Genomic DNA, 144,179 nt, shown 5'->3' with positions numbered 1-144,179 from the left:
TAGACTCAATGCAGGAAAAAACAACACACACTATGGCGCTTGCCACAAGAGGGAGGGGGGCAAGGGTGGTGACAGGAAAAGTGGGCAGTGGAATGGGCACCCCTAGCTGCTGGGACCACACAGGATCTGTGCCTATCCTGGGAAGAAAATATATTTACACTATAATGTCACAATGCGGACAAGATGGACCGCGCTCAGGGTTACGTACTGCGTGGTGCTGGGCGGCAAGAAGCTGATATTAAAATCTGAAGGGTTTTGCCTCAGTTACCACTATCCATATAGAACCTGTATGAGTGCTGTAAAAAGATATTTAAAATTAATGTCATAAATGTGTATATGTGTATGCCTGTACCGGCTGTACAGAGAGGTGCTTACCTAGATACACTTGTTGTTGCACCACAGCACCCAAAGTGTGGCCCGAACTGGCGCCCGCTGTGTAGTCAGATGTGGCGTCGGTGGGGAGTAGAAGAGCGGGGGGAAAAAAAGGGAGAATCTGCAGCTGACGCGTTACCTGGGAGCCCCGGCCGAAGGCGTCCCTGGTAACCGCGAGGAAAAAGATGGCCGCTAGCGCCGGCTCGCTGGTGCCTAGGCAGTGACGTCACTAAGGTACGGAGCGGCGTTAGAGCCAAAAAGGAAGCGACTAACCAATGCGTTTCGAAGGTACTCGGCCTTCTTCATCAGATGCCACATCTGACTACACAGCGGGCGCCAGTTCGGGCCACACTTTGGGTGCTGTGGTGCAGCAACAAGTGCATCTAGGTAAGCACCTCTCTGTACAGCCGGTACAGGCATACACATATACACATTTATGACATTAATTTTAAATATCTTTTTACAGCGCTCATACAGGTTCTATATGGATAGTGGTAACTGAGGCAAAACCCTTCAGATTTTAATATCAGCTTCTTGCCGCCCAGCACCACGCAGTACGTACCCCTGAGCGCGGTCCATCTTGTCCGCATTGTGACATTATAGTGTAAATATATCTCTTCTTAGACTAACATTCTCTCTCTCTGTGGAGGGGTACTGGACCTGCTGCAATTAAAACACCTGTGGCTAGGAGGCGGAGTGCTCGGTCAGAAGGCTAAATAATACATTTGAAAAAACTGACCGTCACATCCAAACATAGACTAAGTGCTACCAGGTACACATAAAATTGGCCATTTTTATGCACTAAACGCTCTCATTTTTCATATTTCTAGTGCAGTAATGCAGTTCAATTTTCGTGTTTCATGTTTGCATGTCTTAGCGCTGCAGTGTGCTGCCTTATTTACTTGACTATATAAGAGTTGGCTACTTTAGGTTCAGCACCTGTTCACACTTAGTCTATGTTTGGATGTGACGGTCAGTTTTTTTCAAATGAATCACAACAGAACCAGACCCCAATAAAACAATTCTTATCTAAGAACTGGCCCAATATTTATGGACATAACTGTTTATCACTCATGGTAATTCTGCTTCATGTCACCTGTCTTATCCATGGTTTTTCTTTTTTTTTTTTTTTCCTATGCTATGTTGCGCATAAATATGTGATTCTTCAGAATTTCTTTTAGTCTTTGCCTGATGGAGAGACCTGTGTAGTCTGAAAAGCTTGCAATTTGTTACCATATTTTCAGTTAGCCATTAAAAGGTATCAACCACTGAGGACTCTCAATTCTAAATATTTTTCTATTTATAATTTGAACATCTCTATCTCGCTCTTCTGGGGTTTGGCAGTGAACTCTCACATTCTCTAACTTTTCAACAGACTTGATAATGGCAATTCTTCCTGCCTCTGCGGAGCAACTTCCTGCCTATGCAGAATACACTCTTCATTCTAGATCGCTCTCCTCTGCCTGCTGCAGACTCCTCTGCTGTCGTGTCGCATACACAGACTCACTTCAATTAAGCCCCTGTGGGCCCAAGAGAAAGTCCGGCACTGGTAGCGAAGCCGAACATACATGTTATATGTCACATATGAAATGCAAACATATCAACCAATGCAATTCAACAACATGGCGACATTTACAAGGGGATTTGAACGGACCCCAAAAATATAAAACAATAAAGATCCAGTAACCGATATTGCTTTCTCCAACTTGAGCCAAAACCAGTTTTCACCCATTAACGTGCCAAATAATGCCACCATACTTGCTAATAGTAGCAATATTGTAAAATGTCTTCAGTGTGGAACTGTGAAAGAGCAAAGAGTTAATTTCCTTGTTGGTTACATAGTGTGAAGGATTGTCAGCAATCTCCTGCAGCCTTGGGCAGTTGAGGTTTGTTCTTTGCTTTGGCAGGATCATACATCGCAAAACATAATCATTTATAATATGGATCCGTTTATCATCTTCTTCACAGATAAGTTGGCTGAATGCGAATCTCCTTATCTTGATCAAATGTTGAATAAAACAGTTCCAGGTCTAGTTGGCCAAAAAGTTTTTATTAATTGTATAGTATTATCTGTAACAGGTTGTAAGGCGTGTACCAGGTGGTGAATGGCGGCACCAGAAGGAACACGCAAGAATTGCAGGACAGCCCCAGCGTGCGATTATCCTCTCTGGGCATTATGTAGGCAATCATAAGACAGCCTTTTATCAAGTGGAAACTTTTGCACTTTTTGGAGGTACAGATGAGAATTTCTTTACAGTTCTTGATAGATAATTTGCAAGCACAAGCTTCGTGCCCTGCCAGCCTCTACTATGTGCCTTCTTCAGAATTTTCAGTCAGTCCAACCTCAGGAAGACTCTCACCAATGTCCAGGAACCTCACACAATACCCGGATCTCAGCAGCTTACTTTCACCTCTGGACTTCTCTGTTGCGGTGCCTCTTCTTCACTCACAGAATGTCTCCACAGCCTGGACTTCTCATGTGCCCTCATGTGTGGACTTTCAGATGGCATCCTCACACCACAATCTTGGCATCAAACCTCACCCTCTTAAGTGTCTTTGCATCTTCTCATCATTGCAAGCCTTTACACTCTTCTCACACTTGTTCTGGGGACTAATAATATACTCAAGGCAATATGTCCTCCATTTAATACTGGTGGGCACTGCTTGCTCAGCTAAGGACAGTCACAAAAGGAATCTACTCTCTATAACCTAGGGCGGCCCACCATAGAACAAGTGTTCCTGTCCCCCATTTAATAGTTGAGGACTATCTCATGTAGCGTAGCTCCTACAAGCTCCATTTGACCACTATGACTGACCATGAATGGTGGAAGATTGGCCTAAATTCCCTGGGCCTCATTCGATGGTGTGTCTCTATGTTAAGCTCATATGCACAGTGTCCAGGCCCCTAAATAATGGAGTCAGCAGGGAAGTTGTCATTTTTGCCACTTTTTCAATATTGCTCTGACAAATGCAACACATACAAGACTTGAAATCTAGGTGTCAAAAAATGGGCAACTACAATGGAAAAAGCGAGCATTAAAATACTCCTAAGTTTTAAGATATTCATCATGTTTAAAGGGTATTTCATTTGCAAAATTGTTTTATACATATATGGACTGCAAAATAATTTAGATTGGTGGGGGTCCAAGTCCTAAGAGCTCCACCGATCACTCAAAATGCCATTCTGAAGTGTGCAGTTCCTGAAGGAGTGTGCACAAAGCAGAGATCAGCCTCAATAGCCATGCATTGGTCTGTAGACCATTATGGCATTACCCAAATTAGTGTAATATAAATTTGTCCACCCACCTAATAGGTGCAATTAATAATACTGGTGTCTTATGTGTCATATGGTCTTTTATGCCCCTCAGGTAGCAGGGTCAGGCTGTAAATGCTTCTTTTGCACTTTATATAGCTATTTCCTCTGGTTGAAGGACAGTATTGTGTGGATTCTGCATGAATAATTGGGTTTATTTGTTCCTCATTTAAAAGTAAAATTATTTAGCCATACTATTTCCACTGAATAGAATAGGTATTCATTCCATCCAAAATTAGGTCAACTAAACATTGCCTCAGGTGTACAAAGGATTTCGAAACTAGAGTGAGAAGAAGGAAATTATTGGTTAGGAAAGCCTTTTTTATATGCAAAATGCTGCCAAGAGGACAATCATTGATTATTTCTTAAAGTGAACCTCCACTTTGGAAAACACATGTGTTGCATTAGGAATTGTATTTCCTAATAATATTTTGTTTGAATCATCCCTTACATTTTTATTACATGACTGGGGGTAAAATTAGTCGCTAACATCCCTTGGGCTTCTTAGTTGGTTGTTACAGTGTTGTGCGAAGTTGAACAAGTGAACTCTGGCTGCCAAGATGGCTCCATTCTGATATACAGTATGTGCCGGGAAAACAGTAATGGGGAATTGAAGCTATTTGTAGTCATGTCTTATTATTGTTAGATATTATATGAAATAAAAATTTAACTAATCTCTATATAAAATCTTTACAATGACTATAGTGTGGAACTTTATTTTAGAGATTGTCAGGTTGAAGATCCAAATGCATGACTGTAATTCTCTAGGGTACTGCAATGGGAACGGTCATGATCCCAGCATCAAAAATAATGCATTCCACAGTGGGCCATAAAAATATAGACTGGGATGAGTTGACTTTAAAGGATTATTCCTGTTTGCAATTAAATTGGCTTTTTCAATCTTGCATTTTTTTTCTACCTCTTGCTTTATTAGTCTAAATTGTCTAGAAATAATTTTTTAGGAGACCAGCCATTGTTACTGACTTCATATGCTAAAAAAAAGAAACATTGCCATGCTTCAAACAGTTATGGTAAATTGCTAAAAAAAGAAGAATAGAGCACAGATTGCACGCAGATGGCAATGTGTGCTGGCAGTGATTTTTCACAGGTCCATAGACTTCTATGAGTAATTTTGATTCATTCGTTGAATAAATTTTATTTTAGATTTTTTTTAAAGATATACAATTCACAGACAAAAAGAAGAAAATGTACATAGCTGCGTAAAGTATAATGGCTGTCCGTGAAAAACACAGATAGAACACATGTGAAAAATGGAAGTCTGAGTGAGACCAAGATGTACCGTATTTTCCGGCATATAAGACGACTGGGCGTATAAGACGACCCCCCAACTTTTCCAGTTAAAATATAAAATCTTCTTAAAAGTCGGGGGTCTTCTTATACGCCATATGTCGTCTTATAGGGCCGGTGACTAATGTGCCTTTTGGGGGGGAGTGGTCCTGATGACAAAGAGGGGGCATCTCACAGGAAAGTGTGAGTGGAGTATCCCCCATTACCTCATTGTAGCTGCAGTGTGGGGTGCTGGGGAGCGGCGGCGGCCACCGCCCCACAGCACAGCACCCGTGCGGCACAAAGAGGAGCAGCAGCTGCCGCCTCTCCCCAGCACAGAGACCCCATGCTGCAGCTACAATGAGGTAATGGGGGATACTCCACTCACACTTTCCTGTGAGACACCCCCTCTTCGTCATCGAGACCACTCCCCCTCACCCACCATATACACATTGGTGTCTGCACTCGGCGTACAAGACGGCACCCGGCGTATAAGACGACCCCCGACTTTTAAGAAGATTTTCAGGGGTTAAAAAGTAGTCTTATACGCCAGAAAATACAGTAATTTTTATTTTGCTTTAATCTACCGAGTGATATGATTCATGAGAAATCTTCTGATGAATTATTACATTTCATTTGCATTTTACAGAACATCCCCTTTTCTTCAAGATGGCTTTCATAGCGCTTATATGGTCTTCTGAGACTCTTACTACTAAAACATCATGACATGTTTTTCCTAATATATTATCTTGTGCAAGACAATAATTACGCTGTCAGTCTATGTCACTAAATCCTTCTGCATGATCCACCGATAAGATTTCGCGGTTTGATGGGCATCTGCCCATATTTTTTAAATTCATGATATATGACCATTTGTCTTCTTTGGTGTCATTTAACGTGAGTCATGATATGTGAAACACACGGAATAATTACATAAGTCATTTATCATTGCTATAAACCTGATGTAACTTTCTCTGTCTTGATATTGTAAACTTTGGTTGCAGTAGGTTAGATTGCAAACCTAAACCCACTAAATGTCCAGATTATTGCATTTAAATAAAGACGAAGTCCAAAACTTAGATACTGAGCATGGTGCTCATGGTGGTTACTGGTGATTACTATCCACATTAATGACAATGGAGGCGTAAGTAGTGAAAATACAATATATACAGATTAGTCCTTCCTTATCTTTCCTCTAGTTCAATCAGGGTGTGGAGTGGCATAATGAATTGATAAATGGGGGTCGCTATGCCCCATCCACCTTCTATCCTGCTCTAACTGCCCCCCACTGTTAGAGGAGGCAAAAAATGGCATAGAAACACCGAAAAAACCCACAAGTTTGGCACAACCTTGCGATGCACCAATATTTTGCAACTTCGTAAATCTTTAGACCCTACCAGTGTCAGTGGTGACCACTTGCTACACCAGGATGCACCGAACACATGAGGACCACAAAACTTCTCTCTTCCTCTGTGAAGCCACTTGTCCATCTTCCAAGATATTATTAAGTGGTGGCATATGTAGCACCTTTCATGCTCAGATAAGTATACAAGAAAATGTAGTGTTTTTTTCTTTACAGTCCTTTGTATACATGGTTTTCCCTACACAATAGGACTTTGACCTCTCAACAGATTGCACCGAGCACAGTTAGTAGTCACCTTTTTGCAGACTGGTGTTGTTTCTTTATGGTTGTATCTTTTTTTTAATCATATTAGGGAGTGAAGACCAATTTAGCATTTTCCTCTGTTCATCTGAACAAGAAAGTACACTGTCACAACGCCACAAATGTCTTAGGCACAGACTGTCCTCCCTAGGTGTTAAAGCGGCTCTGTCATCAGATTTTGCAATGCAAGCTGCGTACATTGCTAAATATATCTTAGACCTGATAGATATGCTTTATGTACTCTGAAAATTATCCATGTCAGAATGCCTGCATAATCATCTGTGAAAGTTTAACTCATTCTCTGTCTACCTGGGCTAGACAACTCCTCAGTGTCCCTCCTTCCTGCTGCTTCTGATACCTCACCCTGCTCTGTACAAGCTGCAGATGTCAGTCAGGCTGGATAGGTGCAGATTGAATACTCAAAATATTTCCAAGGCAGAAGGACTTAGCTTAATTAATGACTAATACATTTACATAAACTATATACAGTATATGTTTTGTATTGTGAAATCTGATGACAAATCTGCTTTATGGGGGAGGAAATCATAAATTATTAACCCCTTAGTGACAGAGCCAATTTGGTACTTAATGACCGAGCCAATTTTTACAATTCTGACCACTGTCACTTTATGAGGTTATAACTCTGGAACGCTTTAACGGATCCTGCTGATTCTGAGATTGTTTTTTTGTGACATGTTGTACTTCATGTTAGTGGTAACAGTTCTTCGATATTATTTGCGATTATTTATGAAAAAAATGGAAATATGGTGAAAATTTTTAAAATTTTGCAATTTTCAAATTTTGTATTTTTATGCCCTTAAATCAGAGAGATATGTCACACAAAATAGTTAATAAATAACATTTACGACATGTCTACTTTACATCAGCACAATTTTGGAAACAAAATTTTTTTTTGTTAGGGAGTTATAAGGGTTAAAATTTGACCAGCAATTTCTCATTTTTACAACACCATTTTTTTTTAGGGACCACATCACATTTGAAGTCATTCTAAAAACTGCACCCCTCAAGGTACTCAAAACCACATTCAAGAAGTTTATTAACCCTTTACGTGCTTCACAGGAACTCAAACAATGTGGAAGGAAAAAATGAACATTTAACTTTTTTTGCAAACACTTTAATTCAGAATCATATTTTTTTATTTTCACAAGTGTAAAAACAGAAAGTTAACCATACATTTTGTTGTGCAATTTCTCCTGAATACGCTGATACCCCATATGTGGGGGTAAACCACTGTTTGGGCGCACCGCAGAGCTTGGAAGAGAAGGAGCGCCGTTTTACTTTTTCAATGCAGAATTGGCTGGAATTGAGATCGGATGCCATGTCACGTTTAGAGAGCCCCTGATGTGCCTAAACAGTGGAAACGCTCCACAAGTGACACCATTTTGGAAACTAGACCCCTTAAGGAACTTACCTAGATGTGTGGTGAGCACTTTAAGCCCCCAAGTGCTTCACAGAAGTTTATAACGTAGAGCCGTGAAAATAAAAAATCGCATTTGTTTACACAAAAATGATATTTTCGCCCACAAATTCTTATTTTCACAAGGGTAACAGGAGAAATTAGACAACAAAAGTTGTTGTGCAATTTCTCCTGAGTACATCGATACCCCATATGTGGGGGTAAACCACTGTTTGGGCTCACTGCAGAGCTTGGAAGAGAAGGAGCGCCGTTTTACTTTTTCAATGCAGAATTGGCTGGAATTGAGATCGGATGCCATATCGCGTTTGGAGAGCCCCTGATGTGCCTAAACAGTGGAAACCCCCCACAAATGACACCATTTTGGAAACTAGACCCCTTAAGGAACTTATCTAGATGTGTGGTGAGCACTTTAAACCCCCAGGTGCTTCACGGAAGTTTATAACGTAGAGCCGTGAAAATAAAAAATCCTTTTTTTTCACTCAAAAATGATTTTTTAGCCTGCAATTTTTTATTTTATCAAGGGTAACAGGAGACATTGGACCACAAAATCTGTTGAACAGTTTGTCCTGAGTACGCTGATACCCCATATGTGGGGGGAGGGCACTGTTTCGGCACCCATCAGGGCTCGGAAGGGAAGGAGCGCCGCTTGGAATGCAGACTTTGATGGGATGGTCTGCAGGTGTCATGTTGCATTTGCAGAGATCCTGATTTACCTAAACAGTAGAAACCCCCCACAAGTGACCCCATTTTGGAAACTAGACCCCCCAAAGAGCTTATCTAGATGTGTGGTGAGCACTAGGAACCCCCAACTGCTTCACAGAAGTTTATAATGTAGAGCCATGAAAATAAAAAAAATCATATTTTTTCCACAAAAATGATCTTTTCACCCCAAAATTTTTACTTTCACAAGGGTAACAGGAGAAATTGGACCCCAAAATGTATTGTGCAATTTATGCTGAGTAGGCTGATACCCCATAGGTGGGGGATAAACGAATGTTTGGGCGCATGGCAGAGCTTGGAAGGGAAGGAGCGCCGTTTTGGAATGCAGACTTTGATAGAATGGTCTGCAGGCATTATGTTGCGTTTGCAGAGCCCCCGATGTACCTAAACAGTAGAAACCCCCCACAAGTGACCTCATTTTAGAAACTAGACCCCCCAAGGAACTTATCTAGATGTATTGTGAGAACTTTGAATGCCCAAGTGCTTCACAGAAGTTTATAATGCAGAGTCGTGAAAACAAAAAAAAATATTTTTTTCACAAAAAAGATGTTTTTAGCCCCCAAATTTTTATTTTCACAAGGGTATCAAGAGAAATTGGACCCCAAATGTTGTTGTCCAATTTATCCCGAGTACGCTGATGCCCCATATGTGGGGGTAAACCACTGTTTGGGCGCACGGCAGAGCTCAGAAGGTAGGGAGCACCATTTTACTTTTTGAGCACAAAATTGGCTGTGGCGTTTAGAGACCCCCTGATGTACCTAAACAGTGGAAACACCCCAATTCTAACTCCAACCCTAACCCCAACACACCCCTAACCCTAATCCCAACCCGATCCATAATCCTAATCACAACCCTAAACCCCAAAACACCCCTAACCCTAATCCCAAAGCTAACCATAACCCTAATCAAAACCCTAAACCCAACACCCCCCTAATCCTAATCTCAACCCTAACCTCAAAACCTAACCCTAATCCCAATACACCCCTATCCTTAATCCCAACCCTAGCCTTAACCCTAATCCCAAACCTAACCCTAATCCCAAATGTAACCCTAATGCCAACCCTAATCCAAATCCTAATCCCAACTCTAACCCTAACTTTATCCCCAACCCTAGCCCTAACCCTAACTTTAGCCCAAACCCTAACTTTAGCCCTAAACCTAGCCCCAACCCTAACCCTAACTTTAGCCCCAACCCTAGCCCTAACCCTAGCTCTAACCCTAATCCTAGCTCTAACCCTAACCCAAGCCCTAACCCTAACCATAAGGCTATGTGTACATGTTGCGGATTTTGCTGCGGATCTGCAGCGTTTCCGCAGCTGTGGGTCCGCAGCAGTTTCCCATGAGTTTACAGTACAATGTAAACCTATGGGAAACATAAAACGCTGTGCCCATGCTGCGGAAAAAAACACACGGAAACGCAGCGGTTTACATTCCGCAGCATGTCAATTCTTTCTGCTGATTCCGCAGCGGTTTTACACCTGCTCCATAATAGAAAACCGCAGGTGTAAAACCGCAGCGGAATCCGCACAAAAACCGCGGTACATCTGCGATAAATCCGCAGGAAAAACGCAGCATTTTGGTCCTGCGGATTTATCAAATCCGCTGCGGAAAAATCCGCAGAGAACCATTCTATGTGTGCACATATCCTAACCCTACCCCTAACCCTAACCCTAACCCTAACCCTACCCCTAACCCTAACCCTAACCCTATTTGGAAAATAGAAATTCATACATTTTTTTTTTTTTTTTATTATTTTTTTCTTACTAAGGGGGTGATAAAGGGGGGGGGTTATTTACTATTTTTTTATTTTGATCACTGTGATAGGATCTCACAGTGACCAAAATAAAAAAAGAGGAACAATTTTCTTCTGCCGGCCACCAGATCATGGCGGGCGCACTGCGCATGCGCCCACCATTTTCTTACCGGAGCAAGAAGCCAGCGGCCAGCAGAAGAAGCAGGAGGACCCAGGGACACCGGTAAGTATAACAGGGTCCCTGAATCGCCCTATTTCTCTGTCCTCTGATGTGCGATCACATCAGAGGACAGAGAATGACATCGCTTTTTTTTTTTTTTTTTTTGCGGTCGCCGGTAAACAGTTAATTACCGGCGATCGCAACTCGGGGGTCGGTAAAAACCGACCCCGATCATGTTCTTTGGGGTCTTGGCTGCCCCCGGCAACCGAGACCCCAGAGAAAATCCGACTCTGGGGGGCGCTATTCACTTTTTCCACAGCGCCGTTAATTAACGGCGCTGTGGTTTAAGTACCCTTAGCGGCCGCCGTTAAAAGACGTATCGGCGGTCGTTAAGGGGTTAATTATGCCATTGTTGATGAGACAATATTGATAAACGAATGAGAATTCAAGCACGTTTGTGATGATACAGATTGGTCAGTTTAAGAAGTTGCATCATGTGAGATGTTCTCAAAATGTACATTTTTAGAACAAGCGCGGTTGGGTGTCTTTATAGTCATACCGACATTTTTTTCTATCTATTTATGGAATACACTAGATGGCAGCCCGATTCTAAAGAATCGGGAGTCTAGAATCCATATATACTTTATTTATTCAAATGTAAGAATAATACAATTAATAAATAATAGTAAGAAAGAACAAAAAATGGCTGCACTCACCAGCTCTTGACAATTCTTGTTATTTAAGGTACAGTTACACAGGATCCATGAACATGCTTATGAGGGGAGTGATGAAAGACATCAGACAACAACTTTGCGTGTTGTGGCAAATGCCACAACAACAGTTCTTTGCTTAAGAACAATAATGTAAATAATAAATAATATGTATCAATAACTATGTATATTGGTATGTTCTTTCTTGGCACAAATTGCAGGAAGTAGTATTCTAGGCAATTATATATTAGATGGGCATTTCCTGAAGGAAATACATGGTGCTTGAACAGCGCTACCAGCTTTACAGCAGCACTTTTCACACACGGGACTGGGGGGCGCGCTTACTTTTCCACCCGGGGCCGGGGGCGCGCTTACTTTTGCACCCGGGGGCGCACTTACTTTTGCACCCGGGGGCGCACTTACTTTTGCACCCAGGGGCGCACTTACTTTTGCACCCGGGGGCGCACTTACTTTTGCACCCGGGGGCGCACTTACTTTTGGGGCCGCACTTACTTTTGGTGGGCGGGGCTCCTCGGCCTCCGATTTGGTTGGTGGGGCCTCTCGTCCTCCGATTTGGTGGGTGGGGACCCTCGGCCTCCGATTTGATGGGCGGGGACCCTCGGCCTCCGATTTGGTGGGCGGGGACCCTCGGCCTCCGATTTGGTGGGCGGGGACCCTCGGCCTCCGATTTGGTGGGCGGGGTCCCTCTGCCTCCGATTTGGTGTGCGGGGACCCTCGGCCTCCGATTTGGATGGTGTGGACCCTCGGCCTCCGATTTGGTGGGCGGGGACCCTCGGCCACCGATTTGGTGGGCGGGGACCCTCGGCCTCCGATTTGGTGGGCGGGGACCCTCGGCCTCCGATTTGGTGGGCGGGGACCCTCGGCCTCCGATTTGGTGGGCGGGGACCCTCGGCCTCCGATTTGGTGGGCGGGGAACCTCGGCCTCCGATTTGGTGGGCGGGGACCCTCGGCCTCCGATTTGGTGGGCGGGGACCCTCGGCCTCCGATGTGGTGGGCGGGGACCCTCGGCCTCCGATGTGGTGGGCGGGGACCCTCGGCCTCCGATGTGGTGGGCGGGGACCCTCGGCCTCCGATGTGGTGGGCGGGGCCAGGCCCCTCGGCCTCCGCTTTGGTGGGCGGGGCCGCTCGACCTTTGATTTGGTGGGCGGGGCTCCTCGGCCTCCGATTTGGTTGGCGAAGCCCCTCGGCCTCCGATTTGGTTGGCGGGGCCCCTCGGCCTCCGATTTGGTGGGCGGGGACTCTCGGCCTCCGATTTGGTGGGCGGGGACCCTTGGCCTCCGATTTGGTGGGCAGGGACCCTCGGCCTCCGATTTGGTGGGCAGGGACCCTCGGCCTCCGATTTGGTGGGCAGGGACCCTCGGCCTCCGATTTGGTGGGCAGGGACCCTCGGCCTCCGATTTGGTGGGCGGGGCCCCTCGGCCTCCGATTTGGTGGGCGGGGTCCCTCGGCCTCCAATTTGGTGTGCGGGGACCCTCGGCCTCCGCTTTCGTGGGCGGGGCCCCTCGACCTTCGATTTGGTGGGCGGGGACCCTTGGCCTCCGATTTGGTGGGCGGGGCCCCTCGGCCTCCGATTTGGTTGGCGGGGCCCCTCGGCCTCCGATTTGGTGTGTGCTCTGCCTGGGGCCACTGTGCTCTGCCTGGGGCCCCATATGCTGCCTGGGGCCCCTGTGCTCTGCCTGGGGCCCCTGTGCTCTGCCTGGGGCCCCATGTTCTGCCTGGGGCCCCTGTGCTCTGCCTGGGGCCACTGTGCTCTGCCTGGGGCCCCATGTTCTGCCTGGGGCCACTGTGCTCTGCCTGGGGCCCCATAAGCTGCCTGGGGCCCCTGTGCTCTGCCTGGGACCACTGTGCTCTGCCTGGGGCCCCATATGCTGCCTGGGGCCCCTGTGCTCTGCCTGGGGCCACTGTGCTCTGCCTGGGGCCCCATATGCTGCCTGGGGCCACTGTGCTCTGCCTGGGGCCCCATATGCTGCCTGGGGCCCCTGTGCTCTGCCTGGGGCCCCATATGCTGCCTGGGGCCCCTGTGCTCTGCCTGGGGCCACTGTGCTCTGCCTGGGGCCCCATAGGCTGCCTGGGGCCCCTGTGCTCTGCCTGGGACCACTGTGCTCTGCCTGGGGCCCCATATGCTGCCTGGGGCCCCTGTGCTCTGCCTGGGGCCACTGTGCTCTGCCTGGGGCCCCATATGCTGCCTGGGGCCCCTGTGCTCTGCCTGGGTGTAGGACACTGGTGACGTCACTTATCTCCCGACATTAGCTCCGGACATTAGTTCCGGACATTAGCTCTGGACATTAGCTCCGGACAAAGCCACGGAAGTTGGCACAAATTGCAGGAAGTAGTATTCTAGGCAATTATATATTAGATTGTAATGACTTAAATGTTTGAGAATGGGAATACGCGACAATTGTCAAATATATGAGAGCGCTTGGATAGGAGTAACAGTGACTACTGTCTACTTTGCCCTAAGCGTGAACCCTCTAAATAAATATTTAAGGCTCCACCATGCACGGATGCTGTATATATGTATATATTTCTTGTTTATATTTACCCTTGTCATGTTTTTGTTTTTTAGCGATGTTATGATTAACCCCTTAGTGACAGAGCCAATTTGGTACTTAATGACCGAGCCAATTTTTACAATTCTGACCAGTGTCACTTTATGAGGTTATAACTCTGGAACGCTTTATCGGATCCCGCTGATTCTGAGATTGTTTTTTCGTGACATGTTGTACTTCAAGTTAGTGGTAACATTTCTTCGATATTACTTGCGATTATTTATGAAAAAAATGGAAATATGGCGAAAATTTTTAAAATTTTGCAATTTTCAAACTTTGTATTTTTATGCCCTTAAATCAGAGAGATATGTCACAAAAAATAGTTAATAAATAACATTTCTCACATGTCTACTTTACATCAGCACAATTTTGGAAACAATTTTTTTTTTTGTTAGGGAGTTATAAGGGTTAAAAGTTGACCAGCAATTTCTCATTTTTACAACACCATGTTTTTTTTAGGGACCACATCACCTTTGAAGTGATTTTGAGGGGTCTATATGATAGAAAATAACCAAGTGTGACACCATTCTAAAAACTGCACCCCTCAAGCTGCTCAAAACCACATTCAAGAAGTTTATTAACCCTTTACGTACTTCACAGGAACTAAAACAATGTGGAAGAAAAAAATTAACATTTTACTTTTTTTTGCAAACATTTTACTTCAGAACCATTTTTTTTAATTTTCACAAGTGTAAAAACAGAAATTTAACCACAAATTTTGTTGTGCAATTTTTCCTGAGTACGCCGATACCCCATATGTGGAGGTAAACCACTGTTTGGGCGCACCGCAGAGCTTGGAAGTGAAGGAGCACCGTTTGACTGTTTCAATGCAGAATTGGCTGGAATTGAGATCGGACGCCATGTCGCGTTTGGAGAGCCCCTAATGTGCCTAAACAGTGGAAACCCCCCACAAGTGACACCATTTTGGAAACTAGACCCCCCAAGGAACTTATCTAGATGTGTGGTGAGCACTTTGAACCCCCAAGTGCTTCACAGAAGTTTATAACGTAGAGCCGTGAAAATAAAAAATCGCATTTGTTTTCACAAAAATGATTTTTTCGCCCACAAATTCTTATTTTCACAAGGGTAACAGGAGAAATTAGACCACAAAAGTTGTTGTGCAATTTCTCCTGAGTACGTCGATACCCCATATGTGGAGGTAAACCACTGTTTGGGCGCACCGCAGAGCTTGGAAGTGAAGGAGCACCGTTTGACTTTTTCAATGCAGAATTGGCTGGAATTGAGATCGGATGCCATGTCGCGTTTGGAGAGCCCCTAATGTGCCTAAACAGTGGAAACCCCCCACAAGTGATACCATTTTGGAAACTAGACCCCCCAAGGAACTTATCTAGATGTGTGGTGAGCACTTTGAACCCCCAAGTGCTTCACAGAAGTTTATAACGTAGAGCCGTGAAAATAAAAAATCTCATTTTTTCTACAAAAATGATCTTTTTGCCCCCAAATTTTTATTTTCACAAGGGTAACGGGAGAAATTAGACCACAAAAGTTGTTGTGCAATTTCTCCTGAGTACGTCGATACCCCATATATGGGGGTAAACCACTGTTTGGGCGCACCGCAGAGCTTGGAAGAGAAGGAGTGTCGTTTTACTTTTTCAATGTAGAATTGGCTGGAATTGAGATCGGACGCCATGTCACGTTTGGAGAGCCGCTGATGTGCCTAAACAGTAGAGACCCCCCACATATGACACCATTTTGGAAACTAGACCCCTTAAGGAACTTATCTAGATGTGTGGTGAGCACTTTAAACCCCCAGGTGCTTCACAGAAGTTTATAACGTAGAGCCGTGAAAATAAAAAAATCGCATTTTTTCTACAAAAATGATCTTTTTGCCTCCAAATTTTTATTTTATCAAGGGTAACAGGAGAAAATGGACCCCAGAAGCTGTTGTACAATTTGTCTTGAGTACGCCGACACCCCATATGTGGGGGTAAACCACTGTTTGGGCGCATGGCTGAGCTCGGAAGCAAAGGAGCGCCATTTGACTTTTCAATGCAAAATTGACTGGAATTGAGATCGGACGCCATGTCGCGTTTGGAGAGCCCCTGATGTGCCTAAACAGCAGAAACCCCCCAAAAGTGACCCCATTTTGGAAACTAGACCCCCCATGGAACTTATCTAGATGTGTAGTGAGAACTTTGAATGCCCAAGTGCATCACAGAAGTTTATAATGCAGAGTCGTGAAAATAAAAAATATATATTTTTTAACAATAAAGATTTTTTAGCCCCCAAGTTTTTATTTTCACAAGGGTAACAAGAGAAATTGGACCCCAAAAGTTGTTGTCCAATTTGTCCTGAGTATGCTGGTACCCCATATGTGGGGGTAAACCACTGTTTGGGCGCATGGCAGAGCTCGGAAGGGAAGGAGTGCCATTTTGGAATGCAGACTTTGATAGAATTGTCTGCGGGCGTTATGTTGCCTTTGCAGACCCCTAATGTACCTAAACAGTAGAAACCCCCAACAAGTGACCCCATTTTGGAAAATAGACCCCCCAAGGAACTTATCTAGATATGTGGTGAGAACTTTGAATGCCCAAGTGCTTCACAGAAGTTTATAATGCAGAGTAGTGAAAATAAAAAATATTTTTTTTCCCACAAAAAAGATTTTTTTAGCCCCCAAATTTTTATTTTCACAAGGGTAACAAGAGAAATTGGACCCCAAAAGTTGTTGTCCAATTTGTCCTGAGTATGCTGGTACCCCATATGTGGGGGTAAACCACTGTTTGGGCGCACGGCAGAGCTCGGAAGGGAAGGAGCGCCATTTTGCAATGCAGACTTTGATAGAATTGTCTGCGGGCGTTATGTTGCGTTTGCAGACCCCTAATGTACCTAAACAGTAGAAACCCCCACAAGTGACCAAATTTTGGAAACTAGACCCCCTAAGGAACTTATCTAGATATGTGGTGAGAACTTTGAAAGCTCAAGTGCTTCACAGAAATTTATAATGCAGAGTAGTGAAAATAAAAAAATATATTTTTTTCCAACAAAAAAGATTTTTAGCCCCCAAGTTTTTATTTTCACAAGGGTAACAGGAGAAATTGGACCCCAAAAGTTGTTGTCCAATTTATCCCGAGTACGCTGATCCCCCATATGTGGGGGTAAACCACTGTTTGGGCGCACGGCAGAGCTCAGAAGGGAGGGAGTACCATTTGACTTTTTTAGCGCAAAATTGGCTGTCGTGTTTGGAGACCCCCTGATGTACCTAAACAGTGGAAACCCCCCAATTCTAACTCCAACCCTAACCCCAACACAGCCCTAACCCTAATCTCAACCCGATCCATAATCCTAATCACAACCCTAACGATAATCACAACCCTAACCCCAAAACAGCCCTAATCTCAACCCTAACCATAACCCTAATCAAAACCCTAAATCCAACACACCCCTAACCCTAATCCCAACCGACGCAAGTGTGAAAGAAGCCTTAGGCTACTTTCAGACATAGCGCATTTTTGAGCGCTATTTTGCGGGCGCTTTTCAAAAATGCGCAATGTCATTTTCGTCTGCCGGCAAAGTGAATGAGAAATTCACTTTGCCGTTCAGACACACCGCAAAAAAACGCGGCGCTTTTGTCTGCAAACACGCCGGCGTAAAAAGAATTGACATGTCAATTCTTTACGCAGCGGCGTGTCTGCGTATCCCCCTAGGGCCCCATATTACCTTCCACACACAGCGCCTTTGTCCTGGGTGTCGGCGTCTTTGTACGGAGGGGTTGACACCCAGGACCGGACGTGACGTCGGACAGGAAGAGGGAAGCCCCCGCCCCCCAGTGAAGCAGCATGGAGTCCTTCTGTGTGTGTGTGTGTGCGTGTGTGTGCGTGTGTGTGCGTGTGTGTGCGTGTGTGTGTCCCCATGCGACGCTAGTGCCACCATTGTGCTAAGTCGCCGTATGGGACTACTACTCCCATCCGGTATTAGGATGGGAGAGTTGTCCCTGTGTCCGGCGACTTAGCACAATTGTAAAGTTACACAAAACACCTACACACAATACACATACATGACACACAGTACATACAACATATAACACAGAGTATATACTCACCAACAGCACACTTGTAGGCGAAGCCCTCGATCCTCCAGGAAAAAATCCAAAAATAATAAACCAAATTCATACTCCCTGTCCGCAGAATCCATAAAACGAGTGTCCCACACCGATCGGCTGCTCTCCGGCGATACACTGCCAGGAGCGAAGCTCCTAGCAGTGTATCGCGTACTGTTCCGGAGTTCAATGACTCCGGCGTCTCGGTTAACAGCAGTACAGCTGCGTTGAACTTTCCCACGCAGCACTGCCATTAAGCGAGAGTGCCGGGGTCAATGACCGCCGGTAAACTCGCTCGCGCATGCGCAGTGACACACCGACAGGAACTATGGCTCCTGTCAGTGTGTTGCTGCAGCCGTGGAGAGCAGACATATCTCTGGATGTGTCTGTTCTCCATGGAAAATCTTGATACGTGTCACTTAAATACGTGGCACTGAAATACGTGATACGTGGCACTTTGATACGTGGCACTTTGATACGTGGCACGTGGCACTGAAATATGTGGCACGTGGCACTTTGATACGTGGCACGTGGCACTTTGATACGTGGCACGTGGCACTTTGATACGTGGCACTGAAATATGTGGCACGTGGCACTTTGATACGTGGCACGTGACACTTAAATACGTGGCACGTGGCACTGAAATATGTGGCACGTGGCACTTTGATACGTGGCACGTGTCTCTTAAATACGTGGCACGTGGCACTGAAAGATGTGGCACGTGGCACTTTGATACGTGGCACGTGGCACTTTGATACGTGGCACGTGGCACTGAAATATGTGGCACGTGGCACTTTGATACGTGGCACGTGGCACTTTGATACGTGGCACGTGGCACTTTGATACGTGGCACGTGGCACTTTGATACGTGGCACGTGGCACTTTGATACGTGGCACTGAAATATGTGGCACGTGGCACTTTGATACGTGGCACGTGTCACTTAAATACGTGGCACGTGGCACTGAAATATGTGGGACACGTTGCACAAAAAAGTTACATGTAGTTTTTTTTGTGTCGACGGTCCGCCGAAGCACGACGCATCCGTCGCACGACGGATGCGACATGTGGCAATCCGTCGCAATGCGTCGCTAATGCAAGCCAATGGAGAAAAAACGCATCCTGCAAGCACTTTTGCAGGATGCGTTTTTTCTCCAACGACGCATTGCGACGGAAGCCAAAAAACGCTAGTGTGAAAGTAGCCTAACCCTAGCCCTAACCCTAACCCTAAATTTAGCCCCAACCCTAACCCTAACTCTAACCCTAACCCTAACTCTAACCCTAACCCTAACCCTAACCCTAACCCTAATTTTAGCCCCAACTTGTCTTCTCCTGCCGGCCGGCAGATGGCAGCAGATGGCGGGCGCACTGCGCATGCGCCCGCCATGATGAAAAAGCCGGCTGGCAGGAGAAGACAGAAGAGGACCCAGGGACACCGGGTGAGTATGTTAGGGTCCCCGAATCCCCCTATTTCTCTGTCCTCTGATGTGCGATCACATCAGAGGACAGAGAAATAACTGATCGCTTTTTTTTTTTTTTTTTTTTTTTGCGGTCGCCGGTAAACTGTTAATTACCGGCGATCGCAAAGCAGGGGTCGGTGCAAATCGACCCCGATCATGTTCTTTGGGGTCTCGGCTACCCCCGGCAGCCGAGACCCCAAAGAACATCCGGGTGCCGGGCGGCGGGCGTACTGCGCGTGCGCCCGCCATTTTTTCCCGGAAAAAAGATGGCGGCGCCCATGGGGAGACACGAGGAGCACCGGGGGAGGTAGGTAAGTATTGGGGGGCTATTGGGGGCCATCGGGGACCACATTTCTCTGTCCTCCGATGTGCCATCACATCGGAGGACAGAGAAATTAAACGGCAAATCGCGTTTTTTTTTTTTTTGTTGCGACCGCCGGTAAACGGTTAATTACCGGCGATCGCAACTCGGGGGTCGGTAAAAACCCCCCGAATCATGTTCTCTGGGGTCTCGGCTACCCTCGGCAACCGAGACCCCAGAGAAAATCCGACTCTGGGGGGCGCTATTCACTTTTTCCACAGCGCCGTTAATTAACGGCGCTGTGGTTTAAGTACCCTTAGCGGCCGCCGTTAAAAGGCGTATCGGCGGTCGTTAAGGGGTTAAGGCTCGGGAGAGTCGAAACGTCAATGTTACTACTGTGGTCGCTTATCCTAAAATTGTATATTGCTCCCATGTGTTACTGTTAAGTTTTGTCTAATAAATTTGCACCGTTTTGCATAAGCAGCAATTAGAGTGTGCGGAGTCTTCCAAATATTACTTGTATTGGGACTTTCATACTATTATACCTTATTACTCTAGATTTCTTGGTTTCTGCACCTGTCCTCCAAATGACAACCGATACTTTCGCTTACGATTTAGCAACTAGTACCAATGTCTTATCCCAGGTTACTAGTTCTACTGATTTCCTCAAAGTTCCTCTATTGGACTTGAGGGCACGGGATTACGAAAAAGCTAAAAAGAAATTGGTCTCTTATGACCTTCATTGCACCACGTTGGCAGAATACCACCGACAAAATAAAAGTAAAATTCCTAGAGGTCTGAGAAGCAATCTACGTCCCACATTATTCTCAGATAATCAGGAATTTTGTGACAAATTTAAAAGAATTTTGAATAAGTGTTCCTTAGATATCAGAATTCCGACTGGAATACCTCCAGAAAGAGATTATAGAAGTCCAAAAAAAATCCAGGCCATAGAGACTCAATTGACCACTAGGCTTCCATCCTCTGAATGGTCCTCACTGAAGAGTAAAATGGACAAGACCATTGCGGACTTTGAGAAAAGTTTACAGGAACGTAAGAGGATAAAATTCCAATGGGATAACGAAGATTATACAAGCAATAACGTTTACAGATGGAACGACGCCTCCGCCTCCAATTCCGGACGACGTCCACTAAACCAACGAAGAGTCGACTCATTCAGCTCCGGCAGCGACTCATCTGCGGGTGTGTCACGGGAAGCCTAGGTAGGCAAGAGCTAATAACCCAGGCCCCTGCGATTTCCCTCAACTCTGGGAAACCCTGACTGACCCTCTCCCAGAGTTTACACTAATGGTGTGCATGTCTGGGCCTCCACCCTCACCCTGTCTCCTGTTTCAACCCTAGGCTGAAACCTCCACCCACCACCCAGTGAAGAGACCACTAACCAATACCCACAGTTAGCACAGACAAGGATAACGGACAATATACACCACGCCGCAGTCACTCAGGAATACACAATAAATGCATAGGGCAAAACAAATACAAATATAGGAAGGAGGAAAATATGACAAAAGGAAATATACACCACCAGATACAATACACCTTTTCCTAGACCACCACTCCAGACCGAGATAACAGAGCACAAGACAGAAGCTATAATCGGCGACACCCAATGTTCAGAAGAACAATTTAAAGGCAGTGGGCATGACCCAGCTTCCAATCCGAGCACCAGCTAAATTAACCCCGGACCAGCTAGACAAAATCTAGCCGACGCCACTGAGCGCATATTGGTCAAAAGCGGAATTACCACTGTCTGTCGAACGCCCTAGTATGAACAGCGTCCGACATGACAGTACCCCGCCTTCTACGAGGGACCCCAGGGCCCTCACGACTTATAAGACCCGGCTTGTCCAGATGGCGGCGATGAAACATACAGACCAGCCGATCCGCATGAATGTCCGAGGCTGGTACCCAAGACATCTCCTCCGGCCCATAACCACGCCAGTGTACCAAGTACTGTAAGGTGCGGCGCACTACACGAGAGTCAACCACCTTGGAGACTTCAAATTCCAAGTTACCATCCACCAAGACTGGTGGAGGCATCGGTGTCCCATCCACAAGACCCACCATCTTTTTTAGCAACGATCTGTGGAACACGTTGTGTATCTTATACACCGTAGGAAGCTCCAATCGGTAAGGTACTGGGTTAATGACAGCAGTGACCTTAAATGGACCAATAAACCTAGGACCCAATTTAAGGGATGGTATTTTGAGTCTTATGTTTTTTGTGGATAACCACACCCAGTCATCCACACTCAGGTACGGACCTGGCACACGCCTGCTGTCAGCCACACATTTGTACCTAGCACCCACGCTCAACAAGCGCTGCTTAACTCTCCTCCAGACTGATGACAGTTGTGCTCCTAACCGGTCTTCCTCCGGGACGCCGGAAGAGCCCCCCTGACTCAAAGTACAGAATTCAGGATGGAGCCCGTAAACACAAAAAAACGGAGACTCCCCAGAAGACCCCTGGCGGTGATTATTGATAGCAAACTCAGCCAAAGGACGGAACGTCGACCACTCCTCCTGGTTATCAGAAACAAAGCAGCGTAAGTACTGCTCCAAATTTTGGTTCATACGTTCAGTCTGACCATTCGACTGAGGATGAAATGCCAAAGAATGAGACAACTTGATCCCCAGCCGTGAGCAAAATGCTTTCCAAAATTTTGCCACAAACTGAGTACCTCTATCGGAAATGATGTCAGACGGAACCCCATGAAGTCTGACCACCTCCTGCACAAATACCTGAGCCAAAGTCTTAGCGTTAGGCAACGAAGGCAAAGACACAAAGTGCGACATTTTTGAGAACCGATCAACAATCACCAAAATGACCCTGTTCCCAGCTGAGGAAGGCAAGTCAGTGATAAAATCCATGGAGATCTCCATCCAAGGCTTACTAGGTACCTCGAGAGGAAGTAGTGTGCCAACAGGACAGGACCGGGGCGTCTTAGCCCTAGCGCACTTGGTGCAAGCTGACACGTATGACACGTATGAGACCATGTCCTGTTGGATTTTGGGCCACCAAAACCGACGTGACACCAACTCCAAAGTACCCCTGACCCCCGGGTGGCCAGCCAGGACAGCATCATGATGCTCTGCCAAAACCTTTAAGCGGAGATGAAGCAGTACAAACAATTTGTTGATGGGAAGCTCAGATGGTACCTCCTCCTGAGCCTCAGCAATCTCAGCCTCAACCTCGGTTGTGAGAACCGAAACCACAACACCCTTTTGGAGGATGGGTACCGGATCTTCCCGAGATTCTCCCCCCGGAAAACACCTGGACAGAGCATCCGCCTTAGTGTTTTTAGACCCAGTTCTGTAAGTGACAACAAAGTTGAACCGCGTGAAAAACAATGCCCAGCGAGCCTGCCTGGGAGATAGACGCTTGGCAGACTACAAATAAAGCAAATTCTTATGGTCGGTAATTACAGTAACCTGATGAACCGACCCCTTCAAGAAGTGTCGCCATTCCTCAAAGGCCAACTTGATTGCCAACAACTCCCTGTTGCCGATATCGTCATTACGTTCGGCAGACGACAGTTTCTTGGAGAATTGGGCGCAAGGACGCAAATCGCTCAAGGATGAGCCTTGTGACAACACCGTCCCCACACCAACCTCAGACGCATCAACTTCCACAACAAAAGGTTTCGATACGTCCGGCTGCACAAGAATGGGGGCCAAAACAAAACTGTTCTTAAGAAATTCAAATGCGCGTACAGCGGCCTCAGGCCAAACAGAGAAATTGGTACTCTTTTTAGTGATGTCTGTTAGCGGTTTTAGCAATGATAGAAAAATCCTTGATAAACTTCCTATAGTAGTTAGAAAACCCAAGGAACCGCTGAAGTGCTTTTAGGTTATCAACTTATCAGGCCGTTCCCGACTCAACACCGCTTGCACCTTAGCGGCGTCCATTTTAAACCCAGAAGCAGACACAATATAACCCAAGAAAGGCAACTCCTGAACCGAAAATACACATTTCTCAAGTTTTGCATAGAGCTTATTCTCACGGAGAAGCTGTAACACCTGCCTGACATGATCTAAATGAGTATCACGGTTGCAAGAATATATGAGAATGTCATCCAGGTATACAATAACAAATTTCCCCAAAAATTTTGGCAGGTTAGCTAACATGGCTCCCAGGGAGATGCTAGACCTGGGACCTCCCTCAACTGCTTGGTCTGCCCCTTCCACGCTACCGTGTGACATCCTGCTGACTACGCCAAATGTAATAGAATGCAGGGTTGAGTATGTCACCACGGAACAGACAGACCAACTGTTGAAGGGGATTTATTAACAGGGGTAAAATTCTCCTCACAGGGAGTAAACAGGGGGTTAATAGAGTCAAACAGTAAACAGTTAAGCGGAATCAAAAGGGTTAACGAGTGTTCTTGTAACTTATCAGCCCAGGGAGGTCCTGACTGGAGGGTCCTTTTTTTCCCAATGTGGATACAGTCACCAGCAGGGCTTGAGATCCTGAAGTCTCTTCTGTGTCTCCTGGAAAGTCCGGGGTTAAGCCTCTGCAGCCTGTTCTTCTCAAAGTGAAACTGGAACCAGGAAATAGCAGTCTCTCCGTCACTGCTGCAGGAGTCTCCGTAAGCCTGGCAGCTTCTCTGTAGTAATGATGTCACACACACTGGGCAGTTACTTATCTCACTCAGGGATCTTTGCTTGTCACTGCGGTCACCAGGGCTGCACTGAGTCACAGTCTCTGCACTGTCAGGGGAAGTCTTCTCAGATTATGGAGGCTTCCAAGTCCCCACTCTCACTCCAGCCTTAGTGCCCTCACGGGGAGCACTCTGTCATGGGGAGCGCGGCGCTGCAGCCTGCTTTCTCTCTGGCACGCTGTCCCCTCTCGCTCTCGATCCCGCACTTTTCTGACCACTCCCCTCTCTTTTCCCAGCAGCCACCATGTCCCCCCTGTCCAGGGCAGAAAGTCTTCCCCCCAACAACCCAGCTGTCTGACTAAGTGGTTCCAGGCAAGGAGCAGGGAAAGCAACCTCCTTACAACATCATTTATGAAATGTTGGAACACTGCTGGTGCGTTTGTCAACCCAAATGGCATCACCAAATTTTCAAAATGACCCTCAGGGGTATTAAAAGCCGTCTTCCACTCATCACCTTGACGGACTCTTATGAGGTTATACGCCCCCCTGAGGTCAAGCTTGGTAAACCACTTAGCACCTGCCACCTGGTTGAACAAATCTGGTATCAGTGGCATAGGGTATGGATCACGAACCGTAATCTGGTTCAACTCCCTGAAATCAAGACACGGGCGTAGTCCGCCATCTTTCTTCTTAACGAAGAAGAATCCCGCTGCCACAGGCGAGGACGAAGGCCTGATGTGCCCTTTGCTCAAACTGTCAGCAATGTAATCCTTTAACGCTTGTCTCTCCAGACCGGAGATGTTAAACATCCTTGCTTTAGACAATTTGGCCCCTGGTTTAAACCTGATAGTACAGTCATAGGAGCGATGTGGTGGCAACTCTGAACAACCCTTCTCAGAGAACACATCCGCAAAATCAAGAAGTGACTCAGGAACGCTTGAAGTCACAGCAGACACACATGTGGCCAGGCAATTCTCCTGGCAGAATTCGCTCCACTGAATTATGTCCTGAGTTTTCCAATCGATAACCGGGTTGTGCATAGACAACCATGGGAAACCCAAATCCACCTGTGCAGGAAGATTCCTGAGCACCTTACATGTAACCTGCTCGAAATGTAGAACCCCAATGTGGAGTTTCACCTTAGCCACAAACTCAGTAATCTCCCCCTGTGAGAGAGGAGCTGCATTGATGGTGACCACGCGGATAGGATGAGGCAGTTTTTCAATCCTAAAACCTGCTGTGCGCGCAAACTCCTCATCAATGAGATTTGTGGCAGAGCCACTATCCACAAAAACAGTGATTGGCAGCTCTCTGCCAGCGATAATAACTTTGGCAGGAAGCATGCATTGAGAAACCACCATGGAGGATATGCATAAGCTCAGATTGGTCTCCTCCATACCCTCTGAGCTTAGAAATTTTCCGCCGTTGCATTTTTCCTTAGACAGCAGAGGACAAGTGTTAACAAAATGACCAGTTTTACCACAGTAAAAACAGGCTCCCTGTCTTCTTGAGCACAGGGGCTCGATGCTTAACATGTGACACCCCTGAGATTTGCACAGGCTCCGTGGGCTCACCTGCAGCAACCTCACGTGAACCTACACCATCTCCCATAGGCGGCGTCTCAGGCTCCCCCTGACGCAAATGGCGATCAATGCAGACAACAAGACTCATAGCGGAATCCAGAGAAGCAGGAGCCTCGTACCACAGGAGGGTTTCTTTAACCCTTCCAGAAACCCCATGAATAAACTGACTCCACAGTGCGGGATCATTCCACTGAGTGTCGACCGCCCAGCGGCGAAATTCAGAACAGTAATCCTCTGCAACACGCTCCCCATGTCGAATAGAGCGTATTTTAGATTCTGCTGGAGCCATTCTGTCAGGATCATCGTAAATGTCTCCAAGAGCAGAAAAAAACTCTCCACTGAATTAAATGCAGCAGAATCAGAAGGTAAAGAAAACGCCCATGCTTGAGGATCCCCGTTTAGTAATGACAACACCAGACCCACATGCTGAGCCTCATTACTTGAGGAGATAAATTTTGCAAGCTTCCCGAAAAGGAGCAAATTTACTGCGTTCCCCAGCAAACCTTTCAGGCAAAGGAAACTTAGGCTCTGCAACTCTACCTGCCGCTCCAGCTTGCACATTAGATACTGCTAGTCCCTGTTGCTGCACTGCCCCCCTCAACTCAGTGACCTGTAGGAACAGCGCCCTCAGCTGGCAGGTTACGGAAGTCATGGAATCCATGGAATTCAAATAATGTTGGCCGATTATAATGTCACGGGAAGCCTAGGTAGGCAAGAGCTAATAACCCAGGCCCCTGCAATTTCCCTCAACTCTGGGAAACCCTGACTGACCCTCTCCCAGAGTTTACACTAATGGTGTGCATGTCTCGGCCTCCACCCTCACCCTGTCTCCTGTTTCAACCCTAGGCTGAAACCTCAACCCACCACCCAGTGAAGAGACCACTAACCAATAGGAATACACAATAAATGCACAGGGCAAAACAAATACAAATATAGGAAGGAGGAAAATATGACAAAGGGAAATATACACCACCAGATACGATACTCCTTTTCCTAGACCACCACTCCAGACCGAGTTAACCAAGCACAAGACAGAAGCTATAATTGGCAATTTAAAGGCAGTGGGCATGACCCAGCTTCCAATCCGAGCACCAGCTAAATTAACCCCGGACCAGCTAGACAAAATCTAGCCGACGCCACTGAGCGCATAGTGGACAAAAGCGGAATTACCGCTGTCTGTCGAACGCCCTAGTATGAACAGCGTCCAACATGCCAGGGTGCAAGCATGCAAGCAACCATGTTTTTTTCACAAGGGACGCAGGGAAGGGTACAACAACGCAGACCAACGAGAAAGTCAGGGAGAAAGGATGACGACACGCTCCCAGGTAAGCCATCGAACCTGGTGATGAACATTTCTGGCTACTCCCTCTCCCCTGCTGAACTTGCAGTGTTACAGAAGGGCCTGTCCTTCTGTCCCACACCTAATTGGGACGCATTCGAGTTAGAGAAGAATTTACAATGCTTCTACCGTTCTGTTAGGTTAAAAACTCATTTTTGTACCATGCCTCTGGCTCAATCGAGTGGTGGCTCCTCGATTCGAGGAAGCACGACTCCTGAGTAGTGTTGAGCGATACCTTCTGATATTCGAAAGTATCGGTATCGGATTGGATCGGCCGATACCGGCAAAATATCGGATCTCGCCGATACCGATACCCGATACCAATACAAGTCAATGGGACACAAATATCGGAAGGTATCCTGGATGGTTCCCAGGGTCTGAAGGAGAGGAAACTCTCCTTCAGGCCCTGGGATCCATATTCATGTAAAAAATAAAGAATAAAAATAAAAAATATGGATATACTCACCCTCGGACGGCCCCTGTCTGTCACCGCTGCAAGCATCTGCCTCCGTTCCTAAGAATGCAGAGTGAAGGACCTTCGATGACGTCGTGGCTTGTGATTGGTCGCGTGACCGCTCATGTGACCGCTCACGCGACCAATCACAAGCCGTGACGTCATCGCAGGTCCTACACACTGCATTCTTAGGAACGGAGGCTGCCGCTTACACCACTAAGGTCCAGGGTCCGCCGGAGGGGTGAGTATATCCATATTTTTTATTTTTATTCTTTATTTTTTACATGAATATGGATCCCAGGGCCTGAAGGAGAGTCTCCTCTCCTCCAGACCCTGGGAACCACACACTGGGAAATTCCGATTCCGATTTCCGATATCACAAAAATATCGGAACTCGGTATCGGAATTTCGATACTGCGAATATCGGCCGATACCCGATACTTGCTCAACTGTCATGATCTCCATGGCCAGAGAACTAGCATAAGCCTCAATAGGAACAAGCTCTTGGAAGATGTAACTGTACTGACCATGAACTAAACCTACCGCATCATCTAGAAGTAGCCAGGTAGCATGTCCTACTTTTTATCCCTATATGCCCAGCGCCGGCCGGAGAACTAAATAATGCTAGCAGAGGGAAATATAAGACCTGACTCACCTCTAGAGAAATGCCCAAAAAGGAGACAGAAGCCCCCCACATATATTGGCGGTGATATGAGATGAAACAACAAACGCAGCAGGAAAATAGTTTTAGCAAATTTGAGGTCCGCTTTCTAGATAGCAGAAGACAGAAAGCATACTTTCATGGTCAGTAGAAAACCCTAACAAAACACATCCAGAAATTACTTTAGGACTCTGGCATTAACTCATAATACCAGAGTGGCAATTCCTGATCAACAAGAGCTTTCCAGACACAGTAACGAAACTGCAGCTGTGAACTGGAACCAAAATACAAAAACAAAACATGGACGAATGTCCAACTTATCTAGTAGATGTCTGGGAGCAGGAACAAGCACAGAGAGGCTTCTGATAACATTGTTGACCGGCAAGCATCTAACAGAGAAGCCAGGTTATATAGCGACACCCAGATCTAATCAGAACAGGTGAACAGGGAAGATGATGTCACAAGTTCAATTCCACCAGTAGCCACCGGGGGAGCCCAGAATCCAAATTCACAACAGTACCCCCCCCTCAAGGAGGGGGCACCGAACCCTCACCAGAACCACCAGGGCGATCAGGATGGGCCCTATGAAAGGCACGAACCAGATCAGAGGCATGAACATCAGATGCAGTGACCCAAGAATTATCCTCCTGGCCGTATCCCTTCCACTTGACCAGATACTGGAGTCTCCGTCTGGAAACACGGGAGTCTAGGATTTTTTCCACAACGTACTCCAACTCACCCTCAACCAACACCGGAGCAGGAGGCTCAACGGAAGGCACAACCGGTGCCTCATACCTGCGCAATAACGACCGATGAAAAACGTTATGAATAGAAAAGGATGCAGGGAGGTCCAAACGGAAGGAAACAGGGTTAAGAATCTCCAATATTTTATACGGACCGATGAACCGAGGCTTAAACTTAGGAGATGAGACCCTCATAGGGACAAAACGAGAAGACAACCACACCAAATCTCCAACACAAAGCCGAGGACCAACACGACGGTGACGGTTGGCAAAAAGCTGAGTCTTCTCCTGGGACAACTTTAAATTGTCCATCACCTGCCCCCAGATATGATGCAATCTCTCCACCACCGCATCCACTCCAGGACAATCCGAGGATTCCATCTGACCGGAGGAAAATCGAGGGTGGAACCCCGAATTACAGAAAAACGGGGACACCAAAGTGGCAGAGCTGGCCCGATTATTGAGGGCGAACTCCGCCAATGGCAAAAAAGCAACCCAATCATCCTGGTCAGCAGACACAAAACACCTCAGATATGTCTCCAGGGTCTGATTAGTCCGCTCGGTCTGGCCATTAGTCTGAGGGTGAAAAGCAGACGAAAAAGACAAATCTATGCCCATCCTAGCACAGAATGCCCGCCAAAATCTAGACACAAATTGGGTTCCTCTGTCAGAAACGATATTCTCAGGAATACCATGCAAACGAACAACATTTTGAAAAAACAGGGGCACCAACTCGGAAGAAGAAGGCAATTTGGGCAGGGGAACCAAATGGACCATCTTAGAAAAACGGTCACACACCACCCAGATGACAGACATCTTCTGAGAAACAGGCAGATCTGAAATAAAATCCATCGAGATGTGTGTCCAAGGCCTCTTAGGAATAGGCAAGGGCAACAATAATCCACTAGCCCGAGAACAACAAGGCTTGGCCCGAGCACAAACGTCACAAGACTGCACAAAGCCTCGCACATCTCGTGACAGGGAAGGCCACCAGAAGGATCTTGCCACCAAATCCCTGGTACCAAAAATTCCAGGATGACCTGCCAATGCAGAAGAATGTACCTCAGAGATGACTCTACTGGTCCAATCATCAGGAACAAACAACCTATCAGGCGGACAACGATCCGGTCTATCCGCCTGAAACTCCTGCAAGGCCCGCCGCAGGTCTGGAGAAACGGCTGACAAGATAACTCCCTCCTTAAGAATACCTGTGGGGTCAGAGTTGCCGGGTGAATCAGGCTCAAAACTCCTAGAAAGGGCATCCGCCTTAACATTCTTAGAACCCGGTAGGTACGATACCACAAAATTAAACCGAGAGAAAAATAATGACCAGCGCGCCTGTCTAGGATTCAGGCGCCTGGCGGTCTCAAGATAGATCAAATTTTTGTGGTCAGTCAATACCACCACCTGATGTCTGGCCCCCTCGAGCCAATGGCGCCACTCCTCAAACGCCCACTTCATGGCCAAAAGCTCCCGATTCCCAACATCATAATTCCGCTCAGCGGGCGAAAATTTACGGGAAAAGAAGGCACAAGGCCTCATCACAGCGCAGTCAGAACTTTTCTGCGACAACACTGCCCCAGCCCCGATCTCAGAAGCGTCGACCTCAACCTGAAAAGGAAGAGTCACATCAGGCTGACGCAACACAGGGGCAGAAGAAAAACGGCGCTTAAGCTCCTGAAAGGCCTCCACAGCATCAGGGGACCAATTAGCAACATCAGCACCCTGTCTAGTCAAATCGGTCAATGGCTTAACGACATCCGAAAAACCAGAAATAAATCGACGATAAAAGTTGGCAAAGCCCAAAAATTTCTGAAGACTTTTAAGAGAAGAGGGCTGCGTCCAATCACAAATAGCTTGAACCTTGACAGGATCCATCTCAATGGAAGAGGGAGAAAAAATATATCCCAAAAAGGAAATTCTCTGAACCCCAAAAACGCACTTAGAACCCTTGACACACAGAGAATTAGACCGCAAAACCTGAAAAACCCTCTTAACTTGCCGGACATGAGAGTCCCAATCATCCGAAAAAATCAGAATATCATCCAGATACACTATCATAAATTTATCCAAAAAATCGCGGAAAATATCATGCATAAAGGACTGGAAGACTGAAGGGGCATTAGAAAGACCAAAAGGCATCACCAAATACTCAAAGTGGCCCTCGGGCGTATTAAATGCGGTTTTCCACTCATCCCCCTGCCTAATCCGCACCAAATTATACGCCCCACGGAGATCAATCTTAGAGAACCACTTGGCCCCCTTTATGCGAGCAAACAAATCAGTCAGCAACGGCAATGGGTATTGATATTTAACCGTGATTTTATTCAAAAGCCGATAATCAATACATGGTCTCAAAGAGCCGTCTTTTTTTGACACAAAGAAAAAACCGGCTCCTAAGGGAGATGACGATGGACGAATATGTCCCTTTTCCAAGGACTCCTTTATATATTCTCGCATAGCAGTATGTTCAGGCACAGACAGATTAAATAAACGACCCTTTGGGTATTTACTACCCGGAATTAAATCTATGGCACAATCGCACTCTCGGTGCGGAGGTAGTGAACCAAGCTTAGGTTCTTCAAAGACGTCACGATAATCAGACAGGAACTCAGGGATTTCAGAGGGGATAGATGATGAAATGGACACCAAAGGTACGTCCCCATGAGTCCCCTTACATCCCCAGCTCAACACAGACATAGCTCTCCAGTCAAGGACTGGGTTGTGAGACTGCAGCCATGGCAATCCTAGCACCAAATCATCATGTAGATTATACAGCACCAGAAAACGAATAGTCTCCTGGTGATCCGGATTAATACACATAGTCACTTGTGTCCAGTATTGTGGTTTATTATTAGCCAATGGGGTGGAGTCAATCCCCTTCAGAGGAATAAGAGTCTCCAAAGGCTCTAAATCATACCCACAACGATTGGCAAAGGACCAATCCATAAGACTCAAAGCGGCGCCAGAGTCGATATAGGCGTCCGTAGTAATAGATGACAAAGAGCAAATCAGGGTCACAGACAAAATAAATTTAGACTGTAAAGTGCCAATGGGAACGGATTTATCAAGCTTTTTAGTACGCTTAGAGCATGCTGATATAACATGAGTAGAATCCCCACAATAGAAACACAACCCATTTTTCCGTCTAAAATTCTGCCGCTCGCTTCTGGACAGAATTCTATCACACTGCATGTTTTCTGGCGTCTTCTCAGTGGACACCGCCAGATGGTGCACTGGTTTGCGCTCCCGCAGACGCCTATCGATCTGAATGGCCATTGTCATGGACTCATTCAGACTTGCAGGCACAGGGAACCCCACCATAACATCCTTAATGGCATCAGAAAGACCCTCTCTGAAAGTAGCCGCCAAGGCACACTCATTCCACTGAGTAAGCACAGACCATTTACGGAATCTTTGGCAGTAAATTTCAGCTTCATCTTGCCCCTGCGATAGGGACATCAAAGTTTTTTCTGCCTGAAGTTCCAAATGAGGTTCCTCATAAAGCAAGCCCAAGGCCAGAAAAAACGCATCCACATTGCGCAACGCAGGATCCCCTGGTGCCAATGCAAAAGCCCAATCTTGAGGGTCGCCGCGGAGCAAGGAAATCACAATCCCAACCTGCTGTGCAGGGTCTCCAGCAGAACGAGATTTCAGGGACAAAAATAACTTACAATTATTTCTAAAATTCTGAAAGCTAGATCTATTCCCTGAGAAGAATTCCGGCAAAGGAATTCTCGGCTCTGATACCGGAGCATGAACAACAAAATCTTGCAAACTTTGTACTTTCGTGGCGAGATTATTCAAACCTGCAGTTACACTCTGTAGATCCATTATAGACAGGTGAACATAGAGCCATTCAAAGATTAGAAGGAGAGAGAAAAAAAAGAAAGACTGCAGCATAGACAGACTGGCAAGTGATCCAATTAAGAGCACACTAACTACTAGAGAAAAAAAAAAAAAAAAAAAAAAAAAAATTTTCAGCAGACTTCTTATTTCTCTCCTTTCTCAGCCAAGGATTTTAACCCTTTAGTGGGCCGGTCAAACTGTCATGATCTCCATGGCCAGAGAACTAGCATAAGCCTCAATAGGAACAAGCTCTTGGAAGATGTAACTGTACTGACCATGAACTAAACCTACCGCATCATCTAGAAGTAGCCAGGTAGCATGTCCTACTTTTTATCCCTATATGCCCAGCGCCGGCCGGAGAACTAAATAATGCTAGCAGAGGGAAATATAAGACCTGACTCACCTCTAGAGAAATGCCCAAAAAGGAGACAGAAGCCCCCCACATATATTGGCGGTGATATGAGATGAAACAACAAACGCAGCAGGAAAATAGTTTTAGCAAATTTGAGGTCCGCTTTCTAGATAGCAGAAGACAGAAAGCATACTTTCATGGTCAGTAGAAAACCCTAACAAAACACATCCAGAAATTACTTTAGGACTCTGGCATTAACTCATAATACCAGAGTGGCAATTCCTGATCAACAAGAGCTTTCCAGACACAGTAACGAAACTGCAGCTGTGAACTGGAACCAAAATACAAAAACAAAACATGGACGAATGTCCAACTTATCTAGTAGATGTCTGGGAGCAGGAACAAGCACAGAGAGGCTTCTGATAACATTGTTGACCGGCAAGCATCTAACAGAGAAGCCAGGTTATATAGCGACACCCAGATCTAATCAGAACAGGTGAACAGGGAAGATGATGTCACAAGTTCAATTCCACCAGTAGCCACCGGGGGAGCCCAGAATCCAAATTCACAACACTCAACACTACTCCTGAGCTTTCCATTTCTACCTTGGGACTTCACAACCCGAGTACTTTCTCTCCTCCTCACGCGTATCACGCCACTGAAACTTTTATTTCTTTGGTTGACCGTGAGGTCAAATCTCTTGCACATGAACAACGCCTTGGTTTTTTCCCCCACGCATAAAAACCTCACTTTGGTAGAAAAACAGGCTCTTACCACTCTCCGCTCGAACAAGAGCATTATAATAAAACCCGCAGACAAGGGGGGAGCTATCATTGTAATGGATCGGGCCCAGTACTGTAATGAGATCACTAGACAACGGTTTAGAGGTCCCCGAGCGGAGGACAAGACATAGCCCCACGCGTATCGCCTCCAAAATGAGGCTTCATCAGCACCGGTAGGCTATGAAACAAGGGATGCTCTTGTATATACAGTATATTCGCACATTAGTTACAACTGCTCACTTCCCCTGACGAAGCCTCATTTTGGAGGCAATACGCGTGGGGCTATGTCTTGTCCTCCGCTCTGGGACCTCTAAACCGGATTTATCTTTCATGTGACCGGATCAATTTGGGTATATTATTCCATCTTCCTTTCTCTCTTTTTTCTTATTCCAATATGGACCCTCTTGCTATATCAGTTTGAGGTGGGTTCATTTTTACTATTTAGCTGGACATTTGGGCATTTTTTTGCCCTGGATAGGGCACTAATTGGGCTACTTCATAAATAACTTAATCAGATTGATTCCTTTTAATATGTTTATATAGATAGGAATTTCTTGTAGGCGCCCCATGAGCCATTGATGGAGTTTTATATGCTTTATTTTGTATTCATGCATGTATATACATATACCATTGTATACCGGGTTATATATTTAGGTCTCATGTTATATATCCAGAGCGGGGGCATTTGCACTGATTATTTTAATTGTGTTCTAACTATTTCGGTGTGCTAATAAAGTGGATATGTTTCATTATTGGTTATAGTGCAGTGGTGTGCATGTACTCGTATTTCAGTAGTGTCCCTTTTCCTTCTTGTTTTCCATCTTAATTTCAGTCAATTATGTATTTAAAGGGAACCTGTCACCCCGGTTTTTCAGTCGGAGATAAAAATACCGCTACATAGGTCATGAGCTGTGCTTTACGAAATTGTTTTTTTTCTACCCTGATCCCCCACCTAAGCTGCTGAAATTACTTACCAAAGTCGCCGTTTTCGCCTGTCACTCAGGCTGGTCTGGTCATATGGGCGTGGTGACATCGCTGTTTCTTCCCCCAGATCTTGCTTAGGTTTCCGTTGGTGGCGTAGTGGTTTGCGACTGCACAGGTGATGAAAAAGAGCGCGGTCTGCGCTATTTCCCTGGTGATCGTGGGGGTGGCCATCTTCCTGAGGCCGCGCGTGCGCAGATGGAGTGCTCTGCTGCACGGGGCTTCAGGAAAATGGCCGCGGGATGCCGCGCGTGCGCAGATGGAGATCGCGGTGGCCATTTTTCTGAAGCCGAGTTCGCATCTTTGCTTCAGGAAAATGGCCACCGCGATCTCCATCTGCGCACGCGCGGCATCCCGCGGCCATTTTCCTGAAGCCCCGTGCAGCAGAGCACTCCATCTGCGCACGCGCGGCCTCAGGAAGATGGCCGCCCCCACCGATCACCAGGGAAATAGCGCAGACCGTGCTCTTTTTCGTCACCTGCGCAGGTGAAAAACCGGGGTGACAGGTTCCCTTTAAAAGTCAAATGGCGCTCCTTCCCTTCCGAGCTCTGCCATGACCACAAACAGTGATTTACCCCCACATATGGGGTATCGGCGTACTCAGGACAAATTGTACAACAACTTTTGGGGCCCATTTTCTCCTGTTACACTTGGTAAAATAAAACAAATTGGAGCTGAAGTAAATTTTTTGTGAAAAAAAGTTAAATGTTCATTTTTGAAACACCTGAAGGGTTAATAAACTTCTTGAATGTGGTTTTGAGCACCTTGAGGGGTGCAGTTTTTAGAATGGTGTCACACTTGGTTATTTTCCATCATATAGACCCCTCAAAATGACTTCAAATGAGATGTGGTCCCTAAAAAAAAATGGTGTTGTAAAAATGAGAAATTGCTGGTCAACTTTTACCCCTTATAACTCCCTAACAAAAAAAAAAAATTGTTCCAAAATTGTGCTGATGTAAAGTAGACATGTGGGAAATGTTACTTATTAAGTATTTTTTGTGACATATCTCTGTGATTTAATTGCATAAAAATTCAAAGTTGGAAAATTGCAAAATTTTCAAAATTTTCGCCAAATTTCCGTTTTTTCCACAAATAAACGCAGATAATATCAAAGAAATTTTACCACTATCATGAAGTACAATATGTCACGAGAAAACTGTGTCAGAATCACCGGGATCTGTTGAAGCGTTCCAGAGTTACAGTCATATGAAAAAGTTTGGGCACCCCTATTAATCTTAAGCTTAATGTTTTATAAAAATTGTTTTTTTTTGCAACAGCTATTTCAGTTTCATATATCTAATAACTGTTGGACACAGTAATGTTTCTGCCTTGAAATGAGGTTTATTGTACTAACAGAAAATGAGCAATCTGCATTCAAACAAAATTTGACAGGTGCATAAGTATGGGCACCCTTATCATTTTCTTGTTTAAAATACTCCTACCTACTTTTTACTGACTTACTAAAGCACTTTTTTTGGTTTTATATCCTCATTGAGCTTTAAACTTCATAGCCAGGTGTATGCAATCATGAGAAAAGCTACTTAAAGTGGCCACTTGCAAGTTGTTCTCCTGTTTGAATCTCCTCTGAAGAGTGGCATCATGGGCTCCTCAAAACAACTGTCAAATGATCTGAAAACAAAGATTATTCAACATAGTTGTTCAGGGGAAGGATACAAAAAGCTGTCTCAGAGGTTTAACCTGTCAATTTCCACTGTGAGGAACATTGTAAGGAAATGGAAGAACACAGGTACAGTTCTTGTTAAGGCCAGAAGTGGCAGGCCAAGAAAAACATCAGAAAGGCAGAGAAGAAGAATGGTGAGATCAGTCAAGGACAATCCTCAGACCACCTCCAGAGAGCTGCAGCATCAACTTGCTGCAGATGGTGTCACTGTGCATCGGTCAACTATACAACACACTATGTTTTTTTGCCGCCATGCATAACGCCTTTTTGTATTACCAAACAACTCAATCTTGGTTTCATCAGTCCACAGGACCTTCTTCCAAAAAGAAATTGGCTTCTCCAAATGTGCTTTTGCATACCTCAGCCAACTCTGTTTGTGGCGTGCTTGCAGAAACGGCTTCTTTCGCATCACTCTCCCATACAGCTTCTCCTTTTGCACAGTGCGTTGTATAGTTGACCGATGCACAGTGACACCATCTGCAGCAAGTTGATGCTGCAGATCTCTGGAGGTGGTCTGAGGATTGTCCTTGACTGATCTCACCATTCTTCTTCTCTGCCTTTCTGATGTTTTTCTTGGCCTGCCACTTCTGGCCTTAACAAGAACTGTACCTGTGTTCTTCCATTTCCTTACTATGCTCCTCACAGTGGAAATTGACAGGTTAAACCTCTGAGACAGCTTTTTGTATCCTTCCCCTGAACAACTATGTTGAATAATCTTTGTTTTCAGATCATTTGACCGTTGTTTTGAGGAGCCCATGATGCCACTCTTCGGAGGAGATTCAAACAGGAGAACAACTTGCAAGTGGCCACTTTAAGTAGCTTTTCTCATGATTGCATACACCTAGCTATGAAGTTCAAAACTCAATGAGGTTACAAAACCAAATAAAGTGCTTTAGTAAGTCAGTAAAAAGTAGGTAGGAGTATTTAAAACAAGAAAATGATAAGGGTGCCCATACTTATGCACCTGTCAACTTTTATTTGAATGCAGATTGCACATTTTCTGTTAGTACAATAAACCTCATTTCAAGGCAGAAACATTACTGTGTCCAACAGTTATTAGATATATGAAAATGAAATAGCTGTTGCAAAAAAACAATTTTTATAAAACATTAAGCTTAAGATTAATGGGGGTGCCCAAACTTTTTCATATGACTGTATAACCTCATAAAGGGACAGTGGTCAAAATTGTAAAAATTGACCCGGTCATTAACGTGCAAACCACCCTTGGGGGTAAAGGGGTTAAACACTCTGTGGCCCAACTGAAATTTCAAATTCTTGAACAGGTTCCACGTCCCAGAAGAGGGGGCAGCCACATTAAATTACTCAAATCCAGAGAAACCTTCTGGATACACACTTTAGATACTCTTGCACCTAGGGGTTTGAATAGGAAAATTGATTGGCAGGTATGTTAATTCTTAGCATTAATCATTTATTCTGTTTTTTAGACCCGCCGATTACTCTACACACAGGTGAGTGACGATTCTAACAGTTTTTTCCCGTCATTCATTTTCATTTCTCGTCTTTTTCATTTTTTATTTATTTTATTATTTTTTTTATTTTTTATTCATTTTTTTACATTTTTTACTTATTATTATTTTTTGGATTCTATATCTTTTATTCATTCCCTTCTTCTCATGATTATTTCCAGACTTATTTTCCATTCCATCTTTCAGTTTTTTTCTATTGTTATCGATCTGATTCCTGGTTTTGTTATATTTTGGATTTAATGTTCCATCCTTATATTATTATTTCATTTTTCCTTGTTTATTATTTCATTTTTACTTTTTTATGGTTGTGTCTCATCCATTCATATTATTTTTCGTTTATAGATATTTTTTCTAATTTTCATCATTCATCCCTTATTTTTTATTTTTCATTTTTTCCTTCCCTTCAGCGTTTCAACCCCACAACTACACTAGATCGTTTGTTCCACAGTCCGGCTACCTCCAGCACTTGTCTACATACCCTTATTAGCGCTAGTTCCATGCTTTACAATCGCCGCAACATGATACACAAAGACAGTCACTATGGTTTCACACGCGCAGGCGCTGTCACTCTGTTTTGCCCCATACAGTGGGACTTCCGATCCAGATGACGTACTTCCGGTCAGGCGGCCACCGCATCTATTTAACAGTCCTACCTCTCTCTCCTGGCCACGCTGGCATCAGCAGGGCGCGGGAGCGCCTCTAAACAAGATGTCCACCCCAGGTAACAAAGGGCCTTGCCTCCGCATCCAGTGGGAGATTACTCAGACACATACTCCAGGCTCCTACCACTTGTGACCAGTGAAAATGGTAATTCAATCTCACGCAGTCGTTGTGATGCCTCTTTATTCAGGCCTCCCTTTTCCCCTTCCCCCCCAACCCCCCCCCCTTTACTTTCTGGATAGTCCCTGTCATAACTTTTACTCACCATGTTTCCAGATGTAGAGTGTGGTTAATTCTTAATTTGATTCAATATAGGACCAACACACAGGGCAGCAAACCACGGTTGGCCGTATACCGCCTTACCATCTACTGGGTATTTAACCTGGGACCTTCCTTTCATTGCCTTTTATTATTCTTTACCTGCATACTATGCTTGTTTTCACCCCGTCAATCCTTTGCAGCACCACCTATACTTTAAAGCGAGGGATCCGTTATGCTTATTTATCATTGCTATACCAAGGTAACGAGTGCCTACTGTCTCTCTACTCTCGAACTCAAACCACCTTGACCTCTAGACCACCTATGGTAGCCACATCTTACATAACTTTAGGAATTGTATTCACTTTGGTGCATCCTTGGTGCGTGGAAGACTTTATGGTGGCTTTCCATTCCTTTGTACTTTGGTGTAATGTTCGTTGTTACATTATGCACGGATGCTGTATATATGTATATATTTCTTGTTTATATTTACCCTTGTCATGTTTTTGTTTTTTAGCGATGTTATGATTAAGGCACGGGAGAGTCGAAACGTCAATGTTACTACCGTGGTCGCTTATCCTAAAATTGTATATTGCTCCCATGTGTTAATAATGTTAAGTTTTGTCTAATAAATTTGCACCGTTTTGCATAAGCAGCAATTAGAGTGTGCGGTGTCTTCCAAATATTATTGTATTGGGACTTTCATAGTCCGTGACACCTGCACCTCACCTTTAGTTGACTGAGTGCACACTATTGTACCTTATTTACTCTAGATTTCTTGGTGTCTGCACCTGTCCTCCAAATGACAACCGATACTGTCGCTTACGATTTAGTGTAATTTTAAGCTGCCAACCTCGGTCAGGCAGGGACAAATCAGGGTCAGGTTAGGTATTTGCCTAGTCTATACTGTATATGAACCTGTCATGTGCAGGTTTAACATCTCCCCTGGTTTGTTCATCCCCATGTGAGTGTTAGGGTTCAGTCATAAGATTAGCTTTGCGCCTTTACAATCCTCATCCACTTGTGCAGATGATAGCTGTGCTACAAGTGGCCATGAAAGCCAACCTTGGAGCAGAAACCAAGCATTTATATTGCTCAGTTTATACTGCTGGACCACAGCTTCAAATCTATGAGACAGAATGACTGGAGAAATATGGGAGTCAACCTTGCCAAGAAATTAACACAAATGGAGCTTTTCAGAAATAATGAGCAAGGGAGCACTATCAATTAATGGAGAACTACCCCTAACATCCATTGTATCCTCATTAGTAAGAGTACATATATTGACTCTCAATATGGCATTTCTTTGACGTAAGAGACTGTATATGTTGCTCTGTTACATAGTTGACACTTAACTTCTCCATTTGACTATTTTTCAGTTCCAAAGAAAAAAAGAACTAAAAGGATCAAGCGTCAAATGTAATTGCAGTGGTCTTCATCTTATTGCTGCGTCATTGTATATAGCCTAAAGGTTCTTGCGTCAAAAAGGTCTGAGGATAGGACCCAATGCCGTTTGGGCTGGTGAAAAGATGTCCATCAAGAACAATGGCTTGTAATTCAACCAACACAGGGGTTATATGTACAGTCCATGAGGTCGGACAAGATGTCCATCTTAATTGTAAGTGCTTTCTTTACTCTATGGACAGGACAAAAGGCCATATATCACAGGACACGCAATTGCCTTCCTGCCTCACAGGATTTATGACCCCCCCACAGCACAGATAATGTCCCTTTGGCCACCTTCTCACGTCATGATTTTGCCAATACTGGAAAAACCTGTAACTGTTATCAGGGTTGCGTGTCCATGTGAAATACTTGTGGTACGTGTGCAGCATCCATGTGCCTCATATTGGAGTAGAATAGAAATGACAGATATTTAGGTGTTAAATATGTGCAAAGAGATAGATAGTTAGATAGATAAATAGATAGATAGAAGTGGTGCATCCATTAGATTGGTTCCCCCATCTAATGGATTGCCCACTTCTGGGGTGGCTGCAGGCTTGTATTTTTAGGCTGGGAAGGGGCCAATTACCAGATCACAACTGTCTGCTTTACATTGACTGGTTATAAAAAATGGGGAGACACCATGTTGTTTTTTTCTTAATTTATTAGCTTAATACAATTACAGTAAACTACACATTCAAGACACTAATTATATATCTCACGGATATCTGTCTATCTATCCATCTATCCCATATCAATACATTTATCCATCTTCTATTTACCCCATATCTACCTATCTAGATATTTGCACTTATATAACATCTGTAATTTCTATTCTGCATTCTATTCCGCTTCGTGTCACACGGACAGCACACTGATGTATCACACTTTATGTCCTCTGTTGTGAACTCTGTTTCCGGGCTCCCTCCTGTGGTCATGAGTGGTACTGTGTGAGTTCTCTCTTTGGGCTCCTCCTGGTGGCGCTTTTTGTTATTTTGCAGGTTTCTGGCAGGATCAGCTGTCTCGTCATCTGCTAGTTAGGTTTCCTATTTAATTCACCTGGTCCTTCATTCCTAGCCTGTTGCCGTTGTATTCAGTGCTATTCTGATTGCTCCTGTCTACATCCGTTATCAGTCTCTCCAAGAGAAGCTAAGTTCTGTTTGCTTATTTTTGCTCATCTGTGTTCAAGATGTTTCCTAGTATATGATGAGTTTTTGTCCAGCTTGCTAATATGTGATTTCCCTGCTTGCTGGTGCTCTGGGGTGCTGAGTTGCTCCCCCCACATCGTTAGTTGGTGCGGGGGTTCTCGCATTCTCTGCGTGGATATTTTTGCATAGGGTTTTTTACTGACCGCACAGATCCCTTGCTATTTTCTGCTATCTAGCGTTAGCGGGCCTCATTTGCTTAACCTGTTTCATCTCTGCGTTTGTCTTTTCCTCTTAACTCACCGTTATTATTTGTGGGGGGCTTCTATATCTCTGGGGGATTTCTCTGAGGCAAGTGAGGTCTTACTTTCTCTTTAGGGGTAGTCAGTTTCTCAGGCCGTGAAGAGATGTCTAGGATTTCAGGAAACGTTCCACGGCTGCCTATAGTGTGTGCGGTTAGGATCAGGTTTGCAGTTAGTCCAGTTACCACATCCCCAGAACTCGTCCTATTATTTTCTACTTAGCTGGTTAGATTTGTGATCCTAAGCCACTAGGATCATAACAGTGCAACAGGCCTAAAGTGTTAAATGCATCGCAAAAGTGGGATAAGAGAAATCCTGAGTTCAATTTTTTTTTTTCTGCTCTGCAGTCTGTCCTGCTTCTCTCCTCCCCTTAATCTCTGGGTGGCTTTGAGTTCAGCTGCAGACATGGATATTCAGAGTCTGACTTCTAGTGTGGATCATCTTGCTGCAAGGGTGCAAAGCATTCAGGATTTTGTTGTTCACAGTCCTATGTCTGAGCCAAAAGTACCTATTCCTGAGTTGTTTTCTGGAGACAGATCTAGGTTTCTGAATTTTAAGAATAATTGTAAATTATTTCTTTCTTTGAGACCTCGTTCCTCTGGTGATTCCGCTCAGCAAGTTAGAATTGTTATCTCCCTGTTACGTGGCGACCCTCAAGATTGGGCTTTCTCCCTGGCGCCAGGAGATCCTGCATTGCTGAATGTGGATGCGTTTTTTCTGGCGCTTGGATTGCTTTATGAGGAACCTAATCTTGAGAACCAGGCAGAAAAGGCCTTGCTGGCTCTCTCTCAGGGCCAGGATGAAGCTGAGGTGTATTGTCAAAGATTTCGGAAATGGTCGGTGCTTACTCAATGGAATGAGTGTGCCCTGGCTGCAAATTTCAGAGAAGGTCTTTCTGAAGCCATTAAGGATGTTATGGTGGGGTTCCCCACGCCTGCAAGTCTGAATGACTCAATGGCTTTGGCCATTCAGATTGATCGGCGTTTGCGGGAGCGCAAATCTGCGCACCATCTGGCGGTGTTTTCTGAACAGAGACCTGAGTCTATGCAATGTGACAGAATTCTGACCAGAATTGAGCGGCAAAATCATAGACGTCAAAATGGGTTGTGCTTTTACTGTGGTGATTCAACTCATGTTATCTCAGCATGCTGTAAGCGCTTAAAAAAAATCGCTAAAACTGTCACCGTTGGTACTATACAGCCTAAATTCATTTTGTCTGTTACTTTAATTTGTTCTCTGTCATCCTACTCGGTTATGGCTTTTGTGGATTCAGGTGCTGCCCTGAACCTGATGGATTTGTCGTTTGCCAGGCGCTGTGGTTTTGTCCTGGAGCCTTTAGAATTCCCTATTCCACTGAGAGGAATTGATGCTACACCATTGGCTGAGAATAAGCCTCAGTATTGGACTCAAGTGACCATGTGCATGACTCCTGTACATCAGGAGGTGATTCGCTTTCTTGTGCTGCATAATTTGCATGATGTTGTCGTTTTGGGTCTGCCATGGTTGCAGGCCCATAATCCAGTACTGGATTGGAAAGCTATGTCTGTTTCAAGTTGGGGTTGCCAGGGGATTCATGGCGATGCTCCTTTGGTGTCGATTGCTTCTTCCACTCCTTCTGAGGTCCCTGAGTTTTTGTCGGACTACCAGGATGTATTTGATGAGCCCAGATCCGGTGCCCTGCCTCCTCACAGGGATTGTGATTGTGCTATAAATTTGATTCCTGGTAGTAAGTTCCCTTAGGGACGACTTTTTAATTTGTCCGTACCAGAACATGCCACGATTCGGAGTTATATAAAGGAGTCTTTAGAGAAGGGACATATTCGCCCGTCCTCCTCCCCTCTTGGTGCAGGATTCTTTTTTGTGGCCAAGAAGGATGGTTCTCTGAGACCTTGTATTGATTATCGTCTTCTAAATAAAATCACGGTTAAATTTCAGTATCCTTTGCCATTATTATCTGATCTGTTTGCTCGGATTAAGGGGTCCAGTTGGTTCACCAAGATAGATCTTCGTGGTGTGTATAACCTTGTGCGTATTAAGCAGGGGGATGAATGGAAAACAGCATTTAATACGCCCGAAGGCCATTTTGAGTACTTGGTGATGCCTTTTGGACTCTCTAATGCTCCTTCTGTGTTTCAGTTCTTCATGCATGACATCTTCCGAGAATATCTGGATAAATTTATGATTGTGTATCTGGATGACATTTTGGTCTTTTCTGAGGACTGGGAGTCCCATGTGAAGCAGGTCAGGATGGTATTTCAGGTCCTACGTGCTAATGCCTTATTTGTGAAGGGCTCAAAATGTCTCTTCGGAGTACAGAAGGTTTCCTTTTTGGGTTTTATTTTTTCTCCTTCTACTATTGAGATGGACCCAGTCAAGGTCCAGGCTATTCATGACTGGACTCAGCCTACATCTGTTAAGAGTCTTCAGAAGTTCTTGGGTTTTGCTAATTTTTACCGTCGCTTCATTGCTAATTTTTCTGGCGTGGTTAAACCCTTGACGGATTTGACCAAGAAGGGTTCTGATGTGACTAATTGGTCTCCTGCGGCCGTGGAGGCCTTTCGGGAGCTGAAGCGCCGGTTTTCTTCGGCTCCAGTTTTGTGTCAGCCTGATGTCTCTCTTCCTTTTCAGGTCGAGGTTGATGCTTCTGAGATTGGAGCAGGGGCTGTTTTGTCACAGAGAAGCTCTGATTGCTCTGTGATGAAGCCTTGTGCTTTCTTTTCGAGAAAGTTTTCGCCTGCCGAGCGGAATTATGATGTTGGTAATCGGGAGTTGTTGGCTATGAAGTGGGCATTTGAGGAGTGGCGACATTGGCTCGAGGGAGCTAAGCATCGTGTGGTGGTCTTGACTGATCACAAAAATCTGATTTATCTCGAGTCTGCCAAGCGGCTGAATCCTAGACAGGCTCGTTGGTCGTTGTTTTTCTCCCGTTTCGATTTCGTGGTCTCGTACCTGCCTGGTTCGAAGAACGTGAAGGCTGATGCTCTTTCTAGGAGTTTTGTGCCTGACTCTCCGGGAGTTTCAGAGCCGGCTGGTATCCTCAGAGAGGGAGTGATTTTGTCTGCCATTTCCCCAGATTTGCGACGAGTGCTGCAGAAATTTCAGGCGGATAGACCTGACCGTTGCCCACCAGAGAGACTGTTTGTCCCAGATAGATGGACCAGCAGAGTTATTTCCGAGGTTCATTCTTCGGTGTTGGCAGGCCATCCTGGGATTTTTGGTACCAGAGATTTGGTGGCTAGGTCCTTCTGGTGGCCTTATTGTCGCGGGATGTGCGTTCCTTTGTGCAGTCCTGTGGGATTTGTGCTCGGGCTAAGCCTTGCTGTTCTCGTGCCAGCGGTTTGCTTTTGCCTTTGCCTGTCCCGAAGAGGCCTTGGACGCACATTTCCATGGATTTTATTTCGGATCTTCCAGTCTCTCAGAGAATGTCTGTCATCTGGGTGGTGTGTGATCGTTTTTCCAAAATGGTCCATTTGGTGCCCTTGCCTAAGTTGCCTTCCTCCTCCGATTTGGTTCCTCTATTTTTTTAGAATGTGGTCCGCTTGCACGGCATCCCTGAAAATATTGGGTCTGACAGAGGATCCCAGTTCGTGTCCAGATTTTGGCGGATCTTTAGTGCTAAGATGGGCATTGATTTGTCTTTTTCGTCGGTCTTCCATCCTCAGACGAATGGCCAAACCGAGCGAACTAATCAGACCTTGGAAACTTATTTGAGATGTTTTGTTTCTGCTGATCAGGATGATTGGGTGACTTTTTTGCCATTGGCCGAGTTTGCCCTTAATAATCGGGCTAGTTCTGCTACTTTGGTTTTGCCTTTTTTCTGCAATTCTGGTTTTCATCTTCGTTTTTCCTCGGGTCAGGTTGAGCCTTCTGACTGTCCTGGGGTGGATTCTGTGGTGGATAGGTTGCAGCAGATTTGGAACCATGTGGTGGACAATTTGAAGTTGTCACAGGAGAAGGCTCAGCACTTTGCCAACCGCCGTCACGGTGTGGGTCCCCGACTTCATGTTGGGGATTTGGTATGGCTGTCTTCTCGGTATGTTCCTATGAAGGTCTCCTCTCCTAAATTCAAGCCTCGCTTCATCGGTCCTTATAAGATTTTGGAAATCCTTAACCCGGTGTCATTTCGTCTGGACCTCCCAGCGTCGTTTGCCATTCATAACGTGTTCCATAGGTCTTTGTTGAGGAGGTATGTGGTACCTGTGGTTCCTTCTGTTGAGCCCCCTGCCCCGGTGCTGGTTGAGGGCGAATTGGAGTACGTGGTGGAGAAGATCTTGGATTCTCGTATTTCTAAACGGAGGCTTCAGTATTTGGTTAAGTGGAAGGGCTATGGTCAGGAGGATAATTCCTGGGTTGTCGCCTCTGATGTTCATGCGGCCGATTTGGTTCATGCCTTCCATGTTGCTCATCCTGATCGCCCTGGGGGTTTTGATGAGGGTTCGGTGACCCCTCCTCAAGGGGGGGGGTACTGTTGTGAACTCTGTTTTTGGCTCCCTCTTGTAGTCACAAGTGGTACTGTGTGAGTGCTGTCTTTGGGCTCCCTCTGCTGGCTCTTTGTGTCATTCTGCAGGTCTGAGGCTGGATCAGCTGTCTCGTTATCTGTTAGCTGGTTTCCTATTTAGCTCACCTGGACTATCAGTTGTTGCCTGCTGTCGATGTATTCAGTGCTATTTTGATCTGTCCTGAATTCCTTCGCTATCAGTCTCTCCAAGAGAAGCTAAGTTTTCTGTTTGGTTATTTTTTGCTCATCAGTGTTCAATATGTTTCTTGGTTATTTATTTGTCCTTGTCCAGCTTGCTAATATGTGATTTCCTTGCTTGCTGGTAGCTCTAGGGGGCTGAGTTTCTCCCCTCACACCGTTAGTTGGTGTGGGGGTTCTTGAATTCTCAGCGTGGATATTTTGTATAGGGTTTTTACTGACCGCACAGTTCCCTGCCTGTCTTCTGCTATCTAGTATTAGTGGGCCTCATTTGCTGAATCTGTTTTCTGTTGTGAATTCTGTTTTTGGGCTCCCTCTGGTGGTTACTGGTGGTACTGGCTGACTTTTGTCTTGCACCTGTTCCCATCAGGAAACTGGGAGTTTCCTATTTAGTCTGGCTTCTCAGTCATTCTAGTGCCGGCAATCAATGTTACCAGAGCACCTCTGTTGCTTGCTACCTGCTCCAAGTCTGCAACTCAGCTAAGTTGGATCTTTGGCATTTTTTGTGTTTGTTTGTCCAGCATGCATTTATATTTCTCTTGCTGCTGGAAGCTCTAGTGATCTGAAATTACTACTCCGGTGTCATGAGTTGATAACGGAGTTAAAGTAATTTCAGGATGGCTGTTTAGGGTTTTGAGGTGACCGCGAAGTCCTCTTTTGTATTTTCTGCTATCTAGTCAGAGGGCCTCTCTTTGCTGAATCTATATTCATACTGCGTACGTGTTTTCCTCTTTCCTAACCGTTATTATATGTGGGGGGCTACTATCACTTTTGGGGTTTCCCTGGAGGCAAGCCAGGTCTGTGTATTCCTCTACTAGGGGGTAACTAGATCTCCGGCTGGTGCGAGGTGTCTAGGGATAATCGTAGGCACACCCCCTGGCTACTATTAGTTGCGTGTTAGGTTCAGCGTCGCGGTCATCTGAGATTCCATCATTCCTAGAGCTAGTCCGTTTTTGCCTGAGTCCCTGCCATTGGGAACCATGACAGTATTGCCGGCCGCAAATGTATTAAAGGTACTGGCTGAAGAAAGAGAGAAAAGAAGAAGTTTCTGACACTTTTTTTTTTTACTCAGAAGTTCTGTCTAGCCATAATTGCAATCTGCTGCTTCTTTCTCTCCTCTTAACCCCTGAATGGCTCAGATCTCAGCTGTTGAGAAATGGATATCCAGAGTTTAGCTACAGGCCTGAGTGCTCTTGCTTCTAAGGTTCAAAATATCCAAGACTATGTTATACATGCTCCTATGTCAGAACCCAAGATTCCTATACCTGAGTTCTTTTCTGGAGATAGATCTCGTTTTTTGAATTTTAAGCACAATTGTAAATTGTATCTTTCTCTGAGATCTCGCTCCGCTGGAGACTCCGCTCAGCAGGTTAAAATTGTGATTTCCTTGTTGCGGGGTGACCCCCAGAATTGGGCATTTGCATTGGCACCAGGGGATCCTGCGCTGCTCAATGTGGATGCGTTTTTTCTGGCACTGGGGTTGCTCTATGAGGAACCTAATTTGGAGTTTCAGACTGATAGGCCTGATCGTTGTCCGCCTGGGAGACTGTTTGTTCCAGATGAATGGACCAGTAGAGTCATCTCAGAGGTTCATTCTTCTGTGTTGGCAGGTCACCCTGGAATTTTTGGTACCAGAGATTTGGTGGCCAGGTCCTTCTGGTGGCCTTCCCTGTCTCGGGATGTGCGTACCTTTGTACAGTCTTGTGATGTTTGTGCTCGGGCCAAGCCTTGCTGTTCTCGGGCTAGTGGATTGTTGTTGTCCTTGCCTATTCCGAAGAGGCCGTGGACGCACATCTCTATGGACTTTATCTCGGACCTCCCGGTTTCTCAGAAAATGTCCGTCATTTGGGTGGTGTGTGACCGTTTTTTTAAGATGGTTCATTTGGTACCCTTGCCCAAATTGCCTTCTTCATCTGAGTTGGTTCCTTTATTTTTTCAGAATGTGGTTCGTTTACATGGTATCCCGGAAAACATCGTTTCTGACAGGGGGTCTCAATTTGTGTCTAGGTTCTGGCGAGCGTTCTGTGCCAGGATGGGCATTGATTTGTCTTTTTCGTCTGCATTCCATCCTCAGACTAATGGCCAGACGGAGCGAACTAATCAGACCTTGGAGACTTATTTGAGGTGTTTTGTGTCTGCTGATCAGGATGATTGGGTCGCCTTTTTGCCGTTGGCAGAGTTTGCCCTCAATAATCGGGCCAGTTCTGCCACTCTGGTTTCTCCTTTCTTTTGCAATTCAGGGTTTCACCCTCGTTTTTCATCTGGCCAGGTGGAATCTTCGGATTGCCCTGGAATGGACACGGTGGTGGATAGACTGCACCGGATTTGGAGTCAAGTGGTGGACAATTTGAAGTTGTCTCAGGAGAAGACTCAGCAGTTTGCTAATCGTCATCGTCGTGTGGGTCATCATCTCCGCGTTGGGGACTTGGTGTGGTTATCTTCTCGTTTTGTCCCTATGAAGGTCTCTTCTCCTAAGTTTAAACCTCGGTTCATAGGTCCTTATAAGATTTTGGAGATTCTTATTCCTGTATCTTTTCGTTTGGCCCTACCAGCATCTTTCACCATTCATAATGTCTTCCATCAGTCGTTGTTGCGGAGGTACGAGGTACCGGTTGTTCCTTCTGTTGAGCCTCCTGCTCCTGTGCTGGTGGAGGGTGAATTGGAGTATGTTGTGGAGAAGATTTTGGACTCTCGCGTTTCCCGACGGAGACTTCAATATTTGGTTAAATGGAAGGGATACGGTCAGGAGGATAATTCTTGGGTGACTGCCTCCGATGTTCATACCTCTGATTTGGTTCGCGCCTTTCATAGGGCGCATCCAGATCGCCCTGGTGGTTCTCATGAGGGTTCGGTGCCCCCTCCTTAAGGGGGGGGTACTGTTGTGAATTCTGTTTTTGGGCTCCCTCTGGTGGTTACTGGTGGTACTGGCTGACTTTTGTCTTGCACCTGTTCCCATCAGGAAACTGGGAGTTTCTGGCTTCTCAGTCATTCTAGTGCCGGCAATCAATGTTACCAGAGCACCTCTGTTGCTTGCTACCTGCTCCAAGTCTGCAACTCAGCTAAGTTGGATCTTTGGCATTTTTTGTGTTTGTTTGTCCAGCATGCATTTATATTTCTCTTGCTGCTGGAAGCTCTAGTGATCTGAAATTACTACTCCGGTGTCATGAGTTGATAACGGAGTTAAAGTAATTTCAGGATGGCTGTTTAGGGTTTTGAGGTGACCGCGAAGTCCTCTTTTGTATTTTCTGCTATCTAGTCAGAGGGCCTCTCTTTGCTGAATCTATATTCATACTGCGTACGTGTTTTCCTCTTACCTAACCGTTATTATATGTGGGGGGCTACTATCACTTTTGGGGTTTCCCTGGAGGCAAGCCAGGTCTGTGTATTCCTCTACTAGGGGGTAACTAGATCTCCGGCTGGTGCGAGGTGTCTAGGGATAATCGTAGGCACACCCCCTGGCTACTATTAGTTGCGTGTTAGGTTCAGCGTCGCGGTCATCTGAGATTCCATCATTCCTAGAGCTAGTCCGTTTTTGCCTGAGTCCCTGCCATTGGGAACCATGACAGTATTGCCGGCCGCAAATGTATTAAAGGTATTGGCTGAAGAAAGAGAGAAAAGAAGAAGTTTCTGACACTTTTTTTTTTTTACTCAGAAGTTCTGTCTAGCCATAATTGCAATCTGCTGCTTCTTTCTCTCCTCTTAACCCCTGAATGGCTCAGATCTCAGCTGTTGAGAAATGGATATCCAGAGTTTAGCTACAGGCCTGAGTGCTCTTGCTTCTAAGGTTCAAAATATCCAAGACTATGTTATACATGCTCCTATGTCAGAACCCAAGATTCCTATACCTGAGTTCTTTTCTGGAGATAGATCTCGTTTTTTGAATTTTAAGCACAATTGTAAATTGTATCTTTCTCTGAGATCTCGCTCCGCTGGAGACTCCGCTCAGCAGGTTAAAATTGTGATTTCCTTGTTGCGGGGTGACCCCCAGAATTGGGCATTTGCATTGGCACCAGGGGATCCTGCGCTGCTCAATGTGGATGCGTTTTTTCTGGCACTGGGGTTGCTCTATGAGGAACCTAATTTGGAGTTTCAGACTGATAGGCCTGATCGTTGTCTGCCTGGGAGACTGTTTGTTCCAGATGAATGGACCAGTAGAGTCATCTCAGAGGTTCATTCTTCTGTGTTGGCAGGTCACCCTGGAATTTTTGGTACCAGAGATTTGGTGGCCAGGTCCTTCTGGTGGCCTTCCCTGTCTCGGGATGTGCGTACCTTTGTACAGTCTTGTGATGTTTGTGCTCGGGCCAAGCCTTGCTGTTCTCGGGCTAGTGGATTGTTGTTGTCCTTGCCTATTCCGAAGAGGCCGTGGACGCACATCTCTATGGACTTTATCTCGGACCTCCCGGTTTCTCAGAAAATGTCCGTCATTTGGGTGGTGTGTGACCGTTTTTTTAAGATGGTTCATTTGGTACCCTTGCCCAAATTGCCTTCTTCATCTGAGTTGGTTCCTTTATTTTTTCAGAATGTGGTTCGTTTACATGGTATCCCGGAAAACATCGTTTCTGACAGGGGGTCTCAATTTGTGTCTAGGTTCTGGCGAGCGTTCTGTGCCAGGATGGGCATTGATTTGTCTTTTTCGTCTGCATTCCATCCTCAGACTAATGGCCAGACGGAGCGAACTAATCAGACCTTGGAGACTTATTTGAGGTGTTTTGTGTCTGCTGATCAGGATGATTGGGTCGCCTTTTTGCCGTTGGCAGAGTTTGCCCTCAATAATCGGGCCAGTTCTGCCACTCTGGTTTCTCCTTTCTTTTGCAATTCAGGGTTTCACCCTCGTTTTTCATCTGGCCAGGTGGAATCTTCGGATTGCCCTGGAATGGACACGGTGGTGGATAGACTGCACCGGATTTGGAGTCAAGTGGTGGACAATTTGAAGTTGTCTCAGGAGAAGACTCAGCAGTTTGCTAATCGTCATCGTCGTGTGGGTCATCATCTCCGCGTTGGGGACTTGGTGTGGTTATCTTCTCGTTTTGTCCCTATGAAGGTCTCTTCTCCTAAGTTTAAACCTCGGTTCATAGGTCCTTATAAGATTTTGGAGATTCTTATTCCTGTATCTTTTCGTTTGGACCTACCAGCATCTTTCACCATTCATAATGTCTTCCATCAGTCGTTGTTGCGGAGGTACGAGGTACCGGTTGTTCCTTCTGTTGAGCCTCCTGCTCCTGTGCTGGTGGAGGGTGAATTGGAGTATGTTGTGGAGAAGATTTTGGACTCTCGCGTTTCCCGACGGAGACTTCAATATTTGGTTAAATGGAAGGGATACGGTCAGGAGGATAATTCTTGGGTGACTGCCTCCGATGTTCATACCTCTGATTTGGTTCGCGCCTTTCATAGGGCGCATCCAGATCGCCCTGGTGGTTCTCATGAGGGTTCGGTGCCCCCTCCTTAAGGGGGGGGTACTGTTGTGAATTCTGTTTTTGGGCTCCCTCTGGTGGTTACTGGTGGTACTGGCTGACTTTTGTCTTGCACCTGTTCCCATCAGGAAACTGGGAGTTTCTGGCTTCTCAGTCATTCTAGTGCCGGCAATCAATGTTACCAGAGCACCTCTGTTGCTTGCTACCTGCTCCAAGTCTGCAACTCAGCTAAGTTGGATCTTTGGCATTTTTTGTGTTTGTTTGTCCAGCATGCATTTATATTTCTCTTGCTGCTGGAAGCTCTAGTGATCTGAAATTACTACTCCGGTGTCATGAGTTGATAACGGAGTTAAAGTAATTTCAGGATGGCTGTTTAGGGTTTTGAGGTGACCGCGAAGTCCTCTTTTGTACTTTCTGCTATCTAGTCAGAGGGCCTCTCTTTGCTGAATCTATATTCATACTGCGTACGTGTTTTCCTCTTACCTAACCGTTATTATATGTGGGGGGCTACTATCACTTTTGGGGTTTCCCTGGAGGCAAGCCAGGTCTGTGTATTCCTCTACTAGGGGGTAACTAGATCTCCGGCTGGTGCGAGGTGTCTAGGGATAATCGTAGGCACACCCCCTGGCTACTATTAGTTGCGTGTTAGGTTCAGCGTCGCGGTCATCTGAGATTCCATCATTCCTAGAGCTAGTCCGTTTTTGCCTGAGTCCCTGCCATTGGGAACCATGACAGTATTGCCGGCCGCAAATGTATTAAAGGTATTGGCTGAAGAAAGAGAGAAAAGAAGAAGTTTCTGACACTTTTTTTTTTTACTCAGAAGTTCTGTCTAGCCATAATTGCAATCTGCTGCTTCTTTCTCTCCTCTTAACCCCTGAATGGCTCAGATCTCAGCTGTTGAGAAATGGATATCCAGAGTTTAGCTACAGGCCTGAGTGCTCTTGCTTCTAAGGTTCAAAATATCCAAGACTATGTTATACATGCTCCTATGTCAGAACCCAAGATTCCTATACCTGAGTTCTTTTCTGGAGATAGATCTCGTTTTTTGAATTTTAAGCACAATTGTAAATTGTATCTTTCTCTGAGATCTCGCTCCGCTGGAGACTCCGCTCAGCAGGTTAAAATTGTGATTTCCTTGTTGCGGGGTGACCCCCAGAATTGGGCATTTGCATTGGCACCAGGGGATCCTGCGCTGCTCAATGTGGATGCGTTTTTTCTGGCACTGGGGTTGCTCTATGAGGAACCTAATTTGGAGTTTCAGACTGATAGGCCTGATCGTTGTCCGCCTGGGAGACTGTTTGTTCCAGATGAATGGACCAGTAGAGTCATCTCAGAGGTTCATTCTTCTGTGTTGGCAGGTCACCCTGGAATTTTTGGTACCAGAGATTTGGTGGCCAGGTCCTTCTGGTGGCCTTCCCTGTCTCGGGATGTGCGTACCTTTGTACAGTCTTGTGATGTTTGTGCTCGGGCCAAGCCTTGCTGTTCTCGGGCTAGTGGATTGTTGTTGTCCTTGCCTATTCCGAAGAGGCCGTGGACGCACATCTCTATGGACTTTATCTCGGACCTCCCGGTTTCTCAGAAAATGTCCGTCATTTGGGTGGTGTGTGACCGTTTTTTTAAGATGGTTCATTTGGTACCCTTGCCCAAATTGCCTTCTTCATCTGAGTTGGTTCCTTTATTTTTTCAGAATGTGGTTCGTTTACATGGTATCCCGGAAAACATCATTTCTGACAGGGGGTCTCAATTTGTGTCTAGGTTCTGGCGAGCGTTCTGTGCCAGGATGGGCATTGATTTGTCTTTTTCGTCTGCATTCCATCCTCAGACTAATGGCCAGACGGAGCGAACTAATCAGACCTTGGAGACTTATTTGAGGTGTTTTGTGTCTGCTGATCAGGATGATTGGGTCGCCTTTTTGCCGTTGGCAGAGTTTGCCCTCAATAATCGGGCCAGTTCTGCCACTCTGGTTTCTCCTTTCTTTTGCAATTCAGGGTTTCACCCTCGTTTTTCATCTGGCCAGGTGGAATCTTCGGATTGCCCTGGAATGGACACGGTGGTGGATAGACTGCACCGGATTTGGAGTCAAGTGGTGGACAATTTGAAGTTGTCTCAGGAGAAGACTCAGCAGTTTGCTAATCGTCATCGTCGTGTGGGTCATCATCTCCGCGTTGGGGACTTGGTGTGGTTATCTTCTCGTTTTGTCCCTATGAAGGTCTCTTCTCCTAAGTTTAAACCTCGGTTCATAGGTCCTTATAAGATTTTGGAGATTCTTATTCCTGTATCTTTTCGTTTGGACCTACCAGCATCTTTCACCATTCATAATGTCTTCCATCAGTCGTTGTTGCGGAGGTACGAGGTACCGGTTGTTCCTTCTGTTGAGCCTCCTGCTCCTGTGCTGGTGGAGGGTGAATTGGAGTATGTTGTGGAGAAGATTTTGGACTCTCGCGTTTCCCGACGGAGACTTCAATATTTGGTTAAATGGAAGGGATACGGTCAGGAGGATAATTCTTGGGTGACTGCCTCCGATGTTCATACCTCTGATTTGGTTCGCGCCTTTCATAGGGCGCATCCAGATCGCCCTGGTGGTTCTCATGAGGGTTCGGTGCCCCCTCCTTAAGGGGGGGGGTACTGTTGTGAATTCTGTTTTTGGGCTCCCTCTGGTGGTTACTGGTGGTACTGGCTGACTTTTGTCTTGCACCTGTTCCCATCAGGAAACTGGGAGTTTCTGGCTTCTCAGTCATTCTAGTGCCGGCAATCAATGTTACCAGAGCACCTCTGTTGCTTGCTACCTGCTCCAAGTCTGCAACTCAGCTAAGTTGGATCTTTGGCATTTTTTGTGTCTGTTTGTCCAGCATACATTTATATTTCTCTTGCTGCTGGAAGCTCTAGTGATCTGAAATTACTACTCCGGTGTCATGAGTTGATAACGGAGTTAAAGTAATTTCAGGATGGCTGTTTAGGGTTTTGAGGTGACCGCGAAGTCCTCTTTTGTATTTTCTGCTATCTAGTCAGAGGGCCTTTCTTTGCTGAATCTATATTCATACTGCGTACGTGTTTTCCTCTTACCTAACCGTTATTATATGTGGGGGGCTACTATCACTTTTGGGGTTTCCCTGGAGGCAAGCCAGGTCTGTGTATTCCTCTACTAGGGGGTAACTAGATCTCCGGCTGGTGCGAGGTGTCTAGGGATAATCGTAGGCACACCCCCTGGCTACTATTAGTTGCGTGTTAGGTTCAGCGTCGCGGTCATCTGAGATTCCATCATTCCTAGAGCTAGTCCATTTTTGCCTGAGTCCCTGCCATTGGGAACCATGACAGTATTGCCGGCCGCAAATGTATTAAAGGTATTGGCTGAAGAAAGAGAGAAAAGAAGAAGTTTCTGACACTTTTTTTTTTTTACTCAGAAGTTCTGTCTAGCCATAATTGCAATCTGCTGCTTCTTTCTCTCCTCTTAACCCCTGAATGGCTCAGATCTCAGCTGTTGAGAAATGGATATCCAGAGTTTAGCTACAGGCCTGAGTGCTCTTGCTTCTAAGGTTCAAAATATCCAAGACTATGTTATACATGCTCCTATGTCAGAACCCAAGATTCCTATACCTGAGTTCTTTTCTGGAGATAGATCTCGTTTTTTGAATTTTAAGCACAATTGTAAATTGTATCTTTCTCTGAGATCTCGCTCCGCTGGAGACTCCGCTCAGCAGGTTAAAATTGTGATTTCCTTGTTGCGGGGTGACCCCCAGAATTGGGCATTTGCATTGGCACCAGGGGATCCTGCGCTGCTCAATGTGGATGCGTTTTTTCTGGCACTGGGGTTGCTCTATGAGGAACCTAATTTGGAGTTTCAGACTGATAGGCCTGATCGTTGTCCGCCTGGGAGACTGTTTGTTCCAGATGAATGGACCAGTAGAGTCATCTCAGAGGTTCATTCTTCTGTGTTGGCAGGTCACCCTGGAATTTTTGGTACCAGAGATTTGGTGGCCAGGTCCTTCTGGTGGCCTTCCCTGTCTCGGGATGTGCGTACCTTTGTACAGTCTTGTGATGTTTGTGCTCGGGCCAAGCCTTGCTGTTCTCGGGCTAGTGGATTGTTGTTGTCCTTGCCTATTCCGAAGAGGCCGTGGACGCACATCTCTATGGACTTTATCTCGGACCTCCCGGTTTCTCAGAAAATGTCCGTCATTTGGGTGGTGTGTGACCGTTTTTTTAAGATGGTTCATTTGGTACCCTTGCCCAAATTGCCTTCTTCATCTGAGTTGGTTCCTTTATTTTTTCAGAATGTGGTTCGTTTACATGGTATCCCGGAAAACATCGTTTCTGACAGGGGGTCTCAATTTGTGTCTAGGTTCTGGCGAGCGTTCTGTGCCAGGATGGGCATTGATTTGTCTTTTTCGTCTGCATTCCATCCTCAGACTAATGGCCAGACGGAGCGAACTAATCAGACCTTGGAGACTTATTTGAGGTGTTTTGTGTCTGCTGATCAGGATGATTGGGTCGCCTTTTTGCCGTTGGCAGAGTTTGCCCTCAATAATCGGGCCAGTTCTGCCACTCTGGTTTCTCCTTTCTTTTGCAATTCAGGGTTTCACCCTCGTTTTTCATCTGGCCAGGTGGAATCTTCGGATTGCCCTGGAATGGACACGGTGGTGGATAGACTGCACCGGATTTGGAGTCAAGTGGTGGACAATTTGAAGTTGTCTCAGGAGAAGACTCAGCAGTTTGCTAATCGTCATCGTCGTGTGGGTCATCATCTCCGCGTTGGGGACTTGGTGTGGTTATCTTCTCGTTTTGTCCCTATGAAGGTCTCTTCTCCTAAGTTTAAACCTCGGTTCATAGGTCCTTATAAGATTTTGGAGATTCTTATTCCTGTATCTTTTCATTTGGACCTACCAGCATCTTTCACCATTCATAATGTCTTCCATCAGTCGTTGTTGCGGAGGTACGAGGTACCGGTTGTTCCTTCTGTTGAGCCTCCTGCTCCTGTGCTGGTGGAGGGTGAATTGGAGTATGTTGTGGAGAAGATTTTGGACTCTCGCGTTTCCCGACGGAGACTTCAATATTTGGTTAAATGGAAGGGATACGGTCAGGAGGATAATTCTTGGGTGACTGCCTCCGATGTTCATACCTCTGATTTGGTTCGCGCCTTTCATAGGGCGCATCCAGATCGCCCTGGTGGTTCTCATGAGGGTTCGGTGCCCCCTCCTTAAGGGGGGGGGTACTGTTGTGAATTCTGTTTTTGGGCTCCCTCTGGTGGTTACTGGTGGTACTGGCTGACTTTTGTCTTGCACCTGTTCCCATCAGGAAACTGGGAGTTTCTGGCTTCTCAGTCATTCTAGTGCCAGCAATCAATGTTACCAGAGCACCTCTGTTGCTTGCTACCTGCTCCAAGTCTGCAACTCAGCTAAGTTGGATCTTTGGCATTTTTTGTGTTTGTTTGTCCAGCATGCATTTATATTTCTCTTGCTGCTGGAAGCTCTAGTGATCTGAAATTACTACTCCGGTGTCATGAGTTGATAACGGAGTTAAAGTAATTTCAGGATGGCTGTTTAGGGTTTTGAGGTGACCGCGAAGTCCTCTTTTGTATTTTCTGCTATCTAGGCAGAGGGCCTCTCTTTGCTGAATCTATATTCATACTGCGTACGTATTTTCCTCTTACCTAACCGTTATTATATGTGGGGGGCTACTATCACTTTTGGGGTTTCCCTGGAGGCAAGCCAGGTCTGTGTATTCCTCTACTAGGGGATAACTAGATCTCCGGCTGGTGCGAGGTGTCTAGGGATAATCGTAGGCACACCCCCTGGCTACTATTAGTTGCGTGTTAAGTTCAGCGTCGCGGTCATCTGAGATTCCATCATTCCTAGAGCTAGTCCGTTTTTGCCTGAGTCCCTGCCATTGGGAACCATGACAGTTTTCATTTCTACTTTTTGTATTTTCCCCTTACCTCACCGTTATTATTTGTTGGGGGCTTCCTATATCTTTGGGGTCATTTCTCTGAGGCAAGTGAGCTCTTACTTTCTCTATAGGGGTAGCAAGTTTCTCAGGCTGCGTCGAGACGTCCAGGAATTTAGGCACGTTCACCGGCTACCTTCAGTGTGTTTGGTTAGGATCAGGTTTGCGGTCAGTTCAGTTACCACCTCCCTAGAGCTCGTTCTATGTTCAGTAACTTAGCTAGTTCATTCTGTGATCCTCAGCCACTAAGGATCATAACACCCATCATCCGGCTAATGCGTTGAATGTAGAAAAAAAACTACTACATACATACATACAAAAACGGATGAAACGTGTGGCCATCAGGCGCAATCCGGCGCTAATACAACTCTATGAGAAAAAAACGGATCCGGCAAATGTGCCCGCAGGATGCGTTTTTTAGCCATAGACTTGTATCAGCGATGGATGGCCACACGTCGCGTCCGTCGTGCAACGGATCCGTCGTGTTTTGGCGGACCGTCGGCACGAAAAACGTTGAAGTGAACGTTTTTTGTCCACCGCGTCCGCCATTTTATACCATGCATGTGCGGCTGAAACTCCGCCTCCTCCTCCCCGGACTTTAGAATGGGCAGCGGATGCGTTGAAAAACTGCATCCGCTGCCCACGTCGTGCACAAATTTCACAACGTGCGTCGGTACGTCGGCCCGACGCATAGCGACGGACCCGTAACGACGCAAGTATGAAAGAGGCCTTAATGAGCGTTTAATTTAAAAAAAAATTGAAAAAAAAGCCGATGGCCGGAGGCCAATATTTGTAGCCTGCTATGAATATCAGCCCGCAGCTGTCTGCGTAGCCTTTACTGGCTATTAAAATAGGGGGACCCCCCCAAAAAAAATGATGTGGGGTCCCCCTATATTTTACAACCAGAAAGGCTATGCAGACAGCTGCGGGCTGATATTCATAGCCTAGAGAGGGGCCATGGACATTGGCCCCCCCAGCTACAAATACAAGTCCGCAGCCGCCCCAGAAATGGCTCATCTGTAAGATGCACCAATTCCGGCACTTAGCCCCTCCCTTCCCACTCCCGTGTAGCGGTGGGATATGGGGTAATAAGGGGTTAATGTCACCTTGCTATTGTAAGGTGACATTAAGCCAGGTTAATAACGGAGAAGCATCAATAAGACGCCTATCCATTATTAATCCAATACTAGTAAAGGGTTAATAAAACACACATTAGGAAAAAAGTATTTCAATATTCTTCATTTAACCATACTTACCATACTTCAGCGCCTGCAAAAAACGTAAAATAATAAACCGTATACTACCTGTACTCCGTAGTCCAATTAATAACCAGTGTCCCACGACGATCTCCCCCATAGAACAGTTACATCGGGTGATGTCACTGCTTTATAGGACCTTCAGTGACACACTGACAGGAGACAATGGCTCCTGCAGTGCATCACTGAGAGGTTACTAGAGTTCAAAGTCTCACTTTATGGCAATTGCTGCGTGGGGAAAATTTCTCACACAGCAATGCCAAAAGTGAGACTAGGGACTGTTTTTAACAGCGGCGGAGGAATACAGTGCGGAAGGATACCTTCCTCCCATCATTGTGTTCCTGGAGCCCCTTGAGAGCGGTCGCATCAGCTGATGCTGCCGTTCTCCACGGGAGATCGTCGTGGGACACTCGTGGATTTCTGCGGATCAGGGAGTATATTGGTTGTTTGTTATTTTAATCTTTTTTACAGATGACACTGGCTTCGGGGATCAAAATGTCAAGTGATGGTGAGTATGTAATCTCTGTTATATGTACTGTATGTCTGTATTGTATGTAATGTATGAATGTATTGTATGTATGTATGAATTTTTTAACATTCAACACATTAGCCGGATGATGGGACTACTACTGCCCCCTCATTGGCTAATGTGTCAATCACTGCCATTGTAGCAGGCATAGCCTGATTGGACTTGTAGTCCCATTGGACAATGCCTGCACACCCTCACAGACCCCTGGCAGGCCCGTACAGACCCCTGGCAGGCCGCACAGACCCCCAAGAGGCCCGTACAGACCCCCGGCAGGCCGCACAGACCCCCGAGAGGCCCATACAGACCCCCCACGGTCCCACACAGTCACGCAGTCTCCGCCCACGCACCGCCCACACTCTTCCCCCCTCCGGAACAGGATATCAAGGACAGAAAGGGCTTATTTTAATTCCGATATTTGTGTCCCATTGACTTGCATTGGTATCGGGTATCGCCCGATCCAATCTGATATCGATATTTCCAAATATCGGAAGGTATCGCTGAACACTACAGATAACCGATTGACATTCTCCAAAATTGGAGGAGGACCCCTCACTAGTAAGACTGGACAGACAGTTTAAAACTTAATGCAACCTTGCGTTTCTCACACCCTACTTCTAGAGACTAATATCTAATCACGAGGCTATGCAATCAGTTCAATTGGCAAGAGCAACACCTATATCAGATCTCCCATCAGGTGCTCAGGATAAGTAGACACCAAGGCCAGAATTCAGGCTGTTTAAGGGTATGTTTCCAGGTTCAGGAAACGCTGAGTAGAGCCGCAGCGTCAAACACGCAGCGTGCAGATGTTACAGCATAGTGGAGGGGATTTCATGAAATCTCGTCTCCACTATGAATTAAAAGACGCATGCGGCAGATCCGCAGAAACGTCTTTTCAGAACGCAGCATATCCTTACAATGCTTAAACAACGCATAAACAACGCAGGTGACCTGCCAGTGACCTCAGGTGCGGATTTTACCTGCGTAAAATCCTGATGCAATCCTGAACGTGGACACATACCTTAAGAAAAATGGAGGGGTGGTGGAAGCTGGTTTCCCCATGAGCTTTTGATGTTCTGCACTCATTTAGTAGAGAAGCAGAGTGAAAAATTCACCACAAGATCATGGGAACGCAGCCTGAAAAATTTTAGTTAGGTGTTGACTTAAATGAGGCAATTGAGCAGAACACGCAATTTGCTCATGTGCAGCCACAGCAATGACTGCACAATATTTCACCTAGCTGTTGTAGTTTTGTACAAGCTCGAGAGTCACAGGCCGGAGACTAGTGGTCATTTACCATGTAATACATAGACAACTCAAGGAAAACTAAACGTAGTATGGTTCTCGTTAGAAGTTTTGTTTTATTAACTCACAAAAGGCGATTAAACATGCAGATTTAGAAAATGAAACGTTTAATACAGTTTCACGACATACATTTTAGCATCTTCCGTTTTGATGATGTTTCCCACCCTCTCCTGCCCCCAGAAAAGTTGAGAGATTGTAGAAATTAAGCCAACACTGCGTCTTTCTTCCAAGCATTTTGTAGTCTTCTTAATCTAGAAAATAAAATAGTAATAGTTTAACCACCACATGCAGCAGAGGCATTAGACGGGGTTTATTGGATCCTCATGAAGAGACGATTCTGAAGCTGTTGCTCTTATTTTACACACCAGGACTTCTTAATATGATCCAAAATGAATGACCCATTTTTTTTTTTTACCGATTTTTTTTATCATTAGATTTTAGTGGCAGAAGTATTTTGCTTTAAACTCACGGCCAATAAGAGTTAAATTAAACCATCATGATGCTGAAGCCTGCAACCAAAGACTTCTGTTACTATGGAGGTCACCGTGACCCAGCACATTGCAAGTGAGGATTCTTCCATCATACCTCCCTTCAAGAAGCCATGCTTTTGTAAAGAAAAAGGGTTTCCTGGTACTAAAAAGCTGAATCCTTAAGATTAGAGATCCTTCTACTAGAATGTTCCAGAAATTTTGTCATACTTTGACTAAAAACTGAATTTTTTTCTCTACGTGAGGGATCAACCAAAACATGAGCCTATTAGAGTTTCTCAATGACTAAAATTTTAAACAACTGGATTATAAATCAATATTTAAACGTTTTTCCAAATAAGACATCCCTAGACCACAAGCCATTATATGCATGTGAAACTAGTCTATTTCAACCTCAAATGCAAGTACAAAACCAAGACTAACAGAATCCCCAAGGTTGTCCATCCAGGCCACTGGCCCCTCAGAATAATGCATCCGTATTCTTCTTAAACACAGCCATTCAGCATGGGTTCAAGGAGGAGAGGTCGATCACCAACGATCAGATCGTTGTCGGGGCATAGCAAATTGATTTATGAAGATTGACCCATTAGGTCAGAATTTCTCCTTACCTTTCTTAGGCTCCGTACAACTTAACTCATAAGATGCATATCCATTCTCCGCTGAAAGAAAAAAACAAATTATGAACTTGATGGTAGAGTTTACAACCACACAACCAAGTTTATGACCACAGCAGTTATAAACCTCAAGTGTTGGGCAACTACAGTAATGTCTATTGTAAATATTCTCAGTGAAACGTCAAGTGTTTACGGCCTGATATAATCGGCCAATTTACCTCTGCTACATCTGTATAAAGTCTTAAAATGTACTAAAAAAAAAAAAAGTTACCTTCTTCGTAATATCTATACACAGTGGCAGAGCGGCTCTTCACGTTCAGGACACGCTGGCCCATCAAGACGTTCAAGTTGAATTCAACAGGCCGATCCTTTTGAACCTAAGAGAAAAATGGGGATCGGTTAAGAACCACCAACGACTATTGATTAGCATTAAAAAATATATTCCTAGAATAGGCTTAGGACAAGAGAAGAACATTTGGCTCACTTACAGTATCCAAGTACATGATGACTACTCCTTTAGGGCTCAGTTCAAATTTAGAAATAGTTTTATCTTCCACCAACTGTAAGAAAGTGACAGTTTATATACAGTGAGTAGTCACAGGGATGATAAGCTTTGGTTAACCTCAGGCATATCCACTCATTACAATATACTGCACTAGGCTTCTGCTTTTCTGAGCAGTGAAGTGGGCAACTTGGACCCCCTATATTGTTGGGGGGACCACTTTTCAGCAGGAGAAGGGGAGAGGAGACTGCATGTGTAGTCTCAGTTGTAGTTAATGGGAGTTACTAAGTGCTCATGTCTTCTATAGGAACCATAAAAAAAAAAACTAGCCGTGCTTCCATGTGGTCATCTCAATTCCCATTGCATACAGATGAGCAGAGGACCCTTAACTTTAAGAAGGTGAATGCCTGTTGTTCATATACTCCTTTGTTAAATATTTTAAGAAAAGTTCTAGATGGAAACGTGCAAAAAAAATAAAAAAGTTGTTTTTTTGTTGGTGGGCTTTAAAGAAAAAAAAAAAAAAAAAAGTTTTGCATCCTTGCACTAATGACACTGCAAAGCTTACTGCCATAGAGCCAGAAAATTAAGGTATTCAGTCATTTTGGCGTAGTACAATATACTGTATTTTCTGGCGTATAAGATGACTTTAACCCCTGAAAATAGTCTCAAAAGTCGGGGGTCGTCTTATACGCCGGGTACGGCGTGTACAGGGCCTGAAGGAGAGTCTCCTCTCCTCCAGACCCTGGGAACCATCCGGACCGCATACACCGTATAAGACGACTGGGCGTATAAGATGACCCCGTCTTATACGGCGAATATATCCCAAACTCCATTATTTATATGGAAAAGTTGGGGGTCATCTTATACCCCCAGTCTTATAAACCAGAAAATACGGTATATGTTTTTAAAGACCATTACATTTTTTTTTTTAAACTACAATTAAGTGAAAAACAAAACACCAACCTTGTTAAGAGATGAGTAGTCAGCGCTGAAGCCAGATAACAGTCTTGCCTTGACAATTGCCATGTTGGATTCATTGTGCACTCCATTATAACTGAAAATCAAAAATTAAATTCTAAACCTCTTGATCTCAGGAGCTGTGTGATATTTGCCCCCATTACTTGCAATTTGCATGAGTGGGTTCACACAGGGTTAAATTCTGTATGACGGCAGATGTTACATAGATGATATATCTGTTATTGATTAAGTTACACTTTAAGCTTCCAGAAATATGTGGAATAATGCAAATATGGCACAATGCAACAAATCCATTAATGTTTGATAATTATGATTTAGGACCCAGCATATCCATATGAATTTTTAGCTCCAAAGCCATTAGTGTAGCACTGTACCTGAGCTTGAAGTTGAGATTATAGCTGTAAGCCTCTCCATTGACACAATTATCTGAAGAGGCCAATATGGACAGTGAGAAAGCAGAGTTTTCTTTGGGCACAGGGATGTTATAACCAACTCTAGTCTGCAAGAAAATAAATAAATAATTGGCAAGAAAGTCTAGGGGTTTTAAGTTTATACAAAGCAATTTTAGGGTTTCCCTTAATCATGTTTTCCAATAAAAGTGATGGTGTAAGAGGAGGTTGGGTTGGGATGTTGTGGCTGCTGCTCCATATTCCAAAGTGGAAAGACTACAAAGAGGATTCAAGTCCATGCATTATGCGGACTAGCTATTGATTTCTATGTTGACTGTGTAAACCTGTGGCAACACTTGAGGTGGCCTTGCAGCAAAACTCAACTACCCGTGTGCACTTCTGGTAAAGGGATATAGGAGAATATGGGTAGTGGGGGAAAGCCTAGCCAGGTCACATTTGGAGAGGAGGCATATCCTGGGTCTCTTATGCACTAAGGCAAGATCTGTAGCAGCCTCCTTGTACTGTACCTCCCAGTGCCACCTTAAAAAGCCCCAAAAGTCAACGTTTGGTGAGGTTTGCTGGGACAAACCACTAAAGGACATGATTTATGCAAAGTCAGGACTGTTGGCAAGGATGTAATTTGGGTGCTGGTGTCTTCAGGAGATTCATCATACCCAGTCTTGTACACCTTGTTGCACCCCTGCCTCAGATACTAAACAGTTTCACCAAAGCTAAGACCAGTCACCTGTATCATGCTCCAGCCATTCCCACTGACATCAATGACATAGTCTCCATTAGATTCTGGCAGGGCCTCTCTGCGGACCACTAGTCCGTTGTCTTTATTCAGATCAAATGTGGACACGTCACCGTTGTCCTTTCGGACTACTACAGTTTGCTGAGAATTGGGGGTGTATAGTAGCTTAGTAAAGGCAGCCAGAGCCTCAGTGGCCACAACCGTGTCCTACAAAACAGAACAAAGTGGTTAATATTAAGTCAGTGCGATTCTGAGAACTTGGAGGAGTCATAACTCTCATAGTTACCCAGGTAGAGTCAAATCCACCGCGTGAGTTTTGCTGGCGAGCAAGCCCCATGGAGACCTTGGCCATCTTTGTAAGGCTTTCATGAGTAACAACGGGGTCCGCTGCCATGCTTAGCAAAATGTACGAGGTAATCTCTATGTCTACCGAGTGATTCGGAGGCAAGAAGGACGGAACAGCTTTTCTCGCGCGAGCATCTTTACGTTCCCAGTAAATTGTGTCGGCTGCATTTACAAATAAGGCAAAGATTACAAAAGTTGAAGTACAGGATGGATAAGTGTAACAAGACATTTCTACAATGCTTGAGCAGTGCTACCTCCAACTTTGGCCTTGCTCATCAGACTCTGAAGCAAGGGTTGGCTATATTCTGGAAGTTTGGCCAGTGTGAAGGCGTAGAGCATGATGGCTTGATTGTAGATTTTCTGCTCGCTCTTGGATGCGTTTTTCAGACATTCCAAAGCACCAGTCAGCAAAGTATTCTAGAGATTAAGTGGTGGAAGCACCAGTTAGCATTTTTTTTTATACCACCTCAGATTTCAGCGATTTTTAGGTAAAATATTTATAAATATTATATATATATATTTTTAAAAAGTTTTGATCTGTAACTATTTGGATCAGAAACAGGCAAGTCTCATCAATACATCTTTATCAGACTTGCCCGTTTCTCATCCAACTAGTTACACATCAAAATTATCAATTTTTTCAAAACAGAACATCTGATTGACACCTGAGGTTCAAGTTTAATTAGTTTTATGCCATTACAGTCAGTTCACTTCAATTAATATCAGATTAATTGACATGTGAAAATTTAGTTTTACTGGAAAATCTGGGAACCAAAGTCAAAAGAGCATTCCCATCATATCAGCCACGGCCCACGAACAATCAATTTTGACAACTGAGCGAAACACGAAAGTGTCGGCATCAGTGGCTCCTATGACCGTGTATAGGTCTAGCTCCTGCTTTGTCAGGGGACACCTAGGTTGAATTTTGTTCCTCAGTGTAGAAGGTCCCTTAAAGGGAAGATGCCACCAGTATTCTTGTAGTTTGTTTTTTGAAATTAATTGTGAAATTAAGCTTCAAATAGTAATTAAAATGTATTAATGCAATGTTTTCAAACATTTCTATATGAAAAATATTATATATTTTCTTACAAATATATATATTTACCACTAGGGGGAGCATTTTCCGTTTTAGACCTCAAGCAGCTATAGTAAGACTTACCAGCTTTACTCTTAGCTGGAAAATTGGGGCAGTAACTGCTGACATCACCATTTCCCTCCCCTTTTGGGTGGTCTAGTATCCCTGGGGCAGAATGAAGAGTAGCATCACAGGGCAGAGCTATTTTGTGTGTGACTGCCTGTGATCTGCTATCACCAGCAGTTACTGCATCAGATACACAGCTACAGAGTTTACAGAAGAGCAGAAGAGAGTGGGCTCAGCAGCATGGTGGATCTGAGGAAGAGTGAAGACATGTGGTGTGTATGGAGCAGCATTATCTGAGAGGAGCTGTCTGTGACTCATCCATCAGTAAGATAAGAAGGAGATCCAGGTCTGCAGTGAATGGCCAGGCATTGGGGAGAGATACATTGGTATGGCTGAGAGAGACTGATGGGAGAGAGAGACATGTAGAATGATGAGTTAGACACTTGGAGCGTGATGGGGAGAGAGATACACATGGAACAGCAGGGGTGAGACATGGAGCGTGATGGGGAGAGAGATACACATGGAATAATAGGGGTGAGACACATGGAGCGTGATGGGGAGAGAGATACACATGGAACAGTAGGGGTGAGACACATGGAGCGTGATGGGGAGAGAGATACACATGGAACAGCAGGGGTGAGACACATGGAGCGTGATGAGGAGAGAGAGACATGTAGTATGATGAGAGACACATGGAGCGTGATGGTGAGAGAGATACACATGAAATAGCAGGGGTGAGACACGGAGCGTGATGGGGAGAGAGATACACATGGAACAGCAGGGGTGAGACACATGGAGCGTGATGAGGAGAGAGACATGTAGTATGATGAGAGACACATGGAGCGTGATGGGGAGAGAGATACACATGAAATAGCAGGGGTGAGACACATGGAGCATGATGGGGAGAGAGACATGTAGTATGAGTGAGACACATGGAGCGTGATGGGGAGAGAGACATGTAGTATGAGTGAGACACATGGAGCGTGATGGGGATAGAGATACATATGGAACAGCAGGGGTGAGACACATGGAGCATGATGGGGAGAGAGACATGTAGTATGAGCGAGACACATGGAGCGTGATGGGGAGAGAGACATGTAGTATGAGTGAGACACATGGAGCGTGATGGGGATAGAGATACATATGGAACAGCAGGGGTGAGACACATGGAGCATGATGGGGAGAGAGACATGTAGTATGAGTGAGACACATGGAGCGTGATGGGGAGAGAGACATGTAGTATGAGCGAGACACATGGAGCGTGATGGGGAGAGAGACATGTAGTATGAGCGAGACACATGGAGCGTGATGGGGAGAGAGACATGTAGTATGAGTGAGACACATGGAGCGTGATGGGGATAGAGATACATATGGAACAGCAGGGGTGAGACACAAGGAGCATGATGGGGAGAGAGATACATATGGAACAGCAGGGGTGAGACACTTGGATGATTTTGATGCGTTTCCGCAGCGTTTTTGGATGCGCGGAATTGCATAAAATCTGCAGTGTAGTGCACAACCAATGTTAGTCAATGGGAAATTGAGAATTGTTGCGCACATGCTGCGGAAAAATACATGCGGATTTGCAGGGTTTTATTTTCTGCAGCACGTCAATTCATTGTGCAGATCTGCAGCGTTTCTGCACCCATTGACTACCATTGAGTTAGGCAAATCCGCAGCAAAACTGCAGGTGTAAAAATCTGCGGTTTTGCTGTGGAGTTGCGTGCGATAAATGCTGCAGATCGGGAGGAGGGAGAGTGTGGGCGGAGACTGTGTGAGCTGTGAATATGTGCGGGTGTCCGTGTCTCTGCGTGTATGTGTGTGTGCGGGAACAGGGAGTATACTGCTGTTTTTTGGTTTTTTTTCCAGGAGATTGAGGGCGTTGCATGGATTAGCTGACTAATAAAGATGAGAAAGTGTGTAGTGTTTTATTTCATTAAAATACTTTATTCTGGCTGTGTGTTTATTTAACCCCTTAACAACTATAGGATTACTAATGGATAGGTGTCTTATTGATGCCTCTCCATTACTAAGCCGGCTTGATGTCACCTTACAATACAAAGGTGACATTAACCCCACAAATATTACCCACATGACACCTCTACAGGGTAGTGGGAAGAGAGAGGCTAAGTGCCAGAATTGGCGCATCTTAGAGATGCGCCATTTCAGGGATGGCTTTGAACTGGTGTTTGTAGCCGGGGAAGGGGGGGGCAATATCCATGGCCCCTTCTTAGGCTATTAACATCAGCCTGCAGCTGTCTGCATAGCCTTTTCTGGTTATTAATTATAGGGGGACCCCACGTTGTTTTTTGGGGGTTCCCCCTATTTTAATAGCCAGTAAAGGCTAAATATACAGCTGCGGGCTGATATTCATAGCCTGGGAAGATCCATGGGTATTAACCCTTTCCTAGGCTATAAACATCATATAGTTCTCACATAATACCACCATATAGATCACACATAATGGCACCATATAGTTCTCATATAATACCATCATATAGATCACACATACTGCCATAGTGTTCTCATGTAATACCGCCATATACTTCTGACATAATACTGCCATATAGATCACACATAATACCGTTATATAGATCACACACAATACCATGTAGATCACACATAAAACCACCATATAATTGTCACATAATAATGCCACATAGATCACACATAATCCCACAATATAGTTATCATATAATAGTCATATATTTTTTATATTATTCCACCATACTGATCAAACATAATACCACCATAAAGATCACATATAATACCGTCATATAGATCACACATAATGCCATAATACAGATCACACATAATACCTGTCCGCATCAAGTGTAGTCTATATGACAGTACTATGTAAAAAAATATATATGGCGGCATCATGTGTTATCTATATGGCAGTATTATGTAATAAATATATATGGCGGTATAATGTGAGGTCTATATGGCAGTGTTATGTAATAAATATATATAGCGGTATAATGTGTGGTCCTTATGGGAGTATTATGTGATAAATAGATATGGCAGCATTATGCGTGATCCATATGGCAGTGTGCTGGTCTATGGGGGGGGTCACAGAGAGAGATATATGGTGGGGGGAGAAGAGTTTTTCAGGAGAGCAGTGTTCTGGTCTATGGGGGGAGTGTGCGCACACCGACGCTCACACGCTGACACACACAACTGTATACTTAGCCTTTACTGGCTATTTAAATGGGGGACCCCAAACAAAAAAAAATTACGTGAGGTCCCCCTATAATAACCAGCAAAGGTTATGCAAACAGCTCCAGGATATTAATAGCCTAGGAAGGGGCCATGGATATTGCCCCCCCCAGGCTAAAAACCATCAGGTCTCAGCCGCCCCAGAAATGGCGCATCTATTAGATGCGTCTTTTCTGGCACTTTGCCCGGCTCTTCCCACTTGCCCTGTAGCGGTGGCAAGTTGGTTTCATATTTGTGGGGTTGATGTCACCTTTCTATTGTCAGGTGACATCAAACCCACAGCTTAGTAATGGAGAGGCGTATATAAGACACCTATCCATTACTAATCCTATAGTTGTATTGTAAATAAAGACACAGCCAGAATAAAGTCCTTTCTTAATCTTAATTAAACTATACTTACTGAACGCTTAATCCTCGAATCCCTCGTCTCCTGCAACAAAAATAATAATAATAATAATATTTATTTATATAGCGCTAACATATTCCGCAGCGCTTTACAGTTTAACAGTCGTAAGTAACAACATTAACAATACAATAATTAAAGCCAAATAAGATGACCCTGCTCGTGAGAGCTTACAATCTACAATGAGGTGGGGCAGATACAAAGTACAGGTGTGTATTTACAATGATGTATTTACAATGATGGTCCAGCCATCTTCAGGGGGTGGGAGATAGATGTGGATAGTGAATGGGCTACACACGCACACAAATTTAAAATGAGTTTGATTAGTGAACGTGGTAGGCCGCTCTGAACAAATGTGTTTTGAGCAAGCGCCTAAAACTATGCAAATTGTGGCTGGTCCTAATATCTTGGGGTAGAGCATTCCAGAGGATTGGCGCAGCATGGGAGAAGTCTTGGAGTCGGGAGTGGGAGGTACGAATTAGTGCAGAGGTTAGTCGAAAGTCATTTGCAGAGCGCAGCGGTCGGTTAGGCCGATAGACAGAAATGAGGGAAGAGATGTAAGGGGGTGCCGCACTGTGGAGAGCTTTGTGGGCGAGAACAAGTGCTTTGAATTGGGCCCTGTAATGAATGGGCAGCCAGTGTAATGACTGGCGAAGAGCGGACAAGTCCAAGAAACGATTAGCCAGATGGACGACCCTGGCTGCTGCATTAACCCCTTTCTGACATTAGACGTACTATCCCGTCGAGTTGGGGTGGGCCCGTATGACCACCGATGGGATAGTACGTCATACGCGATCGGCCGCGCTCACGGGGGGAGCGCGGCCAATCGCGGCCGGGTGTCAGCTGCATATCACAGGTGACATCCGGCACTATGTGCCAGGAGCGGTCACGGACCGCCCCCGGCACATTAACCCCCGGCACACCGCGATCAAACATGATCGCGGTGTGCCGGCGGTATAGGGAAGAATCGCGCAGGGAGGGGGCTCCCTGCGGGCTTCCCTGAGACCCCCGGAGCAACGCGATGTGATCGCGTTGCTCCGAGGGTCTCCTACCTCCTTCCTCGCTGCAGGTCCCGGATCCAAGATGGCCGCGGCATCCGGGTCCTGCAGGGAGGGAGGTGGCTTACCGAGTGCCTGCTCAGAGCAGGCGCTGGTAAGCCTGCAGCCCTGCACAGCAGATCGCAGATCTGACAGAGTGCTGTGCACACTGTCAGATCACCGATCTGTGATGTCCCCCCCTGGGACAAAGTAAAAAAGTAAAAAAAAAATTCTCCACATGTGTGTGAAAAAAAAAAAAAAAAAAAAATCCTAAATAAAGAAAAAAAAAAAATTTATTATTCCCATAAATAAATTTCTTTAGCTAAATAAAAAAAAAATAATAAAAGTACACATATTTAGTATCGCCGCGTCCGTAACGACCCAACCTATAAAACTGCCCCACTAGTTAACCCCTTTAGTAAACACCGTAAGAAAAAAAAAAAAAAAACGAGGCAAAAAACAACGCTTTATTATCATACCGCCAAACAAAAAGTGGAATAACACGCGATCAAAAAGACTGATATAAATAACCATGGTACCGCTGAAAGCGTCATTTTATCCCGCAAAAAATGAGCCGCTATATAGCATCATGAGCAAAAAAATTAAAAAGTTATATTCCTGAGAATAAAGCGATACCAAAATAATTATTTTTTCTATAAAATAGTTTTTATCGTATAAAAGCGCCAAAACATAAAAAAAATTATATAAATGAGATATCGCTGTAATCGTACTGACCCGACGAATAAAACTGCTTTATCAATTTTACCAAACGCGGAACGGTATAAACGCCTCCCCAAAAAGAAATTCATGAATAGCTGGTTTTTGATCACTCTGCCTCACAAAAATCGGAATAAAAAGCGATCAAAAAATGTCACGTGTCCGAAAATGTTACCAATAAAAACGTCAACTCGTCCCGCAAAAAACAAGATCTCACATGACTCTGTGGACTCAAATATGGAAAAATTATAGCTCTCAAAATGTGGTAACACAAAAAATATTTTTTGCAATAAAAAGCATCTTTCAGTGTGTGACGGCTGCCAATCATAAAAATCCGCTAAAAAACTCGCTATAAAAGTAAATCAAACCCCCCTTCATCACCCCCTTAGTTAGGGAAAAATAAAAAAATAAAAAAAATGTATTTATTTCCATTTTCCCATTAGGGTTAGGGCTAGGGCTAGTGATAGGGCTAGTGATAGGGCTAGTGATAGGGCTAGTGATAGGGCTAGTGATAGGGCTAGTGATAGGGCTAGGGTTGGGGCTAGGGTTGGGGCTAGGGTTAGGGCTAGGGTTAGGGTTGGGGCTAAAGATAGGGTTAGGGTTTGGATTACATTTACGGTTGGGAATAGGGTTGGGTGTGTCTGGGTTAGAGGTGTGGTTAGGGTTACTGTTGGGATTAGGGTAAGGGGTGTGTTTGGATTAGGGTTTCAGTTATAATTGGGGGGTTTCCACTGTTTAGGCACATCAGGGGCTCTCCAAACGGGACATGGCATCCTGTTGTGAATTTGGATTCTGGGCTCCCCCGGTGGCTACTGGTGGAATTGAACTGGTGTCTTCATCTTCTCTGTTCACCTGTTCCCATCAAGATGTGGGAGTCGCTATATAACCTTGCTGCTTTGTTAGTTGCTTGCCGGTCAACAATGTTATCAGAAGCCTCTCTGTGCTTGTTCCTGCTCCTAGACAACTACTAGATAAGTTGGACTCTTGTCCATGTTTGTTTTTGCATTTTTGTTCCAGTTCACAGCTGTAGTTTCGTTACTGTGTCTGGAAAGCTCTTGTGAACAGGAATTGCCACTCTGGTGTTATGAGTTAATGCCAGAGTTTTAAAGTAATTTCTGGATGGTGTTTTGATAGGGTTTTTAGCTGACCATGAAAGTGTTCTTTCTGTCTTCTGCTATGTAGTAAGTGGACCTCAAATTTGCTAAACCTATTTTCATACTACGTTTTGTTATTTCATCTTAATTCACCGCCAATACATGTGGGGGGCCTCTGTCTCCTTTCGGGGTATTTCTCTAGAGGTGAGCTAGGACTTATTTTCCTCTGCTAGCATTATTTAGTCCTCCGGCTGGTGCTGGGCATCTAGAATCAACGTAGGCATGCTACCCGGCCACTGCTAGTGGTGTGTTAGGTTTAGTTCATGGTCAGCTCAGTTCCCATCTTCCAAGAGCTAGTTCCTATATATGCTGATGCTATGTTCTCTTGCCATTGAGATCATGACAGTTTGACCGGCCAACAAAGTGTTAATTGTTTGGGCTGAAGCAGGAGATAGAGAAGTGTTTAAGGGAAATTTTTTTTTTTTTTTTTTTCCCTTCAGAGTTTTGCTGTCTAGCCCTTAATTGCTGTCTAGCTGCTTCTTACCTCCTCTTAACCCTTGAATGGCTCTGTGTCCACCTGTTTGTAATGGATCTTCAGAGTGTAACTGCAGGTTTGAATAATCTCGCCACGAAGGTACAAAATTTGCAAGATTTTGTTTGTCATGCACCTGTATCTGAGCCGAGAATTCCTTTGCCGGAATTTTTCTCGGGGAATAGATCTGGGTTTCAGAATTTTCGAAATAATTGCAAATTATTTTTGTCCCTGAAATCTCGCTCTGCCGGAGACCCTGCACAGCAGGTCAGGATTGTGATTTCCTTGCTCCGGGGCGACCCTCAAGACTGGGCTTTTTCATTGACACCAGGGGATCCTGCGTTGCTCAATGTGGATGCGTTTTTTCTGGCCTTGGGGTTGCTTTATGACGAACCTCATTTGGAGCTTCAGGCAGAAAAAACTTTGATGTCCCTATCTCAGGGGCAAGATGAAGCGGAAATTTACTGCCAAAGATTCCGTAAATGGTCTGTGCTTACTCAGTGGAATGAGTGCGCCCTGGCGGCGACTTTCAGAGAGGGTCTCTCTGATGCCATTAAGGATGTTATGGTGGGGTTCCCTGTGCCTGCGGGTCTGAAGGAGTCCATGACAATGGCTATTCAGATCGATAGGCGTCTGCGGGAGCGCAAACCAGTGCACCATCTGGCGGTGTCCACTGAGAAGTCGCCAGAGAGTATGCAGTGTGATAGAATTCTGTCCCGAAGCGAGCGGCAGAATTTTAGACGGAAAAATGGGTTGTGTTTCTATTGTGGTGATTCTACTCATGTTATATCAGCATGCTCTAAACGCACTAAAAAGCTTGGTAAATCTGTTTCCATTTGCACCTTACCGTCTAAGTTTATTCTATCTGTGACCCTGATTTGCTCTTTGTCATCTATTACCACGGACGCCTATGTCGACTCTGGCGCCGCTTTGAGTCTTATGGATTGGTCCTTTGCCAAACGCTGTGGGTATGATTTAGAGCCTTTGGAGACTCCTATTCCTCTGAAGGGGATTGACTCCACCCCATTGGCTAATAATAAACCACAATACTGGACACAAGTAACTATGCGTATTAATCCGGATCACCAGGAGATTATTCGCTTTCTGGTGCTGTATAATCTACATGATGATTTGGTGCTAGGATTGCCTTGGCTGCAATCTCACAACCCAGTCCTCGACTGGAGAGCTATGTCTGTGTTGAGCTGGGGATGTAAGGGGGCTCATGGGGATGTACCTGTGGTTTCCATTTCATCATCTATTCCCTCTGAAATTCCTGAGTTCCTGTCTGACTATCGTGACGTCTTTGAAGAATCCAAGCTTGGTTCGTTACCTCCGCACCGAGAGTGCGATTGTGCCATAGATTTAATCCCGGGTAGTAAATACCCAAAGGGTCGTTTATTTAATCTGTCTGTGCCTGAACATGCTGCTATGCGAGAATATATAAAGGAGTCCTTGGAAAAGGGACATATTCGTCCATCGTCATCTCCCTTAGGAGCCGGTTTTTTCTTTGTGTCAAAAAAAGACGGCTCTTTGAGACCATGTATCGATTATCGGCTTTTGAATAAAATCACTGTTAAATATCAATACCCATTGCCGTTGCTGACTGATTTGTTTGCTCGCATAAAGGGGGCCAAGTGGTTCTCTAAGATTGACCTTCGTGGGGCGTATAATTTGGTGCGAATCAGGCAGGGGGATGAGTGGAAAACCGCATTTAATACGCCCGAGGGCCACTTTGAGTATTTAGTGATGCCTTTTGGTCTTTCAAATGCTCCGTCAGTTTTCCAGTCCTTTATGCATGATATTTTTCGCGATTATTTGGATAAATTTATGATTGTGTATCTGGATGATATTCTGATTTTTTCGGATGACTGGGACTCTCATGTCCAGCAAGTCAGGAGGGTTTTTCAGGTTTTGCGGTCTAATTCTTTGTGTGTGAAGGGTTCTAAGTGTGTTTTTGGGGTACAGAGGATTTCCTTTTTGGGATATATTTTTTCCCCCTCTTCCATTGAAATGGATCCTGTCAAGGTTCAAGCTATTTGTGATTGGACGCAGCCCTCTTCTCTTAAGAGTCTTCAGAAATTTTTGGGCTTTGCTAACTTTTATCGTCGATTTATTGCTGGTTTTTCGGATATTGCTAAGCCATTGACCGATTTGACTAAGAAGGGTGCTGATGTTGCTGATTGGTCCCCTGATGCTGTGGAGGCCTTTCGGGAGCTTAAGCGCCGTTTTTCCTCTGCCCCTGTGTTGCGTCAGCCTGATGTTGCTCTACCTTTTCAGGTTGAGGTCGACGCTTCTGAGATCGGAGCTGGGGCAGTGTTGTCGCAGAAAAGTTCTGACTGCTCCGTGATGAGGCCTTGTGCCTTCTTTTCCCGTAAATTTTCGCCCGCTGAGCGGAATTATGATGTTGGGAATCGGGAGCTTTTGGCCATGAAGTGGGCTTTTGAGGAGTGGCGCCATTGGCTTGAGGGGGCCAGACATCAGGTGGTGGTATTGACGGACCACAAAAATTTGATTTATCTTGAGACCGCCAGGCGTCTGAATCCTAGACAGGCGCGCTGGTCATTATTTTTCTCTCGGTTTAATTTTGTGGTGTCATACCTACCGGGTTCTAAGAATGTTAAGGCGGATGCCCTTTCTAGGAGTTTTGAGCCTGACTCGCCTGGTAACTCTGAGCCCACAGGTATCCTTAAGGATGGAGTGGTATTGTCTGCCGTTTCTCCAGACCTGCGGCGGGCCTTGCAGGAGTTTCAGGCGGATAGACCTGATCGTTGCCCACCTGATAAACTGTTTGTTCCTGATGATTGGACCAGTAGAGTAATCTCTGAGGTTCATTCTTCTGCGTTGGCAGGTCATCCTGGCATTTTTGGTACCAGGGATTTGGTGGCAAGGTCCTTCTGGTGGCCTTCCCTGTCACGAGATGTGCGAGGCTTTGTGCAGTCTTGTGACGTTTGCGCTCGGGCCAAGCCTTGTTGTTCTCGGGCTATTGGATTATTGTTGCCCTTGCCTATTCCTAAGAGGCCTTGGACGCACATCTCGATGGATTTTATTTCAGATCTGCCTGTTTCTCAGAAGATGTCTGTCATCTGGGTGGTGTGTGACCGTTTCTCTAAGATGGTCCATTTGGTTCCTCTGCCCAAGTTGCCTTCTTCTTCCGAGTTGGTTCCTCTGTTTTTTCAAAATGTTGTTCGTTTGCATGGTATTCCTGAGAATATCGTTTCTGACAGAGGGACTCAATTCGTGTCTAGATTTTGGCGGGCATTCTGTGCTAGGATGGGCATAGATTTATCTTTTTCGTCCGCTTTCCATCCTCAGACGAATGGCCAGACCGAGCGGATTAATCAGACCCTGGAGACATATCTGAGGTGTTTTGTGTCTGCTGACCAGGATGATTGGGTTGCCTTTTTGCCATTGGCGGAGTTCGCTCTCAATAATCGGGCCAGCTCTGCCACTTTGGTGTCCCCGTTTTTCTGTAATTCGGGGTTTCATCCTCGATTTTCCTCTGGTCAGGTGGAATCTTCGGATTGTCCTGGAGTGGATGCTGTGGTGGAGAGATTGCATCAGATCTGGGGGCAGGTGGTGGACAATTTGAGGTTGTCCCAGGAGAAGACTCAGCTTTTTGCCAACCGCCACCGTCGTGTTGGTCCTCGGCTTTGTGTTGGGGATTTGGTGTGGTTGTCTTCTCGTTTTGTCCCTATGAGGGTCTCTTCTCCTAAGTTTAAGCCTCGGTTCATCGGCCCGTATAAGATATTGGAGATTCTTAACCCTGTTTCCTTCCGTTTGGACCTCCCTGCATCCTTTTCTATTCATAACGTTTTTCATCGGTCATTATTGCGCAGGTATGAGGTACCGGTTGTGCCTTCCGTTGAGCCTCCTGCTCCGGTGTTGGTTGAGGGTGAGTTGGAGTACGTTGTGGAGAAAATCTTAGACTCTCGTGTTTCCAGACGGAGACTCCAGTATCTGGTCAAGTGGAAGGGATACGGCCAGGAGGATAATTCTTGGGTGAATGCATCTGATGTTCATGCCTCTGATCTGGTTCGTGCCTTTCATAGGGCCCATCCTGATCGCCCTGGTGGTTCTGGTGAGGGTTCGGTGCCCCCTCCTTGAGGGGGGGGTACTGTTGTGAATTTGGATTCTGGGCTCCCCCGGTGGCTACTGGTGGAATTGAACTGGTGTCTTCATCTTCTCTGTTCACCTGTTCCCATCAAGATGTGGGAGTCGCTATATAACCTTGCTGCTTTGTTAGTTGCTTGCCGGTCAACAATGTTATCAGAAGCCTCTCTGTGCTTGTTCCTGCTCCTAGACAACTACTAGATAAGTTGGACTCTTGTCCATGTTTGTTTTTGCATTTTTGTTCCAGTTCACAGCTGTAGTTTCGTTACTGTGTCTGGAAAGCTCTTGTGAACAGGAATTGCCACTCTGGTGTTATGAGTTAATGCCAGAGTTTTAAAGTAATTTCTGGATGGTGTTTTGATAGGGTTTTTAGCTGACCATGAAAGTGTTCTTTCTGTCTTCTGCTATGTAGTAAGTGGACCTCAAATTTGCTAAACCTATTTTCATACTACGTTTTGTTATTTCATCTTAATTCACCGCCAATACATGTGGGGGGCCTCTGTCTCCTTTCGGGGTATTTCTCTAGAGGTGAGCTAGGACTTATTTTCCTCTGCTAGCATTATTTAGTCCTCCGGCTGGTGCTGGGCATCTAGAATCAACGTAGGCATGCTACCCGGCCACTGCTAGTTGTGTGTTAGGTTTAGTTCATGGTCAGCTCAGTTCCCATCTTCCAAGAGCTAGTTCCTATATATGCTGATGCTATGTTCTCTTGCCATTGAGATCATGACAGCATCCGATCTCAATTCCAGCCAATTCTGCGTTGAAAAAGGAAAACAGTGCTCCTTCCCTTCCGAGCTCTCCCGTGTGCCCAAACAGGGGTTTACCCCAACATATGGGGTATCAGCGTACTCAGGACAAATTGGACATCATCTTTTGGGGTCCAATTTCTCCTGCTACCCTTGGGAAAATACAAAACTGGGGGCCAAAAAATAAGTTTTGTGGGAAAAAAAAGATTTTTTATTTTCACGGCTCTGCGTTGTAAACTGTAGTGAAACACTTGGGGGGTTCAAAGTTCTCACAACACATCTACATAAGTTCCTTGGGGGGTCTAGTTTCCAATATGGGGTCATTTGTGGGGGGTTTGTACTGTTTGGGTACATCAGGGGCTCTGCAAATGCAACGTGATGCCTGCAGATCAATCCATTTAAGTCTGCATTCGAAATGGCGCACCTTCCCTTCCGAGCTCTGTCATGCGCCCAAACAGTGGTTCCCCCCCACATATGGGGTATCAGCGTACTTGGGACAAATTTTGGGGTCCAATTTATCCTGATAAACTTGTGAAAATACAAAACTGGGGGCTAAAATATCATTTTTGTGAAAAAAAAATAATTTTTATTTTCACGGCTCTGCGTTATAAACTGTAGTGAAACACTTTGGGGTTCAAAGCTCTCAAAACACATCTAGATAAGTTCCTTAGGGGGTCTACTTTCCAAAATGGTGTCACTTGTGGGGTTTTTTAATGTTTAGGCACATCAGGGGCTCTCCAAACGCAACATGGCATCCCATCTTAATTCCAGTCAATTTTGCATTGAAAAGTAAAATAGCGCTCCTTCCCTTCCGAGCTCTGCTATGCGCCCAAACAGTGGTTTACCCCCACATATGGGGTATTTCCGTACTCAGGACAAATTGCACAACAACTTTTGTGGTCTAATTTCTTCTCTTACCCTTGGGGAAATAAAAAAATGGGGGCGAAAAGATCATTTTTGTGAAAAAATATGATTTTTTATTTTTACGGCTCTGCATTATAAACTTCAGTGAAGCACTTGTTGGGTCAAAGTGCTCAACACACATCTAGATAAGTTCCTTAAGGGGTCTACTTTCCAAAATGGTGTCACTTGTGGGGGTTTTCAATGTTTAGGCACATCAGGGGCTCTCCAAAGCAACATGGCGTCCCATCTCAATTCCAGTCAATTTTGCATTGAAAAGTCAAATGACGCTCCTTTCCTTCCGAGCTCTGCCATGCGCCCAAACAGTGGTTTACCCCCACATATGGGGTATCAGCGTACTCAGGACAAATTGTACAACAACTTTTGGGGTCTATTTTCTCCTGTTACCCTTGGTAAAATAAAACAAATTGGAGCTGAAATAAATTTTGTGTGAAAAAAAGTTAAATGTTCATTTTTATTTAAACATCCCAAAAATTCCTGTGAAACACCTGAAGGGTTAATAAACTTCTTGAAAGTGGTTTTGAGTACCTTGAGGGGTGCAGTTTTTAGAATGGTGTCACACTTGGGTATTTTCTATCATATAGACCCCTCAAAATGACTTCAAATGAGATGTGGTCCCTAAAAAAAAATGGTGTTGTAAAAATGAGAAATTGCTGGTCAACTTTTAACCCCTTCCTGACATCTGATGTACTATCCCGTCGAGGTGGGGTGGGCCCGTATGACCACCGACGGGATAGTACGTCATACGCGATCGGCCGCGCTCACGGGGGGAGCGCGGCCGATCGCGGCCGGGTGTCAGCTGCCTATCGCAGCTGACATCCGGCACTATGTGCCAGGAGCGGTCACGGACCGCCCCCGGCACATTAACCCCCGGCACACCGCGATCAAACATGATCGCAGTGTACCGGCGGTATAGGGAAGCATCGCGCAGGGAGGGGGCTCCCTGCGGGCTTCCCTGAGACCCCCGGAGCAACGCGATGTGATCGCGTTGCTGCGAGGGTCTCCTACCTCCTTCCTGGCTGCAGGTCCTGGATCCAAGATGGCCGCGGCATCCGGGTCCTGCAGGGAAGGAGGTGGCTTACCGAGTGTCTGCTCAGAGCAGACACTTGGTAAGCCTGCAGCCCTGCACAGCAGATCGCAGATCTGGCAGAGTGCTGTGCACACTGCCAGATCAATGATCTGTGATGTCCCCCCCTGGGACAAAGTAAAAAAGTAAAAAAAAAAATTTTCCACATGTGTAAAAAAAAAAAAAAAAATTCCTAAATAAATAATAAAAAAAATATATATATTATTCCCATAAATACATTTCTTTATCTAAATAAAAAAAAACAAAACAATAAAAGTACACATATTTAGTATCGCCGCGTCCGTAACGACCCAACCTATAAAACTGCCCCTCTAGTTAACCCCTTCAGTAAACACCGTAAGAAAAAAAAAAAAAAAACGAGGCAAAAAACAACGCTTTATTACCATACCGCCGAACAAAAAGTGGAATTACATGCGATCAAAAAGACTGATATAAATATGCATGGTACCGCTGAAAATGTCATCTTGTCCCGCAAAAAACAAGCTGCCATACAGCATCATCAGCAAAAAAATAAAAAAGTTATAGTCCTGAGAATAAAGCGATACCAAAATAATTATTTTTTCTATAAAATAGTTTTTATCGTATAAAAGCGCCAAAACATAAAAAATTATATAAATGAGATATCGCTGTAATTGTACTGACCCGTCGAATAAAACTGCTTTATCAATTTTACCAAACGTGGAACAGTATAAACGCCTCCCCCAAAAGAAATTCATGAATAGCTGGTTTTTGGTCATTCTGCCTCACAAAAATCGGAATAAAAAGCGATCAAAAACGGTCACGTGTCCGAAAATGTTACCAATAAAAACGTCAACTCGTCCCGCAAAAAACAAGACCTCACATGACTCTGTGGAGCAAAATGTGGAAAAATTATAGGTCTCAAAATGTGGAGACGCAAAAACTTTTTTGCTATAAAAAGCGTCGCTGGTTTCACACTTGCGTTTTTGTCTGCAGCGTTTTTTGCACAAAAAAACGCATGCGTTTTTTCCCTATATTTAACATTGAAAACGCATGCGGTTTTTTTGTACGCGTTTGGTCGCGTTTTCAAACGCATGCGGTTTTTTTCTGCATGCGTTTATTTTCAGAAATACAACCTGCAGTATTTTCTTGCGTTTTTAAGCACATGCGTTTGTTTGCGTTAAAAACGCATGCATTTTTATCGAAAAAAAACAGAAAACACACTGAAAAGCCACCCACCACCATCAAGGTGATAAAGGGATCCAAACCCTAACCCTAACTCTACCCCTAACCTCACCCCTAACCGTTTAATGAACATTTTCTGACAGTCATAGTGCCACGTATTTCAGTGCCACGTATTTCAGTGCCACGTATCACGTATTTCAGTGCCACGTATCACGTATTTCAGTGCCACGTATTTCAGTGCCACGTATTTCAGTGCCACGTATTTCAGTGCCACGTATCACGTATTTCAGTGCCACGTGTTTCAGTGCCACGTATTTAAGTGCCACGTATCACATATTTCAGTGCCACGTATTTAAGTGCCACGTATTTAAGTGCCACGTATTTAAGTGCCACGTATTTCAGTGCCACGTATTTCAGTGCCACGTATTTAAGTGCCACGTATCACATATTTCAGTGCCACGTATTTAAGTGCCACGTATTTAAGTGCCACGTATTTCAGTGCCACGTATTTAAGTGCCACGTATCACATATTTCAGTGCCACGTATTTAAGTGCCACGTATTTCAGTGCCACGTATTTCAGTGCCACGTATTTCAGTGCCACGTATCACGTATTTCAGTGCCACGTGTTTCAGTGCCACGTATTTAAGTGCCACGTATCACGTATTTCAGTGCCACGTATTTCAGTGCCACGTATTTCAGTGCCTTGTATTTCAGTCACGTTTAGGGTTAGGGTTAGGGGTAGGGTTAGGGTTAGGGCTAGGGTTGGAGGTAACGTTAGGGTTGAGGCTAAAGTTAGGGTTGGGGCTAAAGTTAGGGTTAGGGTTTGGATTACATTTACGTTTGGATTAGGGTTGGGATTAGAATTATGGGTGTGTCAGGGCTAGGGGTGTGGTTAGGGTTACCGTTGGGATTAGGGTTAGGGGTGTGTTTGGGTTAGGGTTTCAGGTAGAATTGGGGAGTTTCCACTGTCCAGGCACATCAGGGGCTCTCCAAGCGCGACATGGCGTCCAATCTCAATTCCAGCCAATTCTGCGTTGAAAAAGTAAAACAGTGCTCCTTCCCTTCCGAGCTCTCCCGTGCGCCCAAAAAGGGGTTTACCCCAACATATGTGTTATCAGCGTACTCGGGACAAATTGAACAACAACTTCTGGGGTCCAAGTTCTCTTGTTATCCTTAGGAAAATAAAAATTTTGGGGGCTAAAAATCATTTTTGTGGGAAAAAAAGATGTTTTATTTTCACGGCTCTGCGTTATAAACTGTAGTGAAACACTTGGGGGTTCAAAGTTCTCACAACACATCTAGATAAGTTCCTTGGGAGGTCTAGTTTCCAATATGGGGTCACTTGTGGGGGGTTTGTACTGTTTGGGTACATCAGGGGCTCTGCAAATGCAACGTGACGCCTGCAGACCAATCCATTTAAGGCTGCATTCCAAATGGCGCTCCTTCCCTTCCGAGCTCTGTCATGCACCCAAACAGTGGTTCCCCCCCACATATGGGGTATCAGCGTACTCAGGACAAATTGGACAACAACTTTTGGGGTCTAATTTATCCTGTTACCCTTGTGAAAATACAAAACTGGGGGCTAAAAAATCATTTTTGTGAAAAAAAAAAGAATTTTTATTTTCACGGCTTTGCGCTATAAACTTTAGTGAAACACTTGGGGGTTCAAATTTCTCAAAACACATCTAGATAAGTTCCTTGGGAGGTCTAGTTTCCAATATGGGGTCACTTGTGGGGGGTTTGTACTGTTTGGGTACATCAGGGGCTCTGCAAATGCAACGTGACGCCTGCAGACCAATCCATTTAAGGCTGCATTCCAAATGGCGCTCCTTCCCTTCCGAGCTCTGTCATGCACCCAAACAGTGGTTCCCCCCCACATATGGGGTATCAGCGTACTCAGGACAAATTGGACAACAACATTTGGGGTCTAATTTATCCTGTTACCCTTGTGAAAATACAAAACTGGGGGCTAAAAAATCATTTTTGTGAAAAAAAAAAGAATTTTTATTTTCACGGCTTTGCGCTATAAACTTTAGTGAAACACTTGGGGGTTCAAATTTCTCAAAACACATCTAGATAAGTTCCTTGGGAGGTCTAGTTTACAATATGGGGTCACTTGTGGGGGGTTTGTACTGTTTGGGTACATCAGGGGCTCTGCAAATGCAACGTGACGCCTGCAGACCAATCCATTTAAGGCTGCATTCCAAATGGCGCTCCTTCCCTTCCGAGCTCTGTCATGCGCCCAAACAGTGGTTACCCCCCACATATGGGGTATCAGCGTACTCAGGACAAATTGGAAAACAAATTTTGGGGTCCAATTTATTCTGTTACCCTTGTAAAAATACAAAGCTGGGGGCTAAAAAATCATTTTTGAGAGAAAAAAAATATATATTTTCACGGCTCTGCGTTATAATCTGTAGTGAAACACTTGGGGGTTCAAAGCTCTCAAAACACATCTAGATAAGTTCCTTAGGGGGTCTACTTTCCAAAATGGTGTCACTTGTAGGGAGTTTCAATGTTTAGGCACATCAGGGGCTCTCCAAACGCAACATGGCGTCCCATCTCAATTCCAGTCAATTTTGCATTGAAAAGTCAAATGGCGCTCCTTCCATTCCAAGCTCTGCCATGCGCCCAAACAATGGTTTACACCCACATATGGGGTATCATCGTACTCAGGACAAATTGCACAATATTTTTTGGGGTCCAATTTCTTCTCTTACCCTTGGGAAAATAAAAAATTGGGGGCAAAAAGATCATTTTTGTGAAAAAATATGATTTTTTATTTTTACGGCTCTGCATTATAAACTTCTGTGAAGCACTTGGTGGGTCAAAGTGCTCACCACACATCTAGATAAGTTCCTTAGGGGGTCTACTTTCCAAAATGGTGTCACTTGTAGGGAGTTTCAATGTTTAGGCACATCAGGGGCTCTCCAAACGCAACATGGCGTCCCATCTCAATTCCAGTCAATTTTGCATTGAAAAGTCAAATGGCGCTCCTTCCCTTCCAAGCTCTGCCATGCGCCCAAACAATGGTTTACACCCACATATGGGGTATCATCGTACTCAGGACAAATTGCACAATATTTTTTGGGGTCCAATTTCTTCTCTTACCCTTGGGAAAATAAAAAATTGGGGGCAAAAAGATCATTTTTGTGAAAAAATATGATTTTTTATTTTTACGGCTCTGCATTATAAACTTCTGTGAAGCACTTGGTGGGTCAAAGTGCTCACCACACATCTAGATAAGTTCCTTAGGGGGTCTACTTTCCAAAATGGTGTCACTTGTAGGGAGTTTCAATGTTTAGGCACATCAGGGGCTCTCCAAACGCAACATGGCGTCCCATCTCAATTCCAGTCAATTTTGCATTGAAAAGTCAAATGGCGCTCCTTCCCTTCCAAGCTCTGCCATGCGCCCAAACAATGGTTTACACCCACATATGGGGTATCAGCGTACTCAGGACAAATTGCACAACATTTTTTGGGGTCCAATTTCTTCTCTTACCCTTGGGAAAATAAAAAATTGGGGGCAAAAAGATCATTTTTGTGAAAAAATATGATTTTTTATTTTTACGGCTCTGCATTATAAACTTCTGTGAAGCACTTGGTGGGTCAAAGTGCTCACCACACATCAAGATAAGTTCCTTAGGGGGTCTACTTTCCAAAATGGTGTCACTTGTAGGGGGTTTCAGTGTTTAGGCACATCAGGGGCTCTCCAAACGCAACATGGCGTCCCATCTCAATTCCAGTCAATTTTGCATTGTAAAGTAAAATGGCGCTCCTTTCCTTCCGAGCTCTGCCATACGCCCAAACAGTGGTTTACCCCCACATATGGGGTATCAGCGTACTCAGGACAAATTGTACAACAACTTTGGGGGTCCATTTTCTCCTGTTACCCTTGGTAAAATAAAACAAATTGGAGCTGAAATAAATTTTGTGTGAAAAAAAGTTAAATGTTCATTTTTATTTAAACATTCCAAAAATTCCTGTGAAACACCTGAAGGGTTAATAAACTTCTTGAATGTGGTTTTGAGCACCTTGAGGGGTGCAGTTTTTAGAATGGTGTCACACTTGAGTATTTTCTATCATATAGACCCCTCAAAATGACTTCAAATGAGATGTGGTCCCTAAAAAAAAATGGTGTTGTAAAAATGAGAAATTGCTGGTCAACTTTTAACCCTTATAACTCCGTCACAAAAAAAAATTTTGGTTCCAAAATTGTACTGATGTAAAGTAGACATGTGGGAAATGTTACTTATTAAGTATTTTGCGTGACATATGTCTGTGATTTAAGGGCATAAAAATTAAAAGTTGGAAAATTGCAAAATTTTCAAAATTTTCGCCAAATTTCCATTTTTTTCACAAATAAACGCAAGTTATATCGAATAAATTTTACCACTAACATGAAGTACAATATGTCACGAGAAAACAGTGTCAGGATCGCCAAGATCCGTCAAAGCGTTCCAGAGTTATAGCCTCATAAAGGGACAGTGGTCAGAATTGTAAAAATTGGCCCGGTCATTAACGTGCAAACCACCCTTGGGGGTGAAGGGGTTAACCCTTATAACTCCGTCACAAAAAAATTTTGGTTCCAAAATTGTGCTGATGTAAAGTAGAAATGTGGGAAATGTTACTTATTAAGTATTTTGCGTGACATATGTCTGTGATTTAAGGGCATAAAAATTCAAAGTTGGAAAATTGCGAAATTTTCAAAATTTTCGCCAAATATTAGTTTTTTTTCACAAATAAACCTAAGTTATATCGAAGAAATTTTACCACTATCATAAAGTACAATATGTCACGAGAAAACAATGTCAGAATCGCCAAGATCCGTTGAAGCGTTCCAGAGTTATAACCTCATAAAGGGACAGTGGTCAGAATTGTAAAAATTGGCCCGGTCATTAACGTGCAAACCACCCTTGGGGGTGAAGGGGTTAAGGATGGACTGGAGAGGGGAAAGTCGCGTGAGGGGGAGGCCAATTAATAGAGCATTACAGTAGTCCAGGCGGGAGTGGATCAGGGCGACAGTGAGGGTTTTTGTTGTTTCCATGGTGAGAAAAGGGTGGATTCTAGAGATGTTAAATAAAATAAACCACAAATATTCCTCACCTGCCCACCAAGAAGATAATCAATAATGTCCCACAATGATCCTGATCACTTTGAGAGCAGTCACATCAGTGATATGACTGCTCTCAAAGACAGCCGGAGATAGACTGACAGGATGAGATCGTCCCCTGCAGTGGATCACTGCGCCGCCGTGAGTATAATTTTTTAAAATTTTTATGTCAATGTGTATGTAATGTAACTTTTTTTTTTTTTTTAAACTGTGAGCACAGGTAGCGGCAGATGATACTACTCTCCCATCAGACATAGCCCAATGGGAGCTGTAGTCTCATCGGTCCGCGCCTGCTTTTTTACCGCAAGTCACCGCTGCAGGTCACAGTCAGCTGCGGAATCACACTGACATCTGCCAGCATGATCCCGCAGCGCTGTGACCGACAGTACCGGTGGTAGCGTTACCGCCGGTGACAGTCAGAGCTGTGGGGGTCACGCTGACATGTGACAGCATGACCCCCGCAGCTCCTGTTATCGCAAGCACTGAGCTGTGTGTGCAATGGGGAAAGACATGCAGGGGGAGAGGAGTGCATAGGAGGGAGAGCGACCCATGGGGAGTGAGACATGCAGGGGGGAGAGGAGCAAGAGCGACCCATGGGAAGTGAGACATGCAGGGGGAGAGCAACCCATGAGGAGTGAGACATGCAGGGGGGAGAGGAGGGAGAGCGGCCCATGGAGAGAGAGACATGCAGGGGGAGAGGAGTTCATAGGAGCGAGAGCGACCCATGGGGAGTGAGACATGCAGGGGGAAGAGGAGCGAGAGTGACCCATGGGGAGTGAGACATAGAGGGGGGAGAGCAACCCATTGGGAGTGAGACATAGAGGGGTAGAGGAGGGAGAGTGACCCATGTAGAGAGAGACATGCAGGGGGAGAGGAGTTCATAGGAGCGAGAGCGACCCATGGGGAGTGAGACATGCAGGGGGAAGAGGAGCGAGAGTGACCCATGGGGAGTGAGACATAGAGGGGGGAGAGCAACCCATTGGGAGTGAGACATAGAGGGGTAGAGGAGGGAGAGTGACCCATGTAGAGAGAGACATGCAGGGGGAGAGAAGTTCATAGGAGCGAGAGCGACCCATGGGGAGTGAGACATGCAAGGGGGAGAGGAGGGAGAGCGACATGCAGGGGGAGAGGAGTGCATAGGAGCGAGAAGGCACAGGGGGATGGAGAGCACACATGGGGAGAGAGACAGCACCCATTGGGAGAGACATTCACCTCCAGGGTCACAGAGGGAGATATATGGGGGAAGGAGCAGGGTGACTGCAGCACAGAGTATTTCAGGAGAGCAGTGTGCTGGCCTATGGGAGATCACAGAAGAGATATATGGAGGAAGGGTATGTGATCCCTGTTGTGTGCATGCTACTTCTCTCCTGTTTTGTGACTAACATTCTTGCCATCCCCCCTTCCCCCACCTTAATCCCTGTCCTGTCAGCTGCCCTGCTCTCTCTTCAGGTGTCAGCTCCCTCTCTGAAGGCTGTGAATGCAGCTTACTGGAGATCACAGGGTCTGTGTGTGAGGAGGCGGAGACAGAGCAGGAGGACACAGGGCAGCGTGTGAGGAGCGGAGGATGTCTGCTCAGGACGCATAGGCAGTGCCTGGAGTACATAGCAGCACGGAGGTAAATCACCCGCACTCTCCATCCTCCGGCTCCAGTGAGCGCTTCTTTCCCGCAATAGAGAGTAAGTGGAGCTCGACAGATAGCACTGAGCTATAATAAAATGGCGGCCAGTCACACCTAAAGCAGTGAATTGTGCAGCCCACAGAGGCGTGCCCAGCTCACTGCTAATGCTGCTGCAATGTTAGAGATAGGGTCAGCGGCGGTCTATTATCTCCTATGTCCATGGGGTGCCATAATATGACACTGATAGTGTCATGCTACTGCTGTGAAACCAAGATGTCAGCCTCCAGTGCCTTCTATAAACTCATAAGGCTACTTTCACACTAGCGTCGTGCACTGCACGTCGCTATGCGTCGTTTTGCAGAAAAAAATGCATCCTGCAAAAGTGCTTGCAGGATGCATTTTTTCTCCATAGACTTTTATTAGCGACGCAGTGCGACGCATTGACACACGTCGCAACTGTCGCGCGACGGTTGCGTCGTGTTGCGTCGGACCGTCGCCACCAAAAAACATTGCTTGTAACGTTTTTTGGTGCGTCGTTCCCGTCTTTTCCGACCGCGCATGCGCAGCTGGAACTCCGCCCCCGCCTCCCCGCACCTCACAATGGGGCAGCGGATGCGTTGAAAAACAGCATCCGCTGCCCCCGTTGTGCAGCACTTTCACTGCTAGCGTTGGTGCGCCGCAACGTCGCATAGCGACGTGCAGTGCACGACACTAGTGTGAACGTAGCCTAACACACGAAATCTGTTTCACATGCATTTAAAACTTGGTTATAGCAGCATTTTATGCTACATTACAGTGATTTATTAATGATCTACAAACGCGGTGCCTTCCCTTTAATTGCCAAACCTCTTGGCAGAATTATATATTTTTCACACTTCACATACCTCAGAGCTGTAGTTGTATTCCAAAAGTCCAATAGAAATATAAGCTGTTAAGGAAAGTTCACGATCTGTTTCAGATTCCTGAAAAAGAAAAAAAAATTTTTGACAACAGTAGTAGGAAAAAAAAAAAAAGATGATATGTCAGGAAGGGTTTAAAGATCCTCACCTGGACTCTGAAGAGTCTTCCCTGGGACTTAATGCAGCCATTATCCAGTCTTTGGGCGTTTTCCAGCCTGGATAAGGTTTGCTGTTGACGGCCCTCATCGATGTGGATGTGTTTTTTGGCTTTCTCAAATGTCTTAAAGCTGTAAGCCATCAGCCTGTGGATTAAATAGCAAGTTGTAAGGCCGGGGATCATGTCTTCATCTGAGATAATCGGGCAGATTATGCAAATAACATGCTGATCAATGTGATCAGGTTTTCTTGAATTTGGAGAAGGTTAGATTAACAGGCAGTTATCAATCCCCCTTCTCCCAAGAGCCATAACTTATTTTTCCATCAATATGACTGCATGATGGCTTTTTATGTAGGACGAGCTGTGCTTCTGAATGACACCATATAGTGTGCGGGAAAAAAAATAAATAAATAAAAAATCCAAGTGGGTTGAAGTTGCAATTCCACAATTTTTTTTTTACCACTCAAACTAAATTCTGCATGTTTGGTATGTGCATATGGAGCGCCCCCATGGGGCCATGGGGTACCAGGTCCTTCGGTTCACAGGGGGATGTCATGGTGGCTGACCTGGTCCGTGGCCCTGGGACGTCCGTGTAAAAGAGAAAGGTCTTTAAGGGGAATGTTCGTGACGCCACCTGTGGTATTCGGTCAGGGTGACCGACGCTGCTTTAAGGGGTCCGCTGGGGTGATGTAATGGCAGCTGGATGGTATACCTTCCCACAGGTGAAGTGTATCCCCAGGGCTTCCCGGTGTGTAGATGGTGAATGATGAATGGCGCAGTGAAGAACGAGGACACAAGGTTGCAGTCTCTTTACCTTTACTGAAGACTTCAGCATCCACAGTCCAGGACACCAGATCACAGGGTAGGCAGAGTCTGGCTGGTTTGGAGGCAAATCCAGAGTCCCCTTGTCCAGGTGGAAATCAGTAGCCTTCCCTTGCGCTGCGGTGGTGTAGTCCCTTACTGCCTATGGCTTCACATAAGGTCCTCACAGATGTAATATCTTTCTCTCTGTCCCCCATATAGGATAGGACAAACCAGTATGACTGGTGGCTTGAGGCTATTTATAGGGACTCTAGCACGCCCTGGCCTCTGAGGGGTGCCACCGTGCCTCCTTGGTGTAGGTGCAAACAGGTAACCTGCAATTAGTTGTCCTGCCGGTCTCTAAAGTAAAGCATAAAGATTCTTACTCCCTCGGTGTCCTGGCTACTGGGATTCTGCGCCTCAGAAGGAGACCGCCTCAGCCCTCTGGTATCCTCTCCTTTGCTCTGAATTTCCTTGCACGCTCGCTGCAATACAATTCTGCCTTCTGGATGTCTCTTTCCAGGAGCTGTAGCACTTTAGGCTACACGGCTCCTCTGCTTCCTTTCCCTCTGTCTCTGACAGGAACTGAACTGACTGAACTCCTTTTCCCTCCAGATCAGGATGTTTTATAGGGGAGTTCACCTTAAACAGGCTTAGAGCTCCCCCTTCTGGTCTGGAGTGTGAACATGTTGCATGCATTGTGTTACCTGGTAAAGAGATCTCCTTCATTGCCTCCAAATGTAGAATCACTCTCCCCGAGAGGAAAGCAATACCAGTGCGACGACCAGGACCCTGGGCGCCGCACATACTTGTACGAACCTGGAAAATCCTACTAACAGGTCAGTTTTACCACATAGTGAACTTTTTTTTTTTTTTAAACAGTGTTCACTATATGGTAAAACTGACCTGTTAGTAGGATTTTCCAGGTTCGTACAAGTATGCACATACCAAACATGCAAAGTTTAGTTTGAAGTGGTAAAAAAAAAAAACACACACACACCACAACCACAACTGAAATTTGTATGAAAATGGTTTGTATTTGTCGCCATTTTCTGGGGCTGGGTCAGGGCTTATTTTTTGCATCTTTATTCCATTTTGGGGTAGATAAGATGTTTTCCTCACCTGTTAATACAATGTTGCATTGACCCAAGAAGCTGTAATTCTGGCATTTTGATAATTAGACATTTCTGAATGCGATGATATAAACTATATTTTTTTAGCTTTATTTTACAGGGGGATGATTTGAGCTTGTTTTTTTTTAATTCTCATTTACTTTAATAGTCCTCTTAGGTACTAAGGGGGTGGAGAACCTTCTTTCTGCCAAGGGCCATTTGGACATCTATACTGTCCTTCAGGGACCATACAAATCAACTTCTAACTGCGCCCACAAAGTACGTCCTGATGCTGGCACATCATTCATTGCACGCGCCGCCACATTCAGTAATGAACACTGTGTGCACTGCTCAGAGCAAGAAGAAATTAATGGGCTGGTGGCCATCAAAATACAGCTGCCCTGTAAATCCCATGGTCCCTGAAAATCTGCCAGGGGGCTGGATAATAAGTAATCAAGAGCCATAAAAGGTCCATGGGCCTGAGGTTCCCCACCCCTGCCCTAGGAGATGTGAAGCAGGGGGGCAGTCAGCCCTGCTATGTATAGCAAAAATAAAGATCTCCTATTAACGCTGGAGTTCATAATGACAGGTGTGGGGGTCTTCTGCAGACCCCCAGCTGTCATGAAAACCCAATGGTGCCCCACGATCACGTGACCGGGATGCCAATGTGTGAGACGTGTGATGAGCTTCTGGTCAGTGCGTGCCAAATGCCATTGTCAGTGATTGTCAGCGGCTTTTAACTTGCTATCCATGGGTGGATCTTTGATCTACCTTCAGGTGTTTGAGGTACTTGATGGCTGATTAAATTAACCATCAAGTACCAGGAAAGATACTGGAGCCTGCATCAAAGGCAGGGACATAAGAGATTATATATAATTCATAGCCATTGGTCGTGAAGGTTAATATAGGAGGTGTTTGGCTCACGTCCCCGAACACTAGTCTGAGTGCAAGCCGATGTTTTTGTGTCTGCACTTAGGAAAGTAGCTTGGCAATGTGTGCTCACTGCTCAGCCAATATGAACAGTCTCTTTAAAAGGGAATCTGATCAGGCTTTTGTGCTCCCTAAAAAGGAGAGCAGTTTAATTTAGAGACAGACCCTGATTTCAGTGAAGTGTCACTTACAAGGATGCTTGCTGTAATTTTATAAAAATCAGCAGGATATTAAACACTTAAAGAGAGGGGGAGAAAGCAAGGAAAAAAAAATAATATATATATATCTTTATCTTGGAATTACCCTTTAATATTTAAGTGGATGTTCATTAACAGCAACAATGTTACTTACATAGAGTTAACGTTTTCTATGGAGTTCTGAAATAGTCGGTAAGCTCCACCAGAAGCACAAAAAAGATGGCGGTAGTATCCTAAAAAAAAAACAGATATGCTAATAGACTAAGAATATCTATAACAAGCCATTTTATGAGAAACCATTTATTTTTCCCCCTCATGGTATAAAGCAATGACACTCACCTTCGGTCATGTAAGCTTTTGCTTTTTGGTAAATTTCTTCGGTTAGTTGTCCGGTGTTATTCAGATAATCCAATACCGGTGGAATAAGGGCCACTCGAACGAGATTCTGTTCTCCACAACCATAAGGTTTCTGGACCAAATCCTGAAGGCTTCTTAACGAGAGTCCAAAAATGTCAGCTGTAGGGAAGATTGTGAGCATTGTGTGTATTCATAGATGGAAGCTTCAGAACCAAATCCATTCCTTGGAAGACAGTCAGGATCTTGAGAAGAAATGCGATTAGTAGGAAAATAAATACTTACCCACAGCAGTCACATAAGCTTTGGCAGAGTCGGGAACCACGTTCTCCGGAAGAGCGATACGGATAGGCAGCTGGACATTGTTGTCTATAAAAAAAATAAATTAATTAAAAAAAAGTAATGACGATGTGTGCGCAAAAAAAGTAGACTTTTATTAATAATGCCCTACGGTAGGACCTGGGAAGAGTGTGGCCTGTAGGCCAAATCTGGCTGCTCTAGTCCAGCCTGTGAATGGAAAGGTTTTAAACACTGGTCCACAACATGCAGCTGCTCCCCTGCATCCCAATATCACTGCCATCTGCATCCTCAGAAAACAAATAGCAGTAAATACAATGGTGGAGGAGGGAGCTGCCTGCTCCTTCTGCCACCATTCAACATGTACGACAGATGTGATGACGCCAACTACATGTCTGCTACTTGAAGAGTCAGCGCACACTGGAAAGTCCGGAGTGTTTTCAGGCATGTCAGTATACAGGAGGGCCATGTGGAGGATCATACTGTTTTCTGGAGAGCCATGTGGGGGCTCAAAATATACAGGATGGTGTCCGCATACTTATTCGGCTCTGTATTGCACATATTATATGCCAATATTGAGCAAAGTTAATTTTGGCTTATTGGTTTGGCCCTACACAACAATCATGGTCTCATGTGGCCCCATCACCTCGGGAAAGTTGCCCACCTCTGCTCTATGGTAATTAGTTTGGAGGAGGCGTGGGAAGTCACTTACTATTCACAAAGACTAGATTGCTTGAAGTTTGTTCCGGATAGATTCTTTCAGGCTGGAAAGCAAAAGATGGAAAATGTACTCTTAATAAGGGCTAATTAACCTAACCAAAAGACATCCTGCAGTGCATTTCCACAATGATCAAACAAATCATTTTTTACAGGACACTTGTCTAGCTGACAAATTTATCAGTTGCCACCAGAGCTCCTACTGCTTGCGACATCCTTTCAAATAAGCCACCACAACAATGCACAAGTGTCTACAACATAATGATGGCTTACTAAGAAGAGGAGGCACCATGTAAGAGGTTCTTAATGATTAGTGTTGAGTAATACCTTCCGATATTCGGAAATATCGGGATCGGATTGTATCGGCCAATATCCAAAAAATATCGGATATCGCCGATACCGATACCCGATACCCGATACCAATGCAAGTCAATGGGACACATACTGTATATCGGAATGAAAATAAGCCCTTTCTTTCCTTGTACATCCTGTTTTGGAGGGGGGAAGAGTGTGGGCGGTGCGTGGGTGGAGACTGCGTGTCTGTGTGGGACCGTGGTGGGTCTGTGTGGGCCTGCCGGGGGTCTGCACAGGCATCTCGGGGGTCTGTGCGGCCTGCTGGGTGTCTGTACGGGCCTCTCAGAGGTCTGTGCGGCCTGCCGGGGATCCGTGTGGCCTGCTGGGGCTCTGTACAGGCCTCTCGGGGGTCTGTGCGGCCTGCCGGGGGTCTGTGCGGCCTGCAGGGGATCTGTGCAGACCTCTCATGGGTCTAGGCGTCCTGCCGGGGGTCTTTGTGTTTGTGTGCAGGCATCGTCCAATGGGACTACAAGTCCCATCGGGCTATGTCTGCTACAATGGCAGTGATTGACACATTAGCCAATGATGGGACAGTAGTAGTCCCATCATCCGGCTAATGTGTTGAATGTAAAAAAAAACAAAAAAAAACTACATACATACTACACACAACATACATACATACATACATACATACATACATACTACATACATACTACATACATACTACATACATACTACATACAACATACTACATGCATACTACATACATACCACATACAACATACATACTACATAAAAACTACATACATACATACTACATACATACTACATACAACATACTACATACAACATACTTCATACATACTTCATACATACTACATACATACTACATACATGCATACTACATACATACTACATACATACATACATGCTACATACATGCTACATACATGCTACATACATACTACATACATACTATATACATACTACATACATACTACATACAATACATTCATACATACTACAAACATACAAGATACATACTACATACATACCACATACATACAACATACTACATACATACTACATACATACTACATACATACAACATAAATACTACATACATACTACATATATAAAACATACTACATACAAACAACATACATACATACTACCTACAATACATTCATACATTACATACAATACATACATATAGACATACAGTACATATAACATAGAGTACATACTCATCATCACTTATCATTTTGATCCCCGAAGCCAGTGCCATCTGTAAAAAAGATTAAAATAACAAACAACCAATATACTCCCTGATCCGCAGAAATCCACGAGTGTCCCACGACGATCTCCCATGGAGAATGGCAGCATCAGCTGAAGTGACCGCTCTCTAGGGGCTCCAGGAATACAATGACGGGAGGAAGATATACTTCCGCACTGTATTCCTCCGCCGCTGTAAAAAAATAGTCCCTAGTCTCACTTTTGGCATTGCTGTGTGAGGAATTTTACCATGTAGCAATTGCCATAAAGTGAGACTTTGAACTCTAGTAACCTCTCAGTGATGCACTGCAGGAGCCATTGTCTCCTGTCAGTGTGTCACTGAAGGTCCTATAGAGCAGTGACATCAGCCGATGTCACTGTTCTATAGGGGAGATCGTTGTGGGACAGGTTAGTTATTAATTGGACTACGGTGGACAGGTAGTATACAATTTATTATTTTATGTTTTTTTGCAGGCACTGAAGTATGGTAAGTATGGTTAAATGAAGAATATTAAAATACTTTTTTCCTAATGTATGTGTGTGTTATTAACCATTTACTAGTATTGGATTAATAATGGATAGGCATCTTATTGACGCCTCTCCTTTATTAACCCGGCTTAATGTCACCTTACAATAGCAAGGTGACATTATCCCCTTATTACCCCATATTCCACCGCTATACGGGAGGGGGATGAGCGGGGCTAAGTGCCAGAATTGGCGCATCTTACAGATGTGCCATTTCTGGGGCGGCTGCGGACTGGTATTTGTAGCCGGGGGGGCAATATCCATGGCCCCTCTCTAGGCTATATCAGCCCGCAGCTGTCTGCGTAGCCTTTCTGGCTATAAAATATAGGGGGACCCCGCATCATTTTTTTTTTGGGTCCCCTTATTTTAATAGCCAGTAAAGGCTGCGCAGACAGCTGCGGGCTGATAATCATAGCAGGCTACAAATATTGGCCCCCGGCCGTCGGCTTTCTTCCTCTGGCATAGAAAATTGCGCAAGAGCCCACACCATTTTTTTCCCTTTTTTTAATCAAACGCTCATTAAGGCCTCTTTCACACTTGCATCGGTACAGGGCCGACGTACTGACGCACGTTGTGAAATTTGTGCACGACGTGGGCAGCGGATACAGTTTTTCAACTCATCCGCTACCCATTCTGAAATCTGGGGAGGAGGGGGCAGAGTTTCGGCGCGCATGCGCGGTAGAAAATGAAGGATGCGACGGACAAAAAACTGTTCACTTGAACGTTTTTTTGTGCCGACGGTCTGCCTAAACATGACAGATCCGTTGCACGACGGACGCAACGTGTGGCCATCCATCGCGATCCGTCGCTAATACAAGTCTATGGGTAAAAAACGCATATAGCGAGCACATTTGCAGGATCCGTATTTTTCTGCCGGATCCGTTTTTTTCTCATAGAGTTGTATTAGCGCCGGATTGCGCCTGATGGACACAGGTTTCATCCATTTTTTGCCGAATCCATCAAAAAAGCTGTTTCCACTGGACGGAAAACACATACAGAAGGAACGTTTTTTCTGTCCGGAGAAAAAGCGCACAGCAAAGGATCCGTCGTGTTTTGGCGGACCGTCGGCATGAAAAAACGTTCAAGTGAACTTTTTTTGTCCGTCGCGTCTGCCTTTTTAACGTGACCGAAACTCCGCCCCTTCCTCCCTGGACTTCAGAATGGGCAGCGGATGCGTTGAAAAGCTGCATCCGCTGCCCACGTCGTGCACAAATTTCACAACGTGCATCGGTACGTCGGCCCGACGCATAGCGACGGACCAGTACCGATGCAAGTGTGAAAGAGGCCTTAATGAGCGTTTAATTTAAATAAAAAACGGCATGGGCTCCTGCGCAATTTTCTGCGCCAGAGGGGGAAAGCCGACGGCCGGGGGCCAATATTTGTAGCCTGCTATGAATATCAGCACGCAGCTGTCTGCGTATCCTTTACTGGCTATTAAAATAGGGGGACCCCCCCAAAAAATGACGTGGGGTCCCCCTATATTTTATAGCCAAAAAGGCTACGCAGACAGCTGCGGGCTGATATTCATAGCATAGAGAGGGGCAGGGCCGGACTGGCCATCGGGGCGCTGCACGCTGACTCACCCTTCCCCCCAGCGCCGCCGCCGCATTCAACTACAGTTGAATGCAATGATGGAGGAGAGAGCATCACCTGATGATCCCTCTCCCATCATTCCCAGCTCTGCCTCTGACACTGCGGGTGCGCGCGCACTCACTGTGTCCCAGGCAGTGCAGCGGCAGCCGCCGAGACAGGAGCAGGGAGCAACGCGGGCTCAAGGTGAGGTGAATAGTGTGTTTTATTTTTTTACTGGACTGTGGGGCCATTCTGGGGGGAGGAGAGATGTGGGCTCTGCTGTATACTATGTGGGCGGTGCTTTGTACTACTATGTGAGCTGTGCTCTATGCTACTATGTGGGCTCTTCTGTATACTATGTGGGCTGTGCTCTATACTACTATGTGGGCTCTGCTGTATGCTATGTGGGCTGTGCTATATACTACTGTGTGGAGTGTGCTGTATACTACTGTGTGGGCTGTGCTATATACTACTATGAGAGGCTCTGCAGTATACTACTTTGTGGGCTGTGCTGTATACTACTGTGTGGGCAGTGCTCTATACTACTATGTAGGCTCTGCTGTATACTACTATGTGGGCTTTGCTGTATACTACTATGTGGGCTCTGCTTTATACTATGTGGGCTGTGCTATATACTACTGTGTGGGCTCTGCTGTATACTACTGTGTGGGCTGTGTTCTGTATTACTATGTGAGCTCTGCTGTATACTACTGTGTGGGCTGTGCTATATACTACTATGTGGGCTCTGCTATATACTACTGTGTGGGCTGTGCTATATACTACTATGTGGACTCTGCTATATACTACTGTGTGGGCTGTGCTATATACTACTATGTGGGCTCTGCTGTATACTACTATGTGGGCTGTGCTATATACTACTGCGTGCGAAGTGCACGCTGTGGTGGGATTGTTTTCTGTGCTTCTCAGGTAAATCGTATACCATATTCTCTGTAATAGGTTTCAATATATTAGTATAGTTGCCTGTGATTAGCCAGCTCAGTGGTTTATACTGTGTATACATATTGACCGCAATTTTTGTTATTCCTCTGAGGATTCAAATCCCATTACATGGTGTGCACTTCAGCGTTTCCAAACATGTGTGAAATGACACCAGCCTTGTTTTTTCCCATGTCTCCTACCTTGTAAATTTTCCCTTAAAGTATTTCTTATATTTATAATATAACAATGTCTTTGGGGTTTTTTTGATCGTTTTTTGCTGCGGTTTTTTATGTGGGCTGTGCTGTATACTACTATGTGGGCTCTGCTATATACTACTGTGTGGGCTGTGCTATATACTACTATGTGGGCTGTGCTGTATACCACTGTGTGGGCTGTGCTGTATACTACTATGTGGGCTCTGCTGGATACTACTGTGTGGGCTGTGCTATATACTACTATGTGGGCTCTGCTATATACTACTGTGTGGGCTGTGCTATTTACCACTTTGTGGGCTCTGCTATATACTACTGTGTGGGCTGTGCTATATACTACTATGTGGGCTGTGCTATATACTACTATGTGGGCTGTGCTGTATACTATTGTGTGGGCTGTGCTATATACTACTGTGTGAGCTGTGCTGTATACTACTGTGTGGGCTGTGCTATATACTACTGTGTGAGCTGTGCCGTATACTACTGTGTGGGCTCTGCTATATAATACTGTGTGGGCTGTGCTGTAAACTACTGTGTGGGCTGTGCTGTATACTACTGTGTGGGCTGTGCTATATACTACTATGTAGGCTCTGCTATATACTACTGTGTGGGCTGTGCTGTATACTACTGTGTGAGCTCTGCTATATACTACTGTGTGGGCTGTGCTATATACTACTATGTGGGCTCTGCTGTATACTACTGTGTGGGCAGTGCTGTATACTACTACAGTATGTGAGCTCTGCTATATACTACTGTGTGGGCTGTGCTGTATACTACTATGTGGGCTGTGCTATATTCTAATGTGTGGGCTGTTATATACTAATATGTGGGCTCTGCTGTATACTACTGTGTGGGCAGTGCTGTATACTACTGTGTGGGCAGTGCTGTATACTACTGTGTGGGCAGTGCTGTATGCTACTGTGTGGGCTGTGTGGTATACTGCTAAGTGGGCTGTGCTGTATACTACGTGGGCTGTGTTGTATACTACGTAGGCTGTGCTCTATACTACATGGGCTGTGCTGTATACTGCTATGTGGGCTGTGCTGTATACTGCTACATGGGCTGCGTTATCTGCTATGTTGGTTGTGCTATATACTATGGGGGGTATATTATATTCTATGGGGGAGGCCGTGTTATATACTATGTGGCTGGGTTATATACTATTGTGGGTGTATTATATTCTATGGTGGAGGCTGTGTTATATACTATGGGGGCTGCATTATATTCTATGGGGGCTACATTATATATTATGGGGAGGTGGGCTGTATTATATTCTATCGTGTGGCTGCATTATATTCTGGGGTGGCTGCATTATATTCTGTAGGGTGGTGGCTGCATTATACTATATGTGGGCTGCATTATACTGTATTTAGGACTATGGGGAATACGTTATACTATATGAAGAACTATGGGGTGCATTATTCTATGGAAAGTGAATTGTACTACATGGATGACTATGGCGGTGCATTATACTATATAGAGCACTATGAGGAGTGTATTATGCTATATGGAGGACTGAGCAGTAGGGTTGAGCGAAACGGGTCGATCATTTTCAAAAGTCGCCGACTTTTGGCTAAGTCGGCGTCTCATGAAACCCGATCCGACCCCTGTGCTTGTCGGCCATGCGGTACGCGACTTTCGCGCCAAAGTCGCGTTTCAATGACGCGAAAAGCGCCATTTCTCAGCCAATGAAGGTGAACGCAGAGTGTGGGCAGCGTGATGACATAGATCCTGGTCCCCACCATCTTAGAGAAGGGCATTGCAGTGATTGGCTTGCTGTCTGCGGCGTCACAGGGGCTATAAAGGGGCGTTCCCGCCGACCGCCATCTTACTGCTGCTGATCTGAGCTTAGGGACAGGTTGCTGCCGCTTCATCAGAAGCAGGGAGAGCGTTAGGCAGGGTCCACTAACCACCAAACCGCTTGTGCTGCAGCGATTTCCACTGTCCAACACCACCTTCGGTGTGCAGGAACAGTGGAAGCTATTTTTTTTTTTTTTTCCCCTCAGCGCTGTAGCTCATTGGGCTGCCCTAGAAGGCTCCGTGATAGCTGTATTGCTGTGTGTACGCCACTGTGGAAACCAACTGCTTTTTTCAAAGCACATATCCTCTTGTTCCTTCCTTTCTGCACAGCTATCTTTTTTGTTTGTCCACACTTTTTATTTAATTTGTGCATCAGTCCACTCCTATTGCTGCCTGCCATACCTGGCTTACATTACTGCAGGGAGATAGTAATTGTAGGACAGTTTTTTTTTTTTTTTTGTTTTTTTTTTGTGGGAGATTAAGATTGGCATTTCTGCTACAGTGCCATCCCTGTGTGTGCCATCTCTCACTGAGTGGGCCATAGAAAGCCTATTTATTTTTTCCGTGATTTGTGTTCTAAATTCTACCTCAACACAGAAACACTACATCAATCAGTGGGAGAAAAATATTGGCCTCAGTCAGGGCTTGTGTGCCACTGCTGTGTGTGCGCTATCTCTCATTCAGTGGGCTATAGCAAGCCTATATTTTTTTTTTTTTTTTTTTTTTAATATTATTTGGTTTCAAAAGTCTCCCTGAAAAAAAAAAAAAACCTAAAAAAACAGTGGGAGAGTAATATTGCCCTTTCAGCTTGTGTGCCAGTCTTGACTCCTGGGTGTGCCACCTCTCTCCCTCTCATTCAGTGGGCCATAGAAAGCCTATTTATTTTTTTTTTTAAATATTATTGGGTTTCTAAAGTCTCCCTGAAAAAAACAAAAAATACATAAAAAAACAGTGGGAGAGTAATATTGCCCTTTCAGCTTGTGTGCCAGTCTTGACTCCTGGGTGTGCCACCTCTCTCCCTTTCATTCAGTGGGCCATAGAAAGCCTATTTATTTTTTTTTTTAAATATTATTGGGTTTCTAAAGTCTCCCTGAAAAAACAAAAAAAACCTAAAAAAACAGTGGGAGAGTAATATTGCCCTTTCAGCTTGTGTGCCAGTCTTGACTCCTGGGTGTGCCACCTCTCTCCCTCTCATTCAGTGGGCCATAGAAAGCCTATTTATTTTTTTTTTTAAATATTATTGGGTTTCTAAAGTCTCCCTGAAAAAAACAAAAAATACATAAAAAAACAGTGGGAGAGTAATATTGCCCTTTCAGCTTGTGTGCCAGTCTTGACTCCTGGGTGTGCCACCTCTCTCCCTCTCATTCAGTGGGCCATAGAAAGCCTTTTTTTTTTTTGGTTTTTTTAATATTATTTGGTTTCTAAAGTCTCCCTGAAAAAAACAAAAAAAACATAAAAAACAGTGGGAGAGTAATATTGCCCTTTCAGCTTGTGCGCCAGTCTTGACTCCTGGTTGTGCCACCTCTCTCTCTCTAATTGTGGGCCATAGAAAGCCTTTTTTTTTTTTTAAAATATTATTTGGTTTCTAAAGTCTCCCTGAAAAAACAAAAAATACATAAAAAAACAGTGGGAGAGTAATATTGCCCTTTCAGCTTGTGTGCCAGTCTTGACTCCTGGGTGTGCCACCTCTCTCCCTTTCATTCAGTGGGCCATAGAAAGCCTATTTATTTTTTCCGTGATTTGTGTTCTAAATTCTACCTCAACACAAAAACACTACATCAATCAGTGGGAGAAAAATATTGGCCTCAGTCAGGGCTTGTGTGCCACTGCTGTGTGTGCTATCTCTCATTCAGTGGGCTATAGCAAGCCTATTTTTTTTTTTTTTTTTTTTTTTTTAATATTATTTGGTTTCTAAAGTCTCCCTGAAAAAAAAAAAAAACCTAAAAAAACAGTGGGAGAGTAATATTGCCCTTTCAGCTTGTGTGCCAGTCTTGACTCCTGGGTGTGCCACCTCTCTCCCTCTCATTCAGTGGGCCATAGAAAGCCTATTTATTTTTTTTTTTAAATATTATTGGGTTTCTAAAGTCTCCCTGAAAAAACAAAAAATACATAAAAAAACAGTGGGAGAGTAATATTGCCCTTTCAGCTTGTGTGCCAGTCTTGACTCCTGGGTGTGTCACCTCTCTCCCTCTCATTCAGTGGGCCATAGAAAGCCTATTTATTTTTTTTTTTAAATATTATTGGGTTTCTAAAGTCTCCCTGAAAAAACAAAAAATACATAAAAAAACAGTGGGAGAGTAATATTGCCCTTTCAGCTTGTGTGCCAGTCTTGACTCCTGGGTGTGCCACCTCTCTCCCTCTCATTCAGTGGGCCATAGAAAGCCTTTTTTTTTTTTGGTTTTTTTAATATTATTTGGTTTCTAAAGTCTCCCTGAAAAAAACAAAAAAAACATAAAAAACAGTGGGAGAGTAATATTGCCCTTTCAGCTTGTGCGCCAGTCTTGACTCCTGGTTGTGCCACCTCTCTCTCTCTAATTGTGGGCCATAGAAAGCCTTTTTTTTTTTTTTTTTTAATATTATTTGGTTTCTAAAGTCTCCCTGAGAAAAAAAAATAAATAAATTAGGTGGGAGATTAATATTGACATTAGTGCTTGAGTGACAGTCCTGCGTGTGTGTCATCTCTGTGATTTTGTGCCACAGAAAACAGAGTGTGTAACATTGTGCCTGATTTTCCTTGTGGTCTCACCAACCTGTTAAGGGATATTGAAATCATACTGAAGTTATAGCTCACCGTGTAAGTTGTTTGATAGCAACAAATAAAGTTACTTTGGTTAAGATTTTAAAACAATGAGGAAGTCTGGTGCAAGAGGTCGTCGTGGGCGTTCATTGTCAGCTGGTAATGATGGTAGTGGTAGTGGAGCATCAGGTGGTCGTGGGGATAAAAATATTCCACCTAAGTCTGGAGCTGTGGAGCCAGTTTCGTCGTCAGGCTACACAAGGCCTCGAACGCTCTCTTTTCTGGGAGTAGGAAAACCGCTTTTAAAGGCGGAGCAGCAACAGCAAGTTTTGGCTTACATTGCAGACTCAGCCTCTAGCTCTTTTGCCTCCTCTTCCGAAACTGGTAAATGTAAAAGCAGCGCGTCGCTTGTGGATGTTCACGGTCAGGGACAAGTCGCTTCCTTGTCCTCCTCAGCAAAAACTACAACAAGAGAGAAGGATGCAGCAGGCGACACAACGGGTCACTCCATGGAGCTCTTTACACATACCGTCCCTGGCTTAGAAAGTGAAACATTTAACAGGCCATGCCCATTACAAGTATATTCTGACATGGAGTGCACTGATGCACAGCCACAGCCAGAGTACTATGCTGCTCCTTTGACTCAGACCACCACATTGCCCTCTCAGGGTACAGATCCACAATCAGACCCTGATGAGACTATGTTGCCCCGCCACGAACGCTATACCACCGACCGACACAGTGACACAGACGAAGTTGCACACGAGCTCGAAGAGGAGGTAATAGATGACCCAGTTATTGACCCCGATTGGCAGCCATTGGGGGAACAGGGTGCAGGCGGCAGTAGTTCAGAAGCGGAGGTGGAGGAGGGGCCGCAGCAGGCATCAACATCGCAACAGGTTCCATCTGCCGGGCCCGTATCTGGACCAAAACGCGTGTCAAAGCCAAAACCTGTTGGAGCACAGCGTTGCCATCCGGTTAAAGCTCAGTCTGCAATCCCTGAAAAGGGATCAGAGTCTAGGAAGAGTGCAGTCTGGCATTTTTTTAAACAACATCCAACTGATCAGCGCAAAGTCATCTGTCAAAAATGTTCAACTAGCTTAAGCAGAGGTCAGAATCTGAAAAGTCTAAATACTAGTTGCATGCATAGACACTTAACCACCATGCATTCTCAAGCCTGGACTAACTACCAAACGTCCCTCAAGGTTGTAGCACCCTCGGCCAATGAAGCTAGTCAGCAACGCAACATCCCTTCCGTCACTGTAAGGCCACCATTTTCCGCACCACCGGCAGTATCTGTGCAGGTTTCTTTGCCAGCCAAAAGCAGTCAGGGTCAGGGAATCACCAGTTTTGTAGGAGGAAATATTGCATGTAGGGCACCGGCGGAAACAATACCGTCTCCAACCGTCTCTCAGTCTGCCATGTCCACCGGCACACCCGAAAGTTCCACGATCTACAGCTCTCCAGTCCAGCTCACCCTACATGAGACTCTGGTTAGAAAAAGGAAGTACTTATCCTCGCATCCGCGTACACAGGGTTTTAACGCCCACATAGCTAGACTAATCTCGTTAGAGATGATGCCCTACCGGTTAGTTGAAAGCGAAGCTTTCAAAGCCCTGATGGAGTACGCTGAACCACGATACGAGCTACCCAGTCGACACTTTTTTTCCAGAAAAGCCATCCCAGCCCTGCACCAGCATGTTAAACAGCGCATCGTCCATGCACTCAGGCAATCTGTGAGTACAAAGGTGCACCTGACTACAGATGCATGGACCAGTAGGCATGGCCAGGGACGTTATGTGTCCATCACGGCACACTGGGTGAATGTGGTGGATGCAGGGTCCACAGGCGACATCAATTTAGGGACAGTTGTGCCTAGCCCACGGTCTAGGAAACAGTTGGCTGTAGGCGTTCGCACCCCCTCCTCCTCCTCCTCGTCCTCCTGCAGAAGCTACAGCTCTTCCACAGAACGCAGTCGGCCAACCACTCCATCGGCAGATGACACTGTTGCACACCAGTTGTCCCATTATGGGCCAGCTACTGCCAAGCGTCAGCAGGCTGTATTGGCTATGAAGTGTTTGGGCGACAACAGACACACCGCGGAAGTTCTGTCCGAGTTCTTGCAACAAGAAACGCAGTCGTGGCTGGGCACAGTAGATCTTGAGGCAGGCAAGGTAGTGAGTGATAACGGAAGGAATTTCATGGCTGCCATCTCCCTTTCCCAACTGAAACACATTCCTTGCCTGGCTCACACCTTAAACCTGGTGGTGCAGTGCTTATTGAAAACTTATCCTGGGTTCTCCGACCTGCTCCTCAAAGTGCGTGCACTTTGCTCACATATCCGACGTTCGCCTGTACACGCCAGCCGTATGCAGACCTATCAGCGGTCTTTGAACCTTCCCCAGCATCGCCTAATCATAGACGTTGCAACAAGGTGGAACTCAACACTGCACATGCTTCAGAGACTGTGCGAACAGAGGCGTGCTGTTATTTATTTGTGGGAGGATACACGGGCAGGCAGTAGGATGGCAGACATGGAGTTGTCAGGTGTGCAGTGGTCGAAGATACAAGACATGTGTCAAGTCCTTCAGTGTTTTGAGGAATGCACACGGCTGGTTAGTGCAGACAACGCCGTAATAAGCATGAGCATCCCCCTAATGCGTCTGCTGATGCAAAGTTTGACGCACATAAAGGAGCAGGCGTCTGCACCAGAGGAAGAGGGAAGCCTTGATGACAGTCAGCCATTGTCTGGTCAGGGCAGTGTACAGGACGAGGTAGCGGGCGAAGAGGAGGTGGAGGACGAGGAGGATGATGGGGATGAGTATATTTTTAATGCGGAAACTTTCACGGGGGCACAGGAAATTGGTTGCGTGTCACGGCCGGGTTCTGGTTTTTTGAGGGACACAAGTGACGTAGATTTGCCTGCAACTGCCCCTCAACCAATCACAACCGGAGATTTGACAAGTGGAACTTTGGCCCACATGGCGGATTATGCCTTACGTATCCTACAAAGGGACACACGCATTACGAAAATGATGAACGATGACGATTACTGGTTGGCCTGCCTCCTTGATCCACGCTATAAAGGCAAATTGCAAAATATTATGCCACATGAGAACTTGGAACTAATATTAGCAACCAAACAATCAACTCTTGTTGACCGTTTGCTTCAGGCATTCCCAGCACACAGCGCACGTGATCGTTCTCACACGAGCTCCAGGGGGCAGCAGACTAGGAGTGTTAGGGGTGCACACATCAGAAGTGGCGTTGGACAGAGGGGTTTTCTGACCAGGTTGTGGAGTGATTTTGCTATGACCGCAGACAGGACAGGTACTGCTGCATCAATTGAAAGTGACAGGAGACAACATTTGTCCAGTATGGTTACTAACTATTTTTCATCCCTTATCGATGTTCTCCCTCAACCGTCATTCCCATTTGATTACTGGGCCTCCAAATTAGACACCTGGCCAGAATTGGCAGAATATGCATTGCAGGAGCTTGCTTGCCCGGCAGCAAGTGTCCTATCAGAAAGAGTATTCAGTGCTGCAGGGTCAATATTAACCGAAAAAAGGACTCGTCTGGCTACCCAAAATGTTGACGATCTAACATTCATTAAAATGAACCACAACTGGATTTCAAAATCTTTTGCCCCACCTTGCCCGGCCGACACCTAGCTTTCCTATGAAAAGCTCTTGCCTGTGAATTACTTTTCTAATGTCTAATTTGCTGCTGCAGATTGTACAGCATACGACATGTTTACACCTCCCTAAATGGCCAAACTCCCCACACGGGGCCGTGGTATCGCGACTTGGCGCAAGCACCCGTGAGACTGCTGTTTGTCTGAAGAGGTGGGTGTGCTCGCTTTTGGTTGACGGCATTGCTACTGGGTCCCTCATAGTACAATGTAGTGTCTCTGGCGGTGGTGGTGCGCACCCAACGTCAGACACACCGTTGTAACATGAGTGGCCCTGGGGCGGTCCCGCCGGCCTCAAGAGAGTTCCCCCCTACCCCAGCTCAAACTGGGCTCTACTACGTGCAAAATTATGTCGCACAGCTCCACCAATCTTTAGTCTATTCGCTGACATCATTCAATGTCTGGCACTGACAATACAAATTTGTAGACATCTATGATGCAACTTAAAGTAGTCTGTGTCTGTGTCCTATATTGGCACCATTAAATAGTTACTGCCAAATTACTATGTCAGAAACACAGCAGATGAGCCCACCCCTGTACCTAAGTATGCCATCTTTTTTTTTGTTTTGGTTGTTTTGCGAGACATTAACATCTATTTATATTTTGGGAGTACTGGGACAGACACTCCTTGCACTACTCCTCCACTCAGCACCAAGCTGCCTGCCCGTGTATCCATGTAACCGCTGTAAAACTGCCATGAGCCTATTGTTTGTTATTTTAGGCCTTTGATAGCCTGTCTGCGGTCCCTACTCCTCCACTGACCACCAAGCTGCCTGCCCGTGTATCCATGTAACCGCTGTAAAACTGCCATGAGCCTATTGTTTGTTATTTTAGGCCTTTGAAGCCTTTCTGCGCTCCCTCCTTCCACTAGTCCTCCACTGACCAGACCACTGCTGCCCGTGTACCCCTGGAACCAATTTTAAAGTGCCTACAGCCAGCCCATTTTATTGTGTTAGGCCTTCGAAGCCTGTCTGCGGTCCCTCCTTCCACTAGGCCTCCACTGACCAGACCACTGCTGCCCGTGTACCCCTGGAACCAATTTTAAAGTGCCTACAGCCAGCCCATTTTATTGTGTTAGGCCTTCGAAGCCTGTCTGCGGTCCATACTTCCACTAGTCCTCCACTGACCAGACCACTGCTGCCCGTGTACCCCTGGAACCAATTTTAAAGTGCCTACAGCCAGCCCATTTTATTGTGTTAGGCCTTCGAAGCCTGTCTGCGGTCCATACTTCCACTAGGCCTCCACTGACCAGACCACTGCTGCCCGTGTACCCCTGGAACCAATTTTAAAGTGCCTACAGCCAGCCCATTTTATTGTGTTAGGCCTTCGAAGCCTGTCTGCGGTCCATACTTCCACTAGGCCTCCACTGACCAGACCACTGCTGCCCGTGTACCCCTGGAACCAATTTTAAAGTGCCTACAGCCAGCCCATTTTATTGTGTTAGGCCTTCGAAGCCTGTCTGCGGTCCATACTTTAAATACTCCTCCACTCACCACCAAGCTGCCTGCCCGTGTATCCATGTAACCGCTGTAAAACTGCCATGAGCCTATTGTTTGTTATGTTAGGCCTTTGATAGCCTGTCTGCGGTCCTTACTTTAAATACTCCTCCACTCACCACCTAGCTGCCTGTGTATCCATGTAACCGATGTAAAACTGCCATGACTGCCTACTGTTTGTTATTTTAGGCCTTTGATAGCCTGTCTGCGGCCCCTACTTGCAATACTCCTCCACTGACCACAATGCTGCCTGGAGTGCCTGCCTGTGTATCCATGTAACCGATGTAAAACTGCCATGACTGCCTACTGTTTGTTATTTTAGGCCTTTGATAGCCTGTCTGCGGCCCCTACTTGCAATACTCCTCCACTGAGCACAATGCTGCCTGGAGTGCCTGCCTGTGTATCCATGTAACCGATGTAAAACTGCCATGACTGCCTACTGTTTGTTATTTTAGGCCTTTGATAGCCTGTCTGCAGCCCCTACTTGCAATACTCCTCCACTGACCACACCAATGCTGCCCGTGTACCCCTGGAACCTATTTAAAAGTTCATAGAGCCTAGTTATATATTTTATTTACTATTAATAAGGCCATGATGGACTACGCTGTACCACGCTACAAGCTAACCAGTCGACACTTCTTTTGCGAGAAAAGCCATCCCAACCCTCCACCAGCATGTAGAAGACCGCATTGTCCATGCACTCTGGCAATCTGTGAGTACAAAGGTGCACCTGACAACAGACGCATGGACCTGTAGGCATGGCCACGGAAGATTACGTGTCCATTACGGCGCAATGGGTTAATGTGGTGGATGCATGGTCCACAGGGGACAGCCTACTAAGTCTGTCTGCAGTCCCTAATTCAAATTGTCCTCCACTGTCTAAATCGGAACTTCCACCTTCTGGCTTTCGGCCTATAGTATCAGAAATTAAACTGCATTTGGCCTTCAACTTTGGTTAGGGCCTACTAACGGCTTCTGCCCCTCCCTGGTGTTGCCCTCAACTAAATAAAGCTGAGCTTCAACCTTCCGGCTCTCATTATGTGGTTTTAAAAAAAAAAATGGTGGTTAGGGCCTACTAACGGCTTCTGCCCCTCCCTGGTGTTGTCCTCAACTAAATAAAGCTGAGCTTCAACCTTCCGGCTCTCATTAAGTGGTTTTAAAAAAAAAATGGTGGTTAGGGCCTACTAACGGCTTCTGCCCCTCCCTGGTGTTGTCCTCAACTAAATAAAGCTGAGCTTCAACCTTCCGGCTCTCATTATGTGGTTTTAAAAAAAAAAATGGTGGTTAGGGCCTACTAACGGCTTCTGCCCCTCCCTGGTGTTGTCCTCAACTAAATAAAGCTGAGCTTCAACCTTCCGGCTCTCATTATGTGGTTTTAAAAAAAAAAATGGTGGTTAGGGCCTACTAACGGCTTCTGCCCCTCCCTGGTGTTGTCCTCAACTAAATAAAGCTGAGCTTCAACCTTCCGGCTCTCATTATGTGGTTTTAAAAAAAAAAAAAATGGTGGTTAGGGCCTACTAACGGCTTCTGCCCCTCCCTGGTGTTGTCCTCAACTAAATAAAGCTGAGCTTCAACCTTCCGGCTCTCATTAAGTGGTTTTAAAAAAAAAATGGTGGTTAGGGCCTACTAACGGCTTCTGCCCCTCCCTGGTGTTGTCCTCAACTAAATAAAGCTGAGCTTCAACCTTCCGGCTCTCATTATGTGGTTTTAAAAAAAAAATGGTGGTTAGGGCCTACTAACGGCTTCTGCCCCTCCCTGGTGTTGCCCTCAACTAAATAAAGCTGAGCTTCAACCTTCTGCTCCAAATTACCATTTTAAAAAATGCAATAGGCTTTTCCGGCCTACTAAAGGTGTCTGCCCCTCCCTGGTGTTGTCCTCAACTGAACAAAGCTGAGCTTCCACATTCTGGCTTTCGCCCTATACTATCAGATATTAAACTGCATTTGGCCTACTAGTGTGGTTAGGCCCTTGAAACAGTGTCTGCTGCTCTTGGGTTTGCTACTCCACTGAACAAAGCAATGCCGCCTGTTTAGTCCTGTTACCAATTTTGAACTGCATGTAGCCTACTTTATTCTTTGGCCCTATATCTGTTTCCTCCTCATCCTGCCCATTGCCCAGCCACTGCTAAATGAGTCTGCTGGTACATTGACCTAGACCACTACATTCCCCTTGTACTCTACACAGCCAGAATCTGTCCCTGCTGAAAGTAAGGTTCCCCTTCCCGCATGTTATACCACCTTACACAGGGACAAAGAGGAAGGTGCAGATGAAAGTGCAGGTTCCTTCATCAGGTGGGGGGGCATACTCGTTGGCGACGTCACTGGCACAGGGCCCCTCAGAGTACGCAAAAGTGTCGCTGCTGGTGGGAGGCGCCCCCGCCATGCAAACACACCGCCGTACTTTGAGGGGCCCTGTGCCAGTGGCAATGCGAACGAGTGGGCCCCCCCTGCTTGCTCAGGATCACAGCACTTGCAACTTTTAAATACTTACCTTTCCCTGCAACACCGCCGTGACGTAGTCCGCATTTCCTGGGCCCACGAAAAACTTGAGCCAGCCCTACTCCCCCCACAACTTTCCCCCAATTCCCTATGCCCAACTATTATTATACAGTTAATTAAGATTGGCAAGCTTCAGAAACAAGAATGGATGTTTTTGGCATTAAAATGGGCACTGTAGGTGTTTTCCTGGCCTCCACTCACTGCCGACTATGCTTCCCCATTGACTTGCATTGGGTTTCGTGTTTCGGTCGATCCCCGACTTTTAGCGATAATCGGCCGACTGCACTCGACTCGACTCTGGACAAAATCGGGTTTCCCAAAACCCTACTCGATCTTAAAAAAATGAAAGTCGCTCAACCCTACTGAGCAGTGTATTTTTATATAAGGAGGACTATAGAGAGTGTATTATACTATATGGAGGACTATGGTGCACATTATAATATATGGACTATGGGGTGTATTTTACTTAACAAGTAAAATGCTGCATATAGTGTTGAGCGATACCGTCCGATACTTGAAAGTATCGGTATCGGAAAGTATCGGCCGATACCGGCAAAGTATCGGATCCAATCCGATACCGATACCCGATACCAATACAAGTCAATGGGACTCAGGTATCGGACGGTATTCCTGATGGTTCCCAGGGTCTGAAGGAGAGGAAACTCTCCTTCAGGCCCTGGGAACCATATTAATGTGTAAAAGAAAGAATTAAAATAAAAAATATTGCTATACTCACCTGTCCGACGCAGCCGGGACCTCAGCGAGGGAACCGGCAGCGTTGTTTGTTTAAAATTCGCGCTTTTACTTGGTTACGTGAGGTCCCGGCTTGTGATTGGTCAGGGCGGCCATGTTGCCGGGACGCGGACCAATCACAGCAAGCCGTGACGAAATTACGTCACGGCTTGCTGTGATTGGTCCGAGTCCCGGCAACATGGCCGCCATTAACCAATCACAAGCCATGACGTCACGGGAGGCTGGACATGCGCGTATTTTGAAAAGTGCGCGTGTCCAGCCTCCAGTGACGTCCCGGCTTATGATTGGTCACGGCGCCATGTTGCCGGGACGCGGACCAATCACAGCAAGCCGTGACGAAATTACGTCACGGCTTGCTGTGATTGGTCCGCGTCCCGGCAACATGGCCGCCATTAACCAATCACAAGCCGTGACGTCACGGGAGGCTGGACACGCGCGCTTTTCAAAATACGCGCATGTCCAGCCTCCCGTGACGTCCCGGCTTGTGATTGGTTAATGGCGGCCATGTTGCCGGGACGTCACTGGAGGCTGGACACGCGCGCTTTTCAAAATACGCGCATGTCCAGCCTCCCGTGACGTCCCGGCTTGTGATTGGTTAATGGCGGCCATGTTGCCGGGACGTCACTGGAGGCTGGACACGCGCGCTTTTCAAAATACGCGCATGTCCAGCCTCCCGTGACGTCACGGCTTGTGATTGGTTAATGGCGGCCATGTTGCCGGGACGTCACTGGAGGCTGGACACGCGCGCTTTTCAAAATACGCGCATGTCCAGCCTCCCGTGACGTCACGGCTTGTGATTGGTTAATGGCGGCCATGTTGCCGGGACGCGGACCAATCACAGCAAGCCGTGACGTAATTTCGTCACGGCTTGCTGTGATTGGTCCGCGTCCCGGCAACATGGCCGCCCTGACCAATCACAAGCCGGGACTTCACGTAACCAAGTAAAAGCGCGAAATTTAAACAAACAACGCTGCCGGTTCCCTCGCTGAGGTCCCGGCTGCGTCGGACAGGTGAGTATAGCGATATTTTTTATTTTAATTCTCTTTTTTACACATTATTACATTAATGTTGTTGCGATACCCGATACCCGATATCACAAAAATATCGGATCTCGGTATCGGAAATTCCGATACAGCAAGTATCGGCCGATACCCGATACTTGCAGTATCGGAATGCTCAACACTAGCTGCATATTCAGATTGTTTTTGCTGGAACAAAAATCATTGTTCTCAGCAGCACATCACCGGTGTAAACTGTAGATGTGCTGCTGATAACGTGATACTGTATAGTTATCTGTTAGTGATATATTAATGATCGTTCTGTCCCATCATTATTCCTCAGCTGGTGGAAAGAGGCCGGGAAACAAGCGTTGAACAACTTCAGTATTGTCGATAAAACTCCTTTAGCAGCCTGAGATCAACGCATGTAAATACATCCAAAATGCTTTTGTGTGATGTGCAATATGTTAGCATTTGGGACCCCATGTTAAGCTTTGCCTAGGCGTAAGGCCTCACTTTGCCTAAAACCGGCCCTGCCTACAAGTGTACAAAGATATTAAACAGTCACCATGTGACAAGTGGGCCTATGTAACTTCAAATGCCAGGGCTGAATTTTAGACCCAGTCCGGCCCTGGAGAGAGACCATGGATATTGCCCCCCCCCCCCCCCCCCGGCTACAAATACCTGTCCGCAGCCACCCCAGAAATAGCGCATCTGTAATAAGGGGATAATGTCACCTTGCTATTGTAAGGTGACTTTAAGCCGGGTTAATAATGGAGAGGCGTCAAAAAGAGGCCTCTCCATTATTAATCCAATACTAGTAAATGGTTAATAAAACACACACACATTAGGAAAAAAGTATTTTAATATTCTTCATTTAACCATACTTACCATACTATACTATCTGTCCGCCATAGTCCAATTAATAACGAGTGTCCCACGACGATCTCCCCTATAGAACAGTGACATCGGGTGATGTCACTGCTCTATAGGACCTTCAGTGACACACTGACAGGAGATAATGGCTCCTGCAGTGCATCACTGAGAGGTTCAAAGTCTCACTTTATGGCAATTGCTACGTGGTAAAATTTCTCACACAGCAATGCCAAAAGTGAGACTAGGGACTATTTTTTTACAGCGGCGGAGGAATACAGTGCGGAAGTATACCTTCCTCCCGTCATTGTATTCCTGGAGCCCCTAGAGAGCGGTCGCATCAGCTGATGCTGCCGTTCTCCACGGGAGATCATTGTGGGACACTCGTGGATTTCTGCGGATTAGGGAGTATATTGGTTGTTTGTTATTTTAATCTTTTTTAAAGATGACACTGGCTTTGGGGATCAAAATGACAAGTGATGGTGAGTATGTACTCTATGTTATATGTACTGTATGTTATATGTATGTATTGTATGTAATGTATGAATATATTGTATGTAGTATGCATGCAGTATGTATGTAGTATGCATGTAGAATGTATGCAGTATGTATGTAGTATGTATTTAGTATGTATGTATGTAGTATGTATGTAGTATGTATGTTGTATGTATGTAGTATGTATGTAGTATGTATGTTGTATATACAGTACAGACCAAAAGTTTGGACACACCTTCTCATTTATAGATTTTTCTGTATTTTCATGACTATGAAAATTGTACATTCACACTGAAGGCATCAGAACTATGAATTAACACATGTGGAATTATATACTTAACAAAAAAGTGTGAAACAACTGAAATTATGTCTTAAATTCTAGGTTCTTCAAAGTAGCCACCTTTTGCTTTGATGACTGCTTTGCACACTCGGCATTCTCTTGATGAGCTTTGGTCTGTATTGTATGTAGTATGTAGTATGTATGTAGTATGAATGTAGTATGTATGTAGTATGTATGTAGTATGTATGTAGTATATTGCATGTAGTATATTGTATGTAGTATGTATGTAGTATGTATGTATGTATGTAGTATGCATGCAGTATGTATGTAATATGTATGTAGTATGCATGTAGTATGTATGTACTATGTATGTAGTATGTATGTAGTATGTATGTATGTAGTATGTATGTAGTATGTATTTATGTTGTATGCATGCAGTATGTATGTATGTAGCATGTACACTCACCGGCCACTTTATTAGGTACACCATGCTAGTAACGGGTTGGACCCCCTTTTGCCTTCAGAACTGCCTCAATTCTTCGTGGCATAGATTCAACAAGGTGCTGGAAGCATTCCTCAGAGATTTTGGTCCATATTGACATGATGGCATCACACAGTTGCCGCAGATTTGTCGGCTGCACATCCCAAAGATGCTCCATACAAGGCAGGATGGATCCATGCTTTCATGTTGTTTACGCCAAATTCTGACCCTACCATCCAAATGTCGCAGCAGAAATCGAGACTCATCAGACCAAGCAACGTTTTTCCAATCTTCTACTGTCCAATTTCGATGAGCTTGTACAAATTGTAGCCTCAGTTTCCTGTTCTTAGCTGAAAGGAGTGGTACCCGGTGTGGTCTTCTGCTGCTGTAGCCCATCTGCCTCAAAGTTCAATGCACTGTGCATTCAGAGATGCTCTTAGGCCTACCTTGGTTGTAACGGGTGGCGATTTGAGTCACTGTTGCCTTTCTATCAGCTCGAACCAGTCTGCCCATTCTCCTCTGACCTCTGGCATCAACAAGGCATTTCCGCCCACAGAACTGCCGCTCACTGGATTTTTTTTCTTTTTCGGGCCATTCTCTGTAAACCCTAGAGATGGTTGTGCGTGAAAATCCCAGTAGATCAGCAGTTTCTGAAATACTCAGACCAGCCCTTCTGGCACCAACAACCATGCCACGTTCAAAGGCACTCAAATCACCTTTCTTCCCCATACTGATGCTCGGTTTGAACTGCAGGAGATTGTCTTGACCATGTCTACATGCCTAAATGCACGGAGTTGCCGCCATGTGATTGGCTGATTAGAAATTAAGTGTTAACAAGAAGTTGGACAGGTGTACCTAATAAAGTGGCCAGTGAGTGTATGTAGCATGTATGTAGCATGTATGTAGTATGTAGTATGTATGTAGTATGTAGTATGTAGGTTGTATGTATGTAGTATGTATGTATGTAGTATGTAGTTTGTTTTTTTACATTCAACACATTAGCCGGATGATGGGACTACTACTGTCCCATCATTGGCTAATGTGTCAATCACTGCCACTGTAGCAGGCATAGCCCGATGGGATTTGTAGTCCCATCGGACGATCCCTGCACACAAACACAAAGACCCCGGCAGGCCACACAGACCCCCGAGAGACCCGTACAGACCCCCGGCAGCCTGCACAGACCCCCGGCAGGCCGCACATACCCCCGAGAGGCTCGTACAGACCCCCGGCAGGCCGCACAGACCCCCGGCAGGCCCATACAGACCACCGGCAGGCCCGCACAGACCCTCGGCAGGCCACACAGACCCCCGGCAGGCTCATACAGACCCCCGTCAGGCTCATACAGACCCCTGGCAGGCCCGCACAGACCACCGGCAGGCCCATACAGACCCCCGGCAGGTCCGTACAGACCACCGGCAAGCCCGTACAGACCCCCGACAGACCGCACAGACCCCGGCAGGCCACACAGACCCCCAGCAGGCCCGTACAGACCACCGGCAGGCCCGCACAGACCCTCGGCAGGCCGCACAGATCCCCGGCCCCCGGCAGGCCCGCACAAACCCCCACGGTTACGCACAGACCCCGCACACACAGACACGCAGTCTCCGCCCACGCACCGCCCACACTCCATTATAGTGCATCATTGCACTATGGGAACTTCCAATTCCGGTATCCGATATCTTATAAGTATCGGAACTCAGTATCGGAAATCCGATACAGCGAATATCGGACGATACCCGATAAATGCAGTATCGGAATGCTCAACACTACTAATGATCTGCTTTGGCAGCGATGGGCAACCGATGTGGGCGCTTGACCAGAATGCTGCAGTTTTTTGCTTGACAACAGTTAAACCCCATTCACTTTCTTTGTATCATAGCTTTGGACTATATTACCCCACGATGTAATGGTCTCAAGCTATCAAATATCTTACCTCCACAATCACAGTTTGCACAACGGTGTCCTTGCGGGGAGATTGGCCAGGGTCATTTGGTCCATCACAAGTGTCGCTAATTTGAGTCGTTTCAGCAGACACAGTAAAACTGAGCTCACCTGTAGCGAGGAACAAGCCAGGAATACATAATTAGCTGCAGAAATGTATGCATGTTGGCACATGTACACGAACATGATGCTTACCGATAATATTGGCTTGTACTTCCCAGGTGTAGGGGGCTCTACCATCGGTACAAATGCAGGCACCCTGCTGGCCGTCCTTCAGTTCAGCATTAAATGCATTGGTGTTTTCTAGAGTCACTTGGACCTAAAGTGGCAGCAATGTAAATCTCCAATGTTATTAGGTTTTCTAAGGGTTAGTGTAGAAAAGCAAAAACAACGAATTTTCTTACTTTTACACATTTTTCCATGTAATTGCGTGCAACGCCGTTGAGGACCAAGGTTTCTCCTCGAATAAAAGAATATGGTAAAGTGAGTTCCACAAAGAATGGAAGGAAAGTGGTATAGTTAGCGGAGTGTTTAGTCGCCGATTGAGTGGCATGGCCTTCAGTGCTAAAAAGAAAAAAAAAACACCATGAAGGGGGTACATTTCTTCCTACAGGGACCATTGTTGGCACTTGAACTGAATTAGACAGTTAAGGATTCCTGAACAGAACCAGCCAAGTACTGCAAGAAAGTGCCCAATATAGCATTTTAAAAGAAAAAAATTCCAGCAAGTGTTACCAGCTAGTTACGCAATTATAATATAGAGATATACTTACTCGAGAGGAACCATAACCCACATGAAAGTTTCAGGAAAGTTTGTTCTAACAGATTCAATTGGTGCAGCTCTACCTGCACCTCCTGGACTTGCTGGGAGCCCAACTGCTGGGACTCACACCAATCCGACGAGTATACTCGTCAATTGAGTTTTCCGAGCATTCTCGGGTGTTCTCCCAGTATTTTGGGCATGCTCATAGATTATGTTTGTGTCTCCACAGCTGCACAATTTGCAGCTGCTAGACAGCCTGAATTCATGCAGGGATTGCCTGTTTGTTAGGGAGTCCCCACATGTATTCAGGCTGTCTAGCAGCCACAAATCATGCAGCTGCGGTGACACAAACATAATCTACGAGCACGCCCAAAATACTCGGAGACCACCCGAGCATGCTCTGAAAAACTCAAGTAACGAGCACACTTGTTCATCACTAATCCCCAGCATGGCAATGGAAATTCTGAGATATTCACAGAATTATTGTACACAATTATCAACAAAGCCTAATTGTTGAGGATTTTAGCTAAGGGCACGGAAGACCTGTCCAGAGTGCAATTTACTACATTCACTACACAGAAAATAACATATCCTGTTGGATAAGGCGTTACTGTAACAGGATCAGGAAACGGTTCTTCAGTGCTAAATAGAAAGACAAAAATGAGAACAAAAACAGCAAAAGTAATAAATATTTTCATAAATGATTTATGACAACAAATAGTGATGAGCGAGTATACTCGTTGCTTGGGTTTTCCAGAGCGCGCTTGGGTGATCTCCCGAGTATTTGTAAGTGCTCGGATATTTAGTTTTCGTTACCTCAACTGAATGATTTACGGCTGCTAGCCAGCCTGAGTACATGTGGGAGTTGCCTGGTTGTTAGGGAATCCCCACATGTAATCAAGCTGTCTAGTAGCTGTAAATCATTCAGCTGAGGTGACGAAAACTATATCTCCGAACACTAACAAATACTCGGAGATCACCCGAGCGTGCTCTGGAAAACCCAAGCAACGAGTACACTCGCTCATCACTGACAATAAACAATAATAATTAATACAATTAGGAAAAGTAATTATTACTAAGGATTGTTCATTAGATGTGAATTAATAACTGTATGACACATCCTAGGGGTCAAATAGAATATATATGCATACAAGTAAAATGCTCACGTAGAATATTGCCAGCATGGGAAAATGCCCATATGAGCTCTGTGTGATCCGGCCATTGCAGAGTTATTACCGCGACGCGCACTGTGCTCCAGGGACAAATCTCAGTGTGATCTGAGAACTGAAGTCAGGTCCTACACACAGACATATGTCAAATCTGATTTTATAGTGTGTAGATAACAGAGATTTCTACGCATGGTACAGGGATATGTGCAGGTTCTTAGCTGCCAGCACTTTCTAGCCACAAACCTCTTTTGCAAACAGAGCGGAAACAATTCTGTAAAGACTTTGCCTCTCCATAGAGCTCACAGAATAATGAAGGCTTTGTATTGGTACTGTAGTGCTGAAGTCAGTATTTGGCATATTGCTGGGGTATTGACTACCATTGTGGTGGGGCATTAGCTGCAGTTGTAGTGGGGGCGCTATCTAACATTGTAGTACTGTGTTATAGCACCATGTGAGGGCTCCAAAGTCAGCAATATGATGGGGAACTATGAGTGGCATTACTGTGGGGCACTATCTGGAATTACATTGGAGCATTGACTGTCATTGGGTTGGAGTATTTTCCACCATTGTCATTGGGAGCTATCGCCATTGGCATTGAAATGGGACACTTACTGGCATTGTGGTGGGGCACTGGCTGGCATTATGGTGGGGCAATATTTGGCAATGCCATGGAGTGCTATCTAAAATAAATTAGGGAATTGAATAGCATTGTCTTGTAGAATTTTCCAACATTGTTATGGGGCGCTATCTGGGATTGGTGTGGGACACTGTGGTACTGTGTTAGTGCCATGTGAGGGCTCTTAATTCAGCAATATGATGGGAAACTATGACTCGAATTGCTGTGGGGGACAATCTGGAATTACATTGGGGCATCAACTATCATTGTGGTGAAATATTTTCTGACATTGCCATTGAGGGCAATCTGGCATTGGATTGGGACACTTACTGGCATTGGAGTAGGGCACTGACTGGCATTGGAATGGGGCACTGACTGGCATTGGAATGGGGCACTGACTGGCATTGTGGTGGTGCACAGACTTGCATTGTAGTGGGACACTGACTGGCATTGTAGTGGGGTACTGACTGGCATTGGAGTGGGGCACTAACTTGCATTGGAGCAGGGAACTGACTGGCATTGGAGTGGGGCACTGACTGGCACTGTGGTGGGGCACTGACTGGCATTGGAGTGGGGCACTGACTGGCATTGTGGTGGGGCACTGACTGGCATTGAAGTGGGGCACTGACTGGCATTGGAGTGGGGCACTGACTGGCATTGGAATGGGGCACTGACTGGCATTGTTGTGGGGCACTGACTAGCTTTGTAGCGGGGCACTGACTGGCATTGGAGTGGGGCACTGACTGGCATTGGAATGGGGCACTGACTTGCATTGTAGCAGGGCACTGACTGGCATTGGAGTGGGGCACTGACTGGCATTGGAGCGGGGCACTGACTGGCATTGAAGTGGGGCACTGACTGGCATAGGAGAGGGGCATTGACTGGCATTGTGGTGGGGCACTGACTGGCATTGTAGTGGGGCACAGACTGGCATTGTAGTGGGGCACTAACTGGCATTGGAGTGGGTAACTGACTGGCAAAGGAATGGGGCACTGACTGGCATTGTGGTGGTGGGGCACTGACTGGCATTGTAGCAGGGCACTGACTTGCATTGGAGCGGGGCACTGACTGGCATTGTAGTGTAGCATTATGTGACATTGTCCTGTGGTTCTGTCTAGCATTGGTGTGGGGCACAATTTGGCACTGTGGTGTGATACTGACTTACATTGACTGACATTGTGGTGGGATACGGTGGTACTGTATCTGTACATGTGCCTGTATCATGGGGAGTCCAGCGGTAAGTCTAAACCAAAACTTCCTTGGCTTTCTGATGCTGTCGAATAGTGAAGGCAGAGGTGGGTTGGTTTAGACTTATCATGGCACTCCAATTGCCAATGTGGTGGCCACCATGGAAGCTGAAGAAACAGGGCACTAATCTGAGCAGAAGAGGCAGCTAGGAGGCAAAATTATGGCACAAGGTACACACATGGGAATTGCATAGTCACTTTTCAGTCCCGGGATGGAAGATCCCTTTAAATAAACATATACAGATGTTTACCTGCTCAACAAAGACACAAAGAACACACTTCTAGTATCTTTCTGTCTGCACTTCATGCTTCGTGCGCATAGTCTTTGTAGTAGAGTAAATGACATGTCACTCAAAAACTTACAGTTGAAATTTGGCTCGGCTGATCAGACCCAGGAGGGAGATGCTCAGGAGTAGTTGGTTCGTCCACATTGCGACCGGTAGGGATCACCTCTAAACCAACGGTGCAGCCTTGTCTTCTTTTATGGTCCTAACTGAAGACATACCACCCACTTTCATGTGCTCATCACTTTAAGAACCAAACTGCTCTAGGCAATCACCAAACATAAGATGTTTGTTCACGTTATTATGCAAGCGGAACCTTGGAACTTTTGCTTAACAGAAAAAGGTCAACAAAGAAAAACAGCAAATAATGAAGAGTTACGATGCCCATTTATTGTAATGCTCCTGCTGATATGTAGCACCTACTTGCAAAATGTTTCTCTGTAAGTTAAGCTTATAATGTTTATAGGATGGATGTCGGGGGGATGAGAAGACCACTGATCTACTCTACAAAATGGTAGTGACGATTGTATGAATAAAGGTCGTAGATGACAAATGCAAGAATAGTCTATCAATGTTATTATCCTGGGAAAATTCTCTTCATGGATTTGTTTTTGCAACTCAAAAGTTATGAGACTCTTTCAATACAGCAAAAAGGCATCCAAATAAAATCCCTATATACAGCAGTGCTCAGTATAAATGAGTACACCCCTTTTAAAAAGTAAGATTTTAATCACTATCTCACTGAGCACAAGAACAATTTCCAAACTTTTGACAAGACCAAGTTTCATAGAACATTTTTTTTTTAGTTTTTACCCATAACTTGAAAGTGAGGTTAATAATATAATTTTCATTAGAAAATCTTTAGTTTTACTCAAATCAGTTAATACAAAAATGAGTACACCCCACATCAAAAACTACTACATCTAGTATTGTAACAACAATTTGAACACTAGGTAGAATTAACTCCTAAGTCCAATGAAGAGAACCATAAAATACTGGATAAAATTACCTTTTATTATCACATACAAAAATTATTTAAAAAAGTCTACAGAACATATAATACAAAAAATACACCCAGGGGGCCAGAAAAATACCCTACAAAAATATATACTGTATATCATTGCCACGATGCAGCGTTTAAAGAAATCTACTGTAGTTTGAGTTAATGTACAATGCAAAAATACTGTATAGACAGTTCTACCTGGTGCACGTCCTTGTACATATAACAATAACCTGCGCCCCTATGTGGAATCCCTAATACATTACATAGGCGTGCACATACCAGTAACATGTAATACAAAATGCAAAATTGCAGAGTACAAATTATCTCACCGCCGTAACTCGTGGAAAGATGAAGACCGTGACTCGTGTGATATCGGGTTTTCGGCGTTCCCCTGTCGCCCCGACGCGCGTTTCGCCCTTAGCTTCTTCCGGGGGCGCCCGGGAAGTGCCATATATTCATTGTGGACATATTGATGAACTACATCTAGTATTGTGTATGACCTCCATAATTTTTAAGGACAGCACCGATCCTTCTAGGATTTGAATGAACAAGTTGGCGACAGATTGCAACATCCATCTTTTTCCATTCTTCAAGAACGAGCTCTTTTAGAGCCTGGATGCCGGATGGAGAGTGATGACAATGTACAGTATCTCTTCAGAAAGGCAGCATCTGTGTTTTTGATTAATGTGTTGTTGGAAAAGTGTCTACCACCTTGGACATGGAGTGATGGCAGCATGTTCTCTTTCCATATAGATCAGTACGTCTGTGAATTCATGATACTGCTAATGACATGTAGCTCCCCGACTCCAGCAGCTCATACAGCCCCAAATAAGGGCACTGCCACCACCCTGTTTCACTGTAGGCAGCATGCATTTTTCTTTGTCCTCCTAACCTTCGCAATGCTATATAGCTTTGCAGGCAGCAGTTCCAAAAACATTTTTCTTGGCCTTTCATTCCAGAGTCACATTTTTTTTTTCATCATGAACTGTAGGCTTTTTTATGTGCATGGGCTTTAGGAGAGGCTTCCTTCATGGATGGCACCCATGCATATGCTGTTCCCCTGCAGTGTACATCATATTGGGTCACTGGAAACACTCACCCTGATTTCACTTTCTAACTGCAGTGAACTTGCATGTCGATTTTTTTCAAATCTTATCAGAAGATGCTTCTCTTTAGGTGGTAACTTACGTGGTCGACCTCGACATCTTGGTGAGATGTTTGCCGTTCCATCTCTGTTACATTTGTGCATCACTTTTGTTCCAATATTCTGACTGATAAGTAAAGCTTTGCTGATCTTCTTGTAGTCTTCACCTTTCTCAGGACTTGTGACATTTCTCTTCCATGTGATGCCATTGCTACCACCAAGAAATGAGAAGGGACTTTCTTTGTTAAGTAATAATAATAATAATAATAATAATAAATAAATAACCAACCAACATATTCTGCAGCACTTTGCAATTAACTGGGGACATGTACAAACAATAAAGACAATACAAAATAACACATAATTCAATAGTTACAGTAGGAGTGATGGCCCCGCTTTCAGGCTTACAATCCATAACGAAATCGAGGAAGCACAATAGGTAAAAATTGCTTGTCATGTCGTGTATGGCCCAGTTATCATTATAATAAATAGGGTATTTCAAATATGCTACTTGGTCTGTCATCAGACAGCATCTGTCTAGGTACCGTTACCAAGTGCTATTGGGGGCATGGAGAATGTGGAGACAGATGAATGGAGGGACCATATTCTGAGGCACATACTGTATGTAAAGGCGAACATGGACGACTTTGATTAGTAAAGTGAGGTGATAGGCCTGTCTAAAGAGAGGTGTTTTTAAAAAGGCTTAAAAATGTTGGGGTTTTAATTGGATTGGGGGGATGCAATGCTTAGGGATGCCTGTGGTGGGATTTGGGAGGTGTGCGATGCTGGGGGACACTCCTGTAGGTGTGAGATTTTGGGAGGCGTGCTATGCTGGGAGGCGGGGAAACCAATAACTTTATTACTCCCAGCAGTCTCAGGCTTTCAATATTAGAGATACAGCCGGTATGGCGGTATGGCTTCAGTCACCGCTTAGTGCATAGAGAATGGGGTCTTTAACCCCTTTACCCCCAAGGGTGGTTTGCACGTTAATGACCAGGCCAATTTTTACAACTCTGACCATTGTCCCTTTATGAGGTTATAACTCTGGAACGCTTCAACGGATCCTGATCATTCTGACAATGTTTTTTCGTGACTTATTGTACTTCATGATAGTGGTAAAATTTCTTTGATATTACCTGTGCTTATTTGTGAAAAAACGGAAATTTGGCAATTTCGCAATTTTCCAACTTTGAATTTTTATGCAATGTAGCGTGGCTAAAGGTGTCTAATCGACGGGAGATATGTGTCACATAGATGGCTTGCCGCTGTGATGTAACCATAGCTATCTATATGTGTTTCAGGACCTGTGGTGATGTCATAACCACATGTCTAATCATGTGATAGGTTCCTGGGTGTGGTTAGGTCTATAAAAGAAAGGCTAATGCTTAACACAGGTGGATATGTGTGGAGGTGCTAGCCTCCAGAGTGTGTTAAGGCTCCAGGACTGAGCCAAAAGGACTGGACACTGTTTTTCCTTTGCCTAAGCTAAAGGCTATTTGTTTTCTGTTTTGCTATATGGTTTATGGAGCAATAAACCTTTGAACTTTTGATGGAACGTGCCTCCTAAGTGTCAGACGTCGCACTTGAGCGAGTGAAACCCCTACAGCAATTAAATCACAGAGATATGTCACACAAAATACTTAATAAGTAACATTTCCCACATGTCTACTTTACATCAGCACAATTTTGGAACCAAATTTTTTTTTGTTAGGGAGTTAAGGGTTAAAAGTTGACCAGCAATTTCTCATTTTCACAACACCATTTTTTTTTAGGGACCACATCTCATTTGAAGTCATTTTGAGGGGTCTATATTATAGAAAATAACCAAGTGTGACACCATTCTAAAAACTGCACCCCTCAAGGTGCTCAAAACCACATTCAAGAAGTTTATTAACCCTTCAGGTGTTTCACAGGAATTTTTGGAATGTTTAAATAAAAATGACCATTTAACTTTTTTTCACAAAAAATTTACTTCAGCTCCAATTTGTTTTATTTTACCAAGGGTAACAGGAGAAAATGGACCACAAAAGTTTTTGTCCAATTTGTCCTGTGTACACCGATACCCCATATGTGGGGGTAAACCACTGTTTGGGCACATGGCAGAGCTCGGAAGCGAAGGAGTGCCATTTGACTTTTCAATGCAAAATTGACAGGAATTGAGATGAGATGCCATGTTGCGTTTGGAGAGCCACTGATGTGCCTAAACATTGAAACCCCCCACAAGTGACACCATTTTGGAAAGTAGACCCCCTAATGAACTCATCTAGATGTGTGGTGAGCACTTTGACCCACCAAGTGCTTAACAGAAGTTTATAATGCAGAGCCGTAAAAATAAAAAATAATATTTTTTCACAAAAATGATCTTTTCGCCCCCAATTTTTTATTTTCCCAAGGGTAAGAGAAGAAATTGGACCCCAAAAGTTGTTGTACAATTTGTCCTGAGTACGCTGATACCCCATATGTGGGGGTAAACCACTGTTTCGGCACATGGCAGACCTCAGAAGGGAAGGAGCGCCATTTGACACCATTTTGGAAAGTAGACCCCCTAAGGAACTCATCTAGATGTGTTGTGAGAACTTTGAGCCCCCAAGTGTTTCACTACAGTTTATAACGCAGAGCCGTGAAAATAAAAATTATTTTTTTCCCACAAAAATTGTTTTTTAGCCCCCAGCTTTGTATTTTCCCAAGGGTAACAGGAGAGATTGGACCACAAAAGTTTTTGTCCAATTTGTCCTGTGTACGCTGATACCCCATATGTGGGGGGAAACCACCGTTTGGGCACATGGCAGAGCTCGGAAGGGAAGGAGTGCAATTTGGAATGCAGACTTAGATGGAATGGTCTGCAGGCGTCACGTTGCGTTTGCAGAGCCCCTAATGTACCTAAACAGTAGAAACCCCCCACAAGTGACCCCATATTGAAAACTAGACCCCCAAGGAACTTATCTTTATGTGTTGTGAGAACTTTGAACCCCAAGTGTTTCACTACAGTTTATAACGCAGAGCCGTGAAAATAAAAAATCCTTTTTTTTCCACAAAAATTATTTTTTAGCCCCAGTTTTGTATTTTCCCAAGGGTAACAGGAGAAGCTGTACCCCAAAAGTTGTTGTCCAATGTGTCCTGAGTATGCTGATACCCCATATGTGGGGGGAAACCACCGTTTGGGCGCATGGCAGAGCTCGGAAGGGAAGGAGTGCCATTTGGAATGCAGACTTAGATGGAATGGTCTGCAGGCGTCACGTTGCGTTTGCAGAGCCCCTAATGTACCTAAACAGTAGAAACCCCCCACAAGTGACCCCATATTGGAAACTAGACCCCCAAGGAACTTATCAAGATGTGTTGTGAGAACTTTGAACCCCAAGTGTTTCACTACAGTTTATAACGCAGAGCCGTGAAAATAAAAAATCCTTTTTTTTCCAAAAAAATAATTTTTTAGCCCCCAGTTTTGTATTTTCCCAAGGGTAACAGGAGAAGCTGTACCCCAAACGTTGTTGTCCAATGTGTCCTGAGTATGCTGATACCCCATTTGTTGGGGTAAACCCCTGTTTGGGCGCACGGGAAAGCTCGGAAGGGAAGTTGCACTGTTTTACTTTTTCAAAGCATAATTGGCTGGAATTGAGATCGGACGCCATGTCGCGTTTGGAGAGGCCCTGATGTGGCAAAACATTGGAAACCCCCCAATTATAACTGAAACCCTAAACCAAACACACCCCTAACCCTAATCCCAACGGTAACCCTAACCACACCCCTAACCCTGACACACCCCTATTCCCAACCATAATTGTAATTCAAACCCTAACCCTAACTTTAGCCCCAATCCTAACCCTAACTTTAGCCCCAACCCTAACTGTAGCCCTAACCCTAGCCCCAACCGTAACCCTAGCCCTAACCCTAGCCCTAACCCTAACCCTAGCCCTAACCCTAATGGGAAAATGGAAATAAATAATTTTTTTTAATTTTTTAATATTTCCCTAACTAAGGGGGTGATGAAGGGGGTTTGATTTACTATTTATAGTGGGTTTTCTAGTGGATTTTTATGATTGGCAGCCATCACACACTAAAAGACGCTTTTTATTGCAAAAAATTTATTTTGCGTTACCACATTTTGAGAGCTATTATTTTTCCATAGTTTGGTCCACAGAGTCATGTGAGGTCTTGTTTCTTGCGGGACGAGTTGATGTTTTTATTGGTAACATTTTCTGGCATGTGACATTTTTTGATCGCTTTTTATTCCGATTTTTGTGAGGCAGAATGACCAAACACCAGCTATACATAAATTTCTTTTTTTTTTGGGGGGGGGGGCGTTTATACCGTTCTATGTTTGGTAAAATGGATAAAGCAGTTTTATTCTTTGAGTCAGTACGATTACAGCGATACCTCATTTATATTTTTTTATGTTTTGGCGCTTTTATACGATAAAAACTATTTTATAGAAAAAATAATTATTTTTGCATTGCTTTATTCTGAGGACTATAACGTTTTTATTTTTTCGCTGATGATGCTGTATGGCAGCTCATTTTTTATGGGACAAGATGATGTTTTCAGCAGTACCATGGTTATCTATAACCGTCTTTTTGATCGCGTGTTATTCCACTTTTTGTTCGGCGGTATGATAATAAAGCATTGTTTTTTGCCTCGTTTTTTTTTTTAATTTTTTTACGGTGTTCACTGAAGGGGTTAACTAATGGGACAGTTTTACAGGTTGGGTCGTTACGGACATGGCGATACTAAACATGTGTACTTTTATTGTTTTTTTTATTGAGATAAAGAAATGTATTTATGGGAACAATATATATATTTTTTTTTAGGAATTAAAAAAAAAAAATTGTTTACACATCTGAATATTTTTTTTTACACTAAAACATTGCCCCGGGGGGGGGGGGGGGCCATCATGTTATAGTGTAAGATCGCTGATCTGACACTTTGCTTTGCACTGTTTCAGATCAGCGATCTGATGTGCACTCCTGGAGGGTTCCCGGCACCTGCTCTGAGCAGGCGCTGGTAAGCCACCTCCCTGCAGGACCCGGATGCAGCCCCGCGGCCATTTTGGATCCGGGGCCTGCAGGGAGAAGAAGGTAGGAGACCCTCGGAGCAACGCGATCACATCGCGTTGCTCCGAGGGTCTCAGGGAAGCCCGCAGGGAGTCCCCTTCCTGCCCGATGCTTCCCTATACCGCCGGAACACTGCGATCATGTTTGATCGCAGTGTGCCGGGGGTTAATGTGTCGGGGGCGGTCCATGACCGCTCCTGGCACATAGTGCCGGATGTCACCTGCGATAGGCCGCGATCCCTCCGTGAGCGCGGCTGATCGCGCTGGACATACTATTCCGTCCTTGGGAAGTAGGGCCCACCCCACATGGACGGCATAGTACGTCCAATGGTAGAAAGGGGTTAACCATACCACGGCACTGACAGACGACTGTCAGTCAGAGCCAGGATGCAGATAAAGTCACCGCTTACAAGGTAATGAGCAATTCTCTAGATAACTGTGTTATCTTCTGCAGAAACAAGTCCTGGCTGGAAGAAGTGATGGCGGTCTGTGCTGGATAAAGAAGAAAAGTGAAGATGAAGGACTTCAACTAGACGTAACTGGTAAGTCATTGTGTTACCTGTACACTGACACCATACACTTTATAGTATATACAGAGCTCCTGTGTATAACGTCACCGGCAATCACTGTATTATCTGTACACTGACAATATACACTGTATACTATGAGCAGAGCTCCTGTGTATAATGGCACTTATGGTAATATTAGTATTGTGGGTTTTTTTTAATTAATGATCAGTATTGTAGTATTCAGTCACAATGTGGTGCTAATATGTGGTCTGGTCATGGTGTGGAAGTATTTGTCATTTGTATGTGGCGGTATTCATCCCCTGAATGTGGTCTTATTAGGTCAATACGTGGTGGCAATATGTGGTCTGGTTATGGTGTGGCGGTATTTGTTTTTTGTATGTGATATTACTCAGTCATTACGTGGTGGTAATATGTAATCTGGTCACTATGTGGGGGCAATATGTGGTCTGGCCATGCTGTGACTGTATTGGACCATTGTACGTGGTATTATTCGGTCACTATGCGGTGGTAATATGTGGTCTGGCCATGGTGTGGTGGTATTTATTATTTGTATGTGAGATAATTGGTCATTTTAAAAAATGTATGTCACACATTTCTTTAAAGAAAAATAAATAAAAACATATTTAAAAAGAGTTGAATATGTTAAGAAATGTGCAATAGGTTAGAGTAGGGTGCTGCCAAAAGAGTTTACCTTGTCGTGTTGTGGCCAAAACAAAAGCTGACGACTATGTATGTGATATGTGTTCGATGGGAACTGTTAATGTTTGATTGGTGAGGTTGTGGTGTAGTTTTTCCAAGAGTAGGCGGTAGGACTGGGGAAGGTTCAAGAAGTTGATGCGGAGCTGGGATGGAGCCTCAAAGGGCTCGAAAATTTTGTCAGTATGGGGCCCTGAAATTTCTGGTGACAGGCCTGATTATTAGTTCTGAAAAATGAACTTAAAGTGGATGAAGTCTTCTGCTGAAAGTGATTTTCTCCACTGATGCTCGGCACAGAAAATGTATTTGCAGCATGTGCCAGTGTTGCATTCATCTGTGTTGGGTTGTTCTGCCTGCAGTAGGTGCTGCTTCATTCAGGGCACTTTCCAATGTTTTACTATAATGTGACAATCCTAAGTCTAGACAGGAGAGGAAGAAGTTAAATTATTCTTAAACTCTATATTTTACCAAGTAAAATAAAAAAAAACAGAAATTCATCTCCGCAGCGATGTCATACCAACAATGTTGAGGGAAGTTCTCCTGGCTCACACATAATAGTATTATGTCAAGGGTGCACTGTAGCCAGTGCCCGCTAATGGGCTGCAGTTTTTACACTTCCTTCAACTGCCAAACTTTGCTTCACTACAGCCCATTTTTACTGAAGAAAGGAAGGAGGGTGGTTAAGGCAAGTGTAACGCTCGCACTCTGGCTGGATGGCGCGAGCGAGGATTGTGGCCCCACTGTGCCACAAACCAGACTTACTCTGGAGGAGCATGACTAAGAAGCCACCTGGGTGTTCACTGGAGCCTTTAGTGGTGAGGTCAGGCTTGTGCGGCAGGTAGCTGCCAGGTACCTCTGCAGGGCGGCGTCTGGCAGTAGCAGCTGCCTCCCAAGGGGACAGGACACTAATGACAGGTGCAGGCGAGTAGATAGCTGATGTGTAGACAGACAAGTACTGGCAGGCACGGGTGATATACAGGCGGGCACAACTGACACTCTGGCAGCCAGGGGTGCACAGTTCAGACTGGGGGAACAGAAACTGTTTTGGAAAGGACTGGGACACAGGCAGGTATGAGTGGGATACAGGGACGTTTAGGACCAAGTTCAGACTGGACGAGTAGGAACAGCTTCGGAAAGGAATGGGACACAGGCAGGTATGGTGTGGATTTAGGGACGGGTAGGAACTAGTTCAGACTGGAGGAGCAGGAACAGGTTGAGAAGGATTGGGACACAGGCAGGTTCGAGTGGATACAGGGACGGGTAGAACTCAGTTTAGACTAGGAACAGTTTTAGGAAGGACTGGGACAAAGGCAGGTACAAGACGAATGGGACCCAGTTCAGTCTGGACAAACCAGGAGCCGCAGATGAGGAACGGGAGCAGAGCAGAGCTGCAGATACGGAACAGGAGCAGAGCAGAGCCGCAGATATGGAGCGGGAGCAGAGCAGCAGATACGGAACAGGAGCAGAGCAGAGCAGCAGATGCGGGACAAGGCAGACAGGACCAGATTCACACAAGTACTCATAATGAAGTAACAAATGTACCCCAAGTTCACAAACCTTTTCTAGAGGCAACAGAATGGAGATAAGTACTAGTACAGATTCTTGTGCGAGAATCACATAGCACTGCACGGACTGGCCTGGCACCTCTCCTGACCTGAGCAAGACAGCGTGATAGATCACTATGCAGCTGTCAAGCTCAGGTTAGGAGAGCCGACAGCCAATACAAGGTTTACGATGCGATTCTTGCACGAGAAATACGGCAGTCTGACTCTGCCCTAAGGAGTAGAAACAAGGATAGACACAGCAGGGTAGAGAAGACTCCAGTCTAGGATACAAGCAGGTTCTGGAATAGGACTTAGTTCAGACAAAGTGAAGCACAGGTACTAGTCCAAGATACAGGATTCATGCCTGGGTATGCAGCCCCCAGGGTGGCAGAAACGAAACAGGTAAGATACAGGTACAGACCTGGGTATACAGCCCCCAGAGTGGTGGAAACAAAACAGGTACAGACCTGGGTATACAGCCCCAAGGTTGACCGTAACAAGAGCAGAAACAGGGCAGGACTTGGCAACTCAGTATTTGGCCACAGACAGAGAGAATGTTGCTCAGGCATCTTCCTATTACTGGAGATGCCTTAAGTACCAGGCGCCTCTTGGCAATAGACTGGGGACACATTAGGAATGTGCACACTGTCTCTTTAAGAAACAGGAAGAGAAGGCGCCACCCTTAGCGTACAGCCAGGAAGTATGCACACAGCAAGCAGAGTGCAGTGGCTTACAGCAAGCAGAGGGCAGAACTCACTGCATGGCCCAGAGTGGTAAGTCTGTGTATCTGCATGGTGGGAGATGGGAAGTTGTGCAGTGATGCCGACAGGGATGTTACAGCAAGTGGCACATGCCCACAGGGAGAACTAAATTAATAATTTATTATTGAGTATATTATGATGATGTGAATTAAAAAATAAAGTAATTCTATATAGGAAGTTTGAATAAAATAAAAAAGTATAAGCAGAAAAACAGAGCACACTATTTCCATGTTGTTTCATAGCTCTGCTTCGCCTATATAGTGTCTATAAATGATTGACAAGTACATTTTTTGAACATTTGTGAAACATGAAAAGGAAAGGAGGCACCACCTATCCAATCTGCTTAGTGTGCAAAATACTTTTTCCCCCAACCATAACGTCTGTCAACTGCTTATGGGTACATGAGATACTTAGTACAGGCTGAGGTTCTATGGTTAAAGTTGGACCTGCTAACAAGACAATTGACCATTAGAGCTGAAGGAATGGCTGCAGACCCCTGTCTGTGCCCTAACACTTTCACTGGATGGTTCTGTAGATTCCTTCTTCAGAAGAAAGGTAGTAATCAAGTGTTTGCCATCTTTGGTGACTGTGAGTTCTGCACTAAATTGCCTCAATATAAGAAAAACCTGACTCTACAGCAAGATGGCAACAGCTGTACTGGTGAAAAGAAGTTTTTGCTATATAGGCTTCAGATAATTCCATTTCGATGTAGTCTCAGTATACTGGACATTACTATTGGCCTCCTAAAGGCAGAGGTACAACATGTATCCTTTTACTTTAGTTCTATGAATTTGACTTTGGGTGTAGAGGAATATTGGATTACATAGAGAGGACGTAATTATTGGATCTCATAGAATCATGAATGTTTCAATGTATATATAGTATTTCTTGATGGTACATAACTCTACTTTATTCACCCCATTTAATGCCAAGAAATGTTCTGTAAAACCCTGTTAAAATGGTATTCAATGCTGCTCCATCGGTGTAGAAGGTACAATTCATTTATTTACCTGCAAAGTATTTAGGAAGTAAATCAAACAATGAATAATCCGAGTTCAAACAACTTTCTGCAGAAGCAACAGCTCAGTTTCCTTGTATTCAAATGATTGGTCTACTGCACTTGGAACCATTACATGGACGTAGGAAGCCTGGGTGATGACGTCGGCAAGTATTTGCTATTTATGCAGACTAGCAAGATAGTGTCTTCATTTCTTGGATTAGTGGAAATTCTCAGTATTTTTCTTCACAGGTAATCTCATACAACAGATGTGGTAAAGTATGTGGAATATTATACATGTAAGTTAAAAATTAGCGGTATTCATTGCACAATGATTGTAAATGTTAGAGATGAGCAGCTCTGACAAATTCTAATTCGCCTGTTCACACAGATTTTCCTGAAAATGTAATGTCCCTTATTATATTGTCTTGGGGTCTTCCCATATGATGTAAAAATAAAAACCAATATTTACCGCACTTATACTCACTTCGATCACCACTAGCCTCTCCGGACCCCTACTTCTTGCCCACTGTCCAGTCATCCAATCCTTCATCAAGTCGCATCTCCAGCCCAATATTCATTCTAGGCTAGAGCTTCTAGCTATGAGTAGGCCCTTGAACATGCACCGTGAATTCCTGGTACCATCTCTTCCCCAGGTTAGTTATGCACATACACCAGGTCTTCAAAATGATGCAAAAGAAAATGCAACTCATCAGGCCATGCTGCCATTTTCCACTGCCCTGTGTCTAGTTCTAGTGCCTACAAGCCCAAGGTAGATGCTTACAGGAGTTAGCATGGGCAGGTCTGTTTGACGCTTGTCTATGATAACCAGAAGGAATTTTTTCTGCCGATTCACAGGTTTTTCTTTTTGGACTTTATTTGGTAACTACAACCCACTGTATACTGGGAACACCTCCCAAGACCAGACATTTTCAAACAGTTTTGACCTAGTCAACTAGCCATCTTATTAACCCTTGTTGCAGTCACTTAGATCTTTACACATGACCAATTTTAATCTGTTTCAATTCATCAAAAGAACTGTACGTTTATTGCTTAATAAATTTTCCCTGACAAGTGACACTGTAACCAGTAAGTAATAATGCTAATAATGTAACTGGAGTGCCCCCACTGCCGCAGGGCCGAGGGGTACCCGGTACCGGGCCTCTCTGTCTCAGTTCTGGGGTTGTCACGGTGGCTAGACCCGGTCCGTTACCCTGCTGAGGGGCGTCCAATGAAGGTGGAGAGTGGTGCTGTTGTGGTGTGGTGCCGGTCGCAGTAAATAACAAGGACACCAGGTTGCAGTCTCCTCACCTCTTTACTGAAGGCTTCAGGATCCTCAGTCCGGAATACGGTTAACCAGGCTGCGTGAGTCCGGCCGGTCCGATGGCACCTCCAGAGTTCCCTTTGCAGGTGGAAATCTGTGCCTACCTTCTAGCGCTTGTGTGTTGTAGTCCTTCCCTGCTGTGCTTACGGGATAGTCCTCACAACTGTTGTGTCTGTTTCTGAAGTTCCCTCACAACTCGATTATGATGTTCTGTTTCATCCCCCAGATGATATGGCTAGGATGCACCCGTATGACGGGTAGGCTCGGAGGTCTTCCGGGACCCTAGAGTCGCCCCTCTCCAGATGTTGCCCCCTGTGTCTGCTTAGGTGATTTTGGGTGAGACAGCCCGCCTATAACTGACTGTCCTACCGTAGGTTTGAAGTAAGGCCTGGAGCTCAATACTTCCTCGGAGTTCCGGCCACCGGCTACGTGCCTCAGTAGGATGTTGCCTCGTCTTACAGCACGACTCCTACTGGTAATTCTCCTTGTTGCATTGATCTCGTTTCTCACTCAGCACAATAAACCTCGCTTCTTGTCCTTTCTTGGGGTACCGCCGCAATGACGTGCAGGCGCGGTCCCGTAACGTTCTCTCTGTTCGCTAGGCCTCTGTCAGGATCCCACCCCTGACAGGGACCCCCCTGAATCTTCCCCTGCAACACCCTCTGCCACAGGATGTTGCCTGGTTCCAACCCAGTCAGCTTCTGACCAACTTCCTATCCAACCCCCAGTTTTACCAGACTGTGAGGAGTGGCCTAATATATAGCACCCTTAGCTCCCCCTGGAGGCCAGACTGTGAAGTGTATTGGTGTCTGTTATACCTGGTCAGGTGAACTCCTTCAGTGCCATCAGACGTACCATAGCCCCCCTTAGCGGCGGAGCATCAGTACTGCAACGACCAGGACTCTGGGGCGCTGCATAACCTGTCAGTATGGCTGGTAAAGGTAACGCCAAAAGGAGCAGCATCACACAGTCAAAAACCATATCAGCCATTAACCATTGTGATTTTGTCATTGTTTAACTAGCAGTCACTTAACTTTGTGGGAAAAAAGCTGTTTCCCGCAATATTATGTTATTGCTTAGCTCGCAGTTCTGACAACTGCAGAGTCCCCTGGCTTATTGAGTTTTTAGCTGTTTCGCAGCTACGCCAACCGGTACCAGAGATGTCAATGTCCGTGCCTCTTCAGTACCACATGGACGGGTGCCAGGGAAGAAGTGGTATAGTAAGGGCTGTTCCCAGACGCCGGGTGCTGAAGACAGCTCTCATCATTCTCCCATGCTTTGCCGGCAATCAGCACAAGCAGGGGAGAATGATAAAAGTTTTATACCTCATCGAGGTTACCGCCGGTCAGTGAGGATGTGTTCCCAGCAAGCCTGAACTGCGGTGAACTCAGCACTGTGGGTAAAAGCCAGTGATGAGGTCAACACAGTTCAAGCTCAGTGAGTTCAGAGCAGATGACAGTGAGAATTTTCCCAGAGTGCTGAGTTCACCGCAGTTCAGTCTTGCTGGGAACACAGCCTCACTGACCTGCGGTAACCTCAATGACATTACCGCTGGTCAATGATGATACGCTCGCAGCAGCTCATTCACCAGTGGTTCTCAGCCTGGATGGTCGCATCTTGGCACTGTCCAGGTTGAAATCTTTTTATCCCCCAGACATGGATTACAGCATGGGACAGAATGACGGAGAGGTGAGGGATATTGTTGTTTTTTATTTTTTGGTTTATTACAGGAGACGAGGCCTTTGGTGAAATTAGGACTTAGGTGAGTAGACACCAAAATAATGGATCTGGGCCTTTAGAAACTGCTCCATCCCCGTGGCCTGGTCCCAGGGCACGAGGTGTTGGAGTCGGCTGGACCCGCAGGGAGGTGGTGTTACAGCAACACTCATTAGTTTTCCCATCTACAGAGGAATAGATAGACAAATCTTTGATTGTAGGTTCAGATCAAGACCTAAAATGCATCTGTTACAATTTGAAGCATAAAAAAAAAAAACACACACTCGCTCCCTACATATGACATTACTAGTGATGAGCGAATATGCTCGGTACTCGAGATTTCCCGAGCACGCTCGGGTGTCCTCCGAGTTTTTCTTAGTGCTCGGAGATTTCGTTTTCTTTGCCGCAGCTCAATGATCTACATCTGTTAGCCAGCTTGATTACATGTGGGGATTCTCTAGCAACAAGGCAACCCGCACATGTACTTATGCTGGCTAACAGCTGTAAATCATTCAGCTGCGGCGATAAAAACTAAATCTCCGAGCACTAAAAAATACTCGGAGGACCCCCGAGCATGCTCGGGAAATCTCTAGTAACTAGTCATGAGCTAATATACTCGTTACTCGAGATTTCTCGAGCATGCTCAGGGGTCCTCCGAGTATTTTTTAGTGATCGGAGATTTCGTTTTTCTTTGCCGCAGCTGAATGATTTACATCTGTTAGCCAGCAGAAGTACATGTGGGGGTTGCTTGGTTGCTAGGGAATTCCCACATGTACTTATGCTGGCTAACAGATGTAAATCATTCAGCTGCGGCAAGAAAAACTAAATCTCTGAGCACTAAAAAAAAACTTGGAGGACGCTCGAGCATTCTTGAGAAATCTCGAGTAACGAGTATATTCGCTCATCACTAGACATTACACCAAATTAATTACATTTCTGCCCAAATGGCTTTAAGTCCATTGCAAGAAAAGTGCATTACAAAGGTTTTTGTTGTTCCAAATGTTCTCATACTCCTATAAGGTTCTATCGTAAGTGATTTGCATCATTACTGCCTGAAGGGACACATGTTCATTTGGCTTCCATAGAGTCGTTACACCAGCCAAAGGAATAGGGAAAGAATCATAGAAGAAATTTGCATGAGAACAAGGTAAATATTAGATGCAGAAACACTTTTCTGGGAGGGTGATTTTGTCTATACAAGCCAGCATTGCTAAGGGGCTTGTAATAGGTTCATGTTAGAATGCGTTGAAAATAGAGATCAGCAAATCTGCAGAGATTCAAGTTTGGCAAATCGCACAAATTTTATAGGGAAATTCAAAATCATTCATTAGACGTCAATGTGCGCCGTGCGTAACAGTGTCGGGAGTCGGGACAATAAGACATACAACACACAGGCATGCTGGAATTTCTGGACTGGAGTGAAGAATCTGAAGAGAATTGGAACGGCGCAGAGGACCAAAAGGCGTTCGATGGGACATGTGAGTGGTGAAGCGGATATTATTTTTTTCTAATAGTTTGCCTGGCCCTTTACCGTTTAACAAAATTGTAGCCGCAGCTGGCTGCCATTTTGCCAAATTCGTGCAGTGAGAAATACAAAAATTCAGTTATATCTAGAATGCAAATTTTCTTAAAATTCAATTTCAGTCAAATACATTTGTTGAGCTCTAGGTAACAGAAAATCGTTATATATATAGTGGTACATCAGCTCACTCGGCTACACACAGAGGTAGTCCCGGGAACACTGCGGCTTTAAAGATGTACTGGTCTGTTAGACATGACATGATCCAAATTTAAGCACAAAAATAAACACGGCCCTCTGGGCAAAACAGCAAAATAAAACATATCAAAACAGCAAAACAGTAGCACTAGATACAGTTCTTACATTAGTGGGAATCAGCCCACCCTGGTATAAACAAAATCCATCAAGACCCGAGGAAGCGCAGCAGCGCGAAACGATCGTCGTCTTTTTACATCACGTTTCTCCCTGCTATTTCTGCATTTGGCATGTGGCACAATAAAGACTGAATATTAGCAGATGGTGAGTGCCCACTTTTTTCTACATTTTTGCTATTTCATGGACTATATTTCTGTGGCAGCACCCAAGTTCTGCAAGTGGCATATACGCTGGATATCTGACACACACATGTACAGGTGTTTTCACTAGCGGTTGGTGCGGCAATCTGTTTTTCTTTTTGCTTTGAACTTATCTTAGTTATCCCTCCACTGCTAACAATGTGATGAAAACACACACAAGGTTATTGACCTATCGATTTACAGCAGGGGCTTATTTTAGTTATCCCACTGCTCTACAATATACCACGAGCTGCAGGGATTTATGTATATCCCACTTTACAGTTCTGCTTGAAACTTTGCAGCTCTCTGGCGCCGCCCTTACCATCAGGTCAGATAAGGTACTGCACCTAAATTAATTAGCTGCCTGCTTTGTACTGGCTATTGGGCACGCTGCAGCGAGGGCGATATAACTACTTCCACTCAGGCAGGAACAATAATTATCAATGCCGCCATCGCTACAACGACTTCCGAATACACAGAGCAAGGTATGCTGCCACCAGCTTTGATTACCGGGTCCGAAGCTAACCCAAAACAGTAGCGTAATTCCCTTCAGAAGACTTAGGGTACGTTTTAGAGCAGGAAGAGCAAAAACTAGTAATTTAAATATTTACTCCGAAAGAAGGCAGTGTGTATCAAAATATTACAAGGATGTTACAATAAGAGACAATTGAAATATGTACAAAGGTAATTATAAAAAATAACAGGGATTAAATGAGAAAAGGTAAAACTCACATGTTCTTAGGTCATTTCAGGCAAAACCATGCTGGCAGGCAGAGCCCAGATGTCCCAGTGCATAGTACAGCTCCTCAGGCAAGACTAACTACTGGGTACCTGGCAGAAAACGTATAAACTACAGCCTCGTGACATCACTAAAGGGCTGGTTAATGATATTCACTGAGGTCAGAGATATTTATGTTCTTAGACCCTGGAGACAAAAGAAATTCCTGACTGAGAAGGGAGGGACAACAGTTGGCTTTGCAGGATTGGTCACCAGCAGTTTAAAACCACACCCTGCTCACACACTAGCTTCAAGTTACCCAGTGTCTGCCATAGGGCTGGTTTGTTGGATTCGGGGGGGGGAGAGAGAGGGGGTTTACAGCTGCCATGTGTTTTCAGGACCATGGTCAGATGTGCAAAAATCCCTCAGCTATGGTTTTTTGCATTTTCATGACACCTCCCCCCTTTTGGACTGCGCTACGGAGTCAGAACCCCTTGGTATGCCTCCATGCGCACCTCCGTAGGTTCACCCTGGCGGGACGTCCATCTGCATTGCCATGCTCCCTGCCCATTTTGTGTTCAATGGTGACGTCAAACTGCTGAAGGGTACGGCTCCAGCGTAGCAACCTTCCATTAGTTCCGCGCATGACATTTAGCAGCGCAGAGGGTGGTGGTCGGTCAACACAGTGAAGGCATGGCTGTACAAGTAGGGCTGCAAGCGCTGCAGGGCCCAGACTATGGCCAGGCACTCCTTCTCGACAGTGTAGTAGGTGACTTCCCTCGGCAGAAGTTTCCGGCTCAGGAACAACACGGGGTGCTCTTGGTCCTCCGAGTCAACCTGGCTGAGCACAGCACCGAGGCCAAACTCGCTGGCATCGGTCTGCACCAAGAACGGTCGACTGCTGTCGACTGCTCTCAACACAGGGACGTTGCACAGTGCTGTTTTCAATGCCTGGAAGGCCCCCTCACAGCTGTCGGTCCAGTTGATGATGTGGGTTAGCTTCTTCCTGGTGAGGTCCATCAAGGGTTTTGCCAGGCTACTATAGTGCTGTACGAAGCGCCTATAGTACCCTGCAGTGCCCAGGAAGGACACCACCTGTTTCTTGGTCCTGGGAGTGGGCCAGTTCACGATCGCTCCCACTTTCTCAGGCTCTGGCTTTAGGGTGCCCCCGCCTACCCGGTGCCCCAGGTAGTGCACCTCACTCATGCCCATCTGGCACTTTCCCGGCTTGATAGTCAGTCCAGCTTGGTGAATTCGCCTGGGCACCTCCTCGAGATGCTACTGGTGTTCCTTCCAGGAGGAACTGAAGATGGCAATGTCATCCAAGTATTCCACTGCGTACTTCTCCAGTCCCTGAAGCAGGAGGTTGACCATCCGCTGGAAAGTAGCTGGGGCATTCTTCATGCTGAAGGGCATGACCATGGACTCGTGCAGTCCGAAGGGTGTGATAAAGGCAGACTTCTCCTGTGCCTCGGGGCTCAGGGGAATCTGCCCGTATCCTCTACTCAGATCCATTATTGTCAGGTATTTTGCACCAGCTAACCTCTCAAGCAGCTCCTCGATGCACGGCAGAGGCTGTGATGGCGTTGAGCCCCCTGTAGTCCATGCAGAACCGGGTGGTCCGATCCTTCTTGGGCACGAGAACTACGGGTGAGGCCCACGTGCTCTTTGACCATCGAATCACCCCCAGCTGTAACATCTCATCGATCTCCTGGCGCATAACCTGCTGCACCTGGTCGGAGATTCGATAGGGTGTTCGCCGTAGTGGGGCATGATTCCCGGTGTCCACCTTGTGGACTGCTAACTACGTCCTTCCAGGTCAGTTGGAGAACACGGCCCAGAAGGGTTCCAGCTTGGTCAGCAACTGTAACCGCTGGGGTTCGGCTAGCGAGGTGCTTACCTCCAGGTCCACAATGGACCCACCAGCCTTGGCTTGGGCCAGCATGTCCAGGAGGGTGTCTTCCTCCCCGTCTTCGGGCAAGCTGCAGACCAGTAGGACGAAAGGTTCACGTTCGTGATGAGCCTTCATCATGTTGACGTGAAAGGCCTTTCGCCTACCCCGAGTGTGGTCAAGCGTGACCACGTAGGTGATCGGGTTGAGCTGTTGGTGGATGACGTACGGGCCTTCCCAGGCTGCCTGAAGCTTATCCTTTGGTACGGGGACCAGCACCCACACCTTCTGACCCATGTGGTAGGTCCGCTCCCGGGCGTTCTGGTCGTACCAGTGCTTCTGATCAGCCTGAGCCTGCGTCATGTTGTCATGCACCAACTGCGTCAAGGTCTGCATCTTGTCACAGAAGCGCATGACATACTCCACTATGGACACTTCAGAACGGTTCAGCTCCTCTTCCCAGGATTCTCTTACCAACCAAAGGGGTCCCCGGACTCGCCTGCCATACAGGAGCTCGAAGGGGGAGAACCCCGTCGAGGCCTGTGGAACCTCTCGGTAAGCAAATAGCAGGTGTGGGAGGTACCGCTCCCAGTCACGCCCTTGGGTCTCAACCAGCATGCGTAGCATCTGTTTGAGGGTACCATTGAAGCGTTCACACAAGCCATTGGTCTGTGGGTGATACGCACTCGATACCAGGTGCTTCACCTGCATTCTCTTACAGAGAGCCTCCATTAGGCGAGACATGAATTGGGTCCCTTGATCGGTGAGCATCTCCCTGGGAAATCCTTCACGTGAAAAGATAGCCAACAGGGCATCCGTCACCTTATCTGCCCTAGTTGACGACAGAGCTACTGCCTCTGGGTACCGGGTAGCGTAGTCTACCACAGTAAGGATGTATTGCTTTCCAGAGCTGCTGGAGATGGCCAGCGGGCCCACAATATCCACCGTGATCCTCTGAAAAGGCTCCTCTATCACTGGCAAAGGGATCAGGGGAGCCTTAAGAGCAGGCCCCGCCTTCCCCGCTCTTTGACAAGTGTAACAGGAGCAGCAGTAGTTCGACATATCTGTCCCCATCTTAGGCCAATAGAAGTGTTGAGACAGCCGGGCCTTTGTTTTGCTGATCCCCAAGTGTCCAGCTAGCGGGATCTCATGGGCAATCCGTAACAACTCACCCCGGAATTGCTGCTGGACGACCAGCTGTCTTTTCCTCAACCGCCTCTTTTGTGATTTTCCGGGTACTGTCTCCCGGTACAATCTTCCTCATTCCCAGAACACCCTCTCCTAATCAGTCACGGAGGTGGGCGTCTCGGCGAGTTGTCTTAAACTCTCTAGGCTCGCATCTGTGCGCAGAGTGGCCTGAAACTCCTGGCTTGGGGAAGCCAGATTCGATGTCGGGGTCCCTTCCCCACTGGAACCCTCTGGGACCTGCTCTGGGTCCACCTCTGGTTCAGTCACAATGATGACTGAGGAGGGTCCGGAAGGCAGACAGTTATCTGCGTTCGGGGCACTCTGACTGCGGGTGACAGCAGCTACATAGGCTGTCTCCCTGGGGATTTCTACAGACCCATCAGCCGGCGCTGCTATGGGCTCTACCTCCCCATCCACCCCCAACACTCCTGGGGCAGTGCTACTTATGTGCCAGTTACCTTTAAGGTGGCACTGGTCACTCTCATGGTGTCACCTTCCTCATGGTTCCCATGCATCTCCCCATTTCCTGTAGCACCGACACTTGCCCCTGCTAGGGGTTCCTCAGCCGTCTCACTCCGCAGAGTGACGTGGCTGAGCACTCCTGTACCTATGGACACATTAACCTTTGCAGAAAAATCATTATCAGGTTCAGTTGGCACAGGTACAACATTTTCACCATCAATCCTAGGGAAAAAATGGTTATCAGATGCATCATTACAAGATAAAGCATGGTCAGGTAACACATGTGATTTCCCATCATCACCATCATCATCAGGGTTAATGGTACCCTTATTAGTAGATTGGGGAGGGGTGTCAGGGACATAGTATGCAACCATCCTCCTCAAATCAGTCCCCAACAAAACATCAGTGGGTAAATTATCAGACAGCCCCACTTCCTTCACCCCACTCCCGGCACCCCAATCAATATAAACCCGGGCCATTGGCAAGGGACAGCTGATGCCCCCAATCCCAGTGACCGTTAGAGTTTTCCCCGGAATAATTTCTTCAGGGGCTGCCAGTTCGGGTCAGATGAGGGTTCGTTCAGCCCCGGTGTCCTTGAGGTCTGTAGCAACACGGCCTCCCACGGTGACGTGCTGTACGTTGTCATACACCCTCCCAGCCACACAACCCACCAAAAGAACTGCTGCGTTAGGCCCTGGGGCCTTGGATATGGGGTTCTTCTGCTTGTCTGGACAGTGGGGACTGATATGACCAGTCCGCTTGCAGAAGAAACACTGGCGAGGTTCGGTGGTAGGTCTGGTGCTGTTGGCCACGGGGACAGGACCTCTGGTGTGTTGGCTGGCAGGGGTACTGGCGTTGGTTGCAGGCTTACCCCCTCTCCAGCTGGTGGTGACTGGCTTCCGCACTTTCGATCTATGGTTGGCCTCATAGGCATCGGCAATCTGTGCTGCTTTCGTCACGTCTTTGGGTTCTCTGTCCATCACGAACTGTCGCACCTCAGCTGGGCAAAGATGTAAGAACTGGTCTTTGATCATCAGGTCTCCCAGCTGCTCAAAGGTGGTCACTGACAGTCCTTGGATCCACTGGTTAAATGGGTCCTGAGTCCATGCACCACATTGCCATAGCTGTCGTGTGGGCCACATTGGAGGTTCCGGAACTTTCTACGGTACACCTCGGGTGTAAGCTGGTACTTGGCTATGAGGGCCTGCTTGATGGCTCATAGTCACCATCTTGTTCTTGAGGGAGGGCAGCAAACGCCTCCAGAGCTTTGCCTCTCAGCCCTGGTGTCAGGTATCGTGCCCATTCATCTGTAGGCAGCTGGTACTGTCTGCAGGCTTTCTTAAAGGCCCGCAGAAAAGTGTCCAAGTCCCCGTCCTTTTCCATAACAGGAAACTATTCGGACCGGGGCTTCGGTATCTGAGCGCTGTTGGGCTCACAGCTCCGGGAGGTGGAGGGCATCCCCCCTGCCGGAGCATCTCTAGTTCATATTCTCGCTGGGCTTGGTGCTCAGCTCGTTGGGCCTGGGCCTCCCGCTCGGCTCTCTCAGCCTCCCGCTCGGCTCGGGCCTCCTGCCGGTATTGCTGAATCAACTGCAGACATCCATCATGGTCGTCAGTGGGGAGTTCTTCCAAGGCCGACAGCAGGTGGGGGTCCAATTTGCCCTGATTGCTAGTAGGGCCGGCATTAAGTGGTTGGACCTCTGCTGCAGCACTATGTTCGCTTGTGCTGGCTTCCGCGGCCTCTGGGCTCTGTGGCCTGGCTTGGTCTGCTTCAAATTGCACCATTTCAGTGACCATTTGAGCCTTGGACTTGCCCTGGGAGTTCAGACCATGGTACGTGCATACCCCAGCAAGAGTGTCCTTCTTCTGCTGGGCGTACCAGGCTTCTCCTTTCGCAGCCATGGTTGCCAAATAAAAGATAGGATAGAAAAACGAAGAGAAAGGGAGGGGATTATCAGTACACACAATTGTCTCCGGACTAATAAACACTGAGTTCGTTTTCCAAACTTATTTGCGCAGAGTCCTCACAAGAACTTTGCAAGTTTTTAGTGAGAGGAATGATTGCTCAAACCAAATCACTAATGCTCTAAAATCCCACCGCGCTGCCACCAATTTGTCACAATTCACATTGTGACCGTCACCCCTACGTCAAGGATCGGGGTGACCTTAGGCCAACAGATGGCTATCAAATGTGCAGGGGGCTATCTTGGTTATCCCTCCACTGCTAACAATGTGATGAAAACACACACAAGGTTATTGACCTATCGATTTACAGCAGGAGCTTATTTTAATTATCCCACTGCTCTACAATATACCACGAACTGCAGGGATTTATGTATATCCCACTTTACAGTTCTGCTTGAAACTTTGCAGCTCTCTGGCGCCGCCCTTACCATCAGGTCAGATAAGGTACTGCACCTAAGGTAATTAGTCTTCAAAAAGTCTGCCTG

The 144,179-nt window shown here is 45.5% G+C and overlaps 1 protein-coding gene and 1 long non-coding RNA gene across 3 annotated transcripts; one reads left to right on the top strand and one right to left on the bottom strand.

Annotated features, from left to right (window-relative positions):
* Positions 1–61,307: 61,307 nt before the first annotated feature.
* Positions 61,308–120,834, bottom strand: LOC143769575 (alpha-2-macroglobulin-like). Of its 2 annotated transcripts, none has more exons than XM_077258259.1 (20): positions 120,716–120,834; positions 116,962–117,121; positions 116,753–116,876; positions 116,550–116,668; positions 93,687–93,738; positions 92,963–93,046; positions 92,663–92,839; positions 92,478–92,556; positions 89,275–89,428; positions 89,112–89,189; positions 70,106–70,135; positions 65,600–65,762; positions 65,287–65,507; positions 64,992–65,207; positions 64,232–64,356; positions 63,843–63,933; positions 62,866–62,937; positions 62,649–62,754; positions 62,372–62,422; positions 61,308–61,526 (listed from the first exon to the last, which is right to left on the bottom strand). In XM_077258259.1, the coding sequence occupies exons 1-20, from the start codon at positions 120,781–120,783 to the stop codon at positions 61,522–61,524; spliced, it is 2,175 nt and encodes a 724-aa protein (XP_077114374.1). In that variant the 5' UTR covers positions 120,784–120,834; the 3' UTR covers positions 61,308–61,521. The 2 variants fall into 2 exon arrangements, with proteins under 2 accessions (XP_077114374.1, XP_077114373.1); XM_077258258.1 differs by lacking the exon at positions 120,716–120,834 and adding an exon at positions 120,604–120,674.
* On the top strand, positions 88,143–132,526 carry LOC143769576 (uncharacterized). The gene is made up of 3 exons (XR_013214423.1): positions 88,143–88,224; positions 128,285–128,372; positions 132,435–132,526. It is a non-coding gene; the product is annotated as an uncharacterized LOC143769576 (long non-coding RNA).
* Positions 132,527–144,179: the final 11,653 nt, after the last annotated feature.

Source organism: Ranitomeya variabilis, chromosome 4, assembly GCF_051348905.1.
Source record: "Ranitomeya variabilis isolate aRanVar5 chromosome 4, aRanVar5.hap1, whole genome shotgun sequence".
Taxonomy (NCBI): domain Eukaryota; kingdom Metazoa; phylum Chordata; class Amphibia; order Anura; family Dendrobatidae; genus Ranitomeya; species Ranitomeya variabilis.
Note: the sequence above shows the minus strand (reverse complement) of the source record. Positions and strands in the feature narration are given on the sequence as shown.

Bases quoted from the DNA above. Each gene is read 5' to 3' on its own strand.
- LOC143769575 (XM_077258259.1), bottom strand. From the start codon at position 120,783: ATGTGGACGAACCAACTACTCCTGAGCATCTCCCTCCTGGGTCTGATC. The intron at 116,877-116,961 runs GTAAGAAAATTC...CTGCCACTTTAG, and splicing joins ACATGGAAAAATGTGTAAAA to GTCCAAGTGACTCTAGAAAA. The intron at 116,669-116,752 runs GTAAGCATCATG...TCCTCGCTACAG, and splicing joins AGTACAAGCCAATATTATCG to GTGAGCTCAGTTTTACTGTG.